A 124,052-nucleotide genomic window follows, 5' to 3' on the forward strand; every position below is an offset into this window, starting at 1 on the left:
GGGGTGTAAAGGCAGGAAAGTGGCAGGGCTCAAGTTCGTGTACTTCAATACAAGAAGCGTCAGGAACAAACGTGATGAACTGTGAGCTTGGATACATACATGAAATTATGATGTAGTGGCCAATACAGATACTTGCCTGGCTCCAGGACAAGAATGGATTCTCAACGCTCCTGGATTTCAGTGCTTTCAAAGGGATGGGGGCGGGGGGAGGAACGGTGCTGGCATGATTGGTCAGGAATACTATTACAGCTACAGAAAGGGTGGGTAATGTAGTAGGATCGTCTTTTGTGTCAGTATGGGAAGAAGTCAGGAACAGGAAGGGCGCAGTTACTCTCCTGGGAGTATTCTATAGGTCTCCTGGTAGCAGCAGAGATACAGAGGAGCAGATTGGGAATCAGATTTTGGAAAGGTGCAATATGAACTGGGATGTTATCATGGGTGACTTTAACTACCCGAATGTTGAATAGCGTCTGATTAGTTCGAATGGTTTTGACGGGACAGCGTTTGTTATGTGTGTCCAGGACGGATTCCTGTCACAATATTTTGACAGGCCGACCAGGGGGAATGCCATACTAGATCTAGTACTAGGTAACGATCCGGGTCAGCTCACAGATCTCTCACTAGGTGAGCATCTGGGGGACAGTAACCACCGATTCCAGACCTTTAACAGTATCATGGCAACGGATAGAATCAGAGAGAAGAGGAAAATTTTTAATTAGGAAATGGCCAACTATGAGACGATAAGGCTGGAACGCGCGTGTGTGAATTGGGATGATGTTTTCGCAGGGAAATACACTATGGACACATGGTCGATGTTTAGGGATCGCTTGCAGGATGTTAGGGATAAATTTGTCCCTGAGGAAGATAAAGGAACCATGGTTGACAAGTGAGGGGGTCAAAGGGCAACGCCTCAAGAAGGCAGTGTCCATTCTTAAGGAGGCGCTGCATTGAAAAGACATGTTACCCTCATTGAAAAAACATGTTGTGCCGAACATGTCCCTACCTTAGAAACTACTAGACTTAACCATAGCCCTCTAGTTTTCTAAGCTCCATGTACCTATCAATAAATCTCTTAAGAGACCCTATCGTCTCCGCCCCCAGCACCGGTGCCGGCAGCCAATTCCACGCACTCACTACCCTCTGCGTAAAAAAAAAAATATACCCCTGACATCTCCTCTGTACCTACTCCACAGCACCTTAAACCTGTGTCCTCTTGTGGTAACCGTTTCAGCGATGGGAAAAAGCCTCTGACTATCCAAGCGATTAAAGCATCTGATCATCTTATACACCTAATTGATTTATACACCTAGTTGATTACACACAGAGAGTCTTTGATCGCCTGTGCGATATATTTCAGCAAGAAAGCGTCGCCAAGAGAACCAGTTACACCGGAATACTTTCAGCAAAGCGTAGTGATTATTATCCCTTACTTCTTTAAGGGATGGGTCTGGGCGTTGTTGACAAGGCTGGTATTAATCATCCCTCCGTTGCCCGACCACTCACAGAGAAATTAGTGGTGGGCGTCCTCATTAAACTGTCACAGTTCGATTGGGAAAGTTTCTCGCAAAGTACTGTCAGGTGGGGAGTTTCCGGCTTCGGACCCCACCAGTGTGAAGGCACTGTGGACAGATTTCTGAGTGCAGGCACCAGACGGTGGAGGGGCTCCTCGTTTTCTTTTCTGCCCTTCGGCCGCAGATAGCAGGAGATGCCGGGTTGGGGAGTGAGAGTTCAGGAGGGGCGAGCGAAATAACCCTGGTGAGTAAGATGGTGCAATTCTGTAAACGTTGCACACATCGACCACTAGGTGTCGCTGTTGAAGAAAGGCAACTGCAGCAGTTTGTTCTGCAGCAGAGTCCAACTCCACACTGTCTGCTAACAATAGATAAGAGAGAAAAGGGAAACTGTGGGAATGACTTCCTCATAGTTCTTCAACGGTTCAATTAAACAATAAATAATACAGAACAGAACCCACTTTCTGATGCTTCTCTCCCTCTACTCCACAGGATAGTTCATGGCGGACAAAATACAGGGTGATTTAAACATCGAAATAAATAACCGCTTATTTTTCCATCAGGACCTGAGGCTTTACTAATTGTAGCATCCACGCCACATCCAAGCCTTCTCAAACCACCCTTAAGCGTTCAATCAGTTCCGTGCGACTGTAATGAAAACTGAACCACAGACCCCACAACCCATCCCCCAGCAGTTTCCTTTAACCCGCTCATCTGCACACACGTTGATTCCACACACACACACACACAGACACACACACACACACACACACACACACACACACACACCTCGGGGTGTACTCGGGAACTGTACGGCATCGGCCCCACCCATGGGTGCACTGTGACCAATGTCGCAGAAACGACAAACTCCTTCATTTCGTTGCCTCTGAAGGGTTGAACACCGTCAGGGACATGGGTGGGTTGCAGTCATTGAGGGATGCGAGTTCAGACTTCTCTGCGATAGTTGTAAATTGTCGAACGCATTTCATTAAATAATCTGAGAGTTGTTTACACACGCCCAGCGCTCCACAGCACTTACAAACACAGAGTGCTGGAGGAACTCAGCAATTCCTGCAGCATATATTTGATGGACAATGTTGCTGATCAGAGCCCTTCACCAAGACTGGAAAAGAAAAGGACAAGACGCCAGGACAAGAATGCCGGGCGGGAGGAGCAGGTCAAACTGAAACGCCAGTGATGGTGACTTCATCTGTAACTGGTCAAATCCATCTGCCGAACAGTACCAAAATCTAGTCTGTCCTCCGTGTATCAAGAGGGTCCCTAGAATGGACCCAGCGGGGAAAACAGCATCAGAGACATTGCAGCTGTTCCAGAAGGCGGCTGGAGAAAGGGGCGAAATAAAAAACTTCATTCATTATAAATATACTTTAAAATACCAACAGTGCAAAGCCATGTAAATCTTTCAAAAAGGGTATGAGTGACGGTGGAGTCGTCTTAATTTGGGGGTAAAAAAGATGTTGAATCTCCTTCCACCTTACTCTTGTCCTGGGAGACGAGAACAAGCAAACAGGAAGAAACGAAGGCCACTTGTCCACTCTACCCTGCCCTAACTTCCGGTATGATCAGAGCTAATCAGCTCCAGATCTCATCTTCCGTCACCTTTTGCATTGGCCCTCAAGCCCCGAACTATCGAACATTTATCCCTTTCCTATCTTCGAATTACCACAATCAAGGAGGAGCTACAAAAGCATGGAGACAGCAGACACGCAGGCAAAATTTCATGAGCATTTTCTGCCCTTCCACAGAAGGATTTCTGAATGGACAATGAAACCGTGAACACTAAATCGCTAAACATGTCTCCTCTCTGTCCTTGTGACTGGTGCTACGTGCTTTCAAGCTTGTAACGAAGGAATGGGGTGGGGAAGAGGGTAGAGAGAATATCCAGTGTGGGTGGGGTCATGGATATGCCGGCTGTTGTTTCACTCGGTGTGTTAAAGTGTGTTAAAGATCACTGCCAAATCTCTGGGTGTGAGAACCAGTTGATGTTCTGGGTCCTGGTGCCTTCATCTCGGATCCGAAAAGCGGACAGTGTCTCTGTCCACAGCTACTGCCTGAACCGGCGTGTCCTTACAGTAATTTGTGCCAATTCGAGGAAGAAATGACACTCGGAAACTAAGCACTGACAGGAGATCAGAGACCAATGTGATCTGCAGTGGCGCAGCCGCAGAGTCCAGTGTTCAATCTCGCTCTCCGCCCTCTCTATGAGACTCTGGCCGTTCATAAAGGGTTAATCAGGTTGCGGTGGATCTGATTTCTGCAGCTGCAATCGGCTCCATCCTGTGTAGTAATTAAAGTTGGTTCTGAGCAAACTGGTATTGTGTAACAAACACTTCCGGAGCTCAATTCAACGAGCCCTGAATTGTGAGAAAAAGAATGGAAAAGCAGCTCGCGAATGTCAACCTTTGGCGCGCTTAATCCTGTTTTGTCAGATCAGAGACCCTGTCCCCAGCCTTGTTTTATACCCAGTGTCCACAACATCTGATGCCGGATGTACACACGGAGTCAGCAACACAAGGAACCACTCGGTTCCTCGGCCCTCCCCAACCATTCACAAAGATCTACCCCAGACACTTCTGTCCCGGTTCCCCATCACCTCCAATCCCGCCCCAACTCACCACACCGACCTTTCGAGCAGTATTCATCTCCTCGTTAATTCCCTCCCAGTGACCCCCCTCAATTTGCATCCTGGATAGATGATTCCCAAAATCTGAGCAGAACTTCCCAAACACAACCGATTCAATCTGACAATTGGGTCCCATCCACAAATCGTAACGAAAGTGGTTAAAAATACATCTTCACACCAGAATGTCCATATCTCCCAAGGAATCTGAAATATTTCATTAACGGTGTAAGCCGTTACAGAGATGGGGAAGGTTATTGGGACCGGAGAGGGTTACGGACACTCCGATGGGAGCAGCAATTGAGGTGTATACAGAGACAGGTGGTTGTAGGGGACAGAAATTGGGAGATGTGTCGTGCTTGCAGCGTGTTTCAGAAGCAGCGAGCGGTAAAGGAGGGAGGAGGTTCGGATGGATGGATGTAGGGTCTTGACGGATTTACAGACGAGAGGGTGTAGCGGTAGGCGGATTTATCGACAGCCGAGCAGTGTCCTGGCTTGGAGGGTGGTGGTTACAGAGACATGGATGGGGTTTGTGGCAGGAGTGGTCACAGAGTCGGAGGGGCGCGGGATAAAAGTGTTTATAGAGACAGGGAGGGTGTGAATAGAATGCTTGCCGTTTCAGAGAGGGAGTGGTGTAGAGGCTGGGGTTTCAGAGACAGAGAAATTATCCATGATTTAGTGTCATTTCCTCATTTTTGAACGTTCTCTAGTTGTTTTATATCCAGAGTGACTGACATGAATCTATTCAACGATTACAGTTGTGAAATACAGTTCAGTCTGGGCAGACGTTTCCTGATTGGGAAATGTGGACCTGACGTTTGAAAGGTTTATGTGGAACTGGAGCGGCAAATGGCAAAACAGAGAGCCCAGACTCCGCTTACACCACAGAATTGTCCAGAACCTCCTCAAACTCCAGCGCGATCCCACCACCAAGTAGATCTTTCCCACCACACCACCCCAATATCTGCTTTCTGCATGGATCGCACCCTGCGCGACTCCCTTCTCCATTTGTCCCTCCCCACTGATCTCCCTCCGGGTATTTATCCTTGCAAGCGGAACAAGTGCAAGACCTGCCCCTTCACCTCCTTCCTGGCCTCCATTCAGGGTCCCACACGATCTTCCCAGGTGAGGCGATAACCCACCTGTGAGTGAATTGGGGTCATATAGAGTACTGTGCTCCGTGCTCTCCGTGTGGTCACCTATATGTCGCTGAGACCCGCGTTGAATTGGGAGACCACATTACCGGTGACCTAAGCATCGTTCGCCTGAAAAAGCGGGATCCCCCAGCAGGATGGGTTACCTGAGAGTTCGTTTCGTTCACATTTGTATTAAAATTAACTGAATTTTAAGACAACGCACGCGCTGGAATTGATGGAAATATTTTTTTAAAAAAAGGTGATCCCGGAATACACTCAGACGGTCAGGTAGCCTCTGTGGCGCAGAAACTGTGAAGATTTCAAGTCGAAGATCCTCTGTCAGAACTGCTGCACACATGACCCTCCCTCTCCGGTGAAAGCTCATCTCACAATTTATTGACGCTTTATTGTTTCCCCACCTTCCCATCCTGCATTGCGATGTCAACCCCTGTTTCTCCTTTCACAGATGCTGCCCGACCTATTGAGTGTTTCCAGCAGTTTATGTTTCTCCCCATTAACGTTATGTTACTTTTCCCCTGGGTAAATTGCTCCAAGATTGGTTTGTTCAGTACTTCCAGCGGCTGTACTTTATTCACAAACTGGTTGTTTTCTCAACTTCATGAAGTCGGGTTTGTACCGCTCGGGGTTCTGTATGCTGAGAAACACATCTACCTCTCAAAACATCAGGAATTTCACTCAACAATACGTCATAATGTTATCTGAAGCTGCTGCTGTGAAGAACGGCTTGGAGTGATCCTGCTTATAAGCATGCACAGTATGTCCCTCGGGTACTGAAGCAGATGAGCCGACATGGCACTCCATAATCTTAACCGAATATTTCTACCTGCTCTTTAGTTCTCTGTATTCTGGGAAACATGAAATAATATTCGCCTTAGTCTTAAGTGTAGATATTAAATTCCACAAATTGCCTTCTAAATAAATCACTCCAGACCCTCCATCGTATCTGCAACTCTGCTCCATATTCACTGCATTTTTTTTTACCTCTGGTAACAGAAGTCGACAGAAGACCACAGCATGAAAATTAAAAAATTGCAACAAAAAAAAAAAAAATACGTGGCCATTTACGTTTGAGTCGTCGTTATCATCAGGAACATTTATTTAGGCGCAAGCTGATGGTTACAAAAAGGCTGCTGTGCTGACAGGTATAATTTCCACTGTCAACGTTGATAAATCACTGTGATGCCCTGTCCTGTCTGCTGATCAATTGCTCCATCGCGCCATCTATAGTCAGGATCGAGAACTGAACAAGTTAATTTCTGGCATGTGACAGTGTCTGCGACAACCGGCCACTGTGTTTGAATCCTGATGTTGTTTGGCCCATCTGCAACAGAAATAGAGATTCTACACTGATTCTGTGATCGGTAATATTGAATGGAAACTAATTTAATGAGCTACGTGCGTACCTACGATTAACTTGCAGGTAGATCTCTGCACTGTCGCTGCTGTAATCAATACTGACAGTACGTCTATATTTTTTTCTGTGTCATTTCTGTTAAGACGGACTATGTTCAGATTAGGTTTTTCTGAAATCAGAGATATTGGTTCGGTTAGATGTCTTCTAACCATGTTTTATCTGAATTGTGACCTTAACGTCACAAGTGAATACAACTTTACCGTTGTTTTCCTGAGGACCGCAATAGTTGATGTTCACATTGACATGAGGCACGGACTCTGCAAATAGAACTGAAAGAGGAATGGAATCACTCCTTTCTACTGCAACTCAGTCATATCAGCCGGGACTCTGTAGAACAAGTTCCGATCATGACCGACGTATTAGCCTGAAGGGCAAACGAATTGGAATTTATGAAAAGGAGTTCCCGGTTATAATTCTACAAAATCATGGAGAAGACGCGTTTTATTCTGTTGGCCTCTTTTTTTCTCTGCTGCTTAATTGAATTTGATTCAAGTTTGGTTTGCTCAGTATGTCCAGCGGCTGAAATTCATTCATAAACGGATCGATTCCTTCACTTCGTGGAGTCACGTCCGCACTGCTCGGAGGTCTGTACCCTGAGAAACAAATCTACTTCTGAAAACTTCAGGAGCTAAACTGCACAGTCGGTGGTGATTCCAAATGAAGCTGTCGGTGTGAAGAGAAGCGCGGGGCAATAATGCTTACAAGCATGGGCAAGGAATGTCCCTGTGCGACAGAGGCAGATAAACCGGCGTGGTTCTCCATTATTTTAAATGAAGAGCTGAAATGCTCTGGAAAGCATGAGAGCTTATCCGATGTAGATTTAAATGAAGATCACCGGAAATTTGACATAAACATGTCCGGGATCTTGACTTAAACCCTTTGAGGAGCTCCAGTATATCTGTTACCCTGTTCCACATTCACTGTGCCTGAAAAGCAGTTTTTTTTTTTTTCTGACGACTAAAGTATACAGAAAAGAAAAGCGCGAAAACTGCAATATAAAATTGTTGAGAAGTGGAAGCGATGGTTGGAAGCGGAATATCGACAGAAACTTCCATTTGCCCTGTTCACTGATCTTTGCAGAAAGGCCGTTGTTTTCCATGGTTACTCTGTTCTCAACCTGGCAAGTATAATTTCTACATTCAACGTTGGGTACTGACTCGCTGTCGTAGCCCTGTCCAGTCTGCACATAGTCTGTCCCATTGCGCCATCTATCGTCAGCATTGGGAACTGACTGGACAGAACCAATTAATTTCAGGGTTGTAACGATATCTGCCACAGGTAGACTCTGAAGCTGAATCGTGAAGTGGTGTGGCCCATTTTCAACAGAAATCGAGATCGTATGCTGTCTCTGTAATGAGTAATACTGAACGTACACCTTCAACTGTAGTATGGCAGTCAGACCAGGTCTCGCTGTCAACAACTCAGGCGTCATTTGCCAATTATAATGATCTGCAAAATACAGACCCGATCTGTCCTTCCGCACGCTGTGGTGTGGCGTGGAGAGAGAATCGTCCCTTTTGTTCTTCAGGCGAACGTAGCTACAAAATCAACAAACCGACTTACAGACAAAGCACATAAATGAGTAAATGGAGGACAAAAATGAATGAAGGAATATTTAAATCAACCGAGGAAATAATAGACCAGTGAGCCTTCTTTCAGTGGTGGGCAGGATATTGGAGAAGATCGCGTGAGGCAGGATTTATGGTCATTTTGAGCGGCTCAGTCTGATCAGGGATAGTCAGCGTGGCTTTGTCACGGGCAGGTTGTGCCTTAGGAACCTGACTGAATTATTAAAGGATGCAACAAACCAGATTGGTGAAGGAGGAACACTGGATGTAGTGTATATGCATTTCAGCTAACTTACCCATGCAAGGCTCATTCAATCATCTCCATTATCACCATCATCATCATTAACAACCTATCTCTTGTTTTGGTATTTGTTTACTTTCGATTGCACAGTTTGACGGTCCACCAGACAGACCGCGTGGCTGCATCAGTTAAGAACAGAGCAGCGGTGCCTCTTTTTATGATAAAGCTATCATGGTGCTCGGACGTATGACTCGGAGCGGAACCGTTTTTTTTCAATGTGCACAGATTATACGTTCTGATCTTCTAATTGAGGAATTCCTCAATTACTATTACACTCATAGGAACATAGAAACACAGAAACACAGAAAACCTACAGCACAATACAGGCCCGTCGGTCCGCAAAGTTGTCCCGAACACGTCCCTACCTTACAAGTTACTAGGGTGTACACTTAGCACCTCTATTTTTCTAAGCTCCATGTACCTATCCAGGAGTCTTTTAAAATACCCTATCGTATCCGTCTCCACCACCGTTGCCGGGAGCCCATTCCACGCACTCACCACTGTCTGTGTAAAAAACATTACCCCTGAGATCTCCTCTGTAGCTACTCACCAGCACCTTAAAGCTGCGCGCTCCTGTGGCAGCATTTCAGCCCTGGGGGTGGGGGGGCGGTGGGGGAAGACTCTGACAATCGACACGATCAATGCCTGTCATCATCTTATACACCTCTATGACCACTCATCCTCCGTCGCTCCAAGGAGAAAAGGCCGAGTTCACTCAACCTATTCTCATAAGGCATGCTGCCCAATCCAGACAACATCCTTGTCAATCTCCTCTGCACCCTTTCTATGGTTTCCACATCCTTCCTGTAGTGAGGCGACCAGAACTGAGCACAGTACTCCAAGTGGGGTCTCGTCCGGGTTCTATATAGCTGCAACATTACCTCTCGGCTCCTAAACTCAATACCACGATTAATGAAGGACAATACACCCGTATCTCTTCTTAACCACAGAGTCAACCTGCGCTTGTGCTTTGAGCGTCCTATGGACTCGGACCCCAAGATTCCTCTGATCCTCTATACTGTCAAAATCTTACTATTAATACTATTTTCTGACAACATATTCTACTCCTCTTTCACAATTCGCTTCTGAGCCACAGAACCAGTCGCAGTAACTTCCTCTTGGTAACTTGCAAACCCAGCAACCCAACAACCCCAACTAAAGCGGAATACCTTTTATTGACGGGTACGGCCACAGGGTGGCGCTGCTCTGGCTGTCTATCCCCTTCACCTCGCCTCCCAGTCACCCATGAGACTACACTCTTAATCTCGGGTGACTACCTTCCTGTAGCTTTTATCTCTCACCTCCTCATTCTTCCGTGTGAGTCGAAGTTCATCGAACAGCAACCCCGGTTCCTTAACTTGGTCCCTCAGGAGCTGCACACGATGCATGTTGTGCTGATGTATTTGTACAAGTTAGAGGTGGACTCTCAATTTCCCTAAATCTCACACAAGGAATATAATAATTACTCTGCATCTATTCTCAGTGCACTAGTTACGCAATAACAGTGAAGAGAAATCACCTTACTAGACTCTTCATTCTTTACCTCGAGCATGCACCTAACTCTGTCCAAGCGTGTTCGCGCCAAAGCCTGTTTAACTAAAGGCGGCCCACTCTATCAATTCCCCGCTCCAGCAATGGCCGTTCCAATAATGGAGAATCCTTCTACATCGGGGTGGCCAATTGCTATCACTGCTACCATAAACGACAGGCTGCGTGACGCGCCCTGACAACAGAAATAGGTAATAAATACATAAAATAAACAAATTATTCAAATAAGTGAACAAACGAATGAGCAAATAAATAAAGAAATCAACAACAATGTAAATGAACAAACAAATAAAAGAGAAATTGTGAGGTCGCGTTCATGGGTCAACGGACAGTTCAGAAATCTGCATATCCGGGATGGTGGTGATGAGAGACGAGCTTGTGCTGGATGGTAGTAATCAGAAGGAATCATACCAAGGATGGTAGTGATGAGACAAGAACATTTCCCGGATGGTAGTAATGAGTCAAGAGCATATCCCGGATGGCAGTAGTGAGACTAGAGCATATCCGGGATGTTACTGATGAGAGAAGAGCTTGTGCTGGATGGTAGTACTGAGAAGAAATGGTAGTAATGAGAGTAGAGCATATTTCGGATGGTAGTAATGAGAGGAGAGCATATCCCGGATGGTAGTAATGACACAAGTGCATCTACCGGATGCTACTAATGAGACTGGAAATCTTTCGGATGGTAGAAATGAGAGAAGAGCATATCCGGGATGGTAGTGATGAGACCAAAGCATATCCCAGATGGTAGTATTGAGACAAGTGCATCTACCGGATGGTAGTAATGAGACAAGGGCATATCCCGGATGGTAGTAAGGATACGGGAGCCTTACTACCATCCCGGATGGCACTAATGAGACTGGAGCATAGACCGGTTCTAACTAATGGGAAGAGAGCATATTCTGGATGGTACCAATGGGACGGGTGCATATTCCGAAAGGTTGCAATAAGACAACGGCATAGGCCGAGGGCGATGATCCTCAATAATGGACCTGGACTCCTGGAGGCACCACGTTTTCAAGATGTCCTGGATTATGGTGAGGCATGTACCGTGGTGGATGTGATTGTGTATACAACTGTCTGCAATCTTTGTCGACCCTGTGAATTGCAGCCTCCACACTGGACAGTGATGCAAACAGTCAGAATTCTCTCCATCTTGCATGTCCGTACACTTCCCAGTCTTTGTTGACATACCAACACCAAGTCTCTTCAATCACCTAATGGAATGCAGCCGCTGACGTGCGGCGACAGCACTCAACCATTCCATTTATTTCAGAGGAGTGCAGTTTTGAGGAAAATGCCACGTGAGCTGGTAAAACATGACAGTAGAGTATCGAGGGGCGAATAGCCTTCTGTTCCTACAGCCTGTTAAGTTCGTTTATTCTCCTGCTTGTCGCTCTCCAATCAAACAGTTCCGGGTTTTCACGTAACACGCTCTCAACATCTGGCACGGAGACCTGGAAATGTGGTTCAGTCTCCGAAGGGAACAGAGACAGACGCTGCTCTCTGGGGATGGCGTGGATGACGCTCACTTTACTGTCTCTTTTTCTCCCCGTGTCGGTGGGTGAGAAACACGCTCTATGAGATCATTATCGGATTCAACACAGCAGCAGATAGTTGGGGAACAGCACACAAGGTTTGATTCAGATCTGAGCAGAGGACAGATTCTCTGATCCAATCAGCGCTGCCGCTTGTGACGTCAGAATCCAATTATCTGCCCCGCAAACCCGGAAGTGCGGCTCAGTCTCCGAGTGTAACAGAGATCGGCGCTGCTCTCTGTCGGGATGTCGGGACTGCCCTTCGCAGCGCTCGTTCTTTGTCTCTGCATAGCGGCGGGTGAGGATCACTCTCTCGAATCGTCAGTGGTCCGATCAACAAGAGTGGCGGGTGGTTGGAGGAAAGAAGGGCAGGTTACAGGGGACGATCTAACTGAGCTAAGTACAGATCTCAGCTGTCTGTGCTGATTGAGCCCAGTACAGCTCTCCAGTCTCTCCGCATCTGTCGCTTTCCCCTCATACGATTTTCTCTTCCTCAGGTCAGTCTCAGCAGTGCACCATTTTCGTTGAGCACAGCCAGATAAATGTCACCGTCGGGGGAGATGCGCTCTTTTCAGTGCGGCCGTCGGGCAATGTCAGCAGTGGAAACTGGGTTTTTAAAGAGAAAACAATCGTCCAGTGGATCGGCCAAGCTGTGTCTGTTGACCCTGCCTACACATAGCGGGCTGAGTTATTCATCTCCAATAGGTCGCTTCTGCTGAAGTCCGTGAGCGCGCTGGACAGTGGGGAATACCGTGTGGCTATGGTTCCAGTGAGTGGCCCTCAAACCTCAGCGATCGTCACTCTGCATGTTATTGGTAAGTGAGGCAGAGTTATACAGAGTCATGCGATCTCGCATTATAACTTTCAGTTTATTCCTGGTGTCATGTAATGCTTACTGTTCGTTACTGGATGGCGGATCATTCCAAATGAAAACTAAACCGAGTAAACAACACAGTTTCGTGTTAGATTTAGCTTGAAGTGCTTCCCGGAAAGGCCTCGGCGATGATCGGTGTCTGTGAATGCAAGAAGAACCCTACCAATCCCACATTTCAGACTGCTCAACTTTCACTCACAACCTGTAAAGCTGCAGATTAGTAACTATGACAGGATCAATGAACAATCCACGAGAGTGGACCAGACAACATTCTGTGAAAATACTAATATAAATAAATTGTAATAAATAATGAGAACATGAAATGACGAAATAAAATGTCTGCACAGTGAGATCATTGGTTGTGGGAACATATCACTGGATGGGCAAGTGAGTGTAGTTACCCGCTTTCTTTCAGAGCCTGATGCCTGAAGGGTTGTAACTGTTCTTGAACCTCGTGGTGCGATTCCTGAGATTCTTGTACCTTCTATCTGATGGGCAAATGATTCTATACTCTACCTGCTCCTATTCTCTGTTCCTCCAGAAATGAATGCCAACATCGCATTCGCCTTCTTCATCACCGACTCAACCTGGAGGTTAACCTTCAGTGTACCCGGCACGAGGACTCCCAGGTCCTGGTGCATCACAGAACTTTGAATTCTTTCCCCATTTAAATAATAGTCTGCCCGTTTATTTCTTCGGCGATAACCATGCACTTTCCAACATTGTATTTCATTTGCCACCTCTTCGCCTATTCTTCCATTCTCTCCAAGTCTCTCTGCAGACTCTTCGTTTCCTCAGCACCACCGGCCCCTCCACCTATCTTCCTATCGTCAGAAAACCTAGCCACAAAGCCATCTATTCCATAACCCAAATCGTTGATGTACAACGTAAAAAGAAGCGGCCCCAACACGGACACCTGTGGAACACCACTGGTAACCGGCAACCAAGCAGAATAGGATCCCTTTATTCCCATTCTCTGTTTCCTGCCAATCAGCCCCAATGATCTATCCACGTATGTAACTTTCCTGCAATTCCATGGGCTCTTATCTTGTTAAGCAGCCTCATGTGTGGCACCTTGACAGAAGCCTTCTGAAAATTCAAATATACAACATCCACTGCATCTCCCTTGTCTAGCCTACTGGTAATTTCCTCAGAAAATTGTAATAGCTTTGTTAGGCAGGATTTTACTTTAAGGAGTCCATGCTGAGTTCTGCCTATCTTGTCATATGCCTCCAGGTACTCTGTAACCCCATCCTTGACAATCGTCTCCAACAACTTCTCAACAACCTTTAGACTACTCAGCTTGACTTCTCTAACTTCCGCTAATTCCCCGTCTCCCCCTCGTACCCCATCAGTTATTTATTTCTATACACACATTCTTTCTCTCTATTTCCTTTTTCTCTCTTTGTCCCTCTGATTATACCCCTTGCCCATCCTCTGGGTTATTTCTCCCCCTCCCCCTTTTCCTTCTCCCTTGGCCTCATGTCCCATGATCCCCTCAAAGCCATTTTGCCAATCACCTGTCCAGCTCTTGGCTCCATCCCTCCCCCTCCTGTTTTCTCCTATCATTTCAGATCTCCCCCTCCTCCTCCCACTTTCAAATCTCTTACTAGCTCTCCCTTCAGTTAGTCCTTACGAAGAGTCTCCGCCCGAAACGTCGACTGTACCTCTTCCCAGATATGCTGCTTGGCCTGCTGCGTTCACCAGCAACTTTGATGTGTGTTGGTTGATACATGGAGAGGTGGTAAATTGGATTAGACATTGGCTCAATGGAAGAAGTCAAAGAGTGGTAGTAGAGGATTGCTTCTCAGAGCGGAGGCCTGTGACTAGTGGTGTGCCACAGGGATCAGTGCTGGGTCCATTGTTATTTGTCACCTATATCAATGATCTGGATGATAATGTGGTAAATTGGATCAGCAAATTTGCTGATGATACAACGATTGGATTTCGGCCTTTGCTGTCCTGCTTCACAACTTCCTTCCTAACACCCTGTAGTCTGTTTTCAGGACCTCGTCTCGTTTCCTACCTAGGTAGTTGGTACCTATATGTACTACGACCTCCACCTTTTGACCTTCCCACTGCAGAATATGGGGAACCCAATCAGAAACATCCCAGACCTTGGCACCTGTGAGACACCCTACCATCCGCATTTCTTTCCTGCATCCACAGAATCGCCTGTCTGACGCCCTGACTATAGACTCCTCTATAACTGCCGCCTTCTTTATTTTCCTACCCTTCTGAGCCACAGGGCCAGGATCTGTGCCAGAGGCCACTGTTGCTTCCCCCAAGTAAGCTACCCCCGCCCCGCCCCCAACAGCACTCAAACAGGAGTACTCTTAAGGGACACAACCAGAGGGGTACTCTCTTACATCTGACCCTTCTCTCTCCTGACTGTTACCCTTATATGTCCTCGAGGCCCCAGTGTGACTACCTGCCTATATCTCCTCTCTATCATCTCCACACTTTCCCCGACCAGGCTATGGTCACCGAGCTGTATCTCCAGTTCTCTAATGCCGTCCCTAAGTACGCAGCTGGCGCAGAGGCCGGGAGACTAAAATGAACAAGACTGGAAGGCGGGTAAATGCAACTAGCTCAGCTACAATATTTTGTGGGATAATTCAGTCTTTTTTCGGCACAGCCAAAAAGGGCCAAAGGGCCTGTTTCTGTGCTGTAGTTTCTATGGTTCTATGGTTCCATGGTTTTGTGACTCTGACAATGCCCTTGCAGAATCAGCTACTGATTTGCTCATGATGCATGTTGGGATCAGAGGCAGAGATGTTGAAATACCAGATCTTATGACAGCTTGCAGACCGTTGTCGTTTTGGCAGTAGAAAGCTGATGCAGTTTCCGAAATTGCGCAACATATGTACTGGGCATGTCTTTTTCTCGGAAGCTGTGAAAACATTGTCAGGAAATGTGCATCTGTCATGCAATGAATTTCAATAGATGGTTGGCAAGATTCATCCCGCAGTTTGGCGTGGTTTTGAGTTCGTTTCATGTTAACAGAAGGCGGCGGAATTCTGGAGGGCTTTGATAGGAGGAGTACTTAACCGACCATCAATTCAAAACACTGAGCACCGTCAACTCCAACGCCAGTTTCAGATCACAAGAGGTGTATATGTGAGGCTTCCTTGCTCTTCTGATGTATTTCCGTGTTTCCCTGTTGGAAACTCTGCAAGCATAAACACCAGTGTGATTGAAGGTCTGGGCAGCGGTGGAGAACTGTTCAATGAACTGAAAAGGGGAAGATATTATATCGAGCCACAGGATTTACACTTGCGAAAGAAATGGTGACAGTTGACGGCAGATGAATATGAATCAGCTTTGGGATGCAGTACCCACTGAGATATTTAACAGTACGTCTGAATAAATTGATTGGGAGGTTCGTCATGTGTCCAAACATACCTGTACGTTCTTCTCACAACCTAACAAACTAATTATCATGTTATTTCTCCATTTTTAATCCACAGCAAAATCATGAGATTTGTCATTGACTGATTTGCTGTAGGTTTACTGCAGACCTGACACCCGATTAGCGCTTCATCTATCCGCTTAACTATCTATCTATCCATTCATCCACCGATCTATCCCTCTATCTATCTATCTATCTATCTATCCATTCATCCACCGATCTAATCCACCGATCTATCCCTCTATATATTTATCGACCTATCTATCTATTTATATTTCTATCTATCTATCTATCTATCTCTCTATCTATGTACCTATCGATCTATTCCGTCTGCGTATGCCTCTATCTCTCTATTTGTCCATGGACCATAATTCAAAAGTTCTATATTTTTCCCAGTACCCTGAAGGCCTATATTGAAATCCCCCATGACTTATTGTGACATTTTCATTTTGACATGCATTTTCTATTCCACGTTGTAATTTTAGGCCACATCATTATTCTGCTTGGCGGTCTCTGCGCAACTCTCATCAGGGACTTTTTACCCTTGCAGTTCCACAGCTCTCTGCACATCGGTTTGATACATTCCGACCCACTTTCACCTCTTCTAATAATTTGAATTTATTTCTTTACCAACAGAGCAACGCCGTACCGCTTGTCTTCCTGCCTGTCCTTTCGAAACAATATGTATCCTTGGACATCAAGCTCCCGGCAATATTTTTTCCGCCGTAATTCAGTGCTGCCTACAATATTATAGGACTAATCTTGTAATCGAATAACATGTATAAAGACAGAGGATACGGGGAGACCAGCTTTTTTTTCCCATTTTTTCCAAAGGACAATTAAACTATAGCGAAGTTAGTTAGTCCCCCTACGTAACAGCAGTAAAATTTAAACTCTGCCTGAGCTTCATTCAGTCTGCAATCTGACCTGATATAGAAACAGATGGGGATAAGAGATAGGAATAACGACGATATTAAGTTGGCGACACAGAAATATTCTGACCGTGTAGATAAAACCAGCTGTAAAAATCATTTGTACTTTAATTGCAATTACAGAGCCAGTGACTGGAGTTACTGTGGTGACCAATGATTCCACTCCCCTGGAAAACCTCGATACCATCGCACTGAGCTGTGACGCGTCGGGCACTGTTCAGACACGGAGATGGTTCAAGGATAACCAACCCATCCGGGAAAACAGAAGGATATTTACATCTCCCGATAAGGCGAAACTGACTATAATCAGTGTTAACAGAAACGACGCAGGGACGTACAAGTGCATCGCCAGCAACCCAGCCAGCAGTGGCTCTGGAGAGACCTACGTGCAAGTTTACTGTAAGTACACAGTTAATCAACCGCGTTCATTTGTATCTGATATTACATTTATCAACATAGGTTCTCAGTGTAGAGATGACCAGAGAAAGTCACAACATCCCATATCCACCAGGATATTACTCTGATCTTACCGTACAGGGCTACGGTGGGAAACTTTGTCACATGGTGTGAGCAGAATCATCTGCAGCTTAGTGTGAAAAAGACTAAGGAGCTGGTGGTAGACCTGAGGAGAACTAAGGTACCGGTGACCCCTGTTTCCATCCAGGGGGTCAGTGTGGACATGGTGGAGGATTACAAACACCTGGGGATACGAATTGACAATAAACTGGACGGGTCAAAGAACACTGAGACTGTCTACAAGAAGGGTCAGAGCCGTCTCTATTTCCTGAGGAGACTGAGGTCCTTTAACATCTGCCGGACGATGCTGAGGATGTTCTATGAGTCTGTGGTGGCCAGTGCGATCATGTTTGCTGTCGTGTGCTGGGGCAGGCAGGCTGAGTGTACCAGACACCAACAGAATCAACAAACTCATTCGTAAGGCCAGTGATGTTGTGGGGATGGAACTGGACTCTCTCACGGTGGTGTCTGAAAAGAGGATGCTGTCAAAATTGCATGTCATCTTGGACAAGATCTCCCATCCACTGCATAATGTACTGGGTGGGCACAGGAGTACATTCAGCCAGAGACTCATTCCACCGAGATGCAGCACAGAGCGTCATAGGAAGTCATTCCTGCCTGTGGCCATCAAACTTTACAACTCCTCCCTTGGAGGGTCAGACACCCTGAGCCAATAGGCTGGTCCTGGACTTATTTCCTGGCATAATTTACATTTTACTATTTAACTATTTATGGTTTTATTACTATTTAATTATTTATGGTGCAACTGTAACGAAAACCAATTTCCCCCGGGATCAATAAGGTATGACTATGTCTATGAGTATCATCAACTTTTTTTTTCACTTTACAAATGGGCCAGAGAAGGTCAGAATTCTACCGGAGCGTCTAGTTCTGTGAAATATTGTGTCAAACCTGACATTAACTTGTTTTGCTCTGTCAGTCCCCTGGGGTATATATGCATGGTACAACGGGAACAATCTGCTGCAGACAGGGCAAGAGCTCACCCTTGTGTCGGTGAGCTCAGTTGACATTGGGAGTTATACATGTCGGGTTATCAACGGCGTAACCAACAGGAACAGTAATCTCACTGTCCATGTTACCGCACCAGGTGAGTTAATGTGTCTCTCACTAGTCCATGTAAACCCGATGATCACTGATCCAAACCATTTCGCTCTCTCGATCTCCTCAATCCATACATTCCCATTTACGTGTAAATTGCTGATCAGATTAAAGTAATAATTAATTTTTAAAAAAGTATCCTGAATGACGACACGAGCCTTGATGGAAAACTAGAGAATTAAAAATGACTTCGCCATTCACAAGACACCCACTAATTTACATTCACCACTTCCATCCAGAACGGGTAAGTTATATTTCTGTTTTGACAACACCGTGGGGAGAATCACAATCACAGCTCAGAACCCACGGGGCAGCATCGGGGGTGATCAAACGTAGAACAGTGATCTGTCAGGATTTCAGTGAAGTGTTGGACAAGGGTCCCAATGATGAGGTCATTCGGACACTCAGGATTCATGGGGCCGAGAGAAACTTGGCTGCGTGGGTTGATTTGTTACATAAGGAACACAGTGGTAATAGATGGCAGGCATTCTGCATGGGCGTCATGGACTGGTGGTGTATCGTTGGGATCATTTCTATTCTGGGATCGCCGCTCTGTGCGAAAGGCTTGGACGAGAGAGCGGAAGGAAGGACTAGGGTGTCTGAGATAACACGACGGGTGAGAGTGCCGACGATTTTCGGAGGTGATACGAGCAGGAAGCAGAACTTTGCCGGATGGTGTCAGATGAAGTTCAATCCAGAAAAGAGTGAGGTAATACACTTTGGAAGGTCGAAAGTGAAGCTCACAGGCGCGAAATACTCAGCAGGAGAGGAGAGCATCTGCACAGACAGAAATATTATAATTTAGTCTGTTTGTTTTTCAATGAACACGATGTGTTAGAGCGAAGGCAGGAGAGAAAGCAAAACCGGGTTTGTGAAAGATTGAAAGGATGGTGATATTTTGTGAGCCAGGTGGTGAAATTACGTCTGCAGGGGTTGGAAGTTTAAAACATGAACAAAGAGAAGACCCGGTGATAGCGGAAACTGGAGGCTGCAAATGCAGTCAGAAATGACAAAAGAGCCGGGGTTGGTCACGTTATATTTCAGTGAGAAATTCAATAACCACTTCGAGTAGCTGGAGTATCGTTCTTTCATGTTATGTTCCGTGTTCTCACGCCCCCCCCCTCCAGAAGTAGTTGATTCCCAAATCTATTTACGTTGTGGATCCAACACAATGTTCCCTTTACGGAATACAGACCAGTGGCATCCACATGATGTCAGAATATTGGACCAAAACCAATATTCAATATCGAGACCAGCTACGGGAACGTTTCAGCGCGTGGATCAATCATCATTTCTAAAACAAAAACAGTGCTTTGCAATGTAAAATTGATGTTTATTTTCTATGTTAGCACCAAAAACAGATGGAAATGTTACCCTCACCTCTGGCGCGATCGTGGGCATTGTACTTGGTCTACTTGGCGCGGGCCTGATCGGAGGAATCAGTGGATGGTTGATCGCAAGAAAAATGGTCAGGTAAACGCAGTTCTCTCCGAATCTCAGTTCAGCCTTTAATCATTGTTGGAGAATTTCGGCAGAAACGACTTTTGTTCGGATCAGGGGCCATCTGTGTACAGAATCAGCATTCCTCCTTCACGGCGAAGTTGTTTGTCTGAAATTTGAACATCTCTCTGAAACAGGTTTGCGTTCAACAATATTTGTGTGAAGAGCAGTTTGTGTCAAAAAGGCCAGAGCACTTTTCTCTACTTTACCCATTATGGTCACTGTCGTTGAGATCGAGTAGGGCTGGATTCGGGCATCTGATAACCAGCGTAGTGAAAATGAATAGCTAGAGAGAATCAAATGGAATTATAGGAGCATCAGTGTATCGGTGTATCAGTGCAGGGAAGTGACTTGCTGCCGAATTCATGCTTTGACCTTTGTTTCTGTTAATTCAGGATCAAAGATCCACCGCAATCCAAACTCGACACGAGCATTAATTCCGGAAGAAAAAGTGAGTGAACTCCGTTTCAACTGTTCTATTACTGAGCCCATGGAAATCTAAACATTTGATTTAAATTTAGGAGCTCATCGTGCACGCAAGCTGAAGGTTTTCACCCGCGCGAATGGTCACGAACGATGCGACATTTGCCGTTGTGGTTTCCCCTTAAATAATTTGAATTTTTCTGCTCAAGATTACTATGTCGGCGAAGGAAAGGAATGGTAGCTTATACAACTTAATTTCTCTTCATATTGATCGATATATCCCCTCAATTCCTGGTTCTGGCGATTGGCGGGAAGGAAGCTCATGCAATCAAAGGCGTTTTACTTTGGGCCGGATTGACGTCTGCTGTGTCCAACAACGGTGCTGCTGCTCTGCACGGTTGTGACATATCTGTTTGGTTCCCACAGGCACCTTGGATACCACGACCGTGAACGCATCGCAAAACTATGAGAATTTCCCACGGAATCAACAGGTTAGATGTTTGTATTATCTCGATGATTTCAGTCGTTGTTTTGCCAAGGGACGATAAGAACATGAGTATTGCGATCGGTGGCGTCCATCGGGCCTGTCGGCTCTGATTGGGCATTTAATAAGATCATGGTTCATCGATCCCGGATCTCATTTTCAGTTAATGGAGAAATAGAACATCATATTCTGCAAAGTAGACCCAAACGTGATAATATGAACATCGACTTTATCCCATCAGTATTTCTGTTCACCTTCGTCTTCTTCTATTGTCCACTCTGGTCTCTTACCTCTTCTCCTCACCTGCCCATCACTCCCCCTGGTGCCCCTCCTTCTTCCCTTTCTCCTGTGGCACAGTCGCCTCTACAATCGGATTATTTTTTTTTCTTCAACCTTTCTCTTTCCCAGTCAACAAGCCTCACGTATCAGCTCCAGCCAGGCCCCCTTCCCCTCGCCACCATTTTGTTCAGGCGTCTTCCTGCCTCCTTCCCAGCCCAGGAGAAGGGTCTCGGCATAAAACGTAAACGGATTAATACATTCTCATAGTGCAGCTTAGCACACTGAATTCGTTCGGCATTTTGTGTGTGTTGCTCTGAGTTTCCAGCACCTGCAGAGTTTCCACAGAATTCCCAAAAATCCACAATTCCTGTACGATGCAAAAACATATTTTGTCCTTGCTGTAATAAATTTCAGAGAAATGTCTTTTATAATGTCCGATCGATGTGAGTAAAGGTGGAGGCTGCAGAATCACACACAGAGTGAAGCGATGGTCAGGTTTGCACAATTCTGTCTGTGATCAACAGTGATCTCTGTGAGCGTTTCAGAGAAACAGCAGCTTATGGTAAACAGCCTGAGGCCACGAGACAAAATCCCGAATCCACCACGTACACGTTCTCATTCAGACTTATTTCGCAAACTGAATGGTTCTGATAGCGTGCCCCTGGCCAGGTAACATGTATCAGGCTACCCTTATTGAAGAAAGCCGATGAATGATGTCGAAGAAATACATATTTTGCTCTGACACTGAATCAGAAGTACATAGTCTGTCGAACGGTGAACGGCGCAATATTGCTCCAATGTGAAAATTGATACCCTCGGGGTTTATATGTGGAGAGTGAGAACGTAATGGTTGCTCATTTGGTTAAACGTCACGATAAACAAATCGCCCTTTTCTCTTTACAGGGCTCAAGTGACAATACACAAGATGGAAACTCCACTTACATGGTAAGGGAATTATTTGCGTCAATCCCTTATTGAAGTAATTGCTTCTATTTCACGCATTAAGTAATTGGTTCAATTTTCAACTAATTGGTTCCATTTCATCGAGTAAGAAGCGGAACCTGTAGTGAGAGATTCGACAGCGAGAATGACGTCAAAGAGGCAGCAATGGAGGACACAGAAAAGGCGAAGGAACCCGTGAAGTATTTTCTGTTAGTCTGCACTGCTGAGCACGCCATTAATTTGTCAGTGTCCGGACACAGGAGTGATTGCAGTCACTATAAGACGGGGACGATGCAAGGCCGGAACGGCTGAAGGTGGATAAATCACTTAGACTGAATGGACGAGATTAACTGCACCCGGGGCTCTGAAATAGGCCGTTGAAGAGGTAACAGAGGAATTAGCAACAATATCCCAGGCTTCACATTATTATGGAATTGCTTTGGAGGACGGAGAGGTTGCATATATCACTCTGCTCTCTCTGAAGGAAGGGAAGCAGATAGCAGGAGATTACAGGCGCCTTCGGGGGAGACGTTAGGTATGAGGAGTGTTTAATGAATCTAACCCACTACTCCCTGCAGGTTACGAGAATGAGAGGTCGATCACTTTGAAACATCGAATATTGAAAGACCTATATAGAGTGGACGGGGAGAGGACATCTCTAATTCTGGGTCGCTCTGTGCCCAGAGGACACAACCTCAGAAAGCAAGGAACCCCCTTTGGAAGAGAGGCATTAGGAGCAATATCTTCAGGTGGAGTGTGGTGTATCTGTGGAATTTATTGCCCGATATTGCTGCGATATCGAAGTCAATGATGCCAAGATGGCCCTTGTATTCTTTACTTCCTGCAAGTTAAACTTTAGTGAATCTTGCACCAAGACGACTGGGTTGATAATTTCTTGATTAATAAGGGTGTCAAACATTACGGACAGAAGGAAAGTGATTGAGGTTGAGAAGTGTAATGAATCAGCCATGATAGAAAGTTGGAGCAGACTTATTGGGCCGAATGGGCAATTTTTCTCCTCTGTCTTATAGTCTTCTGGATCTCTCCTGTCTCCTGCGATATGAAACAAGATTTTTTTTTAACCCTGGTCCCTCGGCCCCACGGTTCTTTCCGAACCGATATGTGTAATGTGGGCAAGTCCTTTCCGATGTTCTCCCAATTCTTCTCTATCACACACTGCGTTTGTTATTAACTTTTGCTAATCACAATGATTTACTTGCGTTTGACAGGGACTGATGCTGGGCGATCGATCCGTTTACAGTGATCTGAAGAGGTAAGTGAGCAGAACATTGGGATGTCGATTTTTGAAATGTGACTTGCGAAGGGAACGTGTCCATTATTATCAAGCCGATGAGTTGAGCAGAGCCCTGGCTGTGCGTGCTTTCAAGTTACCCGGTGATTAAAAGTCACGAGAGACTGTAGGATTGGTGTCAGCCGGAGACACTCAGCAAGTCATTGCCATTCAGAGGAGCAATTGCCATGGGCCTGTGGCCTTACAAAACTGACAAATTGTCTGCAAATTCTCATTGACACGATGCCTGGCGCCTGATCTGCAAACCTCGCCCGTGTTTGGTCTCACCAACTTTATTTCCTTCCGGTTACTAAGGTAGTCCACATGAATTGTGTATTGTTTCCTCAGATGACGTTCCTGGTGAATAAAAGAGTGCGGTTGGCCGTGAGTGCACACATGATAAGGACAACCATCGTGGATGAAGCCACCGTTCAAAACGTCTCTCACTTTTTATTTACCCCCATTATCCATGTCTCCCTCTTCTGTCTGCCAGATGTCACATCTTCACTCCGAGACATTACTGAAGTCTCAGACTCATTTTGTATCCAAGCCGCTTAGTTCTCTCACCTCAAAGCAGACTCCTGCATCCCAAGAGAGGCACCTTCATACTTCCGCCAAAATTTGCCCTCTCAACTTTGTTCTGCAATACAGAAAAAATAGAAAAGCTGCAACACAATACAGCCCCTTCGGCCCACAAAGTGACAATAATTCCTATGATTCCACTCTTCCCATCCCGGGCCTTCGTATTAGCTCACTAAACACTGTGCGATGTGATGTGAGTATCGTCTTAGCGAGCAACCAAAATTTATCCGTGATACCCAGACCTATTTATTTTGAGATCATTCTCAAAGGTTCAAGGTTTCAAAGTCACAATTCAACGTCAGAAATTTGTATACAACATACATCCTGAAATGCTTTTTTTCTCTGCAACCATCCGCGAAAACAGAAGAGTGGCCCAAAGAATGAAAGGCAGTTAAAAGTTGGAAGCACAAGTTCCTCCCAGCTCCCCCCTCCCGCGCGTAAGTGGCAGCGAGCATCAGTACCCCCACTGACAAAAAAAAAGCCGAGTACTCACGCATGAGCAAAGACATCGACCTGCAGTTACCCCAAAGACTTCGCGTTTCACCCGGTATTCGATATTCCACAGGCTCTCTCTCTCCCTAATCAGGAAGGAACTGATGTCTCCATTTCCCCACCTTGACGGGAATGGCCACCTTGATGCCATTTTCTAGAGCCAGGGACCACTTTTTCGCCTTCCTCCGCACACCGCGGTCCGGGAGACACAAGTGCATTTGGACAACCTGGGAAGTACGGGTGTGGGGGGCAGGAGCACGGGCCTGTAGAAGGGATTTCCCCGGCACTAGGAAATACAGAGTTAGAGTCGGTTTTTGATAAATAAATAACAATGTAACGTAATCCAGGAGTCTTGGAAAGAATGATAACACATTGTGGTGACAAATACAAAGAAAATTTTAAAAAAATCTGGCCTGGACCATGACCTTGAGTAGAACATTAATATCAGTATGACGTGTTTGGGGTGTCTGAAATATTGAAAAAATGTAACACATGATCGGTGATTGAATAAACACGCGGATGTCTGGTGGGATTGCAGAAGATGCATCCTTAATTAATGCACACGTGTCTCTTCAACTCTGTTTTAGAACATAGAACATAGAATAGTACAGCACAGTACAGAACTTTCGGCCCACAATGTTGTGCCGACCCTTAAACCCTACCTCCCATATACCACACCCCACCTTGAATCCCTCCACATTTAAGAACCTAGCAGTCTCTTAAATTTTACCAGTATATCTGCCTCCACCACTGACTCAGGCAGTGCATTCCACGCACCAACCACCCTGAGTAAAAAAAACCTTCCTCTAATATCCCCTTGAACTTCTCACCCCTTACCTTAAAGCCATGTCTTCTTGTATTGAGCAGTGGTGCACTGGGGAAGAGGCGCTTGCTGTCCACTCTATCTATTCCTCTTATTATCTTGTACACCTCTATCATGTCTCCTCTCATCCTCCTTCTCTCCAAAGAGTAAAGCCCCAGCTACCATAATCTCTGATCATAATACATACACTCTAAACCAGACAGCATCCTGGTAAATCTCCTCTGTACCCTTTCCAATGCTTTCACATTCTTCCTATGGTGAGGCGACCAAAACTGGACACAGTACTCCAAGTCGGGCCTAACCAGAGTTTTATAGAGCTGCATCATTACCTCGCGACTCTTCAACTCTATCCCTCGACTTATGAAAGCTAACACCCCATAAGCTTTCTTAACTACCCTATCCACCTGTGAGGCAACTTTCAGGGATCTGTGGACATGTACCCCGAGATCCCTCACTCCTCCACACTACCAAGTATACTGCCATTTACTTTGTTCTCTGCCTTGGAGTTTGTCCTTCCGAAGTGTACCACCTCACACTTCTCCGGGTTGAACTCCATCTGCCACTTCTCAGCCCACTTCTGCATCCTACCAATGTCTCTCTTCAATCTTTGACAATCCTCTACACTATCTACAACACCACCAACCTTTGTGTCGTCTGCAAACTTCCCAACCCACCCCTCCACCCCCACATCCAGGTCGTTAATAAAAATCACGAAAACTAGAGGTCCCAGAACTGATCCTATTGGGACACCACTAGTCAGAATCCTCCAAACTGAATGTACTCCCTCCACCACAACCCTCTGCCTTCTGCAGGCAAGCCAATTCTGAATCCACATGGCCAAATTTCCCTGGTTCCCATGCCTTCTGAGTTTCTGAATAAGCCTACCGTGTGGAACCTTGTCAAATGCCTTACTAAAATCCATATAGATCACATCGACTGCACTACCCTCATCTATATGGCTGGTCACCTCTTCAGAGAACTCTATCAGGCTTGTCAGACACGATCTGCCCTTCACAACCCCATGCTGACTGTCCCTGATCAGACCATGATTCTCTAAATGCCCAGAGATCCTATCTCTAAGAAACTTTTCCAACAGCTTTGCCACCATAGACGTAAGGTTCACTGGTCTATAACTCCATCCAACATTAGTCCCCTGTTGTACAACCAGAATAACAGACCAGCAACCCGACAAAGCCAATCCCTAAACAACAAGGACTGATACCGCAGAGGGATATCGAGAGCGAGAGAGTGTGAGGGAGAGGTGGATGGAGAGAGACAGGGTGAGTGTGAAAGACGGGGAGAGGATGAATGTGACGGGGAACTAGGGGGCACAGAGAGAGAGAGGAGGAGTCTGAAGAAGAGAGAGCAGGCAGACAGAGAAGAGGCGGGGAGAGAATGAGAGGGCGAGGGGGGAGTGGGAGGGAGAGAGGGAGAGGAGAGAGGGGCGGAGAGAGGGTGAGAGAGCAGTAGACAGCCGAGAAGTAGACGGAGAGAGGGGAAGCAGTGATTGAGGGAGAGTAGGAGGGTGCAGAGGGAGCGAGAGTGCAGAGGGTCGCTGGAGGAGTTAAGGAAGGAAGTGGTGGAGGGGAGGGACAAGGCAACAGTGGCAGAGAGAGGCGGGAGAAAGTGGGGAGAAGGGGAGAGATAGGGGCAGATGGGGGAGAGATAGAGGGGAAGAGAGGGAGGCGGGAGAGCGTGGGGAGAAGGGGAGAGAGGGGGAGTTGGGGAGAGAGGAAGGATATCGAGAGAAAGAAAGAGAGGTGGGAGAAAGTGGGGAGAAGGGGGAAGAGAGAGGGGGAGATGGGCCAGAGAGAGTGGGGAGATAGAGGGGAAGAGAGAGGGAGGAAAGGGGGAAGAAAGAGGGGAGAGGGAGACGGGAGAGAGACGTGTAGAGAGACCAGGCAAGAGAGAGTGGGGCAGTAACGGGGGAGAGAGTGAGATGGGGAGAGAGGGGGGACATGGGGGCGAGAGGTGGATGGAGGAGGTTGAAGACTTTGTGGGACGTTACAGAGACGGAGTGAGGCGGGGGGTGGGGGTGGCTGCGATCAGTGCCATTTGGGAATACTTACCACTCTCCCCCTGGGTCAGAGTGATTCCCACCAGCAACACGAGAATAATCCGTGGCCCCAGCATCATCTCTCGCTTCCGCTGACCTGCGGATTTCTGGCACGAACGTCGTTCTGCGCCGAGGATTAACGCCCGTTCCGCAGCAGGATGGGGTGGGGGGGCAGTGCGGTGGAATTTCGACACATCCCGTGCGAAAGAACCAATAATCAGATCTTGATTAGATCCTTGTGTCGTTCCAGGAAAGAAGGTCACATTGAGTGATATTCCTGGTCCCTCCCCGATTCCGTTCCCTGTCGCTGTCACCCGTTCCCTCCCTTACATTCTTCCCCGTCTCCGACACACCCTCCCTCTCCTACACGCCTCCTCGTCTCTGTAACCACCTCCGCCCCTAAAAGTTGGGGCAATGGCATTCCTTGTCTTCCACACCGCCACGCCCCAAGTTGGATTCACACATTTCGAGGGGACGGGAATATAAAAGCGAGGATGTAACGGTGAGGCTTCGCAAAGCGCCGGTGAGGCCTCTCTTCGGGAGGTCTGTGAGCGGCTTTGGGCGTCCCCCTATCTCAGAAAGGTCGCGCTGGCACTGGAGCGTGTCCGGAGTAGTGTCACGGGGGGACAATTCCGGGAATGAAAGGCCTGCTAATAGGAATGTCTGCTGGCTCCGGGCCTGAACCCGGTCCCCACACCGTCCCCCCTCCCCAAACCCCTGACACTCTTGGGATCTTCCCGCACCAAACAGCATCTCCTCTCGAAACCGCCGTGTCCCTTTGAGCCTTTTGAAAGTTAAATTAAACACGTGGTGCAGAAACAGAAATGAAAAGGTAGTGAGGTGGTGTTAATCGGTCCAGTGTCCATTCAGAAATCGGATGGCGTAGGAGAAGACTGGCTGAGTTCTTGGATCGCTGAGCGTTTGTCCTCAGGCTCCTGCACCTCCTCCCTGACGGTAGCAATGAGAGGAGGACATGTCCTGGGATGATGGGGGCCCTTAATGATGGACAGCGGGAGGTTGGTGCCCGCGATGGAGCGGGGCAGGTTCGCAACTTTCTGCGTTTTTCTCCGCTACTGTGTAGCGGCCCCTCTCTCCGTACCGGAGGAAGATGCACCCGGTTGCGACGCTGTCCCCGGGACATCTGCAGAATTTTGCTTGAATTGGCGATGTAGCTAAATCTCCTTCCATCTTTACACCAACTACCCACTTCATCTGTTCATACATTCTTTCCCGTATCCCTGCAGACCTCGTTTAACAACCCCACCCCCAATAAAAACTCTAACAAAGCTACCCGTAAGGATATTGTGTTCCAACACCACCCCAACAAACCGCAAGTTCAAGTGTAACCCCCGTATTTTGTACAGGTCACACCTTCCCCAGAAGAGATCCCAAAGATCTGGAAATCTGAAACCCTGCCCCCCAAACCCCTTCAGCAATTCCTCAGTCACACCTGGCAAATCTTCCTGTTCTTCCCGACACCGGCGGCAACCCAGGGTTATCCACCGGAGATTTTTCCCCTGGGGTGCCTGTCTCTCGGCGTTCGACGCATTTCTCCGCAATCTCTCTCTCCTGGATCCACTCCCAAAAGTGCGACTCCGCACTCTAACCCCAGATACATTTCTCTGTCCCCATCTGTGACTGATCCTCGAGGTCAAAAACCCCACGCCCCTCGCCGTCCCGTCACGCGGTCTCCAAACGCTGTACGAGGGGCTTTTGCAGCGGTGGGCCTGAAGCCGCTGGAGTTTGGAAGATCGAGAAGGGGACTTCACCGAAAACTGTCAAATATTGACTGGCTTAGATAGAGTGGATGTGGACAGGATGTTTCCTATAGTGGGGGAGTCCAGGACCAGAGGAGACATGTAGAGTGGATGTGGAGAGGATGCTTCCTATGGTGGGAGAGTGTAGGACCAGAGGACACAGATAGACTGGATGGGGAGAGGATGTTTCCTATAGTGGGGGAGTCTAGGACCAGGGTACACAGATAGAGTGGATGTGGAGAGCATGTTGCCTATAGTGTGGGAGTCACGGACCAGAGGACACAGGTAGAATGGATGTGGAGAGGATGTTTCCTACAGTGGGGGAGTCTAGGACCACAGGACACAGATAGAGTGGATGTGGAGAGGATGTTTCCTGTTGTGGGAGAGTCTAGGACCAGAGAACACAGATAAAGTGGATGTGGAGATGATGTTTCCTATAGTGGGGGAGTCCAGGACCAGAGGACACAGATAGAGTGGATGTGGAGAGAATGTTTCCTATAGTGGGGGAGTCTAGGACCAGAGGATACAGATAGAGTGGATGTGGAGAGGACATTTCCTGTAGTGGAGGAGTCTAGGACCAGAGGACACAGATAGAGTGGATGTGGAGAGGATGTTTCCTGTATTGGGGAGTCTCGGACCAGAGGACACAGGTAGAGTGGGTGTGGAGAGGATGTTTCCTATAGTGGGGGAATCTAGGACCAGAGGACACAGATACAGTGGGTGTGGAAAGGATGTTTCCTATAGTGGGTGAATCTAGGAGCAGCGGACACAGATAGAGTGGATGTGGAGAGGATGTTTCCTATAGTGGGGGAATCTAGGACCAGAGGACACAGATACAGTGGGTGTGGAAAGGATGTTTCCTATAGTGGGTGAATCTAGGAGCAGCGGACACAGATAGAGTGGATGTGGAGAGCATGTTTCCTATAGTGGGGGAGTCTCGGACCAGAGGACACAGGTAGAGTGGATGTGGAGAGGATGTTTCCTACAGTGGGGGAGTCTAGGGCACAGGACACAGAGAGAGGGGATGTGGAGAGGATGTTTCCTGTTGTGGGAGAGTCTAGGACCAGAGGACACAAATAGAGTGGATGTGGAGAGGATGTTTCCTGTAGTGGAGGAGTCTCGGACCAGAGGACACAGGTAGAGTGGATGTGGAGAGGATGTTTCCTACAGTGGGGGAGTCTAGGACCATAGGGCACAGATAGAGTGGATGTGCAGAGGATGTTTCCTTTCGTTGGGGAGTGTAGGACCAGAAGACACAGATAGAGACGATGTGGAGAGGATGTTTCCTACACTGGGGGAGTCTAGGACCAGAGGACACAGATACAGTGGACGTGAAGAGAATGTTTCCTGTAGTGGGGGAGTCTAGGACAGAGGACACAGATGGAGTGGATGTGGAGAGGATGTTTCCTATAGTGGGTGAGTCTAGGACCAGAGAACACAGAGAGAGAGGAGGTGGAGAGAATGTTTTCTATAGTGGGGGATTCCAGGACCACAGGACACAGATACAGTGGATTTGTAGAGAATGTGCCCTATTGTTGTGGGGACAAAAAAATCTCAGGAGCAGCAGACAGAATAGATCTGACCGACTCAGAGAGTTGTTTCGGACTAAAGAATTTTATTACATGATCTCTTGGAGAGTTCAGACTCCTAAACCGGAGCCTCGCAGCTCTGAACAAGAAAAGATTTAAACTCATATTTATAGTCAAAATATAATTGAGAAAAGGTCTTCCTCACACAAACAGAATTGTTTCACAGCATGTTCTACGGGATAACAGGAAGTAACAATCTATTTGATAGTTACTCTGCCTGCCGAGGTAGGGCAGATTACGAAACAATGATTCCTGAGAGTAACAAATTATCACTTCTTTCTCAAAGTACAGCAGATATGTGAGTCAGTTGCTTATTGCTCGGTATGGTTAGTTAGTTGGCAATTTACCAAGAACAGACGGTACTGCTGTCGTGGCAAAAATGGCTTGGCCCTGTTGTCCCTGATCGGTAAGAATACTTTAAGGTTTCTTCCACAGTTTCCTCCTTGTTGATCTGTTAGAAAATAGAACACAGAACATTGCATAGTACAGTGCATTACAGGCCCTTCGGCCCACAATGTTGTCCCGACACTCAAACCCTGCCTCCCGTATACCCCCCCCCCAACTTAAGTTCCTCCATATACCTGTCTAGTAGTGTCTTAAACCTCACTAGTGTATCAGTCTCTGCCAGTGACTCGGGCAGTGCATTCCGCGCACCAACCACTCTCTGAGAAAGAGGCCTTCCTCGAACACCCCCTTGAAAATCCCACCCCTTACCTTAAAGCCATGTCCTCTTGTATTGAGCGATGGTGCCCTGGGGAAGAGACGCTGGCTATCCACTCTATCTATTCCTCTTAATATCTTGTACATCTCTATCATGTCTCGTCTTATCCTCCTTCTCTCCAAAGAGTAAAGCCCTGTCTCCCTTAATCTCTGATCATAATCCATACTCTCTAAACCAGGCAGCATCCTGGTAAATCTCCTCTGTACCCTTCCCAATGCTTCCACACCCTTCCTGTAGTGAGGCGACCAGAACAGGACACAGTGCACCAAGTGTGGCCTAACCTAAGCTTTATAGAGCTGCATCATTACCTCACGACTCTTAAACTCTATCCCTCGACTTATGAAAGCTAACACCCCATAAGCTTTCTTAACTACCCTATCCACCTGTGAGGCAACTTTCAGGGATCGGTGGCAATGCATCGCCAGGTCCCTTTGCTCCCCCAAAGCCACTTTTATTTCCCCTTTTGCTCTTTCCACCATACCTGAGGACTGAGGCTGGCAGGGGATATGCAATTTCAACCGGAACGCCGAGGCTCCCTTCTGTCCCTGTACTAATTTATTTGTAAAATGGTTTCCCCTGTCGCTACTTATCCCTAGGGGGATTCCAAACCTAGGTGTACTTTATTCCATCAGTATGTTCACCACAGTTCGTACACCTTTCCTCCTAGTTGGATAGGCCTCCGCCTATCTGGTCAGCATCTCTACTATTACCAATATATACTTACACCTCCTTTCAGCAGCCCAATGTACAAAGTCAATTTGCGCAGGCGTAATGCGGGCACATTATTCGACCATCTGGGCGACGTCATAGCCCGGTACTCTGGTAACATGCAGATTTGCTCCGGGCACATTTCTCTTGCTGTGAGACAGCATTTGGGGCTTCAACCAACTGCTGGACGTCCATACACACAGGGAGCTCCTTCCCTCCCGATTCAACCCGAGGGTTCTATAGCGCAACTTGTCGCTGAAGGGCCAATTGATTATGACTAAAGTCTGTGGCAACTGTCTTGCTTCTGGAAGGTTAGGTACCAAGGAGGCGTGTTTAATCGCTTTCCCCAAGGAGCTGACCGATCCTCTATTTTTCCACAATGGTCCAAAGTCGTGTGCTATTCCAAACGCATAACGTGAGTCGGAACAAACATTGGCAGCTTTTCCTTAGGCCAAGATGCAAGCACACTCGTGTAACGGCATAGAGTTCTGCCGCCTGCGCTGATGTTCCTATTGTCAAGGCGTAAGCTTCTATAATCTCGTGAGGAGTTACTATAGCATACCCTGTCAGCAACAGGTCATCTCTTGGGCCGTGCAAAGAGCCATCTGTGAAAATAATTAAAACAGGGTTATCACTAGGTTCGCTTCTCAGATCTGGTGGGGGAGGAGTAGTGGCTTCCACTGCGAGCAGACTGTCATGGTCACCCCCATCCTGCTGTGCAGATGGTAACGGAACAAAAGTAGCTGGGTTTATAGCCGGAGATCTTCTGTACGTACAGTTGGATCGAGAGAGAAGAATCACCTCATAGCCTGCCCTTCTGGCCCTGGTAAAATGTTGAGCAGCAGCTGAATTCAGCAGTAGCTTTCCGGCATTTGGTACTATCACAGAACAAGGGTGATCCAATACAATAGGAATAGATTTTTCTATCATTACATTGAAGTCATGGAAGGCTTTCACTCTTTCGGGTGTCCATTCGACGATGAGGGGCTCCGATTTCAATGTAGCAGAACGCATTGCTGCATCCCTCTCCCAGTATTCGGGAATCCACTGTCGACAGTGCCGTACCATGCCCAAGAAAGAAAGAATGTTTTTTTTTTTCCTTTTTTTTTTCTTTACTTGTTTTGGGGCCTGGCTCCTTTTTTATTGCTTTTATTCGATCCCTTCACAAACTTCGCCAACCTTTACTCAGCTGGAAGCCAAGTGACTGGACAGTCTCTTGCAAAACTGCATTCCCTCCACAGACACCCTGCGCTCTCTTCTCGCCAAAAGTTCAAGGAGTGTTAAAGAATCATTGTGGCCCTGTAGCATAAGCTATCAGCATACTGAATCAGCGTGGAATATTCGCTGGCATTCGGCCAAACCGTTTTTAACTGCTGTAGCATAAACTGCGGTGCTTTCGGTGTATCCCTGGGGCAAACGTGCCAACGTATGTTGCTCACTCTTATAGGTAAAGGCCAATAAATACTGGCTATCCTCATGCAACTGTATGGAAAATAATGCTGAGCACCGATCGATTACAGTAAAGGTACCAGCTCCCTCAGGTGTAGAAGTTTCCAGCACCAGCGGAGTGATAGGGATAACTATCTTATTAATGGCTCTCAGATCCTGTCAAAAAACGCCATCCATTTCTCCGGCCCGTTTTTGGGATAGGTAAATTAGCCGGGTTATATATGATTTGTGTCTTCATCAGCACCCCTTGCTGCAATGCGTCAATTACTGGAGCGACACTTTCTTCAGCTTCAGTCGCCATACGGTACTGTTTAATACAGGACAGTGGCGCATTCTTTCTGGAGTAACTTTATGCTCCGGATCTGTTTGGGCCTTTCCCACATGATTGCTATGTTGTGCCGACAGGTTCCCTGGTACCCGCGCTCAGGCTCTAGGGGGAAGTCGAGGGCCTTCTGGTGGGGGCTTTTGCTTTTGAAAGGGAGTTTCCCAGCTCTCGGACTTTAACATAATTCTCGACCTCCTTTTCGTTAGAGAATTCTATTCGGGCTTCCTGTCCCACTACCGGCAGTGTTATTGTATAAACAGCCTTGGTTTCTTCCGCCAGTCGTTTTATCATCGTCCCGATATCTTTAGGCTTTCCTGGTGCTTTTATGGCCACTGTCAAATGAAGCATTGTGGTGTCCCCTAGTCTACCAGGAGCAACTGTAACAGACCGTGCAATGGGGCTGCTTCTTTTCTCGGCTGCTATTAATCAAGTATTGTAGACTCTGCATGTCGAGTTTTGAAGGTGTTTGACAAAAATATATCCTCCACTCTGTTCTTCTCTTTTCCTGCCTGTGTTTTTTTTTCCTTTTCGGGCTTTCCCCCCCTTTTCTCTAGTACTGCTAACATTTCTTTCAGCTCCCTTTGCTTCAATTCCTCTTTCCTGACACCCTTCTCTCGTTACAGTGATGTCTGCTCCGCTGGGGGTGTCAGGTGCCTGAACTTCTGGCATGGGGACGGGGGAGGGGGGTTGTAAGGAGTGTGTGCGTGTCGTCCTGAGGCAGTCGTCGTCATTATTAAACTGTCTCCAACTTGAGAGGTGTTAGGACACTAAGAGGATACTGTCCTCGTCGCCAATTTTCGCCGAATAAATTCTCGTACCTGGACGGAGAGTGCGTGATACCACGGGGAGCCCAAGCACCTAAAAACGGGATCTGGGAACTCCACTTAACAATAAAGTACAGTCTTATTTATACGCCAGTTGTACGTGACAAGAAGCATCTAGTCATAAGGAGGAATTTACACTATCATTCTGCAGAATAATGAAGTTACACAGTATGTCCTTGAACAGTTACAGCTATACATTTGCTGAAGTGTCAGTTTCAGACAAGTATATCAGGTTTGCTCGATCGCAGACATGTGATAATCCACAGAACAAAGAAACATAGTCATAACTATTCCCACATCCCATCTACAGCACACATTCCAATCACGCAGTGTACCTAAATCACAGATAACGGACTGCAGCTTTAAATTCACGCTCTTTATTGTTGGAAAAAAAAATCATTAACCCCTGAACGTTCGTCACAGGGTCTTCATAGTTTTCTTCTGTGACCCTGGATCTCCAGTTAGGGAATGGAACAGGGTTTGGTTGGGCGGGGGTGGGCAGAGGGTACATTTCCGGAAGTTAGCGAAATCGATGTTCATGCCAATAGGTTGGGGAGAAAGTACTGATACAGCAAACAGATTACAGGGATTTAGGAAGCAAGTGAGAAGCGGAACCGCAGGTTAGTAATCTCGGGATTGCTGGCTGTCCAACGCGACAGTGAGGATGGGAACAGAATGAGGTTGGCAGATAAATGCGTGGCTGAAGAATTGGAGCGGGGAACAAGAGTTCCGATATCTGGATGATTGTGACTTCTTCTGATCTCATCTGATCCACGTGTGACCAGTACAAAAGGGATAGGTTGCACTTAAATCCGTGGGCAACCAATATCCTTCAGGGCCGGTTTGCTAGAGCTGTTGGGAATGGTTTAAACGAATATGGCGGCGGGATAGGAACCATTATGATAGAGCTAACGATGTGGATGATGGATGGAACATGAATGAGTGTAAGGACAAGCCAACGATTGGGTGCAGATGCAGACAGAACAAAGTGTTAAGTTGTAACACAGAGGCAAAAATCAGACGGGCGAAGAATGCATGACTGAAGGTGCTGTATTAAATACGTGCAGCATTCAGAATAAATTGGAAAAAACCCGTGGCGCAATTAGAGATTGGTTGATATGATGCTTGTGGATATCACACAGTCGTAGCCGAAAGTGGGTCGTAGTTTGTGGTTTAATATCAAAGGATATACTTTGTATCAAAACGGCAGACAGGATGGCATAGGCAGTGATGTGGCTCTATTGGTAAAAGATGGAATAACATCTTTAGAAAGAGGTGATATGGGGTCAGATAATATTGAATCTTTCGGGTGCATTTAAGAAACTGCAAGATGAAACTTTAAAAAAAAACACTCTGGGATGGCTATGTTCGATTGGGTGTTTTCTAATAATGCAGGTTTTAGTCAGCTTAACGTAAAGGAGGTGATCATAATATGATCATAATATGATTGAATTCAGACTGCAGTTTGAGAGGAAGAAGCATAGGTCAAATTGAATAAAGGGATTGACAGAGGCACGAGGGAGGAACTTGACCGGAGAGCATATCCCGGTTGTTAGTAATGAGACAAAGGCGTATTCCGGTTAGTAATAAGGAGACGGGAGGATCTCCTGGGTGGTAGTCATGAAAAGGCAGCATATCCCGGATGGTCGTCAATTATGGTGAGGCTTGGATGTGATTGTGTGTGCAACACTCTGCAATCTTTGCCGATCCTGTACATTGGACCCTGCAGACCAGAATGCTCTCCACCTTGCATGGGCACATATTTACTTCCCAGTCTCTGGTGACACACTGACACCAATTCTCTTCAGATACCTCATAGCATCCAGCCGCTGACGTGACTTTCTTTGTGAATGTATAAATATGGTGTGGCCAAGCAGAGATTCTCTAGGAAGGAGAAAAAGCTGCTCATGTCGGCGGCTGAGAGACACTCTCTTTGAGATCATTGTCGTATTCAACACAGCAGCAAATAGTTGCAGAACAGCACACAAGATCTGATCCAGGTTTGACCAAAGCACGGATTCTCTGATCGGGATCTGATCCAATCATGACAGAAGAGTATCGCAGGCTGAACAGCCTTCTGCTTCTACAGCGTTTAAAGTTCATTCATTCTCTTCCTTCTCACTTTCCCATCCAATCAGCTCCGGCTTTTCGGATCACGGATTTTCCAGATCTGGGAATACGTTTCAGTCTCCGAATGTAACAGACAAGCGCTGGTCTCCCGGGATCGCGTGGATGACATCACTTTACTGTCTCTTTCACTCTTCATGTCGGTGGGTGAGAAACACTCTCTTTGAGATCATTACCGGATTCAACACAGCAGCAGATAGTTGGGGAACAGCACACAAGGTTTGATTCAGATCTGAGCAGAGTACAGATTCTCTGATCCAATCAGTGCTGCCGCTTGTGACGTCAGAATCCAATTATCTGACGCGCAAACCCGGAAGTGCGGCTCAGTCTCCGAGTGTAACAGAGATCGGCGCTGCTCTCTGTCGGGATGTCGGGACTGCCCTTCGCAGCGCTCGTTCTTTGTCTCTGCATAACGGCGGGTGAGGATCACTCTCTGAAACTGTTAGTGGTCGGATAATCCAGAGTAAGGCGGGTGGTTGTAGAAAACAAGATTAGATCCAATTAGAGCTGCTGCGAACGACGAAGGCATCCAGTTACCTGACCCGCAAACCCGGAAGTGCGGCTCCGTCTCCGAGTGTGACAGAGATTGGAGCTGCTCTCTAGGGGTGTTATGACTGCCCTTCGCAGCCATCTTTCTTTCTCTCGACTTAACGGCGGGTGAGGATCACTCTCTCGAACTCTCAGTGGTCGGTTATTCAAGGCGGTGGCGGGTGGTCGGAGGCATGAAGATCAGGTTATAAGGGTGGACGTTACTGAGCTATGTAAAGACCCCTGGTATTTGTGGAAATCGAGTTAAGGGCAGTACTCGATTTTATCCGCGTCTGTCGCTTTTCGTTAAACTATTTTCTCTTCCTCAGGTGGGTCTCCTCAGTTTACCATTATCGTTGAGCACAGCCAGATAGATGTCACCGTCGGGAGAAATGCGCTCTTTTCAGTGCGGCCGTCGGGCAATGTCAGCAGCGGAAGGTGGGGTATTAAAGGAGACATAGTCGCCCTGTGGATCGGTGAAACCGTGCGATTTGACAATGACTACACATCGCGGGCTGAGTTATTCACCTCCAACGGGTCGCTTCTGCTGAAGTCGGTGACAGTGTTGGACAGTGGGGAATACCGTGTGAATATGATTCCAGCGAGTGGCACCCAATCCTCAGCGACCATCACTCTACGTGTTATTGGTAAGTGAGACGGAGACGGGGAGGGAGGGGGTGATGGAGACAGGGAGGGGTGTAGAGGAGGGAGGGCGTGACGGAGACGGGGAGGGAGGGGGTGTTGGAGACAGGGAGAGATGTAGGGGAGGGAGGGGGTGATGGAGACGGGGAGGGAGGGTGTGATGGAGATAGGGAGGAGTGTAGGGGAGGGAGGGGGTGACGGAGACGGGGAGGGAGGGGGTGATGGAGACGGGGAGGGGTGTAGGGAGGGAGGGGGTGACGGAGACGGCGAGGGATGTAGGGGAGGGAGGGGGTGACTGAGACGGGGACGGAGGCGGTGATGGAGACAGGGAGGGATGTAGGGGAGGGAGGGGGTGACGCAGACGGCGAGGGATGTAGGGGAGGGAGGGGGTGACTGAGACGGGGACGGAGGCGGTGATGGAGACAGGGAGGGATGTAGGGGAGGGAGGGGTGATGGAGACGGGGAGGGAGGGTGTGATGGAGATAGGGAGGGGTGTAGGGGAGGGAGGGGTGACGGAGATAGGGAGGGGTGTAGGGAAGGGAGGCCGTGACGGGGACAGGGATGGGGGGTTGAGTGACCAGAGGGCTGATGGATAGTAACCTTATGGCAACAACGCGATAAGAGCATGTCCTGGGTGTTGAGGATATTTGATGATGGATGCTGTTTTCCTCCGACAACGCACTCAATAGTTGGGGGGGGGGGGAATCATTTTGAAAAGTGGATGCTCACCCTTTCCATTTCCATTCTCCCGATGAAGACTGCTGTGTGCGCCCTCGATTGCCCCATTTCAACATCTAAATCTACTCCTTGGCCTCGGTAAAGCTGAGCACAAGGTAATGGTTACGTCACCAGTCAGCAAACTGATCTGTCACGCTCCTGTCAGCCCTCTCGTCACCGCCTAAAATTCTGTCGACAATAGTTGCGTCACCGGCAATGTCATGGATGGAATATGATCCGAGCGTAGTCACATAGTCGTGAGTGGAGAGACGTACATCAGTGCGCTGAGAAACCAACTTTGCGCTGAGCTAGTGTGGATTGTCAGAGAGGAGGCGATGCGCTACCCGATCCGCAGAGACTGTCGTCTCCCGGTCAGCAAGTCAAGGATCCAGTTGCAGAGGGAGGCATAGACACCCGGGGTTCGGAGCTTATCGAAGATAACCGAGGACAATACGTGTGCTGAATGGTGATCTGTAGTAAAAATAAAATTAAAAAAAACAACACAGCCTGCTATTAGTTTCAATATTGTTCAGTTGATCCGTGGCCCAGTGCAGAGCGAGTGAGATTGCTGCCGTTGCAAATCCACTGTTGAGAAAAGCAAACGGCAGAGCTTGCCAACTGATCTTTTGATAGCCTTCCGTAAGTCGTTCAAAGACATCCTGTACATTCCTAGATCACCAGTCCGGAATGCTCGAGATCCTCTGCAGACTTCTTTCATCTTTTCGCATTAATCTATTGCTTTCAACATAGGTATGTCTGGTGTAATTCCGGCTGTACTCACTCAGTGACACGTTCTGATGGAGTTGGTAACACAACTAGCAGGTGTGGGGAGTGAGAAGTTCATTTGTCTCTTTTTCAGTGGATTTTATTGGCCAAATCCAAGTGTACCCTGGCACTGAGTCTGGCTTTGCAGTGCAGAAGGGAGGGTGGGCGAAGAGGAGAGCGGCAGTGACAGGGGACTCGATAGTTAGAGGTACAGATAGGAGGTCCTTTGGTCGTGACACAGAATCCAGGATGGTTTGTTGCCTCCCGGGTGACAGGGTCAAGGATGTCTCTGATCGATTGCATGACATTCTGAAGTGGGAGGGTGATCAGCTAGATGTCGTGGTGCACATCGGTACCAATGACATAGCAAGGAAGAGTGAGGAGGTCCTGGAGAGTGAGTATAGAGAACTTGGTAGGAAGTTGAAAAGCAGGACCTCGAGGGTGGTAATCTCAGGATTGCTACCTGTGCTAGGTGCCAGTGAGGGTAGGAATAGGATGCTCTGGAGGATGAATAAGTGGCTGAGGAACTGGTGTAGGGAGCAGGGTTTCAGATTTCAGGATCATTGGGACCTCTTCTGGGGCATGTGGAACCTGTACAAGAGAGACGGGTTACACGTGAACTACAATGGGACCAATATCTTTTCGGGTGGGCTTGTTAGTGCTATTGGGGAGGCGTTAAACTAGATTTGCAGGGGGATGGGAACCAGGGTGCCAGAGCTGACAGTGGGGCTGGGATAAAAATAAATAATGTTAAAAGTTCAAGGAAAGCCACAAATAGAAAGATTGTGAGTGGTGGTAAAATGATTGTGAGTGAGTGAGGTGTATATATCTCAATGCTAGGAGTATTGCGGGGAAGGCGGATGAGTTGAGGGCGTGGATTGACATGTGGAATTATGATGTTGTAGCAATTAGTGAAACTTGGCTACAGGAGGGGCAGGACTGGCAGCTTAATATTCCAGGGGTCCGATGTTCCAGATGTGATAGAGGCAGAGGAATGAAAGGTGGAGGTGTGGGGAGTAGCATTGCTCGTCAGGGAAAATGTTACAGCAGTGCTCAGGCAGGACAGATTAGAGGGCTTGTCTGCTGAGTCCTTATGGGTGGAGCTGAGAAACAGGAAAGGTATGGTCACATTAGTGGGGTTGTATTGTCGACCACGCAATAGTCAGCGAGATTTGGAGGAATAAATCTGCAGAGAGATAGCAGGCAACTGCAGGAAACATAAAGTTGTGGTAGTAGGGGATTTTAATTTTCTACATATTGATTGGGACACCCACACTGTTAGGGGTCTAGATGGGCTAGAGTTTTTAATATGTGTTCAGGAAAGTTTTCTAAATCAATATGTGCAGCTGCCAACTAGAGAGGATGCAATATTAGATCTCCTATTAGGAAAAGAGTTGGGACAATTGACGGAAGTGTGTGCAGGGGAGCACTTTGGTTCCAGTGATCATAACACCACTAGTTTCAAATTGATCATGGATAAAGATAGATCTGGTCCTAGGGTTGAGATTCTAAACTGGAAGAAGGCCAAATGTGAATAAATGAGAAAGGTTCTGAAAAGCGTGGATTGGGACAGGTTGTTCTCTGGCAAGGAAGTGATCGGTAGGTGGGAAGTCTTCAAAGGAGAAATTTTGAGAGTGCAGAGCTTGTATGTTCCTGTCAGGATTAAAGGCAAAGTGAATGGAAATAAGGAACCTTGGTTCTCAAGGGATATTGCAACTCTGATAAAGAAGAAGACAGAGTTGTATGACATGTATAGGAGAGAGGGAGTAAAGAATATGCTTCAGGTGTATAAAAAGTGCAAGAAAATATTCAATAAGGAAATCAGAAGGGCAAAAAGAAGATTTCAACGAGGTTATCAGGAAAGTGGATGAAGGGAAGGCGGTGGATATTGTCTACATGGACTTCAGTAAGGTCTTTGACAGGGTCCCGCATGGGAGGTTAGTTAGGAAAATTCAGTCGCTAGGTATACATGGAGAGGTGGTAAATTGGATTCGGCATTGGCTCAATGGAAGAAGCCAAACAGTGGTAGTAGAGAATTGCTTCTCAGAGTGGAGGCCTGTGAATAGTGGTGTGCCACAGGGATCAGCCCTGGGTCAATTGTTATTTGTCATCTATATCAATGATCTGGATGATAATGTGGTAAATTGGATCAGCAGATTTGCCTATGATGCAAAGATTGGAGGTGCAGTGGACAGTGATGAAGGTTTTCAAAGCTTGCAGAGGGATTTGGACCAGCTGAAAAGAAATTGGCTGAAAGATGGCAGATGGAGTTTAATACAGACAAGTGTGAGGTATTGCACTTTGGAAGGACAAACCAAGGTAGAACATACAGGGTAAATGGTAAGGCACTGAGGAGTGCAATAGAACAGAGGGATCTGGGAATACAGAATCAACATTCCCTAAAAGTGGCGTCACAGTAGATAGGGTCGTAAAGAGAGCTTTTGGTACATTGGCCTTTATTAATCAAAGTATTGAGTATAAGAGCTGGAATGTTATGATGAGATTGTATAAGGCATTGGTGAGGTCGAATCTGGAGTATTGTGTTCAGTTTTGGTCACCAAATTACAGGAAGGATATAAATAAGGTTGAAAGAGTGCAGAGAAGGTTTACGAGGATGCTGCCGGGACTTGAGAAACTCAGTTACAGAGAAAGGTTGAATAGGTTAGGACTTTATTCCCTGGAGCGTAGAAGAATGAGGGGAGATTTGACAGAGGTATATAAAATTATGATGGGTATAGACAGAGTGAATGCAAGCAGGCTTTCTCCACTGAGACAAGGGGAGGAAAAAACAGAGGCCGTGGGTTAAGGGTGAGGGGGGAAAAGTTTAAAGGGAACATTAGGGCGGGGCTTCTTTACACAGAGAGTGGGGGAGTGTGGAATGACATGCCAGACGAGGTGGTAAATGCGTGTTCTTTCTCAATATTTAACAATAAGTTGGACAGATACATGGATGGGAGGTGTATGGAGATATTATGGTCCGTGTTCAGGTCCGTGGGAATAGGCAGGACATTGTTCGGCAGAGCCAAAAAGGGCCAAAAGGCCTGTTTCTGTGCTATAGTTTTTCGATGGTTTCTATGGTTTAACATAGAACATAGAATAATACAGCACAGTACAGGCCCTTCGGCCCACAATATAATGCCGACACTCAAACCCTGCCTCCCACATAACCCCCCACCTTAAATACCTCCATATACCTGTCTAGTAGTCTCTTAAACTTCACTAGTGTATCTGCCTCCACCACTGACTCAGGCAGTTCATTCCACGCACCAACTATCCTCTGAGTAAAAAAACCTTCCTCTAATATCCCCCTTGAACTTCCCACTCCTTACCTTAAAGCCATGTCCTCTTGTATTGAGCAGTGGTGCCCTGGGGAGGAGGCGCTGACTATCCACTCTATCTATTCCTCTTATTATCTTGTACACCTCTAAAGCCCTAGCTCCCTTAATCTCTGATCATAATCCATACTCTCTAAACCAGGCAGCATCCTGGTAAATCACCTCTATACCCTTTCCAATGCTTCCACATCCTTCCTATAGTGAGGCGACCAGAACTGGACACAGTACTCCAAGTCTGGCCTAACCAGAGTTTTATAGAGCTGCATGATTACCTCGCGACTCTTAAACTCTATCCCTCGACTTATGAAAACTAACACCCCATAGTCTTTCTTAACTACCCTATCCACATGTGAGGCAACTTTCAGGGATCTGTGGACATGTGCCCCCCGATCCCTCTGCTCCTCCACACTACCAAGTATCCTGCAATTTACTCTGTACTCTGCTTTTGAGTTTCACCTTCCAAATGTTTCCACCTCACACTTCTACGAGGTGAACTCCGTCTGCCACTTCTCAGCACACTTCTGCATCCTCTCAATGTCTCTCTGCAATCATCGACAATCCTCCACACTATCTTCAACACCAACAAACTTTGGCCGTCTGAAAACTTGACAACCCAGCCTTCTAACCCCACATCCAGGCCTTTAATAAAAATCACGAAAACTAGAGGTTTCAGGACAGATCCTTGTGGACACCACTAGTCACAATCGTCCAATCTGAATGTACGCCCTCCACCATGACACTCTGCTTCTGCAGTTAAGCCATTTCTAAATCCACCTGGCCAAACTTCCCTGGAACCCATGCATTCTGAATTTCTGAGTAAGCTTACCGTGTGGAACCTTGTCAAATGCGTTACTAAAATCAATATAGATCACATCCACTGCACTACTCTCATGCATATGCCTGGTCACCTCCTGAAAGAACTCTATCAGGCTTGTTAGACACGATCTGCCCCTCACAAAGCCATGGTGACTGTCACTGATCACATCATGATTCTCCAAATGGTCATAGATGCTATCTCTAAGAATCTTTTCCAACAGCTTTCCCACCACAGACATAAGGCTTACTGGTCTATAATTACCCGGACTATCCCTTCTAACTTTTTTGAACCTGGGGACAACATTCGCCTCCCTCCAATACTCTGGTACCAATCCCGTGGACAACGAGGACATAAAGATACTAGCCAGCGTATCAACAATCTCTTCCCTCGTCTCGTGGAGCAACCTGGGGAAAATTCCGTCAGGCCCCCGAGACTTACCCGTCCTAATGTATTTTAACAACTTCAACACCTCCTATCCATTAATATCAACATGCTCCAGAACATCAACCTCACTCATATTGTCCTCACCATCATCAAGTTCCCTCTCATTGGTGAATACCGAAAAGAAGTATTCATTGAGGACTCGCACAGCCTCCAGGTACTTCTTCCCACCTTTAGAAGGACTCCTGTCATCCTTTTTTTCTTCACAGTATTGAAGAATGCCTTGGGGATTTCCTATACCCTACTCGCCAAGGCCTTCTCATTCCCCCTTCTTGCTCTTCTCAACCCCCTCTTAAGCTCCTTTCTTGCTGTCCTGTATTCTTCAATAGATCCATCTGACCGTTTCTTCCTAAACCTCATGTATGCTGCCTTCTTCCTCCTGACCAGATTTTCCACCTCACTTGTCACCCATGGTTCCTTCACCCTACCATTCTTTATCTTCCTCACCGGGACAAAATTCTCCCTAACGTCCTGCAAGAGATCTCTAAATATCGACCACATGTCCATAATACATTTCTCTGTAAAACAACATCCCAATTCACCCCCTCAAGTTCTAGCCTTATAGCCTCATAATTTGCCCTTCTCCAATTAAAAAAAAATCCTGTCCTCTCTGATTCTATCCTTTTCCATGATAATGCTAAAGCCAGGGAGCGGTGGTCACTGTCCCCCAGAAGCTCACACACTGAGAGTTCTGTGATCTGAGCCGGTTAATTACGTAGTACTAGATCTAGTATGGTATTCCCCCTATTCGGCCTGTCCACATAATGTGACAGGAATCCGTCCTGGACACACTTAACAAAATCTTCCCCATCTAAACCATTGGAACTAATCAGGTGCCAATGAATATTAGGGAAGTTAAAGTCACGCATGATAACACCCCTCTTATTTTTTCACCTTTCCAAAATCTGCCTCCCAATCTGCTCCTCTGTATCTCTGCTGCTACCAGGGGGCCTATAGAATACCCCCAGTAGAGTAGCTGCTCCCTTCCTGTTCCTGGCTTCCACCCATACTGACTCAAAAGGGGATCCTGCTATATTACCCACATTCTCTGTAGCTGTAACAGTATCCCTGACCAGTAATGCCACCCCTCCTCCCCTTCCCCCCACCTCTATCCTTTTTATGACTTCACACGCAGAATACCACATTGGCTATTCGTAATCAGGCCTTAACGATCAGAATGACGGTTTACATTGTCGCTTAGAAGTCCCATAAGTAATTTTCCTGAAACTGAAGCATGCACACCCGCCTGGGGTATCCGAGGTTGCGCTTCCCACTGGTCCTGATCAATGGAACACAATTACCCAACCTCCAACCTTCTACAATTATTCCCTGATCCCCGTAACGTCCATCTGAAACCTTATGTCCATCAAATTTAATAATCTCCTAATGCTTACTTATTATGGAATAATAAATGTATGATTTCATTTTCGGATTCGGAACGGAATCCATAAACCTCCAGATTCTGTTTTTGAGTCGTGCACTAACCAATGTCATATGTTTTAACAGAACTTGTTTCCAAAGTCACTGTAACATCTAATTCCACCAGACTGAGAGAGTACAGTGACACCGTCTCACTAACCTGCTTGGCAACAGGCACGGCAGTCTCTTACCTGTGGCTTGAGGAGAACAGGACGATAATTCCAGGTGGCAGGTTGCAATTGAGTTCCGACAACAGCACACTCACACTTTCAGGACAGCGGCCATCTTTGTAGCGGCCATCGTCGGAGTGGACTGAGACAGAGTGGGGCGGCTTTGGCTCAACAGGCTTCGGCGAGAACAGGCAGAGGCCAGGGTAGGCTCTAGTAATATTTTTGTTCAGATTGTCTAGCGTAGAGAGAATGCCAGGCGGGATGTTGGAATCCTCCTCCTGCAGGATGTGGGAAGTCAGGGAGCCCTCCGGTGTCCCTGACAACGACACCTGTAAGAAGTGCATCCAGCTGCAGCTCCTGACAAACCGTGTTAGGGAACTGGAGCAGGAGCTGGATGACCTGCGGATCATTCGGGAGAATGAGGCGATTATAGATCGTAGCTACAGGGAGGTAGTTACGCCAAAGGAGCAGAGGACAGGAAATTGGGTCACTGTCAGGCGAGGGAAGAGGAAAGGGCAGGCAGAGCAGGGTTCCCCTGTGGCCATTCACCTCAACAAGTATACCGCATTGGATACTGTTGGGGGGGATGACTTACCTGGGACGAGCTGCAGTAGCCGGATCTCTGGCACTGAGTATGGTTCTGCAGTGCAGAAGGGAGGGTGGAAAAAGAGGAGAGCGGTAGTGATAGGGGTCTCGATAGTTAGAGGTTCAGATAGGAGCTTCTGTGGTCGTGACAGAGAATCCAGGATGGTTTGTTGCCTCCCGGGTGCCAGGGTCAAGGATGTCTCTGATCGCTTGCATGACATTCTGAAGTGGGAGGGTGATCAGCTAGATGTCGTGGTGCATATCGGTACCAATGACATAGCAAGGAAGAGTGAAGAGGTCCTGGACAGTGAGTATAGAGAGCTTGGTAGGAAGTTGAAAAGCAGGACCTCGAGGGTGGTAATCTCAGGATTGCTACCTGTGCTAGGTGCCAGTGAGGGTAGGAATAGGATGCTCTGGAGGATGAACAAGTGGCTGAGGAACTGGTGCAGGAAGCAGGGTTTCAGATTTCCGGATAATTGGGACCCCTTCTGGGGCAGGTGGGACCTGTACAAGAGAGACGGGTTACACTTGAACTACAGGGGGACCAATACCCTTTCAGGGAGGTTTGTTAATGCGATTGGGGGGCTTTAAGCTAGATTTGCAGGGGGATGGGAACCAAAGTGCCAGAGCTGACAGTGTGGCTGGGGTGAAAATAAATGATGTTAAAAGTTCAAGCAAATCCGCTAATAGAAAGGTTGTGAGTGGTGCTAAAAATCTTCTGAGGTGTATATATTTCAATGCTAGGAGTATTGCGGGGAAGGCAGATGAGTTGAGGGTGTGGATTGACACGTGGAATTATGACGTTGTAGCAATTAGTGAAACTTGGCTACAGGAGGGGCAGGACTGGCAGCTCAGGAAATTTGCTGATGATACAAAGATTGGAGGTGTAGTAGACAGTGACGAAGGCTTTCAGAGCCTGCAGGGGGACTTGGACCAGCTGGAAAAATGGGCTGAAAAATGGCAGATGGATTTAATACTGACAAGTGTGAGGTATTGCACGTTGGAAGGACAAACCAAGGTAGAACATACTGGGTTAATGGTAAGGCACTGAGGAGTGCAGTAGAACAGAGGGATCTGGGAATACAGAAACAAAATTCCCTAAAAGTGTCGTCACAGGTAGATAGGGTCATAAAGAGAGCTTTTGGTACATTGGCCTTTATTAATCGAAGTATTGAGTATAAGAGCTGGAATGTTATGATGAGGTTGTATAAGGCATTGGTGAGGCCGAATCTGGAGTATTGTGTTCAGTTTTGATCACCAAATTACAGGAAGGATATAAATAAGGTTGAAAGAGTGCAGAGAAGGTTTACAAGGATGTTGCCGGGACTTGAGAAACTCAGTTACAGAGAAAGGTTGAATAGGTTAGGACTTTATTCCCTGGAGCATAGAAGAATGAAGGGAGATTTGATAGAGGTATATAAAATTATGACGGGTATAGAGTGAATGCAAGCAAGCTTTTTCAACTGAGGCAAGGGGAGAAAAAAAACCAGAGGACATGGGTTAAGGGTGAGGGGGGGAAAGTTTGAAGGGAACATTAGGGGGGGGCTTCTTCACACAGAGAATGGTGGGAGTATGGAATGAGCTGCCAGATGAGGTGGTAAATGCGGGTTCTTTTTTAACATTTAAGAATAAATTGGACAGATACATGGATGGGAGGTTTATGGAGGGATATGGTCCGTGTGCAGGTCAGTGGAACTAGGTAGAAAATGGTTCGGCACAGCCAAGAAGGGCCAAAAGGCCTGTTTCTGTGTTGTAGTTTATATGGTTTCTATGGTTTCTATGGACAGACAGAAGTTTCACCTGCAAGGCAAAAAAAAAAACGATTAACGAAATGACAAGCGATGAGGTTTATCTCGATGTCTACAGTAAGTGTTCCGAGTCTCCGGTAATTACACATAATATTACAGATCCTGATCGTGAGGGCGTTCCGGATCAGTGTGATTAGATTAGTGAACGGTACCGTAGGCATAAACCGCTACGGACTTACACCATAGGAAATACTGAACAGTCGTTTGGGAGACGGATCCGAGTCTATCTCGGAATGCTGGGGAATTAAAATTGAAAATTTGAACTTCATACCTCATGCCTGGGTCGCACTACGGTGACGATGAAATGACCACAACGTCGGTTCTCATCTGTACTTCAGTTATAAGAAATGTGCAGGATAACCTGATCTGCCCACATGGGTCTTCACACAAAACAATGCGTTTTAAACATTTCCAAACTCCACAGTTCAAAGGCAAATGTGATGCAGATTAAATTTGGGTGGCGTGAATATGTGCGAAGCACAAAAAAGGACTTGTGATATCATTCACAGTGACCGGTTATGGAGAATTGATATCACGTCCGCTTCTTGGACTGTAGTGAGCTCTGAGTATCACTTCAAATCTACTCACTAAAATCAAAATTATTTCTTCAAAATTCTAATTCTGGTTTAATTTTATTTCGAAGCAATGCATTCTGATCCGAACTTGGTGCAATGAGGGCAATGATATATTTTTTTAGACAAATGGACCATTGAATCGACTGCGCCGTGTAAGGCCGTTTCAGGACTTTGATTAGAATTCCGTTCTCCGGAAACCTCATGGGAGGTTCAGAGCGAAAAAACGCCCGCAGCCCTTATCAGCCCCGCTACCCTTCCGACCAACGTCCATAGCTGCGAATAGTCGAGAATACATTGCTTCAGTGCACATGTGGATGCGGGAAGCTACAGCTTTTAGACTGGGATGAAAATCACAATGTGTAGTCGTGTTACAGCGACGGGTCCTCACCGATAGAGACTAAATCTAGAGTATTGGTACTGAAAACGGGTTGTACCATACACGCTGTGAATGGGAGTCTCCCTATAATTGCACAGGAGGTCAGTGACGTGACAGTATGGTGTACACCCACGTGACATTAGTCCCGAAGCCTGATTAGTTTAGTTATTGCATCTACAGTCCAATCTGCCTTACTTTAGCCCCGCAGAGATACGCTGGGTATTCTGCTTGGAAAAGTTCCCTGAATTATTTCCCACAAACGGCACACCGAGAGAAGTTTCAAAACGATATGATTCTGACTGACGTGAACTGCATCCATTTTGGAGGAGGAGACGGTTTTGGGGATTTAAGGTAGCTCTGAAATTCATAGTTTCATATGACGTGGGTTATCTGATACGGTGTCCCGACTCTCCTATTTACCGCGGGAGGCTTCCAGACGAATGCATTTGCCGGTGTCTAGGAGCACTTTCTCTGGCGCTGGGCTGTTCTTCCTCTCCCTGCAAAGAAACTCTGCTGTATTTCCTGAATAGTTTGTTGTAATCCGTTTCGTCCATTTCATTTCAGAAGGACCGGAAACTCTGCAGGGAGGATAACGGGAAGATTGACGGCATCAGCTTATCTGAAGATTCAAATCTCTCTCTCTCTCTCTCTGTCTCCATCACTACTAAACTCGATACCACGAACTGAACCGAACTTTACTCATCATCGTAAGACTGTATCTTTGTATGCCTGCACTTAAAGAAGCTTCTTTTTTCACGTGTATTTCCGCACTTACTGATTTACTTACTTATATATAATCGTTGCTAACCTGTTTGATTTATCTACATTTATGTTACTGTATTACGTAGTTACAAATAAATACTATTAGTTCATAGCAATACTGGAATCCAAAGTGTTTTCCATCTCTGCTGCTTCTTTATTCCCGTCACGGGGTACGTGACAAAATTGGGGCCTGTGTCCGTGATATGAAAAAAAATTGGTCAGAGGGATTGCTTGAATTGATTGGTGAAAATCCGTTTTGATTTGCCTGTGTGGAAATAGAGCAAAATGGAACCAACCCCGGAAGTAATTCCAGCGCTAAAAAAAGCAAGTAACACTCTCTGCACCAGTATGTTAGAGAGGGTGCGGCTACAACTTGTTACCGTGAGAGAAAAAAAAAACAACAACAACAGGAAATAACTAAGTGAAAAAGTTTAAAAATGAGAAATTACGGAGCAGCTGTAACCGGCTGCGTGCACGACCGGCGCATGCGCACATTATCCCCCTACCCTTGATGCCCAGACTAATCAAGAACCTGTCTATCTCTGCCTTAAAGACGCTCAATGACTTGGCCTCCACTGCCGCTCGTGGCAACAAATTCCACAGTGTTAACACCCTCTGACGAAAGTAATTTCTATGCTTCTCAGTTCTGAATGGAGGTCCCTCAAACTTAAAGTCTTACCCTGTTGCCCTAGAATCCCCTAACATGGGAAATAACTTTGCCATGTCTAATCTGGTCAGGCCTTTTAATATTCGGAATGTTTCCATGGGATTCCCCCCCGCCCCACCATTCTCCTGAACTCTAGGGAATACAGACCAAGAGCTGCCAGACGTTCCTCATACTGTAAACCTTCATTGCTGGTATCAGTCTTGTGAATCTTCTCTGAAATCTTTCCAGAGTCAATATATCCTTTCTAAAATAATGAGCCCCAAACTGCACGTAATACTGCAAGTGTGGTCTCGCGAGTGCCGTATAGAGACTCCACATACCTGCTTTTATATTCTGTACCTCTAGAAATGAAGGCCAGCATTCCCTTCTTTACAACCCACTCAGTCTGCTCCTTTACACTTCTACGCTTTGAATTTTCTCCCCATCTAAATAATAGTCTGCCCATTTATTTTTTTTTTACTCCAAAGTGCATCACCATACACTTTCCAACATTGTATTTTAATTGCCACTTCTTTGCTCATTCCCCTAAACTATTTGAGTCTCGCTACAGGCTCTCTGTTTCCTCCAAACTACCCGCCCATCCACCTATCTTTGTATCATCGTTAAATTTAAACACAAATCCATCATGGAGTTGTCTAAATCATACGTCATAAAAAGCAACGGTACCAACAACGCCCCCTGTGGGACACCACTGGTAACCGGCAGCCAGCCAGAAGAGGGTCCCTTTACTCCCACTCTCTGTTTTCTGCCGATCAGCCAATGCTCCACCCATGCTCGTAACTTCCCTGTAATTCCATGTGTTCTTTCCTTACTCAGCAGCCTACTGTGCGGCACCCTGTCAAAGGCCTTCAGAAAATCCAAGTATACCACGTCTCCTGCATCTGCTGCTTGTAATTTCCTCAAGGAATTGCAGTAGGTTTCTCAGGCAGGATTTTCCTTTCAGGAAACCATGCTGGCTTTGGCCTATCTTGTCCTGTGCCTCCAGGTACTCCGTAATCTCATCCCGAACAATCGATTCCAACAACTTCCAAACAACTAATGTCAGACTGACAGTTCTCTAGTATCCTTTCTGCTGCCTCCCCACCCTTCTTACACCACGGAATAACATGTGTAATTTTCCCGCCGCCCGGTACAGTGTCAGAATCTATCAATTCTTGCAAGAATCGTGGTTTATTATGGACCGCAGTGAAGATTTCACACTTTTCTGGTTATGCCAGAAGATGGGACAGATTCTATCAAAATCTCCAGTGAATCACTTTGTACCTCTAGGCAAGACGGTACGTGTTAACCCAGAGCCTGGTACTTACCCTACAACTAGTAGGAAAACTCTGGCAGAATGGTAGAACAGAAAGGCATCCAACGGAGAGACATGTAGGCGACCTAATCACTGAATGCTGTGTTGCTCTTATTTTTATCTTGTTTTCTCTTTCTTTAATAACTCTTTGGTTAAATTGAATTCCATAAATATGCATTTCATATCATTGTCTGCATTGTACAACCTGTTATATCTTGCCGACGCATAATTGCAAGTGGACTCAGTAGTCGCTCAGATTGGGGCGCGATTGGTTGAGACATCCCGGCTCTCCGGGTCCGGTGGGACTCAACTCATATCGACCGTAGACGTACGGAGTTGGCAAAAAGTGGTTTTCTCACCGCTGACTCCATAGGCCTGTTAACGAGCCGTGTTTCTGGAGCAGCCCGGTAAAAGGGAGTTTTACTCATTTGCCTGAGAGTGGACAGTTCTACCTGAAAAAGTGTGAATCCGGATTTACTGACCTCACCTCTACGGAAACTGTGCAAAGTGAAAGCCCACGGCGCACACTAGATGTTTATTGATCTACTCATCTCTCAATTTAAACACTCACATGCGAGCTCTCTCAGTCGTCCCAATGGAGGCGTGCGACATCTTTACTCGCATATCCTGATTTCCACACCCGCTCCAGGGTGCTCAGGTGATCTCTGTAACATCTCATCCTGGCTGCTTCCCTTTGCCACATTAAATTAAATCCTCTTCCCTGCTCTACTGGCTTTCCACTGATGACTGCGCGGCTTCGCGCGGCTCCAATGCCGTGTTGACGTTTGCTGACGTCACCACCGACGTAGGTTGCGTCAAACGCGGTGACGAGTCAGGAGGGGATAACGTCACTCAGCTTCACTTGCTCCATCAAGGACTTTTATCAAAGCAATTATATGTCAAAGGATAAATCATTGAGATACATTTTCCTGCGGCACTCTCAATAAATCTATAGGATAATCACCGGAACAGAATCAGTGAAACGCCGCAAAATCTGTGTGTTCAGCCAGTGCACAAAAGGGAGCACACTGTGCAAATGGAAAAGAAAGAAAGAACAATAATAATTAATAAATAAGCATGGGAGGCAGTGATATGAAGGGCCATCTAAGCTCCAGGCCTAGGTCGATGGAACTGTACAGATAAGTGGTCTGTCACGTAGTAGCTGGGCCGAAAGGCCTGTGTTTGTACAGCAGTGCTTTGACTCCGTGATGTGGAGACCAGAGCCGCTGACGGATGTGATTGTATCTACGACCTTCTGCAATCTCTGACCATGCCGTCTAGCAGCCGCGAGTGAAACCAGTCAGAATACTCCCCACCCTGCGTCTGTAGACATGTTCCCGTCTTCTGTGACTTGTCAAGTCTCTTCAAACTCCTAATTGTCACAATGGGGGCACTGGTAGGGGACCGAAATGCAAGACACAGACACTGAAGTACAAGGAACAGGACTTGACTAGAGTAGGGACGTGACAGGATAAAGACAAGGAGCAGGGACAAGAACGCAGACTTGGGCTAGGACATGGACTAGACAGGGAAATCGGACCAGGAACTATGCCTTTTCTGACATGCCAAATCTCTTCAAACTCCTTATGACAGACAACGGCTGATGTGCCTTTCTTTGTGAAATTATAAATATCTGAGGCCAAGCAGACATCCTCTCAGAAGCTCCCGCCAAGAAGCTTGACACTGCTCTCCACTTCCGGGAGGACGGGTGTCTGTTCGCTTGAATTCTCCTTCGTGAAGTCCACCGTACATTCCTTCGTCTCGCTGTCTTGCTGTGCGGCATCACTCACCGGTCTGTCTATCTGGCAGGTAAGTCGTATTCTGAAAAATGTCACGTGAGTTGGAAGAGGATGAAATAAGAGGAGCGAAGACGGAACGGCCTTCTCCTTCCGCGTTTTAGGTTCGTTCATTCCCCTCGACTCGTTCTCGCTCGGCGATCCATTCAGCTCCGCTTTTTCAGATGACGGGCTGCAGTGATCCGGCGCGGAGACCAGGAAGTGCGGCTCAGTCTGCGAGTGTAACAGAGACAGGCGCTGCTCTCTCGGGATGGCGGGATTGTCCTGCTCAGCGCCTGTTCTCTGTCTCTCCGTTCCTCCGGGTCACTCTCTCAGGATTGTCTGCTCAGTCAATCAGGATGGTGGACAGTTGTAGAGAAAGCTGGGCGGGGAGATTTGGTGACTGACACTGAATGTACGGGACGATGGCTTCTTCGGCGGGTGATGAAGAGAGAGTAAGGCCGAGAGAACCAGCGGTAGGTCTCCATCCAACCGGAATGTTAATTTATTCTCCGCGTCAAATCGACCCACTAGGTACGACGACGCGGACTTTCTCGGGAGCCTGACACGCACCTTTCCCAAAATGTAACTGCACATCGCGGCAACGCAGACCGCAAAGACTGTGATTGGTCCGCTTGGTAGCATCGCATTTCCTCCTACGCTGCCGTCGCTTCCCATTGGGCGACTGAAGAGCAGGGAAGGAACTCTGGCTGCAATGCTTTCCGTAAAGCTGAACAGGCCTCCGAAATTATGGAGGACACTTTTCCCTTTTACGGAAAAAGACGTTCGCTGTAAACTTGTTTACCCTAGAAAGACTACCATGAACATTAAGGCTTGCACGGGCAGGTGTGTGCGCATGCGTGGCGTGCCCGAATTACCGAACGACGCAGACTCACCAACGCACAGGTATAAATGCTCACAATGCGCGTCGGCCATTTCCGTAGGTTACGGCGACAATTTGAAGCGGAAGTATCAGCCAGCGCCGTGAGTACAGGGACAGTGCCACCTCTTGGATGATCTGAGCTAAAACTTTGTGCCCATTTGACTGGTTTAGTTATAATGGCCACTTCTATTGTATTCGTTTCCTTTGTTTCTTCTTGAATAACTGTTTCCTTAAGTCGGCATTCATAAATTTTAGATTTTTATTGTATGCAGTGTCCTAACTGTTATTCCCTGTTGACGGGGAGTTACAAGTGGACAGCATTTACACAGTATTCGCAGAAATTGGCGGGCAGATGGTTGAAACATTCGGGCTCTCCCGGTCTGGTGGGTCCCAAGTCACATCGACGCAGGACGTACTGAGCCGGCTAAAGGCGGCTTTCTCACTGCTGAGTCCATTGGTTTGTTAACGAGGGGGTGACCAACCGTGTTTCTGGAGGCGCCCGCTAAAAGGGCGCTTCTCTCATTTGTCTGTAGTGATCCACTCATGTCTCGGATGCGAACTCACATGGGCGCCTTTTTCAGTCGACCCAGGGGGAGTCTGCGACATCTTCACTCTCAGGCCCTGATTTCTGCCTCACTCCATGATTCTGGGGAGATTTCAACAACATCTCACGGTGGCTGTTTTTCTTTGCTCCGTTTGGTCCTATCAAAGCACATTTATGTCACCAGATACAACACTGGGGTCCATTTTCCTGCGGCATTCTCAGTAAATCTACGGAATAATAGCCGCAACAGAACCAGTGAAACTCCGCTCCAACTCGGTGTTCAACCAGTGTGCAAAAGAGAATAAACTGTGGAAATAATAAACGAAAGACAGGATAATAATAACTAATCAATACGCATGGACGGGAGGGAGATGAAGGACTCTCTATGTTCCAGCTCTGGCTCCAGAAGACCAGAAGACCAGAAGCCGTGACGTCAGAATTGGACCATCCCACCCATGGGGTCTGCTCCGCCAGTCCATCATGGCCGATCAAGGATTCCACTCCACCCCATACAGCTGCCTTCCCACCATATACTTTGATGCCCTCGCCGGCCAGGAAAGGAAAACTTCCGCTTTAAATATAAGCAGGCCTTGGCCTGCACCGCAGACTGTGGCAGAGCATTCCACAGATTTACTACTCTCAGGCTAAAAAAACATATTCCCCTTTCTTTTGTTCTAAAGGGCGGCCCCTCAATTTCGACACTGTGCCCTTTTGTTCTGCAAAATCCCACCAGAGTAAACATCCTCTCAAAATACGCAATATCTCGACCTTTCAACACTCGGTATGTTTCAATGAAATGTCCCCGCGTACTTCTAAATTACAGTGTGTACAGGCCCAAAGCTGCAGAAAGCTCCTCATGTGTTTGTCATGTTCCGTCCGTGAAGTCCGTATTCCGGTTCATGGTCCGGTCCATCGACCCTTGCTCCAGGTTTTCCTGTCTACACTGTTTTTGTTCCTGTTAAACACTAATTAAGGCAGCTGATGCTAGTTGGGGCTGGCTGCATAAATACCTCCAGAGACCAGGGCGAGCTGCTGGATTGTTCTTGTCCTTACTCCTTGTATCCCTTCCTCTGCCTTCTGTTTCCTCGCCTGGAGCCCCGCCTTGTCTTGCTGCAACTCTCGCCTAGCCTGAAGTTCTCATCTTGCCTTGCTTTGCCTGAAGCCTTGCCTTGTTTTCCTGTCTTGTCCTGGAGCCACCCTGTACCTAGTTCCCATCCTATCCCTTGTCTCCGCCCAGGTAATTCAGGCCGTCTTGCCGTTACCTGGGATTGGTTCAGTCACTTCCTGTCCCTTGTCTCCGTCGGGTGGTGATCCGCGCCCTGCCCACGTGATCCGCACCCTGCCCAGGAGGAGCCCAGCCTCGCCTCGCCTCAAGTCTCCTGCTTTCAGCCTCGCCTCGCCTCAGGTCATCTGCCTCCCCTCGCCTCAACTCTCCTGCCCCATCCTCCAGCCTCCAGCCTCGCCTCGCCTCAAGTATCAAGCCTCCAGCCTCCAGGCTCGACTCGCTTCAAGTCTCCTGCCTCCAGCCTCAAGGCTGGACTCGCCATAATTCTCCTGTCTTCAGCCTCCAGCATCGCCTCGCCATAATTCTCCTGTCCCCAGCCTCCAGCATCGCCTCGCCCCAAGTCTCCTGCCTCCAGCCTCCAGCCTCGCCTCGCCCCAACTCTCCTGCCTCCAGCCTCCCGCCTCGCCTCGCCTCAAGTCTTCGGCCTCCAGCCGCCAGTCTCGCCTCAAGTCTCCTGCCCCCAGCCTCCAGCATCGCCTCGCCCCAAGTCTCCTGCCTCCAGCCTCCAGCCTCGCCTCGCCCCAACTCTCCTGCCTCCAGCCTCCCGCCTCGCCTCGCCTCAAGTCTTCGGCCTCCAGCCGCCAGTCTCGCCTCAAGTCTCCTGCCCCCAGCCTCCAGCCTCGCCTCGCCTCAAGTCTCCTGCCTCCAGTCTCCAGGCTGGACTCGCCATAATTCTCCTGTCTTCAGCCTCCAGCATCGCCTCGCCATAATTCTCCTGTCCCCAGCCTCCAGCATCGCCTCGCCCCAAGTCTCCTGCCTCCAGCCTCCAGCCTCGCCTCGCCCCAACTCTCCTGCCTCCAGCCTCCCGCCTCGCCTCGCCTCAAGTCTTCGGCCTCCAGCCGCCAGTCTCGCCTCAAGTCTCCTGCCCCCAGCCTCCAGCCTCGCCTCGCCTCAAGTCTCCTGCCTCCAGTCTCCAGCCTCGCTTCAAGGCTCCTGCCTCCAGCCTCCTGCCAAGCCTCGCCTTGTCTCCTGCCTAGTCTCAAGCCTGATGACTCCAGCCACTAGCCTCTAGCCTCTTGCCAAGCCAAGCCAAATTTCTATCTTGTAGCTTCTTGCCAAGCCAAGCCACGTCTCTAACCTCTAGCCTCAAGCCGGAAGACTCCAGCCTCCTGCCTCCTGCCAAGCCTGGCCTCTAATCTCTAGCCTCAAGCCTTGAGACTCCAGCCTCGTCCTCCCTGCTTGCCAGTTCTTGTCCTTGCCTAGTTCTGGGGTCTGAGCCAGATCAAGGCCCAGGTACTCTGTCCTTGTCCAGTCTCTGGCTCGGAGTCCAAGCCCGGGCTCCTAGCTCTCCTGTTCAGTCCTGTTCCAGGTTCCTCGTTTTCCTGTCCATGTTCTTGCCATCGCCCTGTATCCTAGTCCTGTCCCTAGTGCTTCAGTGTCTGTGCCTTGCACTTGGGTCCGTTGCCACCCACCGCCCTTATGACAGTGCTAACGATTTCATTCCCATAATCATCCCCGGAAATCTCCTCTGTACTCTCTCCAAGGAAAGCACATCCCAGGCACAACTCAGCCAACTGATTGTTGAATTGGTTGATAAATCCCATCGGCCGCGTTTCACTCCCCCTCTGGTGAAGGTCAATTCACGTTCACATTCACGCCCTGTACAGGGATGTTGACCTCTTGCCCTCCTTTCACTGGGGCGATCCGACATGCTGAGTGCTTCCAGCGTTTTCTGTTATTACTCCTGAAAGTCATTTTGCTCAAAACATTGCAACCGGCTAAATGATAGATCATTTCAGTGTGTAAAGCGGCTGCGGATGGTAAACTTAACTTCGTGAAGTCAGATCGGCGCTGCTCAGGACTCTGAATTCTGAGAAACATATCTACTTCTCAAAACTTCTGGAGTCAACTAAAGCTGTTGTTATGCAGAACGGATTTGAGGAAGCTGCTTACAATCATGTCCCCGGTTACTGAGGGTGATGAACAGACACGGCTCGCCATTACTTTAACCTCAGTTTTCTACCCTGTTCTCTCTGCTCCGGCAAACTTCGAACATTGTTCGCTACATTGCTAAAATGTATATTTCAAATTTCTGGTAAATTGACTTTTAAATAAATCACTTCAAACCCTCCGTTATATCTGTTTCCCTTCTCCATAGTGGACAGAAGCGCACATCGCGGAAATTGCAAAATAAACCTACTTCGACGTGTAAGCGGTCGATTGAAGCGGAGAAGAGACAGAAACTTCAGTGAAAGGCTGCTGTGTGTGACGGTTACTTTGCTCTCAAACTGACAGATATAATTTCCGCTGCCAAAGTTGCTGACTGGCTCGATGGCGCAGCCTTGTCCTGTGTGCACATGATCGATCCCATTGCGCCATCTAGAGTCAGCATTGGGGATTGACTGGGCAGGAAGAGTTTCTGACTGGTGACAATATTTGGCACGTCTGCGGCTGATCCCCGGTGTTGTCTGTTCCATTTCCAACAGAAATCGGGATGGCGTGTTGTTCCTGTAATAAGTAATACTGAATGTAATTTGATGTAATGACGTACCTGCACAATTACAGTTAATTTGCAGGTAGGTCCCTGCGCCGTCGCTGTTGTGATCATTGCTCATGGTTCATATATATTTTCCTGTGTCAGTTTTGTGACAAAGTGTTGTTTTCAGATTGGCTTTGCCTTTTTGTCCTGAGGACATAGGTATTCTGTCATTATTCTGGCTAGGTTCGATGCGTTTATCCATGATTTATTTTTTCTCTCAGTTTATTTATTTCATAGTCATTGTCATACTTTATTGTTCCTGGCGGAAATTGGTTTTCGTTACAGTTGCACCATAAATATTTAAATAGTAATAAAACCATGAATAATTAAATAGTAATATGTAAATAATGCCAGGAAGTAAGTCCAGGACCAGCCTATTGGCTCAGGGTGTCTGACCCTCCAAGGGAGGAGTTGTAAAGTTTGATGGCCACAGAGAGGAATGACTTCCTATGACGCTCTGTGTTGCATCTCGGTGGAATGAATCTCTGGCTGAATGTACTCCTGTGCCCAACCTGTACATTATGTAGTGGATGGGAGACATTGTCCAAGATGGCATGCAACTTGGACAGCATCCTCTTTTCAGACACCACCGTCAGAGAGTCCAGTTCCATCCCCACAACATCTCTGGCCTTACGAATGAGAGTTATGATAATTTATATGTTTTTTTATTGTTAATAAATGCAATGCATTGCACCTGCAAAGTAACAAATCTCACGACATATGCCAATGACACGATGCCTGATTCTGATTCTGATTTGAAATGCTGTTCACAAGCATTTCAGGCAGTGCAAGACAGATTCACCAGGCGAAAGTCTGGTATGTCCTATCGAGGCGATTCTCATGCAGGGTCTGAACACAGCCCGAATGTCAGGACCGAGCACTAACCCATATAGAGAATGAAGAATTTCGAGGGCTGAATAGCCTCCTGTTTCTGCAGCGTTTTATGTTCGTTCAATCTCCGCCTTCTCGCTGTACGATCCAATCAGCTCCGGCTTTTCAGATCAGGACTCTCGAAATCAGTCACGGTGACCAGGAAATGCGTCTCACTCTCTCATTGTAACAGAGACAGGCCCTGCTCTCTCCGGATCGCTTGGATGACGTTCACTTTACTCTCTCTCTTTCTGTTCATGACGGTGGGTGAGAGAAACTCTCTTTGAGATCATAATCGGATTCAACACAGCAGCAGATATTTGTAGAACAGCACACAAGATTTGATCTGGATTTTGAGCAGAGTACAGATTCTCTGATCCAATCAGCGCTGCCGCTTGTGACGTCAGAATCCAATTATCTGCCCCGCAAACCCGGAAGTGCGGCTCAGTCTCCGAGTGTAACAGAGATCGGCGCTGCTCTCTGTCGGGATGTCGGGACTGCCCTTCGCAGCGCTCGTTCTTTGTCTCTGCATAACGGCGGGTGAGGGTCGCTCTCTCCAATCGTCCGTGGTCGTATCATCAACAGTGGCGGGTGGTTGGAGGAAAGAAGGGCAGGTTACAGGGGACGATCCTACTGAGCTAAGTACAGATCTCAGCTGTCTGTGCTGATTGAGCCCAGTACAGCTCTCCAGTCTCTCCGCATCTGTCGCTTTTCCCTCATACCATTTTCTCTTCCTCAGGTCAGTCTCAGCAGTTCACCATTTTCGTTGAGCACAGCCAGATAAAGGTCACCGTCGGGGGAGATGCGCTCTTTTCAGTGCGGCCGTCGGGCAATGTCAGCAGTGGAGACTGGATTTTTAAGGGGGAAACAATCGCCCAGTGGATCAACCAGACCGTGACCGTTGACAAGGCCTACACATCGCGGGCTTATGTATTCATCTCCAATGGGTCGCTTCTGCTGAAGTCGTTGAACATGTCGGACAATGGGGAATACCGTGTGACTATCGTTCCAACTAATGGCTCCCGAACCTCAGCGACCATCTTTCTGCGTGTTATTGGTAAGTGAGACAAAGCTTTACAGAGTCATGCAATCTCGGACTATAACATTCAATTTTATTCCTGTGGCGACAGAATACAATATGACCTGTACTTTTCGTTGTTGGATGACCCATTGTTTCTGAATGAAAAAAAAAATTGTACCGAGTGAACAACACAGATCTGCATTAGATTTAGTTTGAAGATCCTCTCGGACAACGTTCGGCGATGATCAGTGGCTGTGGGTGGTGAACCTCGCCTCTACCGCACCCTGCCGGTCCCAATTTGCGGACTGTTCAACTCTCACCCGGCCCAGTAAAGCTGTAGATTAGGAACTACAACAGGATCAATGAACAGTCCACGGGAGTGGACAAGACAACATACAGTGCAAATACAAATATAAATAAATAGTCATAAATACTCAGGACATGAAATCACGGGGTAAGGGTCCTTAAACTGAGATCATTGGTTGTGGGAACATGTCACTGGATGGCCAGTGGGTGTAATTATCCGCTTTGTTCTAGAGCCTGATGGTTGAAGGGTTGTAACTGTTCTTGAACGTGGTGGTGTGAGTCCTGAGGTTCTTGTACCTTCTACCTGATGTCAGCATCGCGAAAATAGCATGTCCTGGGTGGTGAGGATATTTGAGGGCAAATTATGTTTTCATCCGACAGCCGTTCATGTAGATGCACTCAGTGCTTGGGAGGGCTTTACCGGTGATGAACTGGGCCGTGACCACTACTTTTTATAGAATTTTCCATTCAAAAGCATTGATTTTTCTCATACCAGGCCGCGAAGCAGTAGGTCAATACATTCAGCATTACACATCTATCGAAGGTAGACGCCATGACGAATCTTCACAATCTCCAAAGGAAGTCGAGGAGCTGCTATGCAGTCTTCGCTATTGCACTTGTGTGCTGGGTCCAGGACCAGCACGTCCGGCAAACAGTTGGAATGCTCCCCACGGTACATCTGTAGAAATTTGCGAGTATCTTCTGTAACATATCAGATCTCCTCAAACTACTGATGAAAAATGGCCGCCGCGGTGCCTTCATTGCAAATGCATCAATATGTTCGGCCCAGGGTCGAACCTCAGAGAGGTTGACATCCAGCATCTTGAGACCGCTCGCCCTTTCCACTTCCGTTCCCTCGATGAGGACTGGTGTGTGTTTGCACTCGACTAACCCTTCTTGATGTTCAAATCACGTCCTCAGACTCAGTGAAGTTGAGTACAAGGTAATTGTTGCGGCACCTGTCACCAAGCTGATCTGTCACTCTCCCGTATGCCTTATCGTTGCATCGAAAATTCTGTCAACAATAGTTGTATCATCGGCAATTTGACGTTTGGAATATGATCTGTCACTAGTCACGTCGTCGTGTGTGAAGAGAGCGTATATCAGTGAGCTAAGCAACCATCTTTGAGTGACACGCACAAAATGCTAGTGGAACGCAGCAGGCCAGGCAGCATCTATAGGAAGAGGTACGGTCGACGTTCCGGGCCTCAGCCCTTTGTCAGTCCGAATGACAATGGGAGCTCCGGTCCCCCCAAACATCTGAAAGAGGTGCAATTAGCTTTAGTAAGTTTTGGGACTGCATTCCAGGAGCCAGGGTCGAGTCGACGCTTGCGGGCTTAGGCCATCAAGATTCCCGCTGAGGTGATATGACGCGAATGACGAATTTTACTGTAGGGTTAGATGTTTTGATGGGACATAAAATTCACCTTGAAGCTTATGGTTCGGAATTGCATTATCATTCCTCGAATAGGCAGAAAGAATTCTGAGAAGAATTTCATTCAGCCTTAAAGGCGCTGAAAAAATTCACAAGGATGCTACTGGAATGGGAGATTGTTCAAGTTATCCTCGGAGCGTGGAAGGCCTTGGCCTGACCATATAGAAGTTTGTGAAGTCAACAATACAGATTATTGGGATGTTCACGGTATTTTCAGCAGAAGCGAGGAATCTGAAACTATGAAAGGAAGCTAGCAAATAATATGAAAGAGGATACTAAAAGCTTTATCAAGTATATAAAGAGAAAAAGAGAGTTGAGTGTAGATATAGGACCGATAGAAAATTATACTGGAGAAATTGTAATGCGAGATACGGAGATGGCGGAGGAACTGAACGAGTATTTTGCATCAGTCTTCATTGAGGAAGACATCAGCAGTATACCGGACACTCAAGGGTGGCAGGGAAGTGAAATGTGCGTAGTCACAATTACAGCAGAGAAAGTGCTCAGGAAGCTGAATGGTCTAAAGGTAGATAAATCTCCCGGACCAGATGCAATGCACCTGCGTGTTCTGAAGGATGTAGCTGTGGAGATTGCAAAGGCATTAGCAATGATCGCTCATTAGTCGATAGATTCCGGCATGGTTCCGGAGGAGTGAAAGATTGGAAATGTCACTCCGCTATTTAAGAAGGGGTCAAGAAAGCAAAAGGGAAATTATAGACCTGTTAGCTTGACATCGGTGGTTGGGAAGTTGTTGGAGTCTGCTGTCAAGGATGAGGTTACGGATACGGAGCACCTGGAGGCATATGACAAGATAGGCAGAACTCAGCATGGATTCCTGAAAGGAAAATCCTTCCTGACAAACCTATAATAATTTTTTGAGGAAATTACCAGTAGACTAGACCAGGCAGATGAGGTGCATGTTGTATATTTAGATTTTCAGACTGTCTTTGACAAGGTGCCACACATGAGGCTGCTTAACAAGACAACAGCCCATGGAATTACGGGAAATTTACATACATGGATAGGGCGTTGGCCGATTGGCAGGAAACAGAGATTTGGATTGAAGGGATCCTATTTTGGTTGGCTGCCGGTTAACAGTGGTGTTGCACAGGGGTCCGTCTTGGGGCCGCTTCTTCTTACGTTGCACATCAACGATTTGGATTAATGAATAAATGGCTTTGTGGCTAAGTTTGCTGATGCTACAAAGATAGGGTGGAGGGGCCGGTAGTGCTGAGGAAACGGAGAGTCTGCAGAGAGACTTGGATAGCTTGGAAGAATGGGCAAAGCAGTGACAAATGAAATACAATGTTGGAAAGTGTATCATTATGCACTTTGGCAGAAGAAATAAACCGGCAGACTATTATTTAAATGGGGAGAGAATTCAGAATTCTGAGGTGCAACGGGATTTGGGAGTCCTCGTGCCAGGAAACCCGTAAGATTAACCTCCAGGTTGAGTCGGTGGTCAAGAAGGCGAATGCAATGTTGGCATTCATTTCCTGCGGAATAGAGTATAGCAGCAGGGATGAGATTTTGAGGCTCTATGAGGCGCTGGTAAGACCTCACTTGGAGTATTGTGGGCAGTTTTGGGCTCCTTATTTAAGAAAGGATGTGCTGACGTTGGAGAGGGTGCAGAGAAGATTCACTGGAATGATTTCAGGAATAAGAGAGTTAACATATGAGGAAAGTTTATCCGCACTCGGACTCTATTCCTTGAAGTTTAGAAGAATGAGGAGAGATCTCATAGAAACATTTCGAATGTTGAACGGCATAGACAGAGTGGATGTGGCAAACCTGTTTCCCATGATGGCGGGGTTTGGTACGAGAGGCCACGACTTAAGGATTGAAGGGCGCCCATTCAGAACGGGGATGAGAAGAAGTTTCTTTCAGCCAGAGGGTGGTGAATCTATGGAATTTGTTGTCACGGTGGCAGTGGAGGCTAAGTCACATTTAAGGCAGAGATTGATAGGTATCTGAGTAGCCAAGGAATCATAGGTTAGGGTGAGAAGGCGGGGGAGTGGGACTAAATGGGAGAATGGATTAGCTCATGATAAAATGGCGGAGCAGACTCGATAGGCCGAATGGCGGACTTCTGCTCCTTTGTTTTATGCTCTTATGCAGAAATATCCGCGCATCACTATTTTAAATTGACACCCCTCTATTCTCAGGTTGTGCCTCCATATCCGAGACACTCCCACTGCATGAAACACACTTTCCACATCTACTCTGTCTAGACCTTCCAACATTCGTTGAAAGTTTCAATGCGGTTCCCTCCACGCCCCCCCCCCCGACAATCCTTGTAAATTCAAACGACTGCACACCCAGACCAATTAAACGTTCAACGCATGTTAACGCTTTCATTCGGGGGGTAATCTTTGTGAGACAATATACAACTCTAAACTGACCCAGTCAAATTGCTGTGAAAATGAATTTGTCACTGATAAAGACGTGTTCTCGGAATGTAAGATATTCATTTTCTTTGTGTGTTAACAGAAAAAACAGATGGCAAATGTATCCTCAGCTCTGGCGCAATCGTGGGCATTGTGGTATTTTTCCTTGGCGTGACCATGATCGGCGTAGTCAGTGGATGGTTGATCACCAGGAACACTGAGGGGTAAATGCATGTTTTTATTTTTTTTTCCCGAATGTCACCTCTACTTTCATTTAGTGCGGAAGATTTTTCTTTTTGGCAGAAGTGGGTTATTGGAAGCTTTAACACGAATTTGCGATGCAGCCGGTGAACGAAGAAGGGGACACAAACTGGAGCTGGAGGAAATTGGCGAGTCAGGCATTATTTGTGGGGGAACATGAACAGACCCTTTTTAGATGCGGAGATGCAGGACGAGGAAGTGTTTCACACGGCACAACGGGTCCTGGGATTTGTTTCCGAAACAACAATTATTGAAGTCTGGAATGCGTGCATAGCAGGAACAGAACTATTGGCCGTGTTGAAAGTTATTTTTTCCTGCCTCCTCAGCATATGACAGGAGGCAAGCTAGGGATTCAGAAATGGTGCAGAAGAAATATACCAGAGCGGATACTGGGTTCAGGGACAGATTGTGCTTTTGGAAGCACGCTGTTTCCTGGAAGGCATTTTGAGTGGAGTTCATACTGAAACACATAAACATCGGAGTTCATATGTGAGTTTGAATTTGCTCTCCCACATCACTGAGTACAGGATTAAAGTCTAGTGACTCAAGATGAAAGAGGCAGCCATTGCAAGTCAGGGTGAATGGTTACAACAGGAATTCTGCAGATGCTGGAAATTCAAGCAACACACATCAAAGTTGCTGGTGAACGCAGCAGGCCAGGCAGCATCTGTAGGAAGAGGTGCAGTCGACTGCACCTCTTCCTACAGATGCTGCCTGGCCTGCTGCGTTCACCAGCAACTTTGATGTGTGTAAGGTGAATGGTTAGTTTCCCAGCAGTTTGCTGTTGGAACAGGGGAAGCTCTGTTTGCAGATTTCCTAAGGGCGGATCAGCTGCGGCCTTTAAGAGGGAAATGGATAATTAAATGGTGACGATTCATGTCCAAGGTTCAGGAATGGAACACGGACGGTGCATTGGTGTAGATCCTCACCAGGCACTGATGTCCTTTTCCGTGAGATAACGGATCTATGAGTGAATATTACCCTGTCGATAACAATCAGTTTCAGTCACAGTGGAGCAGTTGGTCAATCCGCACGTCCCCGGTGTTTAAGGAAAATGGGGACCGCTCGGTCTCCACCTGTTGGCATTTTAAACCTCTTTACCCAAGGAGGAGCTAAAATTGATTAGCAACTCTAGAATTATGCCACAGATCAGGAGACATCCGTGGACAGAATCAGTATTATCTTGTACGTGGACGTGGCTTTCCTGAAGTGTGAGCATTTGTTTGAAAGTGGGCTGCGTTCATTAATGCAGGTGTGTCACTTTCTCCTGGAAAGCTGAGGTCCGAAATTCCAGAACGTTTTCTATCCATAACCCATTATGGTCACTGTTGTTGAGATCGAGTAGGACTGGAATCGGGTATCCAATAACAGGAACAGTATCAAGGAATGAATAGAAATTATCAAATGGAATTATAGGGGTCGTTCTCATTCGGTGTATCAGTGAAGGAAAGTGACATCCTGCCGAATTCATGTTTTGACCTTTGTTTCTGTTTATTCAGCATCAAAGATCCACCGCAATCCAAACACGACACGAGCACCAATTCCAGAAGAAAGAGTGAGTGAACCCCGTTTGAACTGTTCTATTACTGAGCCCACGGAAATCTAAACATTGCATTTAAATATGGAAGCTCATAGCGCACACAAGCTGGAGGTCGTTTTATCTTGCCTATCGTTTGGTATCCCAGTGAAAAAAGTTTAAATTTTGAACTGAACATTACAATATCAGGGGGAGATGGAATTGTAGTTTAGTGGACTTAATTTCCCTTCATATTGATCAATATAGGCCCTCAGTTACTGGTCTTCTGTACAAGAGATTACGTGTTTCAGTCAACTGGATGGGACGTGGCTCACGCTATGGTTGCATTTTTTTGGGGCCCGGATTGACGTCTGCAGTACTAACAACGGTCCCTACCGCTCTTCACCGTTGTGACATATCTGTTTTGTTCTCACAGGCACCTTGGATACAAACGCTGCGGACGCATCGGAAAACTATGAAAATTTCCCAAGGAATGAGCAGGTTGGATGTTTGTATTATGTTCATGGCCTCAGTCATTGTTTTGCGAAGGAAAGATAAGAACATCGGTAATGTGATCGGTAGCGTCCATCGGGCCCTTGGGCACTGATTGGCCATTTATGTAGATCACCGGTTCACATTTCCAGTTAACTGAGGAACAACGCCTCAAAGTAGACCCAAACCAGATAGCAACGAACATCGACCTTTTCCTACCCGTGTTTTTGTTCACTTCCCTCTTCTTCTATTCTTCGCCCTCGACTCTTATCTCTTATCTTCACATGTCCATGAACTTCCCCGGAGACTCTCCATCTTCGATTTCTACCATGGTCCAGTCTCCTCTGTAATCGGATTCATTTTCCTTCAGCGCTTTACCTTCCCCACTCTCCAGGCGCACCATTCACCTTCCACATAGACAACCTTCCTCTCCCACACTTATTGTTTTTTTTTTTTTTTTAATTCTGGCGCCTTTCTGCTTCCTTTCCAGTCCAGCAGAACGCTTTCGGCCCAAAACGTCGAATGTTTATTAATTTTCATTGATGCTACCTGAAATGCTGGGTTCCTCCGGCATTTTGTGTGCGTTATTCCGGATTTCCAGCACCTGCAGAACTTCTTCACCCGAGTTATTTGCTGTTTCTGCAGAATACATTATTGCTGTACAATGCAAAAAAACAGATCTTACTCTGAGTGGAATATATTTCATGAAGGATCCTCTTTAAATGTCCGGTCAAAGCGGGAAAGACACAAGTGGAAGCGGTGGTTAGGTCTGCACCTGCCGGACTGTGATCAGCGATGATCTATGTGAACGTTTAGAGAAATAGCAAATACGGTCAGCATCCTGAGGACACAAGTCCATATCCCCTCTCTGTGACGTGCAAATTCTGATCAGGAATAATCTCTCAAGATGTTTGGTTCTGAAGGCGAGCTCCTCGTCAAATAACATTCATCATGCTACCCTTATTGCTGAATGCTTACAAATCATCTAATGCTGTCCGGAAGCGTTCCTGGTGTCAGAGAAAATATGTACTTTCCTGACACTGAATCCGAAACACGCAGTCTGTCGAACGGCGAATGATGCAATATGCTCCAATCAGCAGTGAATGTGAAAATTGATTCTCCCTTTTTTATGTGCAGACTCAGAATACAATTGTTATGCACTTGGTTAAACGCTTCAATAGAAATCTTCATGTTCTCGTTCCAGGGCACAAGGAACAATGCAGATGATGGAAATTCCACTTATATGGTAAGGACTACATTTGCGTCAATGCCTTCTTGAAGTAATTGTTTCCACTTTACACAGTAAGGGACAGACGCTGAGGTGAGACATTCCATAGCGGAAATGAAATCGAAGAGGCAGCAGTTGGGGACAAAGACATGGCGGATCCATTCATGAAGTATTATGTGTCAATCTTTGCTGTGGAGCAAACTATCAGTCTGACAGTGTCAGGACACGGGAGTGGCTAATAAGGAGAAGATGCAAGGCAAGCTGGAAGGGCTGAAGGTAGATGAATCACCTGGACTAAATGGACAAGATTAACTGCACCACACCATTCTGAAATGGGCCACTGAAGAGGTAGTCGAGGGATAATTACTGATATTCCAAGCTACAGATTGCTGTGGAATTGTTTCTGAGGACTGGAAAGTTGCAAATATCACTCTGATCTTTTGAAGGAAGAGAAGCGAATGACAAGGGATTATGCTCCCTTTCGCTTGGGGATCATGACTGTCTGTCCCTGATCCTCTTTTCATCATGGTCTGACTATTCCGTGTTACTTTCAGACAGAATTTATTAAATAAGCGCAAGTATTCTTCAGTATTATTGCTGTTCTCTTCTATCACAAAATGCTTTTAATAACAAAATGCTGCTAATCATGCTGATTTCCTCACATTAACAGGGACTTGTGCTGCAGGACCGATCTGTTTACAGTGATCTGAAGAGGTATGTGAATGGAATATTGGGCTGACGATACACAGTGTCACTTGTAAAGGAAACGTATCTACTAATTCCAGGTCTGTGAGTTATGCAGTGCGATGGTTGTGTCCATGTATATACTACACTGTGATTAGCAGTTTCGAGACACGTAACAACGCAAGATTCGAGTTAGGCGGTATCATACAGCGTTTTATTGATATTGAAAGGAACAAATTTTCTGGGCCTGTATCTATATGAAATATACTAGTTGTTTTCAAGGTTGCATTGTCACGATGTTTTAGCACAGATTCGAAAATCGTCACCTCGTAATTTTCCTCACCAGCAGCAGCACTTCCGGGTTGCTGACGTAGTCAGCATAAATGGTGTGTTGTTTCCTCAGATGACGTCACTGGTGAACGGAAGAGGATAGTTGGCAGGTGAATTGACACAGAGGATGGACAACCATCGAGGAAAAAGCCATCGTTCAGAATGTCTTTCCTTGTTTCTGTATAATTGTTCCCCATGTCTCCGTAGGATTCTCTCTGCGTTTCACATCCTCACGATGAAGATATCACTGAAGGTTTTGACTCGTTAGTATCAAAGCAGCTTAGTTTTCTCAGCTCAACCCAGACCTTACATCCCGTAATTGCCACCTCCACACTGCCACCAACATATTCCCTCTCAACGTTGCTGTGTGATACAATTTCTATACCGTTCTGACCCCCATCATGGGCCGATAGTTTTCTGACCACTTGGTACGCTCAGAAACATGAAATATCGTAGTGTTTCGCTCTCAACCCTCAGCATAGCTCCGTTATTCACTTGGCGTGAGGCCGGTTCAGCGGCACAAGCGGCCAAGTGGGAATAATTCCATTAATTTCACCCTTAGCGTCACGGAGCTCGCTGTGAGCAAGGGATACGTATTCGCCCACTGAGTACTGTGTCAGTCTCCTCGTATTCAGCTTCCATTAGTGTCCCAGAGGCAGAAACCCATTTGGACAGAGTGGTGGGGATACGAGGATGGAAGGCAGGAGTGTCTATCCAGGGACTAGAAAATACCTAATAAACTTTCGTGTTTCCAAGCGAAGCAGCAAATAACATAGTCTCTCTGCTCTTAAGCCTCAATCAACCCTATTTTACTCAGGTGCTGTTAGCATTGCGAGTTCGGAGATGAAGTCCGGCGTCATGTGTAATAAATCTGTAGATCTCCCTATCCAAAGTCCGTGAAGGTTAATTGGTCATTGTACAGTGTCCCGTGGTTAAGTTACTGTTAGAACATCGAACATAGAAGATAGAAATCTACAGCAAATTACAGGCTCTTCGGCCTACAATGTTGTGCCGATCATGGCACCTACTCTGGAAACGGCCTAGAATTACCCTGCCACACAGCCCTCTATGTTTCTAAACTCCATGCGCCGATCTCACAGACACTTAAAAGATCCCCACAACACCCTGGAGGAACTCAGCAGGTCGGGCAGCATCCGTGGAAAAGATTGGTCAACGTTTCTGGCCGGAACCCTTCGTCGGGACGTTCCGGCCCGAAACGTCGACCGATCTTTCCCACGGAGGCTGCCCGACCTGCTGAGTTCTTCCAGCGTGCTCTGAGTGTTGCTTTGACCCCAGCATCTGCAGATTATTCTGTGTTTGCACTTAAAGATCCATTGCATCCGCCTTCGCTGGGAGTGCATTCCACGCACCCTGCACTCTCTGTGTGAAAATCTTACCTCTGACCTTCCCCTTGTACCGACCCCCAAATTCCATAAAGCTATGCTCTCTCGTGTTAGCCATTTCAGCCCTGGGGAAAAGCCTCCAGCTGTCCACACGATCAATCACCGTCATCGTCTTGTACACCTCTATCAGTCACCTCTCATCCTCCGTCGCCCCAAGGAGAAAAGGCGGAGGTCACGCAACCTATTCTCATAGACCAGGCTCTCCAACCCAGGCTTCGCCCTCGTAAATCTCCTCTGTTAATGGGGTTTGTCGTCGGTTGCTGAAAGGCTATTCCGCTCTTTATGGCTGAATAATAAACGTAATAAAACAGAAAACTTTGCTGAAACCCTGAGTTGCCTCCTGATTTCTGCGTGAATTAGCTCAGTAAATGATTATCAATCCGAGTCACTGATTCAGCCGAGATTATGACGTCACTTCCTGTTTGAAAAATCCTGATTTACCCCATAACCCGTTCACATCCCCTGGTTCTTCCACCAGTCTCCCTGGTGTCTATGTTTCACTGTAACGCAGTTACCTGATTTTTTGTTGCGTATTATGGATTCAAACTTCTTCTTTCTTTGCTCTTTGGTTCGTACAGCTCAAGGTGGCTGGGGGGTGGCGAGGGGGGGGGAACAGACGTGAATAGGAACTGGCACCTCGGCCAACGAAAACCATCATGTGAGATTAGAACAATACATCTGCCGATATGAGATCAGCTCCCCTCCATTCCCCGCGTAAATGCCCAAATGACACTTAAACTGCAATTCACTGCTTCCCCTGACAGTGCGTTCAAGGCACCGACCACTCTCGGTATTTCATGTAAATCTGGATTTCACTTTTCCTTCTCTCACCTTCTCACTAATTCCTCTCGTATTTACCACCCGCCCCCAATTTGTGCTTTCCGTATTTTTTTTTCTTTCATTTGGATAACATGAATCAAATTATATCAGTATGGGCTCCTGCAGCCATTAACCCATAGTATTCAAGCTGATTGTGTTGTCTTCTGTCACTGTTGGAATTCAGCAATTCACCTTGCCGCTGTCCACCTGAATATAATTTTCTTTTTGCGTGTACCCCTGAATCTCACGCAGATCGCTTTGAATTCCACTCAGTTACATGAAAATGATTTGATAACCTGAGTCCATTCCAGCTGCCCTGACTCTGGGACCAGTGGACTGTCTGTCACCATCGGGAGAAATAGAGAGGCCTCCGGTAGCTCGCACAGCGCCTGCTGTCTCGACATTTCGGTCTCCCCAGATGCTTCAGTCGGCGAAATCGGCGAGGAATCGGGTCACACCCAGAGCCTCACCCCGAAAGCACTCGTCGCCGAAGCAGCTCCAGAAAATCCGGAAATAATGCAGGCCGCTTGGCAGTTTCCCAGAACGGGAACACGTAGTCCGGGAAGGAGACGAAGGGTGGGAATAAGGGAACTCTTTTCGGACTGGCAAACGGTGACGAGTGGTGTTTCACAGGGTCTGTGTTGGGAAAGGTTCCTTTCCGTCAGATGTCAATGAGTGGGATGGGGGTAGTCATGGTTTTGTTGTAAGGTTTGCAGACGATTGGAAGATAGATGAAGAGATATCAAATTAGAGAGGCTAAAGAAGGACTCAGACAGATTGGGAGAATGGTCAAAAGAGGCAGTTGGAATGTACTTTCGGAAGTGTTTGAGCATGCACTTTGGGGGATGAAATGGAAGGTTGACTGTTTCCTAAATGGAAAGGAAATACAAGACAAAAACTGGGGTACAAAGGGACTTGGGATTCCCTGTGCAGGATTCGCTAAAGGTTGACTTGCAGGATCAGTCTCTGATGACGAAGGTAAAAGAGGTGTTGGCATTCATTTCAAGAGGACTCGAATATAGAAGCAAGATGCAATATTAAAACTTCATAATGCCCTGGTGAAAGATCACTTGTGGCATTGTAAGCAGGTCTGAGCCGTTTGTCTGACAAACGATGAGCTGAAACTGATGAAGAGTTCAAAGCAGCTGTGTGGAAGTCATTCCAGGGTAGAATGGCTTGTTCAATGAATAGCTTTCAATGGCCCTGGGCCTGTATACAGCGAGTTCAGAAGAATGAGGGGTGACCTCAATAAAAGCTCTCGAATGGTGAAAGGCTTTGAGAGATTGGATGTGGAGAGGATGTTTTCCATAGTGGGGGAATCTAGGACCAGTTGACACAGAGAGAGTGGATGTGGAGAGGATGTTTCTTATGGTGGGAGAATCTAAGACCAGAAGACACGTCCTCAGGATTAAAAAGCGTACATATGAGAAGAAGATGACACTCGAAAAATAAAAAAAAAGAGGCGATAGGAGATCTGAGATGGACGTGGTCTGTTCTGGCGCACCCGCGGTGACCCGTGTTCAGTCACGCTCCCCATCTTCTCTGTCTCTCTGTTGGTGTTTATAAAGAGTTAACTTTCTGTCGATCTAGTTTCTGCAGATGGCAATCGGCTGCTTCCCTTGTTGTAAACAAAGTCGGTTCCGAACAAACTGGCATTGTGTAACACATACTTCCCGAGCTCAATTCTAAGAAAAACCAAGAGAAAAAACAAAAAAACTTCTCACGAATGTCAGCCTTTGACGAGCTTAGTCCTATGTTGTCAGGTTAGAGATCCTGTCTCAAACTTTCTTTTATCCTTATACTGTCCGCAACATCTGTTGTCAGATGAGCACAGGGGAACAGCAACACAAAACAATTCTCCGGTCCTCTAACATGCCGAATCATTCAGTAGAATATGTCCCAAACACTTCACTCCCAGGTCCCTATCACACTCGATCCCCTGCCAACTCACCCCTCCCCGACCATTCCATTATTCTTCTTCCAGACTTTAAATGCCTCCGAGTAATCCGAGAGATTGATAGGTTCTTGATTTGACATGGCATTAAAAGGTAACGGGGAGAAGGCTGGGAACTGGATAAAGAATGGTAGGGTGAAGGAACCATGGGTGACAAGTGAGGTGGAAAATCTAGTCAGGTGGAAGAAGGCAGCATACATGAGTTTTAGCAAGCAAGGATCAGATGGGTCTATTGAGGAATACAGGGAAGCAAGAAAGGAGCTTAAGAAGGGGCTGAGAAGAGCAGGAAGGGGGCATGAGAAGGCCCTGGCAAGTAGAAACATAGAAACATAGAAACTAGGTGCAGGAGTAGGCCATTCGGCCCTTCCAGCCTGCAACGCCATTTGTTATGATCATGGCTGATCATCCAACTCAGAACCCCGCCCCAGCCTTCCCTCCATACCCCCTGACGCCCATAGCCACAAGGGCCATATCTAACTCCCTCTTAAATATAGCCAATGAACTGGCCTCAACTGTTTCCTATGGCAGAGAACTCCACAGATTCACCACTCTCTGTGTGAAGTAGTTTTTCCTAATCTCGGTCCTAAAAGGCTTCCCCTCTATCCTCAAACTGTGACCCCTCGTTCTGGACTTCCCCAACATCGGGAACAATCTTCCTGCATCTAGCCTGTCCAATCCCTTTAGGATCTTATACGTTTCAATCAGATCCCCCCTCAATCTTCTAAATTCCAACGAGTACAAGCCCAGTTCATCCAGTCTTTCTTCATATGAAAGTCCTGCCATCCCAGGAATCAATCTGGTGAACCTTCTTTGTACTCCCTCTATGGCAAGGATAGGGTAAAGGAAAACCTCAAGGCATTCTTGAATTACGAGAATGAAAAAAAAGGATGACAGGAGTGAAGGTAGGACCGATTAGAGATAAAGGTGGGAAGATGTGCCTGGAGGCTGTGGAAGTGAGCGAGGTCCTCAATGAATACTTCTCTTCGGTATTCACCAATGAGAGGGAACTTGATGATGGTGAGGACAATATGAGTGAGGTTGATGTTCTGGAGCATGTTGATAATAAGGGAGAGGAGGTGTTGGAGTTGTTAAAATACATTAGGACAGATAAGTCCCCGGGGCCTGACGGAATATTCCCCAGGCTGCTCCACGAGGCGAGAGAAGAGATTGCTGAGCCTCTAGCTAAGATCTTTATGTCCTCGTTGTCCACGGGAATGGTACCAGAGGATTGGAGGGAGGCGAATGCTGTCCCCTTGTTCAAAAAGGTAGTAGGGATAGTCCAGGTAATTATAGACCAGTGAGTCTTACGTCTGTGGTGGGAAAGCTGTTGGAAAAGATTCTTAGAGATAGGATCTGTAGGCATTTAGAGAATCATTTTCTGATCAGGGACAGTCGGCATGGCTTTGTGAAGGGCCATCGTGTCTAACAAGCCTGATGGAGTTCTTTGAAGAGGTGATCAGGCATATAGATGAGGAGAGTGCAGTGGATGTGATCTATATGGATTTTAGTAAGGCATTTAAGAAGGTTCCACACAGTAGGCTTATTCAGAAAGTTATAAGGCATGGGATCCAGGGAAGTTTGGCCAGGTGGATTCAGAATTGGCTTGCCTGCAGAAGGCAGAGGGTGGTGGTGGAGGGAGTACATTCAGATTGGAGAATTGTGACTAGTGGTGTCCCATAAGTATCTGTTCTGGGACCTCTACTTTTCGCGATTTTTGTTAACGACCTGGATGTGGGGGTAGAAGGGTGGGTTGGCAAGTTTGCAGACGGTACAAAGGTTGGTGGTGTTGTAGATAGTGTAGAGGATTGTCAAATATTACAGAGAGACATTGATAGGATGCAGAAGTGGGCTGAGAAGTGGCAGATGGAGTTCAACTTGGAGAAGTGTGAGGTGGTACACTTTGGAAGGACAAACTCCAAGGCAGTGTACAAGGTAAATGGCAGGATACTTGGTAGTTTGGAGGAGCAGAGGGATATCGGGATATATGTCCACAGATCCCTGAAAGTTGCTTCACAGGTGGATAAGGTAGTTAGGAAAGCTTATGGGGTTGTGAGCTTTTATAAGTCGAGGGATAGAGTTTCAGAGTCGAGGTGTAATGATGCAGCTCTATAAAACTCTGATTAGGCCACACTAGGAGTACTGTGTCCAATTCTCGTCACCTCACTATAGGAAGGATGTCGAAGCACTGGAAAGGGTACAGAGGATATTTACCAGGTGCTGCCTGGTTTAGAGAGTATGCATTATGATCAGAGATTAAGGAAGCTAGGGCTTTACTGTTTGGAGAGAAGGAGGATGAGAGGAGACATCATAGAGGTGTACAAGATAATAAGAGGAATAGATAGAGTGGATAGCCAGCGCCTCTTCCGCAGGGCACCACTGCTCAATACAAGAGGACATGGCTTTAAGGTAAGGGGTGGGAAGTGCAAGGGTGATATTAGAGGAAAGTTTTTTACTCAGAGAGTGGTTGGTGCGTGGAATGCACCAGCCCTTAATGATGGATCAGCAATGCAATCGTGATCAGCTTCATGCTGTTGGCTGTTAACATTTCAGAGTATCTGATCTGTGTCAAGCACATTAATGCAACTACAGAGGATGAGAGAAAATAAAAACATAGCAATTGAGATATTTAACCGCGTGTTAGGACAGAGTGGTTGGGATTGTTGCTGAGTATTTTAAGGGATGAATCTTTGTGTTGCTGGCAAGGCTGGAATTTATCACCGCTCCCTTACCAAAACCCTCACTCAGGTGTTTCTGGTGGGCTGTCTCCTTAAACTATCAGAGTACGTGGTACGTCACCAATGATCGTAGAAAAAAATCTATAGATGTACCAGGGAGAGCATTTTAAAAACCAAGAGCAGACAGATTCAGCAGGAAGGATTGAGCTTCTCGGGATCGGGTGGTAAGGGAGGTTGGTTGATTTGTCCAATATCAATGTGTGTTGATAGATTACAGAATGAACATAGTCTCTCCACTGAGACATACCTCAGCGGGATATGGTCACCAGGAATGGAATGTTAAAATTGTACAAGGCATTGGAAAGGCAATATTTAGAGTACTGTGTACAGTTCTGGTCACCGAAGTGCAGGAAAAATGTCAACAAAATAGAGAGAGTACAGAGAAGATTTACTAGATGTTACCTGGATTTCAGCACCTAATTTACAGAGAAAGATTGAGCAAGTTGGGTATTTATTCTTTAGAGCCGAGAAAGTTGAGGGGGGACTTGATAGAGGTATTTAAATTTATCAGATGGATAGATACAGTTGACGTGGATAGGCTTTTTCCATTGAGAGTGGGAGAGATACAAACAAGAGAACATGAATTGAGTTTTAGGGTGCAAAAGTTTCGGGGTAACACGTGGGGGAACTTCTTTACTCAGCGAGTGGTAGTTGTGTGGAACGAGCTTTTGGTAGAAGAGGTAGAGGTAGTTTAGATATTGTCATTTAAAGTAAAATTGGACAGCTATATGGACAGGAAACGAATGGAGGGTTATGGGCTGAGTGCAGGTCGGTGGGACTAGGTGAGAATAAGAGTTCGGCACGAACTAGAAGGCCCGAGATGGCCCGTTTCCGTGCTGTAATTGCTATATGGTAAAACGGTTGTATGGAAAACAATTCCCAGTGGAATATTTTCAGCAGAGAGTTGTGGGGATTGTTCCTTAGTATTTTAAGGGATGAATCTGGGTGCTGTTGTCAAGGCTGGTATTTATCACTCCTCCCTTACCAAAACCCCTCACTGAGGTGTTACTGGTGGGTTCCCTCCTTGAACTGTCAGACCCTGTCTGGGGAAGGTGGTCCCAAAGTGCTGTCAGGTAGCGGGTTCCGGGAATCGGACCCGCACTGTGATGCAGGCAGGACGGGCAGATTTCCGAGTGGCGGGATAAGCGGGTGGCGCTATTCGTTCATCTTATTGCTGCCATTCGCCCCCACGGCGAGAGCGATAGAGAGGGTGCGAGGGAGGAGGTGGGAGGTGGGGTGCGGCGGTGGGTGCAGTGGTGGGGGTGGTGGTCGTAGGTTGACGTATAATAGTCCTGGTGAGTAACTGCACTGCATTCTATAGACTGTGCACACATCGGCTGTTAAGTGCCGCTGGTGGAGGCAGGGAACGTTAACGTTGTTATTGTATCCGTTAGTTCTGTTGCAGTGTCTAACGCTACACTGTCTGCTAGCAATAGATAAGAGAGAAATGGGGAACTGCGGTAATCACTTCCCATATTTCTTCAGCAGTTCAATTCAAACAGAAATGCTGTCAAAAACAACTCAGTTCCCCCTCCATCGATCACCTCACCCCACAGGCCAGTTCATGCTGAAAAACATACAAACAGTTTTACAGATCGATGTTAGTTATAGCTGTTTTTTTTCTCCCCCTTCAGGACTGAAGGCTGTAGTACGTAGAGTATTCACACCTGGCCAAACCCTTCTTCACCCACTCTCAAGCATTCAGTCAGTTCCAAGGGGCTGTAAAAAAACTAAACCACGTGCCACACATCCCATCCCCCAAGAAGCTTCCAGGGCATCGCAGGGGGAGCAAACACTCAATACTGGAAGAGCTCGGTAGGTTCAGCAACACCTGCAGAAGATCGACGTTGTAGGTCGAGACCCTTCACCAGGAGTGGAAAGGAAGAGGTGTATCAAATTATGATGGGTATAGATAGAGTGAATGCAAGCAGGCTTTCTCCTCTGAGGCAAGGGAAGAAAAAAAAAACAGAGGACATGGGTTAAGGGTGAGGGGGAAAAGTTTGAAGGGAACATGGGGAGGGGTTTCTTCACACAGAGAGTGGTGGGAGTATGGAATGAGCTGCCAGGCGAGGTGGTAAGTGTGTGTTTTTTTAACATTTAAGAATAAATTGGACAAATACATGGATGGGGGGTGTATGGAGGGATATGGTCGTGTGCAGGTCAGTGGGACTAGGCAGAAAATGGTTCGGCACAGCCAAGAAGGGCCAAAAGGCCTGATTCTGTGCTGTAGTTTTTCTATGGTTTCCATGGTTTCTATGGAAGTAGCCAAGAAGCTGGAACAAGAATGCGAGAGGAGGGCAAGTCGGTCAAGCTGAAAGGCCAGTGATGGTGACTTCAGTGGTGACCGGATTGTTGTTCAAATCCATCTGCCGAGCAGTGACTGAATCCAGTCCGACCCCCGTGAAGCAGCAGGGTCAGCAACAATGTGGCCACTTGGCAATGGCAGTGATTCCGGGAGGCAGCCTGGGAAGGGGGTGAAGCTTTATTCAGCATGAAAATGTTTTGAAAATTAAACGGTGTCATCTCTCTAACATCTTTCAAGAAGGCAATGTGTGGCGGGGAAGACTACCGTCTCTCGGCAGAGTCCAGACATTGACTTGCGGGCAAGAGTGGTTTTAATCTCCTTGTTCCTTACATTTCTCAGACTCTGTGAATTCTGGGAGGTGACATGCTGTGTTTGAATGATTAATCGCATCCTTTGCTGGATCTTTCACTCTTTAGGCTGTTTGTGCAACAGATATGAATCTAGCTCTCCCTCCCTTCCTCCTCCACCGCCGATCTTATAGAAACTTAATAGCCTACAGCACAATATAGGCCTGTCTGCCCACAAAGCTGTGGCGATCATGTCCTTACACTAGAAATAAACTAGGATTGCCCATTTTCCTAATCTCCATGGGTACCTGTCCAGGGCTCTCTACCTTATCTGCCTCGACCTACAGTCCATTCCACGCACTCAGCACGCTCATCGTAAAAATAATTTACCCCGGACATCTGCTCTGTACCAACTTCCAGGCACTTTAAAGCTGTGCCCTCTTGCGTTAGCCATTTCATCCCTGGGAAAAGTCCTCCGACTATCCACACGATCAATGCCTCTCACCATCTTGTACACCCCTATCAGGTCACCCCTCATCCTCTGTCACTCCAAGGAGTAAAGGCCGAGTTCACTCAATCTATTCTCATAAGGCATGCTCACCAATCCAGGCAACATCCTCGTAAATCTCCTCTGCACCCTTTCAATAGTTTCCACATCTCTCCTGTAGTGAGGCGGCCATAACTGAGCACAGTACTGCAAGTGGGGTCTGACCGGGATCCTAGAAAGCTGCAACACTACCTGTACGCTCTCAAACTCATTCCCACGGTTGATGAATGCCAACACGTCATATGCCCTCTTAACCACAGAGTCAACCTGAGAAGCAGCATTGAGAGACCTCTGGTGCTGCATTAACCTTGTTCTCCCTCCCCCACCACCGCCGATCTTCTTCTTCTTCTTCCTCAGTCCTGATTACCATTGCTTCTTTCTTTCGTCCATTGTGTGTGAATCCGACATGATGGAGGACCAGAGCCTATTTTGTAACGTTAAACCACAGCATCTGAATGAATGATATTATATCATAGTTAATTTAGGACGATCTAGCGATGGTATGCTAATAGGAAGAGGATGAAATGGCCGCTTGCCCCACCAGTCAGCGAATCAGCTTCAGATCTTATCTTCTGTCTCAGTCTGCCTGACCCTCAATCCCCTAACATTCAAGCATTTATCTCCTCCCTGTCTTCGAATGGCTACAATCATGGGGGAGGTGCGGGGGCAGGAAGGCAGCAGGCAGGCATTTAACATTTCATGAACTGCCTCCTCCCCTCCGCCATAAAATTTCAGACTGCACTATGAATGCACGAACAGTAACTCACCAATATGTTTCCACTCGTCTTGCATGCGTAACCAGCAAATCCCGAGCTCAGACCAACCAACCGCTCATTCCAAAAAAAGAAAGTGGATCTCAATTCAGAAGTGTCAGACTGTTTTTGTGCTTAGTCTTGTTTTGGCAGATGACTGACCTTTCCACAGGCAACTCCACAGAATAGGAGGAGGACTAACATCCTTGCGGGAAGGTTTGCTCCTGCTTCTCTGGAGGGTATAAACTGGATTTTCAGAGGGAGGGAACCAAAGTGTTAGAGCAGATAGTGAGGTGGAGGTGGATAAAGGTCATGCGAGAACAGCAAGTACAGCGCATGGAGTAAAGCAAGTTCTAATATATAAAGAGGCTCTGAGGAAAGAGAAGCAGAAAAAAAAGGTGTAAAGGTAATAAGGCGGAAGGGCCAACGTGCGTGTACTTCAATGCAAGAAGCATCAGGAACAAAGGTGATGAACTGAGAGCTTGGATACATACATGGAAGTATGATGTGGTGGCCATTACAGAACAGTGGCTGGCACAAAGGCACAAAGGCAGGAATGGATTCTCAACACTTCTGGGTTTCAGTGCTTTAAACGGGATTGGGTGTTGGGGGGGGTGGGGGAGGAGCAGTGATGGCATAAGTCAGTGATAGTAAACGTGATTCTGATCCTGGACAGGATCCAGACACCCCGTCCTGGTCGTCAGCGTTTAGAAGGCTCCGTGAGGAGTTGGGATATTCATCAGGAAGGGGTGAGATGCTGAGTGTCTTGTGCCATGGAAAGTTGTCTGGTTTTAGAAATATCAGTGTGTGTTAGAAACAGAGAAACATAGAAAACCTACAGCACAATACAGGCCCTTCGGCCCACAGTGTTGTCCCAAACATGCCCCTACCTGAGAAATTACTACGCTTACCCATAACCCTCTATCTTTCTGAGCTCCATGTACCTATCCAAAAGTCTCTTAAAAGACCCTATTGTATCCGCCTCCACCACCGTTGCTGGCAGCCCATTCCACGCACTCTCTGTATAAAGAAAACTTACCACTGACATCCCCTCTGTACCTGCTCCACAGCACCTTCAACCTGTGTCCTCTTCTCTCAACCATTTCAGCGATGGGAAAAAGTCTCTGACTATCCACACGATCAATGCCTTTCATCATCTTATACACCGAATTGATTTATACACCTAGTTGATTACAAACAGCGAGTCTTTGATCTCCTGTGGGATATATCTCAGCAAGAAAGCGTCGCCAAGAGAACCATTTACATCGGAATATTTTCAGCAAAGCGTAGTGATTATTCTCCCCTTTTTTAAAAGGGGTAGGTCTGGGTGTTGTTGGCAAGGCTGCTATTAATCACCCCTCCCTTGCCCGACCCCTCACGGAGAAATTTGTGGTGGGCGTCTTCCTTCAACTGTCACACTTCGATTGGGAAAATTACACGCAAAGTACTGTCAGGCGGGGAGTTCCCGGCTTCGGACCCCACCAGTGTGAAGGCACAATGAACAGATTTCCTAGGGCAGGGACCAGAGGGTGGTGGGGCTCATCGTTTTCTTTTTTTGCCCTTCGGCCTCAGAGCAGGAGATGCCGGGTGGGGAGTGAGAGTTCAGGAGGGGCGAGCGAAATAACCCTGGTGAGTAAAGATGTAAACGTTGCACACATCGACCACTGGGTGTCGCTGGTGAAGAAAGGCAACTGCAGCAGGCTGTTCTGCAGCAGTGTCCAACTCCACGCTGTCTGCTAGCAATAGATAAGAGAGAAAAGGGAAACTGTGGGAATGCCTTCCTCATAGGTCTTCAACGGTTCAATTAAACAATAAATAATACAGAACAGAACCCACTTTCTGATGCTTCTCTCCCTCTACTCCACAGGATAGTTCATGGCGGACAAAATACAGGGTGATTTAAACATCGAAGTAAATAACAGCTTATTTTTCCATCAGGACCTGAGGCTTTACCAATTGTAGCATTCACACCACATCCATGCCTTCTCAAACCACCCTTAAGCGTTGAATCAGTTCCGTGGGACTGTAATGAAAACTAAACCACAGACCCCACAACCCATCCCCCAGCAGTTTCCTCCAACCTGCTCTTCTACACACATATTCATTCCACACACACACACACACACACACACACACACACACACACACACACACACTTACACACACACACAAATACACACACACAGACACACACACACACTTACACACACACACATACACACATACACACACACACTTACACACATACACACACACTTACACACACACACACGCACACAAACACACACAAACATACACACACACACACACACACACACACACACATACACACACACACCTCGGGGTGTACTCGCGAACTGTACGGCATCGGCCCCACCCATGGGTGCACTGTGATCAATGTCACAGAAGGGAAATAAAAAACTTCATTCATTATAAACATACTTTAACATGCCAACTGTGCAATACCATTTAAATCTTTCAATAAAGGTGTGAGTTACGGTGAAGACGACGCCTGTCTCGCTGTGGCGTCTAACAGTTTAATTTGGGGGCAAAAGAGATGTTGAATCTCCTTCCACCTTACTCTTGCCCTGGGAGACGAGAACAAGCAAACAGGAAGAAACGAAGGCCACTTGTCCACTCTACCCTGCCCTAACTTCCGGTATGATCAGAGCTAATCAGCTCCAGATCTCATCTTCCGTCACCTTTCGCCATGGCCGTCAAGCCGCGAACTATCAAACATTTATCCCTTTCCTATCTTCGAATTACCACAATCAGGGAGGAGCTACAAAAGCATGGAGACAGCAGACACGCAGGCAAAATTTCATGAGCATTTTCTGCCCTTCCACAGAAGGATTTCTGAATGGACAATGAAACCGTGAACACTAAATCGCTAAACATGTCTCCTCTCTGTCCTTGTGACTGGTGGTACGTGCTTGCAGGCTTGTAACGAAGGAATGGGGTGGGGAAGAGGGTAGAGAGAATGTCCAGTGTGGGTGGGGTCATGGATATGCCGGCTGTTGTTTCACCCGATGTGTTAAAGTGTGTTAAAGATCACTGCCAAATCTCTGGGTGTGAGAACCAGTTGATGTTCTGGGTCCTGGTGCCTTCATCTCGGATCCGAAAAGCGGACAGTGTCTCTGTCCACAGCTACTCCCCGAACCGGCGTGTCCTTGCAGTAATTTGTGCCAATTCGAGGAAGAAATGACACTCGGAAACAAAGCACTGACAGGAGATCAGAGACCAATGTGTTCTGCAGTGGCGCAGCCGCAGAGTCCCGTGTTCAGTCTCGCTCTCCGCCCTCTCTATGAGTCTCTGGCCGTTCATAAAGGGTTAATCAGGTTGCGGTGGATCTGATTTCTGCAGCTGCAATCGGCTCCATCCTTTGTAGTAATTAAAGTTGGTTCTGAGCAAACTGGTATTGTGTAACAAACACTTCCGGAGCTCAATTCAACGAGCCCTGAATTGTGAGAAAAACAATGGAAAAGCACCTCGCGAATGTCAACCTTTGGCGCGCTTAATCCCGTTTTGTCAGATCAGAGACCCTGCCCCCAGCCTTGTTTTATACCCAGTGTCCACAACATCTGATGCCGGATGTACACACGGAGTCAGCAACACAAGGAAGCACTCGGCTTCTCGACCCTCCCCAACCATTCACAAAGATCTACCCCAGACACTTCTGTCCCGGTTCCCCATCACCTCCGATCCCGCCCCAACTCACCACACCGACCTTTCGAGCAGTATTCATCTCCTCTTTAATTCCCTCCCAGTGATCCCCCCTCAATTTGCATCCTGGATAGATGATTCCCAAAATCTGAGCAGAACTTCCCAAACACAACCGATTCAATCTGACAATTGGGTCCCATCCACAAATCGTAACGAAAGTGGTTAAAAATACATCTTCACACCAGAATGTCCATATCTCCCAAGGAATCTGAAATATTTCATTAACGGTGTAAGCCGTTACAGATATGGGGAAGGTTATTGGGACCGGAGAGGGTTACGGACACTCCGATGGGAGCAGCAATTGAGGTGTATACACAGACAGGTGGTTGTAGGGGACAGAAATTGGGAGATGTGTCGTGCTTAGAGCGTGTTTCAGAAGCAGCGAGCGGTAAAGGAGAGAGGAGGTTCGGATGGATGGATGTAGGGTCTTGACGGATTTACAGACGAGAGGGTGTAGCGGTAGGCGGATTTATCGACAGCCGAGCAGTGTCCTGGCTTGGAGGGTGGTGGTTACAGAGACATGGATGAGGTTTGTGGCAGGAGTGGTCACAGAGTCGGAGGGGCGCGGGATAAAAGTGTTTATAGAGACAGGGAGGGTGTGAATAGAATGCTTGCCGTTTCAGAGAGGGAGTGGTGTAGAGGCTGGGGTTTCAGAGACAGAGAAATTATCCATGATTTCGTGTCATTTCCTCATTTTTGAACGTTCTCTAGTTGTTTTATATCCAGAGGGACTGACATGAATCTATTCAACGATTACAGTTGTGAAATACAGTTCAGTCTGGGCAGACGTTTCCTGACTGGGAAATCTGGACCTGACGTTTGAAAGGTTTATGTGGAACTGGAGCGGCAAATGGCAAAACAGAGAGCCCAGACTCCGCTTACACCACAGAATTGTCCAGAACCTCCTCAAACTCCAGCGCGATCCCACCACCAAGTAGATCTTTCCCACCACACCACCCCAATATCTGCTTTCTGCATGGATCGCACCCTGCGCGACTCCCTTCTCCATTTGTCCCTCCCCACTGATCTCCCTCCGGGTATTTATCCTTGCAAGCGGAACAAGTGCAAGACCTGCCCCTTCACCTCCTTCCTGGCCTCCATGCAGGGTCCCACACGATCTTCCCAGGTGAGGCGACAACCCACCTGTGAGTGAATTGGGGTCATATAGTGTACTGTGCTCCGTGCTCTCCGTGTGCTCACTTATATGTCGCTGAGACCCGCGTTGAATTGGGAGACCACATTACCGGTGACCTAAGCATCGTTCGCCTGAAAAAGCGGGATCCCCCAGCAGGATGGGTTACCTGAGAGTTCGTTTCGTTCACATTTGTATTAAAATTAACTGAATTTTAAGACAACGCACGCGCTGGAATTGATGGAAATATTTTTTTAAAAAAAGGTGATCCCGGAATACACTCAGACGGTCAGGTAGCCTCTGTGGCGCAGAAACTGTGAAGATTTCAAGTCGAAGATCCTCTGTCAGAACTGCTGCACACATGACCCTCCCTCTCCGGTGAAAGCTCATCTCACAATTTATTGACGCTTTATTGTTTCCCCACCTTCCCATCCTGCATTGCGATGTCAACCCCTGTTTCTCCTTTCACAGATGCTGCCCGACCTATTGAGTGTTTCCAGCAGTTTATGTTTCTCCCCATTAACGTTATGTTACTTATACCCTGGGTAACTTGCTCCAAGATTGGCTTGTTCAGTACTTCCAGCGGCTGTACTTTATTCACAAACTGGTTGTTTTCTCAACTTCATGAAGTCGGGTTTGTACCGCTCGGGGTTCTGTATGCTGAGAAACACATCTACCTCTCAAAACATCAGGAATTTCACTCAACAATACGTCATAATGTTATCTGAAGCTGCTGCTGTGAAGAACGGCTTGGAGTGATCCTGCTTATAAGCATGCACAGTATGTCCCTCGGGTACTGAAGCAGATGAGCCGACATGGCACTCCATAATCTTAACCGAATATTTCTACCTGCTCTTTAGTTCTCTGTATTCTGGGAAACATGAAATAATATTCGCCTTAGTCTTAAGTGTAGATATTAAATTCCACAAATTGCCTTCTAAATAAATCACTCCAGACCCTCCATCGTATCTGCAACTCTGCTCCATATTCACTGCATTTTTTTTTACCTCTGGTAACAGAAGTCGACAGAAGACCACAGCATGAAAATTAAAAAATTGCAACAACAAAAAAAAAAATACGTGGCCGTTTACGTTTGAGTCGTCGTTATCAACAGGAACATTTATTTAGGCGCAAGCTGATGGTTACAAAAAGGCTGCTGTGTTGACAGGTATAATTTCCACTGTCAACGTTGATAAATCACTGTGATGCCCTGTCCTGTCTGCTGATCAATTGCTCCATCGCGCCATCTATAGTCAGGATCGAGAACTGAACAAGTTAATTTCTGGCATGTGACAGTGTCTGCGACAACCGGCCACTGTGTTTGAATCCTGATGTTGTTTGGCCCATCTGCAACAGAAATAGAGATTCTACACTGATTCTGTGATCGGTAATATTGAATGGAAACTAATTTAATGAGCTACGTGCGTACCTACGATTAACTTGCAGGTAGATCTCTGCACTGTCGCTGCTGTAATCAATACTGACAGTACGTCTATATTTTTTTCTGTGTCATTTCTGTTAAGACGGACTATGTTCAGATTAGGTTTTTCTGAAATCAGAGATATTGGTTCGGTTAGATGTCTTCTAACCATGTTTTATCTGAATTGTGACCTTAACGTCACAAGTGAATACAACTTTACCGTTGTTTTCCTGAGGACCGCAATAGTTGATGTTCACATTGACATGAGGCACGGACTCTGCAAATAGAACTGAAAGAGGAATGGAATCACTCCTTTCTACTGCAACTCAGTCATATCAGCCGGGACTCTGTAGAACAAGTTCCGATCATGACCGACGTATTAGCCTGAAGGGCAAACGAATTGGAATTTATGAAAAGGAGTTCCCGGTTATAATTCTACAAAATCATGGAGAAGACGCGTTTTATTCTGTTGGCCTCTTTTTTTCTCTGCTGCTTAATTGAATTTGATTCAAGTTTGGTTTGCTCAGTATGTCCAGCGGCTGAAATTCATTCATAAACGGATCGATTCCTTCACTTCGTGGAGTCACGTCCGCACTGCTCGGAGGTCTGTACCCTGAGAAACAAATCTACTTCTGAAAACTTCAGGAGCTAAACTGCACAGTCGGTGGTGATTCCAAATGAAGCTGTCGGTGTGAAGAGAAGCGCGGGGCAATAATGCTTACAAGCATGGGCAAGGAATGTCCCTGTGCGACAGAGGCAGATAAACCGGCGTGGTTCTCCATTATTTTAAATGAAGAGCTGAAATGCTCTGGAAAGCATGAGAACTTATCCGATGTAGATTTAAATGAAGATCACCGGAAATTTGACATAAACATGTCCGGGATCTTGACTTAAACCCTTTGAGGAGCTCCAGTATATCTGTTACCCTGTTCCACATTCACTGTGCCTGAAAAGCAGTTTTTTTTTTTTCTGACGACTAAAGTATACAGAAAAGAAAAGCGCGAAAACTGCAATATAAAATTGTTGAGAAGTGGAAGCGATGGTTGGAAGCGGAATATCGACAGAAACTTCCATTTGCCCTGTTCACTGATCTTTGCAGAAAGGCCGTTGTTTTCCATGGTTACTCTGTTCTCAACCTGGCAAGTATAATTTCTACATTCAACGTTGAGTACTGACTCGCTGTCGTAGCCCTGTCCAGTCTGCACATAGTCTGTCCCATTGCGCCATCTATCGTCAGCATTGGGAACTGACTGGACAGAACCAATTAATTTCAGGGTTGTAACGATATCTGCCACAGGTAGACTCTGAAGCTGAATCGTGAAGTGGTGTGGCCCATTTTCAACAGAAATCGAGATCGTATGCTGTCTCTGTAATGAGTAATACTGAACGTACACCTTCAACTGTAGTATGGCAGTCAGACCAGGTCTCGCTGTCAACAACTCAGGCGTCATTTGCCAATTATAATGATCTGCAAAATACAGACCCGATCTGTCCTTCCGCACGCTGTGGTGTGGCGTGGAGAGAGAATCGTCCCTTTTGTTCTTCAGGCGAACGTAGCTACAAAATCAACAAACCGACTTACAGACAAAGCACATAAATGAGTAAATGGAGGACAAAAATGAATGAAGGAATATTTAAATCAACCGAGGAAATAATAGACCAGTGAGCCTTCTTTCAGTGGTGGGCAGGATATTGGAGAAGATCGCGTGAGGCAGGATTTATGGTCATTTTGAGCGGCACAGTCTGATCAGGGATAGTCAGCGTGGCTTTGTCACGGGCAGGTTGTGCCTTAGGAACCTGACTGAATTATTAAAGGATGCAACAAACCAGATTGGTGAAGGAGGAACACTGGATGTAGTGTATATGCATTTCAGCTAACTTACCCATGCAAGGCTCATTCAATCATCTCCATTATCACCATCATCATCATTAACAACCTATCTCTTGTTTTGGTATTTGTTTACTTTCGATTGCACAGTTTGACGGTCCACCAGACTGACCGCGTGGCTGCATCAGTTAAGAACAGAGCAGCGGTGCCTCTTTTTATGATAAAGCTATCATGGTGCTCGGACGTATGACTCGGAGCGGAACCGTTTTTTTTTCAATGTGCACAGATTATACGTTCTGATCTTCTAATTGAGGAATTCCTCAATTACTATTACACTCATAGGAACATAGAAACACAGAACACAGAAAACCTGCAGCACAATACAGGCCCGTCGGTCCGCAAATTTGTCCTGAACACGTCCCTACCTTACAAGTTACTAGGGTGTACACTTAGCACCTCTATTTTTCTAAGCTCCATGTACCTATCCAGGAGTCTTTTAAAATACCCTATCGTATCCGTCTCCACCACCGTTGCCGGGAGCCCATTCCACGCACTCACCACTATCTGTGTAAAAAACATTACCCCTGAGATCTCCTCAGTAGCTACTCACCAGCACCTTAAAGCTGCGCTCTCCTGTGGCAGCATTTCAGCCCTGGGGGTGGGGGGGGGGGGTGGGGGAAGACTCTGACAATCGACACGATCAATGCCTCTCATCATCTTATACACCTCTATGACCACTCATCCTCCGTCGCTCCAAGGAGAAAAGGCCGAGTTCACTCAACCTATTCTCATAAGGCATGCTCCCCAATCCAGACAACATCCTTGTAAATCTCGTCTGCATCCTTTCTATGGTTTCCACATCCTTCCTGTAGTGAGGCGACCAGAACTGAGCACAGTACTCCAAGTGGGGTCTCGTCCGGGTTCTATATAGCTGCAACATTACCTCTCGGCTCCTAAACTCAATACCACGATTAATGAAGGACTATACACCAGTATCTCTCTTAACCACAGAGTCAACCTGCGCTTGTGCTTTGAGCGTCCTATGGACTCGGACCCCAAGATTCCTCTGATCCTCTATACTGTCAAAATCTTACTATTAATACTATTTTCTGACATCATATTCTACTCCTCTTTCACAATTCGCTTCTGAGCCACAGAACCAGTCGCAGTAACTTCCTCTTGGTAACTTGCAAACCCAGCAACCCAACAACCCCAACTAAAGCGGAATACCTTTTATTGACGGGTACGGCCACAGGGTGGCGCTGCTCTGGCTGTCTATCCCCTTCACCTCGCCTCCCAGTCACCCATGAGACTACACTCTTAATCTCGGGTGACTACCTTCCTGTAGTTTTCATCTCTCACCTCCTCATTCTTCCGTGTGAGTCGAAGTTCATCGAACAGCAACCCCGGTTCCTTAACTTGGTCCTTCAGGAACTGCACACGATGCATGTTGTGCTGATGTATTTGTACAAGTTAGAGGTGGACTCTCAATTTCCCTAAATCTCACACAAGGAATATAATAATTACTCTGCATCTATTCTCAGTGAACTAGTTACGCAATAACAGTGAAGAGAAATCACCTTACTAGACTCTACATTCTTTACCTCGAGCATGCACCTAACTCTGTCCAAGCGTGCTCGCGCCAAAGCCTTTTTAACTAAAGGCGGCCCACTCTATCAATTCCCCGCTCCAGCAATGGCCGTTCCAACAATGGAGAATCCTTCTACATCGGGGTGGCCAATTGGTATCACTGCTACCATAAACGACAGGCTGCGTGACGCGCCCTGACAACAGAAATAGGTAATAAATACATAAAATAAACAAATTATTCAAATAAGTGAACAAACGAATGAGCAACTAAATAAAGAAATCAACAACAATGTAAATGAACAAACAAATAAAAGAGAAATTGTGAGGTCGCGTTCATGGGTCAACGGACAGTTCAGAAATCTGCATGTTCGGGATGGTGGTGATGAGAGACGAGCTTGTGCTGGATGGTAGTAATCAGAAGGAATCATACCAAGGATGGTAGTGATGAGACAAGAACATTTCCCGGATGGTAGTAATGAGTCAAGAGCATATCCCGGATGGCAGTAGTGAGACTAGAGCATATCAGGGATGTTACTGATTAGAGAAGAGCTTGTGCTGGATGGTAGTAATCAGAAGGAATCATACCAAGGATGGTAGTAATGAGAGTAGAGCATATTTCGGATGGTAGTAATGAGAGGAGAGCATATCCCGGATGGTAGTGATGAGACAAGAACATTTCCCGGACGGTAGTAATGAGTCCAGAGCATATCCCGGATGGTAGTAATGACACAAGTGCATCTACCGGATGCTACTAATGAGACTGGAAATCTTTCGGATGGTAGAAATGAGAGAAGAGCATATCCGGGATGGTAGTGATGAGACCAAAGCATATCCCAGATGGTAGTATTGAGACAAGTGCATCTACCGGATGGTAGTAATGAGACAAGGGCATATCCCGGATGGTAGTAAGGATACGGGAGCCTTACTACCATCCCGGATGGCACTAATGAGACTGGAGCATAGACCGGTTCTAACTAATGGGAAGAGAGCATATTCTGGATGGTACCAATGGGACGGGTGCATATTCCGAAAGGTTGCAATAAGACAACGGCATAGGCCGAGGGCGATGATCCTCAATAATGGACCTGGACTCCTGGAGGCACCACGTTTTCAAGATGTCCTGGATTATGGTGAGGCATGTACCGTGGTGGATGTGATTGTGTATACAACTGTCTGCAATCTTTGTCGACCCTGTGAATTGCAGCCTCCACACTGGACAGTGATGCAAACAGTCAGAATTCTCTCCATCTTGCATGTCCGTACACTTCCCAGTCTTTGTTGACATACCAACACCAAGTCTCTTCAATCACCTAATGGAATGCAGCCGCTGACGTGCGGCGACAGCACTCAACCATTCCATTTATCTCAGAGGAGTGCAGTTTTGAGGAAAATGCCACGTGAGCTGGTAAAACATGACAGTAGAGTATCGAGGGGCGAATAGCCTTCTGTTCCTACAGCCTGTTAAGTTCGTTTATTCTCCTGCTTGTCGCTCTCCAATCAAACAGTTCCGGGTTTTCACGTAACACGCTCTCAACATCTGGCACGGAGACCTGGAAATGTGGTTCAGTCTCCGAAGGGAACAGAGACAGACGCTGCTCTCTGGGGATGGCGTGGATGACGCTCACTTTACTCTCTCTTTTTCTCCCCGTGTCGGTGGGTGAGAAACACGCTCTATGAGATCATTATCGGATTCAACATAGCAGCAGATATTTGCAGAACAGCACACAAGGTTTGATTCAGATCTGAGCAGAGTACAGATTCTCTGATCCAATCAGCGCTGCCGCTTGTGACGTCAGAATCCAATTATCTGCCCCGCAAACCCGGAAGTGCGGCATGGTGGATTTGTCCTGCAATCAATTGAAACAATTTGACTGCACAGAAGTCTCCAAATACAGACTTCCGTTTAACTAATTCTGTGACTGCTGATACTGTCAAATTTCTGTGTCATGATTTGCCGTGTCATATTAAGGGTGGGAGAAGTAAATACTTATATAATATGTTATTTTGCCTTCAGCATTGCAATTAATTTACATCACTTTTTAGATATCTGTTTTCACTTTTTACATGCAGGAATATTTTTGATTGTTCTTGTTGCTGATCAGTGTGATCACTGCCAAAAAATGCCGAATTAAACCGACTGTAATTAAATGCTTACCGCAATAAAACATGTAAACTTTCAAGGCTGATGAATGCTTTATCCAGACACTGTAGGTAGTCAGTTTTACATTTTCCTCATGCGATTGAATGAAACCTGTAGCAATCCAGAGTAGTTTATGCTCTTATTTTCAGTCACAAAATTCAATCGTAAATCAGATTGACACCATTGTTTCTATGTGTTTTCCAGCCCATCTAATCCAGGCTCCCAGTTGTCTTTAGACTCAAAGCATCCAGATCATTTTGTCCACCAAATTTATTTCGGCATCGGGAACGCAGGAACCACCTTTTTTTTTTAATCTTTCTTTTTCTTGAGAAATTCCCCCGATTCTCAGTCTGGGAGAATGGGGAAAAATGCTTCCTTGGCCGCCATCTGTTTGGAACAGCTGCGACAATCCCAAACCGTCCAAATCACGATTACCACGTACATCGAATATTCTGGAGGGTAATGCTAATGGGGAGATTTCAAACTGCATTTTCGGAGGGGACCAAGAGAAGAGACAGAGGATCGGGCGGTTGGCGCACAAGTAGCGGCAGCTAGCAGGGAGATGGTGAGGAAGGATAGGCAGATGATAGAACACGGAAACACTGAGCCTGATGGTTTGAGATGTGTCTACTTTAATGCCAGGACTATCGTAAACAAGGCGAATGTACTTACAGCGCGGATCAATACGTGAAACTATGCCTTTCTGGACATTACAGAGAGTTGTATATCTCAGGGGCAGGAAGAGTGAGTGTGCCAGGTTTATATATTTCACAACGGACAGGAAGGGAGGTAAAAGAGGGGGAGCGTGGCATTGCTAATCAGGGATATTGCTAGGATTCCAGAAAACGAGGAATCATGGAATTATTATATTCTGAGGCAGTGTAGGCAGAAAGCTGAAACAGGAAAGAGGCAAAATCTCTCTTATAGACCCATTAAACGTAACGGGGATATCGAGAAGCAAATAGAGAGGCAGATTCTGGAAGGGTTAAATGATGATAGGGTTTTTCCTGACGGGAGATTTGAAATTTCATAATATTGACTGCCATCTACTTAGATCGGGGGTATCGTTCGTTTGGTGTGCTCGGGAAGTTTTCCTGACTCAATATATCTACTGCATTGTTGGCTTTTCCCGCGCCCGTGGTGATGCAAAAATATCACCAACTTCGCCTCAAAATTTGATCTGTCCTCAACTTGGCTGTTGAATTCCTCACACTTCTCTGATCCCCTCTTCGTTATCATTCCCCATTCCGTTTTCCCTTTCTCGCTTTATCTACTTACCTGCCCATAAACTCCCTCTGTTTCTCCTCTCCCTTCCCATTCTCCCACCGTCTTATTTTTTCTCCAATTAGACAGCCCCACCTCCCCTGCCCTTTATCTCTTCCACAAATCAACTTAACAGATCTTTACTTCACCCTCCCCCTTGCTCTTTTTTGCCAATCACATGCCACCGTGTTCCTCTTCCTCCACTTCCCGTACTTTCTCAGTCTGACTCCTTCGAACCTCCAGTCCTGATGAAGGGTCTCACACCGAATGTTTGCTACCTCGCCTGCTGAATTCCTCCGTCATTTTCTGTGTTAATCTGTATCTCCCGCATTTGCGGATTTTCTCGGGTCCCCCATCTCTGCTGCGCATTTGCCGTTGCTAAGGATTTATTTATTTCATGTGAGATCCTGCGTCGGTCTGACTTAGAGGGTGAGGGTATGCAGAACAAGTCAAAGTGTTTAGCTTCAGTGTTCCTGACGTTTAATGCAGTCGTGGGGGTGTTTGTACTCACGGAGTACTGTGTACCCTTGTAATTCTCTATCACTGACAGCTCTAAAGGTGTTTGTGTTTGTGGGAGTGTAGTGGGGGCTGGCAAGTTGCGGCCCTCCTTGAGTATGCCGTGTTTCGAGAGAAAGCTCATCAGTCATCGGCCTTTTTGGAGTTGATGATATACAGACCGGAAAATGAATGTGACACCAAGATCAGATTGCAAGCGAGCTTCACACTTCGTGGAGCGGAATGAAGGGGCCAGTCGGTCTGTTCCAAGTCTCGTGTTTATCGATCATATTAGTGACCGTTTCACGTGTCCGGTTCGCGAACTTGAAAGAGAGGTAGAATTATAGAGGTTTGAATTTTCAGCACCTACCTTGTCAATCTCTCTCACCGTTCTTTCATAACGATTGTTTCAGGAATCGCCAATTCGACACATCTTCATACATAATCTGGTGGCGCGAGATCTGAAGGCACTTTGACCTAACATGAGTGTAATGTGCTCTGGATTTTATGTGTAATTTCCTTCAAACATTGGAAGCTTGAAACAATATTTGGTATCTTCATTATCCAAAGACTTTGTTATAAACCATATAACAATTACAGCACGGAAACAGGCCATCTCGGCCCTTCTAGTCCATACCGAACGCTTACTCTCATCCAGTCCTACTGTTCTATACTCAGACCATAACCCTCCATTCATTTCCTGTCCATATATCTATCCATTTTTTCTTTGAACGACAACATCGAACCTGCCACTACCACTTCTACTGGAAGCTCGTTCCACACAGCTACCACTCTCGGAGTACAGACGTTCCCCCTCGCGTTGTCCCTAAATTTTACCCCCTAACTCTGAACTCATGTTATCCTGTTTGAATCTCCCCCATTCTCAATGGAAAAATCCCTATAAACGTCAACTCTATCTATCCCGCTCATAACTTTAAACACCTCTATCAAGTCCCCCCTCAACCTTCTACGCTCCAAAGAATAAAGACCCAACGTGTTCAACCTTTCCCTGTAACTCAGGTGCTGAAACCCAGGTAACATTCCAGTAAATTTTCTCTGAACTCTCTCTATTTTATTGACATCTTTCTTATAATTCAGTGGCCAGAACTGCACACAATACTCCAAATTTGTCTTTAGCAATGCCTTCTACAATTTCAACATTACATCCCAACTCCTATAATCAATGCTCTGATTTATAAAGGCCAGCATACTAAAAGCTTTCTTCACCGCCCTATCCATATGAGATTCCACCTTCATGGAACTATGCACCATTATTCCTAGATCCCTCTGTTCTACAGCATTCTTTAATGCCCTACCATTTACCATGTATGTCCTACTTTGATTAGTCCTACCAAAATGTACTTCTTACTCTCTGCCCATCCGGTAGGCGCTACAGGAGCCGCCGCTCCCGCACCAGCAGGAACAGGAAGAGCTTCTTCCCTGAGGCTGTGACACTGCTGAACCTCTCATCACACGGCAAAGTAACATTGCATCCATGTTGTACTGACTCAGTAATTTTATATTTGTGTGCTGTAGCACGATTTTCGCATTTATTTCATAATAACACTATTCTTTGCATTTCTGGTCAGATTCCAATTGCATTTTATTAGCTTTGTATCTGTACTCGGCGCAACGGCAATAAAGTTGAATCTAATCCAATCCAATCTAAAAAAAAATGTAGCACCTCACTCTTATCAGCATTAAATTCCATCCACTCTCTTTCAGCCAACTCTCCTAACTGACCCAAATCTCTCTGAGAGCTTTGAAAACCTACTTCATTATCCACAACGCCACCTATCTTAGTTCCATCTGCATACTTACCAATCCAATTTACCACACCATCATCCAGCTCATTAATATAAATGACAAACAACATTGGACCCAGTACAGATCCCTGAGGCACATCACTACACACCGTCCTCCAACCTGACCAACAGTTATCCACCACTACTCTCTGGCAGCTCCCATCCAACCACTCTAGAATCTACTTTACTACTTCAATATTAATAGCCAACTAACCTTCCGTGTGGAAACTTGTCAAAGGCCTTAGTGAGGTCCATATAGACAAAATCCACCGTTTTACCTTCGTCAACTTTCCGAGTAACCTCTTCAAAAAATTCAGCAAGTTTTGTCAAACATGACCTTCCACCTACAAATCCACGTTGACTGTTCCTAATCAGACCCTTGCGGCACTACACTAGTCTCCGTTTCACCGAAACGGCTCACCTCCCACACTCTGAATGTCGCGTTCCAGCCCGAGGAGCTCTCAGTCCACCAGGCAGACCGCTTGGCTGCATCAGATAAGAACAGAGTAGCAGCGTCTCTTTCATGATAAACTCATCATGGTGCTCCGACGTTATGAGTTGGAGCAGAACCGGGTGTTTCTTCCACGTCCACAGAATGGGTGTCCTGATCCTCTGATTGAGGAATTCCTCAAACACTTCTCCTTCACCCTTCGCTTCTGGGCCACCTTCTTCCTGGTAATGCCCGCGTCCCAGCAACCCAGACACCCTATCTCGTGCGGTATACCTATTATTGCGGTGTACGGCCACAGGGTGGCGCTGCTCTTGCTGCCTGTCCCCTTCCCCTCTCCTGCCAGTCACCCGGGAGACTACCTCCTTCATCTCGGGGTGACTACCGTCCTGTAGCTTCTACCTATCAGCTCCTCATGCTCCCGTGTGAATCGAAGCTCACGGAACAGCAGCTCCGGTTCCTTAAGTTGGTCCCTCAGGAGCTGCACTCGATGTACGTTGTGCTGATGTATTTATGCGGGATAGAGGTGGCATCTGAATTTCGCTAAATCTCACACAAGGAGCAGAACACTGACTCCGCATCTGTTCTCAGCGCACTAGCTAGTCAAAAGAAATCAACTTACCACAAACTTAATTCCTTACTTCGAGCATTCGCCTGCGTTCGTCCAAGTATGTTGCGGCCTCCTCTTGTTCAGCGCACTAGCTATGTACTATCAGAAAAATATAATACTTACTCGAAACGTTCTCGATAACTTACTCAGAGCATCCGCCCTGCGATTGTTGAAGCTTGTTCAGCCCAAGCCTGCTTAACCAAAGCCAGACCAGGGTAGTAATGTCTCACTCCGTCATGGCCGTTCCAGCATGGTGAATCCTTCTGCACCTATTTGGTCGAGACAGGGAGTGTGTATCATGATCGTTGCCATAGACACCGCAAGTAATGCATGTACTAAAGTTTGCCAAATATTTAAGTAAGTAAACGAACGAATGAATGAACAAATAAAGGAATAAACAAACAAGTAAACGAATAAACAAATTAAAGATTAATTTTGAGGACGTGTTCGTGGGTCGATGGACCGTGAGACATTTGATTGCAGAGGCTGGAGGTAAATCTCTGAGTGTCTGTCTTCCGGCTCCTGTATATTCTTGGGTTGGTAATAATGAGAAGAGAGCGTATCCTGGTGGTGATGGTCCTTAATGAGTCACGGCCTTTTATAGACGGATTGGATTATGGCGGGGCTTGTACTGTGATGGATGTGATTGTATATACAACCCTCTGCAATCTTTGTCGATTCTGTGCATCGGAGCCTGCACACCAGACGGCGATGACCACAGTCAGAATGCTCTCCACTTCCCAGTCTTGGTGACACACCAATACCAGATCTCTTCAGTCATCTAATAGGATTCAGCCGATGACGTGCTTTCCTGTGTGAATGTATAAACATGAGACGCCAAGCAGAGATTCTCTGAGAAGGAGCTTACAGCTGCTGGCCCGAATCGCCGCCGACCCTCCAGTGAGGATTAGTGTGTGTTCTCAGCGTTTTAGGTTCCTTCAATCTCCATCTTCTGGCTCTGCGATCCAATCAGCTCCCATTTTTCACACAGTGGATTCTCGGGATCTGGCACCGAGGCCAGGAAATGCGGCTGAGTCCACGAATGCAACAGAGATAGTCGCTGCTCTCTCGTGATCGCGTGGATGACGTTCAGTTTACTCTCTCTTTATCACTTCATGTCGCCGGGTGAGAGAAACTACCTTTGAGATCATAATCGGATTCAACACAGCAGCAGATAGTTGGGGAACAGCACACAAGGTTTGATTCAGATCTGAGCAAAGTACAGATTCTCTGATTCAATCAGCGCTGCCGCTTGTGACGTCAGAATCCAATTATCTGCCCCGCAAACCCGGAAGTGCGGCTCAGTCTCCGAGTGTAACAGAGATCGGCGCTGCTCTCTGTCGGGATGTCGGGACTGCCCTTCGCAGCGCTCGTTCTTTATCTCTGCATAACCACTGGTGAGGAGCACTCTGTTGTATCTTTAGTGGTCAGACAATGAACTGAGTGACGTGCACTGGAGGAAGGAAAGACAGGTTATAAGAGACGATGTGATAATCTCTGCTGATTGAGCTAATTGTAGTTCTCGAGTCTCTCCGCGTCTGTCGCTTTTCACTCACACGATTTTCTCATTCACAGGTGAGTTTACCATTCTCGTGGAGTTCAGCCAGATAAATGTCTCCGTCGGGGGTGGTGCGCTCTTTTCAGTGCGGCCGTCGGCCGTGATCAGCAGTGGAAGCTGGATATTTAAAGGGAAAACAATCGCCCAGTGGATCCGTCACACCGCGTCTTTTCACAATGCCTACACATTGCGGGGTGTTTTATTCACCTCCAACGGGTCGTTTCTGCTGAAGTCCGTGAAGATGTCAGACACCGGGGAATACCGTGTGAATATGGTTCCAGTGAGTGGCACCCAATTCTCAGCGGCCGTCACTCTGCGTGTCTTTGGTAAGTGAGACAGAGTTATACACAGTCATGCGATCTCGGACTGTAATTTCCATTTTATTCCTGGTGTGATATAACACAATATAACCTTTACTGTTCGTTGCTGGATGACGAATTCGTTCTGAATTAAAACTAAACCGGGTGAACGAAACAGTCTTGCATTAGATTTAGTTTGGAGATCCTCTCGGACAGGCATCGGCGATGACCGCTAACTGTGGACGCAGAACCTGGCCTGTAGTGAACCCTACCAGTCCGACTGTTCGGTCTGCCCAACTCTCACTCGTACTCAGTAAAGCTGTAGATTAGTAACTATAACAGGACCAATGAAAAAATCACGAGAGTGGACAAGACAGCAGACTGTGCAAATGCAAATATAAAGAAATAGTAAATAAATAATGAGAACATGAAATGACGAGATAAAGTATCCTTAAAGTGAGGTCATTCCAGAAAAATCCATCAAATCAGAATGTGCTGCAGACGGGGCGGGGTCAAACACGATTTGCCCCTTTTCGGCTTTTCCAGACACCTATGGTCCTTTCATAATAATTTGGACAGAACCTCATATTTGTCGATTTATCCCGAGCATTGTTTTTTACGTGTGGGCTTTTTGCAATGCAAACCAACAATCCAGCTCAACTACACGAAACTATTTCTTCTGTGGTACAGTTTGTATTCTCCCCAGACGTGGTCGTAAAGTGTCTGAGTTGTGTATCTATAAACTCAGAGTTTATTTTTTACTTCAATTATCAGCGTCTGGTAAGGTAGAGTCCGGTGCTGAGTGAGATATTCTGATCCGTGTCATTACGCCGTGTGGGGCTTGCAACACGTGCTTTTAAGACGAACCCCAATTTATATCTGTTCGGTTTTGTGTGAAACAATTCCCATTGGCTCCAAAACATTAACACGAACACTGAGCTTTGGATCATTTCAGTAGCGATAGTTTCTCTGGATGATATTAGAAACTGTTGTCAGTATTTCTGTCCTGTGTTTGCCAGTGATTATGCATCATCTTTCTCATTGCCAAGTCACCCTTGCCTGAAGTGAATTGTTTCCTTCTTCCTCCTTCACGAGCTCCATTGATTTGACATTTTGTCGGGTTTGTTTTTGAAATGTGAAATTTCAAAACGCCATGGCGTCAAAGATTAAAACAGCAAAGAAGCAGACCCTTCGGCCCAACATGTCCATGCCGACCCCTGCATCTCCTTGCTATTCGCAGTTGCTGCGTTCGGTCAATAATATTCCAAACCATTCCGCTCCAATTGTTTATCGAAGTTCGTCTTAAATGTTGCAACTGTGTTCAGCTGGACCACTTCATCAGGGAGCTCATTCCAGGTGCTTATTACCCTCTGTGTTACGTTTCCTTAGACCCCTTTCAAATATCTCCCTCTTATCGTGTATCGCTATCCCCCTAACGCAGATGAATTTGTCATGTGGAACCTTGTTAAAGGCCTTACTGAAGACCATGTGGACAAAATCCACTGTTCTAGCTACACCGAACCCCAGCAAATCCAAACGTTTTGTCAGACCCGCAGAATTACCACACTGACCATTCGCGATCAAGCCTTGACTATCAGAATGATGGTAGACTTTGTCTCTTAGAAATCCCTTAAATTCTATTCCTGTAACTGAAAACATGCTCTCCGGCCGGGGGTTTCCCAGCTTGTACTTCCCACTCGTCGTAATAAATGGAACACAATTACCCAATATCCAAGCTTCGGCACATTTTTTTCCGTAACGTACATATGCTACAAGATCTCAGAATGATCAGAATTCCTTTAGTTTTAAGATCGTAATGGCCGAGGTTCGGTGTAGACCTTGTGGGTGAAAATACATTTGATCAGTGCCAATTATGACTCAATTAGGCGGTAACTCGGTAGAGTTATTTTAAACAGCTGACTTTAGGGACGTCCACACCATAAGACCATAAGACCATAAGACAAAGGAGCAGAAGTAGGCTATTCGGCCCATCGGGTCTGCTCCGCCATTTTATCATGAGCTGATCCATTTTCTCCTATTTAGTCCCACTCCCCTGCCTTCTCACCATAACCTTTGATGCCCTGGCTACTCAGATACCTATCATTCTCTGCCTTAAATACACCCAATGACTTGGCCTCCACTGCTGCCCGTGGCAACAAATTCCATAGATTCACCACACTCTGACTAAACAAAAAAAATCTTCGCATTTCTGTTCTGAATGGGCGCCCTTCAATCCTTAAGTCATGCCCTCTCGTACTAGACTCCCCCATCATGGGAAACAACTTTGCCACATCCACTCTGTCCATGCCTTTAACATTCGAAATGTTTCTATGAGGTCCCCCCTCATTCTTCTAAACTCCAAGGAATACAGTCCAAGAGCCGACAAACGTTCCTCATATGTTAACCCTCTCATTCCCGGAATCATTCTAGTCAATCTTCTCTGTATCTTCTCAACGTCAGCACATCCTTTCTTAAATAAGGAGACCAAAACTGCCCACAGTACTCCAAGTGAGGTCTCACCAGCGCCTTATAGAGCCTCAACATCACATCCCTGCTCCTATACTCTATTCCTCTAGAAATGAATGCCAACATTGCATTCGCCTTCTTCACTACTGACTCAACCAGGAGGTTAACTTTAAGGGTATCCTGTACGAGGACTCCCAAGTCCCGTTGCATCTCAGAACTTTGAATTCTTTCCCCATTTAAATAATAGTCTGCCCGTTTATTTTTTTCTGACAAAGTGCATAACCATACACTTTCCAACATTGTACTTCATTTGCCACTTCTCTGCTCATTCTTCCAATCTATCCAAGTCTCTCTGCAGACTCTCCGTTTCCTCAGCACTACCGGCCCCTCCACCTATCTTCGTATCGTCAGCAAACTGAGCCACAAAGCAATCTATTCCATATTCCAAATCGTTGATGTACAATGTAAAAAGAAGCGGCCCCAACACTGATCCCCGCGGAACACTACTGGTAACCGGCAGTCAACCAGAATAGGATCCCTTTATTCCCACTCTCTGTTTCCTGCCAATATGCCAACGCTCTATCCACGTATGTAACTTTCCCGTAATTCCATGGGCTCCTATCTTGTTAAGTAGCCTCGTGTGTGGCACCTTGTCAAAGGCCTTCAGATAATCCAAATATACAACATCCACTGCATCTCGCTGCCATGTGCAACTTCTTCAGCACCAACTGCCCAGTGCACAATAGACAGGACGTTTGTTCCAGTAGAAGGAAGGACACGCGTCTGAATATCAGAGCTCTTTAAATTACGAGACGGCAGTGAATGCACCCAGGAAGATAAAATGTAAGGATTAGGAAGCTAAAGCAAAAAATGATTCTTGGTTATTTAATAATTTTTTTAAAAAACTGGTAGAAAACTCAATCTAAAAAGCGTGGATTGGGACAGGTTGTTCTCTGGCAAAGATGTGATTGGTGGGTGGGAAGCCTTCAAAGGGGTCATTTTAAGAGTGCAGAGTTTGTATGTTCCTGTCAGGATTAAAGGCAAATTGAATAGGAATAAGGAACCTTGGTTCTCAAGGGATATTGCAACTCTGATAAAGAAGAAGAGGGAGTTGTATGAAATGTATAGGAAACACGGGGTAAATCAGGTGCTTGAAGAGTATAAGAAGTGCAATAAAATACTTAAGAAAGAAATCAGGAGGGCTAAAAGAAGGCATGAGGTTGCCTTGGCAGTCAAAGTGAAGGATAATCCAAAGAGCTTTTACAAGTATATTAAGAGCAAAAGGATTGTAAGGGATAAAATTGGTCCTCTTCAAGATCAGAGTGGTCGGCTTTGTGCGGAACCAAAGGAAATGGGGGAGATCTTAAATAGTTTTTTTGCGTCTGTATTTACTAAGGAAGCTGGCATGAAATCTATGGAATTGAGGGAATCAAGTAGTGAGACCATGGAAACTGTACAGATTGAAAAGGAGGAGGTGCTTGCTGTCTTGAGGAAAATTAAAGTGGATAAATCCCCGGGACCTGACAGAGTGTTCCCTCGGACCTTGAGGGAGACTAGTGTTGAAATTGCGGGGGCCCTGGCAGAAATATTTAAAATGTCGCTGCCTACGGGTGAAGTGCCGGAGGATTGGAGAGTGTCTCATGTTGTTCCGTTGTTTAAAAAAGGATCGAAAAGTAATCCGGGAAATTATAGGCCGGTGAGTTTAATGTCAGTAGTAGCTAAGTTATTGGAGGGAGTACTAAGAGACAGAATCTACAAGCATTTGGATAGACAGGGGCTTACTAGGGAGAGTCAACATGGCTTTGTGCATGGTAGGTCATGTTTGACCAATCTGTTGGAGTTTTTCGAGGAAGTTATAAGGAAAGTGGATGAAGGGAAGGCAGTGGATATTGTCTACATGGACTTCAGTAAGGCCTTTGACAAGGTCCCGCATGGGAGGTTAGTTAGGAAAATTCAGTCGCTAGGTATACATGGAGAGGTGGTAAATTGGATTAGACATTGGCTCGATGGAAGAAGCCAGAGAGTGGTGGTAGAGAATTGCTTCCCTGAGTGGAGGCCTCTGACTAGTGGTGTGCCACAGGGATCAGTGCTGGGTCCATTGTTATTTGTCATCTACAACAGTGATCTGGATGATAATGGGGTAAACTGGATCAGCAAGTTTGCTGATGATACAAAGATTGGAGGTGTAGTACACAGTGAAGAAGGTTTTCAGAGCCTGCAGAAGGACTTGGACCAGCTGGAAAAATGGGCTGAAAAATGGCAGATGGAGTTTAATACTGACAAGTGTGAGGTATTGCACGTTGGAAGGACAAAGCAATGTAGAACATACAGGGTTAATGGTAAGGCACTGAGGAGTGCAGTGGAACAGAGGGATCTGGGTATACAGATACAAAATTCCCTAAAAGTGTCGTCACAGGTAGATAGGGTCGTAAAGAGAGCTTTTGGTACATTGGCCTTTATTAATCGAAGTATTGAGTATAAGAGCTGGAATGTTATGATGAGGTTCTATAAGGCATTGGTGAGGCCGAATCTGGAGTATTGTGTTCAGTTTTGGTCACCAAATTACAGGAAGGATATAAATAAGGTTGAAAGAGTGCAGAGAAGGTTTACAAGGATGTCGCCGGGACTTGAGAAACTCAGTTACAGAGAAAGGTTGAATAGGTTGGGACTTTATTCCCTGGAGCGTAGAAGAATGAGGGGAGATTTGATAGAGGTATATAAAATTATGATGGGTATAGATAGAGTGCATGCAAGCAGGTTTTTTTCACTGAGGCAAGGGGAGAATAAAACCAGAGGACATGGGTTAAGGGTGAGGGGGGAAAAGTTTAAAGGGAACATTAGCGGGGGCTTCTTCAAACAGACAGTGGTGGGAGTATGGAATGAGCTGCCAGACGAGGTGGTAAATGCGGGTTCTTTTGTAACATTTAAGAATAAATTGGACAGATACATGGATGGGAGGTATATGGAGGGATATGGTCCGTGTGCAGGTCAGTGGAACTAGGCAGAAAATGGTTCGGCACAGCCAAGAAGGGCCAAAAGGCCTGTTTCTGTGCTGTAGTTTCTACGGTTTCTATGGTTTCTTTCGTGAACCCTGCCAATTCCCACTTTTCGGGCTGCTAAACTTTCACTTACAATCTGTAAAGCTGCAGATTAGTAACTATAATAGGATCAATGAACAATCCACGAGAGTGGACCAGACAACATTCTGTGAAAATACTAATATAAATAAATAGTAATAAATATTGAGAATATGAAATGACGAAATAAAATGTCCGCACAGTGAGATCATTGGTTGTGGGAACATATCACTGGATGGGCAAGTGAGTGTAGTTACCCGCTTTCGTTCAGAGCCTGATGCCTGAAGGGTTGTAACTGTTCTTGAACCTCGTGGTGCGAGTTCTGAGGTTCTTGTACCTTCTATCTGATGGGCAAATGATTCTATACTCTACCTGCTCCTATGCTCTGTTCCTCTAGAAATGAATGCCAACATCGCATTCGCCTTCTTCATCACCGGCTCAACCAGGAAGCTAACCTTCAGGGTATCCGGCATGGGGACTCCCAGATCCCGTTGCATCTCAGAACTTTGAATTCTTTCCCCATTTAAATAATAGTCTGCCCGTTTATTTCTTCTCCCAAAGTGCATAACCATACACTTTCCAACATTGTATTTCATTTGCCACCTCTTTGCCTATTCTTTCAATCTATCCAAGTCTCTCTGCAGACTCTCCGTTTCGTCAGCACTACCGGCCCCTCTACCTATCTTCGTATCGTCAGCAAACTTAGCCACAAAGCAATCTATTCCATAATCCAAATCGTTGATGTACAATGTAAAAAGAAGCGGCCCCAACACGGACCCCTGTAGAACATCACTGGTAACCGGCAGTCAACCAGAATAGGATCCCTTTATTCCAACTCCCTGTTTCCTGCCAATCAGCCCCAATGCTTTATCCACGTATGTAACTTTCCTGTAATTCCATGGGCTCTTATCTTGTTAAGTAGCCTCATGTGTGGCACCTTGACAGAAGCCTTCTGAAAATCCAAATATACAACATCCACTGCATCTCCCTTGTCTAGCCTACTGGTAATTTCCTCAAAAAATTGTAATAGGTTTGCTAGGCAGGATTTTACTTTAAGGAATCCATGCTGAATTCTGCCTATCTTGTCATATGCCTCCGGGTACTCTGTTACCCGATCCTTCACAATCGACTCCAACAACTTCCCAACAACCGATGTCAAGATAACAGGTCTATAATTTCCTTTTTGCTTCCTTGGCCCCTCCTTAAATAGCGGAGTGACGTTTGAAATCCTCCCTTCCTCCGGAACAATTCCGGAATCTATTGACTTTTGAAGGATCATCGCTAATGCCTCTGCAATCTCCACAGCTAGTTCCTTCAGAACACGAGGGTGCATTTCATCTGGTCCGTGAGATATATCTATCTTTAGACTATCCAGCTTGACTTCTCTAACTTCCGCTAATTCCCCGTCTCCCCCTCGTACCCCATCCGTTATTTACTTCTATACACACATTCTTTCTCTCTCTCTCCTTTTTCTCTCTCTGTCCCTCTGATTATACCCCTTGCCCAACCTCTGGGTTTTTTCTCCCACTCCCCCTTTTCCTTCTCCCTGGGTCTCTTGTCCCATGATCCCCTCAAAGCCCTTTTGCCAATCAACTGTCCAGCTCTAGGCTCCATCTCTCCCCCTCCTGTCTTCTCGTATCATTTCGGATCTCCCTCTCCTCTTCCCACTTTCAAATCTCTTACTAGCTCTCCCTTCGGTTAGTACTGACGAAGGGTCTCTGCCCGAAACGTCGACTGTACCTCTTCCTAGAGATGCTGCCTGGCCTGCTGCGTTCACCAGAAACATTGATGTGTGTTGGTTGATACATGGAGAGGTGGTAAATTAGATTAGACATTGGCTCAATGGAAGAAGTCAAAGAGTGGTAGTAGAGGATTGCTTCTCAGAGCAGAGGCCTGTGACTAGTGGTGTGCCAGAGGGATCAGTTCTGGGTCCATTGTTATTTGTCACCTATATCAATGATCTGGATGATAATGTGGTAAATTGGATCAGCAAATTTGCTGATGATACAACGATTGGATTACTGTCTTTGCTGTCCTGCTTCACAACTTCCTTCCTAACACCCTGTAGTCTGTTTTCAGGACCTCGTCTCGTTTCCTACCTAGGTAGTTGGTACCTATATGTACTACGACCTCCACCTTTTCACCTTCCCACTGCAGAATATGGGGAACCCGATCAGAAACATCACAGACCTTGGCACCTGTGAGGCAACCTACCATCCACATTTCTTTCCTGCATCCACAGAATCGCCTGTCTGACGCCCTGACTATAGACTCCCCTATAACTGCCGCCTTCTTTATTTTCCTACCCTTCTGAGCCACAGGGCCAGGATCTGTGCCAGAGGCCACTGTTGCTTCCCCCAAGTAGGCTAACCACGCCCCCCGCCCCCAACAGTACTCAAACAGGAGTACTGTTAAGGGACACAACCAGAGGGGTACTCTCTAACATCTGACCCTTCTCTCTCCTGACTGTTACCCTTATATGTCCTCGAGGCCCCAGTGTGACTACCTGCCTATAGCTCCTCTCTATCACCTCCACACTTTCCCCGACCAGACTATGGTCACTGAGCTGTATCTCCAGTTCTCTGATGCCGTCCCCAAGGACGCCCCTGGTACAGAGGCCGGGAGGCTAAAATGAACAAGACTGGAAGGCGAGTAAATGCGACTAGCTCAGCTAGAATATTTTGCGGGATAAAGGAGTCCTGTCTGACTCTAACAATGCCCTTGCAGAATCAGCTACTGATTTGCTCATGATGCATGTTGGGATCAGAGGCAAAGATGTTGAAATACCAGATCTTATTACAGCTTGCAGACCGTTGTCGTTTTGGCAGTAGAAAGCTGATGCAGTTTCCAAAATTGCGCAACATATGTACTGGGCATGTCTTTTTCTCGGAAGCTGTGAAAACATTGTCAGGAAATGTGCATCTGTCATGCAATGAATTTCAAGAGAAGGTTAGTAAGATACATCCCGCAGTTTGGCGTGGTTTTGAGTTCGTTTCGTGTTAACAGAAGGTGGCGGAATTCTGGAAGGCTTTGATAGGAGGAGTACTTAACCGACCACGGATTCAAAACACTGAGCACCGTCAACTCCAACGCCAGTTTCAGATCACAAGAGGTGTATATGTGAGGCTTCCTTGCTCTTCTGATGTATTTCCGTGTTTCCCTGTTTGAAACTCTGCAAGCATAAACACCAGTGTGATTGAACGTCTGGGCAGCGGTGGAGAACTGTTCAATGAACTGAAAAGGGGAAGATATTATATCGAGCCACAGGATTTACACTTGCGAAAGAAATGGTGACAGTTGACGGCAGATGAATATGAATCAGCTTTGGGATGCAGTACCCACTGAGATATTTAACAGTACGTCTGAATACAATGGATTGGGAGGTTCGTCATGTGTCCAAACATACCTGTACGTTCTTCTCACAACCTAACCGACTAATTATCATGTTATTTCTCCATTTTTAATCCACAGCAAAATCATGAGATTTGTCATTGACTGATTTGCTGTAGGTTTTCTGCAGACCTGACACCCGATTAGCGCTTCATCTATCCGCTTAACTATCTATCTATCCATTCATCCACCGATCTATCCCTCTATCTATCTATCTATCTATCTATCTATCTATCTATCTATCTATCTATCTATCTATCTATCTATCCATTCATCCACCGATCTATCCCTCTATATATTTATCGACCTATCTATCTATTTATATTTCTATCTATCTATCTATCTATCTATGTACCTATCGATCTATTCCGTCTGCGTATGCCTCTATCTCTCTATTTGTCCATGGACCATAATTCAAAAGTTCTATATTTTTCCCAGTACCCTGAAGGCCTATATTGAAATCCCCCATGACTTATTGTGACATTCTCATTTTGACATGCATTTTCTATTCCACGTTGTAATTTTAGGCCACATCATTATTCTGCTTGGCGGTCTCTGCGCAACTCTCATCAGGGACTTTTTACCCTTGCAGTTCCACAGCTCTCTGCACATCGGTTTGATACATTCCGACCCACTTTCACCTCTTCTAATAATTTGAATTTATTTCTTTACCAACAGAGCAACGCCGGACCGCTCGTCTTCCTGCCTGTCCTTTCGAAACAATATGTATCCTTGGACATCAAGCTCCCGGCAACATTTTTTCCGCCGTAATTCAGTGTTGCCTACAATATTATAGGACTAATCTTGTAATCGAATAACATGTATAAAGACAGAGGATACGGGGAGACCAGCATTTTTTCCCATTTTTTCCAAAGGACAATTAAACTATAGCGAAGTTAGTTAGTCCCCCTACGTAACAGCAGTAAAATTTAAACTCTGCCTGAGCTTCATTCAGTCTGCAATCTGACCTGATATAGAAACAGATGGGGATAAGAGATAGGAATAACGACGATATTGAGTTGGCGACACAGAAATATTCTGACCGTGTAGATAAAACCAGCTGTAAAAATCATTTGTACTTTAATTGCAATTACAGAGCCAGTGACTGGAGTTACTGTGGTGACCAATGATTCCACTCCCCTGGAAAACCTCGATACCATCGCACTGAGCTGTGACGCGTCGGGCACTGTTCAGACACGGAGATGGTTCAAGGATAACCAACCCATCCGGGAAAACAGAAGGATATTTACATCTCCCGACAAGGCGAAACTGACTATAATCAGTGTTAACAGAAACGACGCAGGGACGTACAAGTGCATCGCCAGCAACCCAGCCAGCAGTGGCTCTGGAGAGACCTACGTGCAAGTTTACTGTAAGTACACAGTTAATCAACCGCGTTCATTTGTATCGGATATTACATTTATCAACATAGGTTCTCAGTGTAGAGATGACCAGAGAAAGTCACAACATCCCATATCCACCAGGATATTACTCTGATCTTACCGTACAGGGCTACGGTAGGAAACTTTGTCACAGGGTGTGAGCAGAATCATCTGCAGCTTAGTGTGAAAAAGACTAAGGAGCTGGTGGTAGACCTGAGGAGAACTAAGGTACCGGTGAACCCTTTTTCCATCCAGGGGGTCGGTGTAGACATGGTGGAGGATTACAAACACCTGGGGATACGAATTGACAATAAACTGGACGGGTCAAAGAACACTGAGACTGTCTACAAGAAGGGTCAGAGCCGTCTCTATTTCCTGAGGAAACTGAGGTCCTTTAACATCTGCCGGACGATGCTGAGGATGTTCTATGAGTCTGTGGTGGCCAGTGCGATCATGTTTGCTGTTGTGTGCTGGGGCAGCAGGCTGAGTGTACCAGACACCAACAGAATCAACAAACTCATTCGTAAGGCCAGTGATATTGTGGGGATGGAACTGGACTCTCTCACGGTGGTGTATGAAAAGAGGATGCTGTCAAAATTGCATGTCATCTTGGTCAATGTCTCCTACCCACTACATAATGTACTGGGTGGGCACAGGAGTACATTCTGCCAGAGACTCATTCCGCCGAAATGAAACACAGAGCGTCATAGGAAGTCACTCCTGCCTGTGGCCATCAAACTTTACAACTCCTCCCTTGGAGGGTCAGACAATCCAGAAAAGAGTGAGGTAATACACTTTGGAAGGTCGAAAGTGAAGCTCACAGGCGCTAAATACTCAGCAGGAGAGGAGAGCATCTGCACAGACAGAAATATTATAATTTAGTCTGTTTGTTTAAATGAACACGATGTGTTAGAGCGAAGGCAGGAGAGAAAGCAAAACCGGGTTTGTGAAAGATTGAAAGGATGGTGATATTTTGTGAGCCAGGTGGTGAAATTACGTCTGCAGGGGTTGGAAGTTTAAAACATGAACGAAGAGAAGACCCGGTGATAGCGGAAACTGGAGTCTGCAAATGCAGTCAGAAATGACAAAAGAGCCGGGGTTGGTCACGTTATATTTCAGTGAGAAATTCAATAACCACTTCGAGTAGCTGGAGTATCGTTCTTTCATGTTATGTTCCGTGTTCTCACGCCCGCCCCTCCCCCAGAAGTAGTTGATTCCCAAATCTATTTACGTTGTGGATCCAACACAATGTTCCCTTTACGGAATACAGACCAGTGGCATCCACATGATGTCAGAATATTGGACCAAAACCAATATTCAATATCGAGACCAGCTACGGGAACGTTTCAGCGCGTGGATCAATCATCATTTCTAAAACAAAAACAGTGTTTTTGCAATGTAAAATTGATGTTTATTTTCTATGTTAGCACCAAAAACAGATGGAAATGTTACCCTCACCTCTGGCGCGATCGTGGGCATTGTACTTGGTCTACTTGGCGCGGGCCTGATCGGAGGAATCAGTGGATGGTTGATCGCAAGAAAAATGGTCAGGTAAACGCAGTTCTCTCCGAATCTCAGTTCAGCCTTTAATCATTGTTGGAGAATTTCGGCAGAAACGACTTTTGTTCGGATCAGGGGCCATCTGTGTACAGAATCAGCATTCCTCCTTCACGGCGAAGTTGTTTGTCTGAAATTTGAACATCTCTCTGAAACAGGTTTGCGTTCAACAATATTTGTGTGAAGAGCAGTTTGTGTCAAAAAGGCCAGAGCACTTTTCTCTACTTTACCCATTATGGTCACTGTCGTTGAGATCGAGTAGGGCTGGATTCGGGCATCTGATAACCAGCGTAGTGAAAATGAATAGCTAGAGAGAATCAAATGGAATTATAGGAGCATCAGTGTATCGGTGTATCAGTGCAGGAAAGTGACATCCTGTCGAATTCATGTTTTGATCTTTGTTTCTGTTTATTCAGGATCAAAGATCCACCGCAATCCAAACACGACACGAGCACCAATTCCGGAAGAAAAAGTGAGTGAACTCCGTTGCAACTGTTCTATTACTGAGCCCATGGAAATCTAAACATTTGATTTAAATTTAGGAGCTCATCGTGCACGCAAGCTGAAGGTTTTCACCCGCGCGAGTGGTCACGAACGATGCGACATTTGCCGTTGTGGTTTCCCCTTAAATAATTTGAATTTTTCTGCTCAAGATTACTATGTCGGCGAAGGAAAGGAATGGTAGCTTATACAACTTAATTTCTCTTCATATTGATCGATATATCCCCTCAATTCCTGGTTCTGGCGATTGGTGGGAAGGAAGCTCATGCAATCAATGGCGTTTTACTTTGGGCCGGATTGACGTCTGCTGTGTCCAACAACGGTGCTGCTGCTCTGCACGGTTGTGACATATCTGTTTGGTTCCCACAGGCACCTTGGATACAACGACCGTGAACGCATCGCAAAACTATGAGAATTTCCCACGGAATCAACAGGTTAGATGTTTGTATTATCTCGATGATTTCAGTCGTTGTTTTGCCAAGGGACGATAAGAACATGAGTATTGCGATCGGTGGCGTCCATCGGGCCTGTCGGCTCTGATTGGGCATTTAATAAGATCATGGTTCATCGATCCCGGATCTCATTTTCAGTTAATGGAGAAATAGAACATCATATTCTGCAAAGTAGACCCAAACGTGATGGTATGAACATCGACTTTATCCCATCAGTATTTCTGTTCACCTCCGTCTTCTTCTATTGTCCACTCTGGCCTCTTACCTCTTCTCCTCACCTGCCCATCACTCCCCCTGGTGCCCCTCCTTCTTCCCTTTCTCCTGTGGCACAGTCGCCTCTACAATCGGATTATTTTTTTTTCTTCAACCTTTCTCTTTCCCAGTCAACAAGCCTCACGTATCAGCTCCAGCCAGGCCCCCTTCCCCTCGCCACCATTTTGTTCAGGCGTCTTCCTGCCTCCTTCCCAGCCCAGGAGAAGGGTCTCGGCATAAAACGTAAACGGATTAATACATTCTCATAGTGCAGCCTAGCACACTGAATTCGTTCGGCATTTTGTGTGTGTTGCTCTGAGTTTCCAGCACCTGCAGAATTTCCACAGAATTCCCAAAAATCCACAATTCCTGTACGATGCAAAAACATATTTTGTCCTTGCTGTAATAAATTTCAGAGAAATGTCTTTTATAATGTCCGATCGATGTGAGTAAAGGCGGAGACTCCGCAATCACACACAGAGTGAAGCCATGGTCAGGTTTGCACATTTCTCTCTGTGATCAACAGTGATCTCTGTGAGCGTTTCAGAGAAACAGCAGCTTACGGTAAACAGCCTGAGGCCACGAGACAAAATCCCGAATCCACCACGTACACGTTCTCATTCAGACTTATTTCGCAAGCTGAATGGTTCTGATAGCGTGCCCCTGGCCAGGTAACATGTATCAGGCTACCCTTATTGAAGAAAGCTGATGAATGATGTCGAAGAAATACATATTTTGCTCTGACACTGAATCAGAAGTACATAGTCTGTCGAACGGTGAACGGCGCAATATTGCTCCAATGTGAAAATTGATACCCTCGGGGTTTATATGTGGAGAGTGAGAATGTAATGGTTGCTCACTTGGTTAAACGTCACGATAAACAAATCGCCCTTTTCTCTTTACAGGGCTCAAGTGACAATACACAAGATGGAAACTCCACTTACATGGTAAGGGAATTATTTGCGTCAATCCCTTATTGAAGTAATTGCTTCTATTTCACGCATTAAGTAATTGGTTCAATTTTCAACTAATTGGTTCCATTTCATCGAGTAAGAAGCGGAACCTGTAGTGAGAGATTCGACAGCGAGAATGACGTCAAAGAGGCAGCAATGGAGGACACAGAAAAGGCGAAGGAACCCGTGAAGTATTTTCTGTTAGTCTGCACTGCTGAGCACGCCATTAATTTGTCAGTGTCCGGACACAGGAGTGATTGCAGTCACTATAAGACGGGGACGATGCAAGGCCGGAACGGCTGAAGGTGGATAAATCACTTAGACTGAATGGACGAGATTAACTGCACCCGGGGCTCTGAAATAGGCCGTTGAAGAGGTAACAGAGGAATTAGCAACAATATCCCAGGCTTCACATTATTATGGAATTGCTTTGGAGGACGGAGAGGCTGCATATATCACTCTGCTCTCTCTGAAGGAAGGGAAGCAGATAGCAGGAGATTACAGGCGCCTTCGGGGGAGACGTTAGGTATGAGGAGTGTTTAATGAATCTAACCCACTACTCCCTGCAGGTTACGAGAATGAGAGGTCGATCACTTTGAAACATCGAATATTGAAAGACCTATATAGAGTGGACGGGGAGAGGACATCTCTAATTCTGGGTCGCTCTGTGCCCAGAGGACACAACCTCAGAAAGCAAGGAACCCCCTTTGGAAGAGAGGCATTAGGAGCAATATCTTCAGGTGGAGTGTGGTGTATCTGTGGAATTTATTGCCCGATATTGCTGCGATATCGAAGTCAATGATGCCAAGATGGCCCTTGTATTCTTTACTTCCTGCAAGTTAAACTTTAGTGAATCTTGCACCAAGACGACTGGGTTGATAATTTCTTGATTAATAAGGGTGTCAAACATTACGGACAGAAGGAAAGTGATTGAGGTTGAGAAGTGTAATGAATCAGCCATGATAGAAAGTTGGAGCAGACTTATTGGGCCGAATGGGCAATTTTTCTCCTCTGTCTTATAGTCTTCTGGATCTCTCCTGTCTCCTGCGATATGAAACAAGATTTTTTTTTAACCCTGGTCCCTCGGCCCCACGGTTCTTTCCGAACCGATATGTGTAATGTGGGCAAGTCCTTTCCGATGTTCTCCCAATTCTTCTCTATCACACACTGCGTTTGTTATTAACTTTTGCTAATCACAATGATTTACTTGCGTTTGACAGGGACTGATGCTGGGCGATAGATCCGTTTACAGTGATCTGAAGAGGTAAGTGAGCAGAACATTGGGATGTCGATTTTTGAAATGTGACTTGCGAAGGGAACGTGTCCATTATTATCAAGCCGATGAGTTGAGCAGAGCCCTGGCTGTGCGTGCTTTCAAGTTACCCGGTGATTAAAAGTCACGAGAGACTGTAGGATTGGTGTCAGCCGGAGACACTCAGCAAGTCATTGCCATTCAGAGGAGCAATTGCCATGGGCCTGTGGCCTTACAAAACTGACAAATTGTCTGCAAATTCTCATTGACACGATGCCTGGCGCCTGATCTGCAAATCTCGCCCGTGTTTGGTCTCACCAACTTTATTTCCTTCCGGTTACTAAGGTAGTCCACATGAATTGTGTATTGTTTCCTCAGATGACGTTCCTGGTGAATAAAAGAGTGCGGTTGGCCGTGAGTGCACACATGATAAGGACAACCATCGTGGATGAAGCCACCGTTCAAAACGTCTCACACTTTTTATTTACCCCGTTATCCATGTCTCCCTCTTCTGTCTGCCAGATGTCACATCTTCACTCCGAGACATTACTGAAGTCTCAGACTCATTTTGTATCCAAGCCGCTTCGTTCTCTCACCTCAAAGCAGACTCCTGCATCCCAAGAGAGGCACCTTCATACTTCCGCCAAAATTTGCCCTCTCAACTTTGTTCTGCAATACAGAAAAAATAGAAAAGCTACAACACAATACAGCCCCTTCGGCCCACAAAGTGACAATAATTCCTATGATTCCACTCTTCCCATCCCGGGCCTTCGTATTAGCTCACTAAACACTGTGCGATGTGATGTGAGTATCGTCTTAGCGAGCAACCAAAATTTATCCGTGATACCCAGACCTATTTATTTTGAGATCATTCTCAAAGGTTCAAGGTTTCAAAGTCACAATTCAACGTCAGAAATTTGTATACAATATACATCCTGAAATGCTTTTTTTCTCTGCAACCATCCACGAAAACAGAAGAGTGGCCCAAAGAATGAAAGGCAGTTAGAAGTTGGAAGCACAAGTTCCTCCCAGCTCCCCCCTCCCGCGCGTAAGTGGCAGCGAGCATCAGTACCCCCACTGACAAAAAAAAGCCGAGTACTCACGCATGAGCAAAGACATCGACCTGCAGTTACCCCAAAGACTTCGCGTTTCACCCGGTATTCGATATTCCACAGGCTCTCTCTCTCCCTAATCAGGAAGGAACTGATGTCTCCATTTCCCCACCTTGACGGGAATGGCCACCTTGATGCCATTTTCTAGAGCCAGGGACCACTTTTTCGCCTTCCTCCGCACACCGCGGTCCGGGAGACACAAGTGCATTTGGACAACCTGGGAAGTACGGGTGTGGGGGGCAGGAGCACGGGCCTGTAGAAGGGATTTCCCCGGCACTAGGAAATACAGAGTTAGAGTCGGTTTTTGATAAATAAATAACAATGTAACGTAATCCAGGAGTCTTGGAAAGAATGATAACACATTGTGGTGACAAATACAAAGAAAATTTTAAAAAAATCTGGCCTGGACCATGACCTTGAGTAGAACATTAATATCAGTATGACGTGTTTGGGGTGTCTGAAATATTGAAAAAATGTAACACATGATCGGTGATTGAATAAACACGCGGATGTCTGGTGGGATTGCAGAAGATGCATCCTTAATTAATGCACACGTGTCTCTTCAACTCTGTTTTAGAACATAGAACATAGAATAGTACAGCACAGTACAGAACTTTCGGCCCACAATGTTGTGCCGACCCTTAAACCCTACCTCCCATATACCACACCCCACCTTGAATCCCTCCACATTTAAGAACCTAGCAGTCTCTTAAATTTTACCAGTATATCTGCCTCCACCACTGACTCAGGCAGTGCATTCCACGCACCAACCACCCTGAGTAAAAAAAACCTTCCTCTAATATCCCCTTGAACTTCTCACCCCTTACCTTAAAGCCATGTCTTCTTGTATTGAGCAGTGGTGCACTGGGGAAGAGGCGCTTGCTGTCCACTCTATCTATTCCTCTTATTATCTTGTACACCTCTATCATGTCTCCTCTCATCCTCCTTCTCTCCAAAGAGTAAAGCCCCAGCTACCATAATCTCTGATCATAATACATACACTCTAAACCAGACAGCATCCTGGTAAATCTCCTCTGTACCCTTTCCAATGCTTTCACATTCTTCCTATGGTGAGGCGACCAAAACTGGACACAGTACTCCAAGTCGGGCCTAACCAGAGTTTTATAGAGCTGCATCATTACCTCGCGACTCTTCAAATCTATCCCTCGACTTATGAAAGCTAACACCCCATAAGCTTTCTTAACTACCCTATCCACCTGTGAGGCAACTTTCAGGGATCTGTGGACATGTACCCCGAGATCCCTCACTCCTCCACACTACCAAGTATACTGCCATTTACTTTGTTCTCTGCCTTGGAGTTTGTCCTTCCGAAGTGTACCACCTCACACTTCTCCGGGTTGAACTCCATCTGCCACTTCTCAGCCCACTTCTGCATCCTACCAATGTCTCTCTTCAATCTTTGACAATCCTCTACACTATCTACAACACCACCAACCTTTGTGTCGTCTGCAAACTTCCCAACCCACCCCTCCACGCCCACATCCAGGTCGTTAATAAAAATCACGAAAACTAGAGGTCCCAGAACTGATCCTATTGGGACACCACTAGTCAGAATCCTCCAAACTGAATGTACTCCCTCCACCACAACCCTCTGCCTTCTGCAGGCAAGCCAATTCTGAATCCACATGGCCAAATTTCCCTGGTTCCCATGCCTTCTGAGTTTCTGAATAAGTCTACCGTGTGGAACCTTGTCAAATGCCTTACTAAAATCCATATAGATCACATCGACTGCACTACCCTCATCTATATGGCTGGTCACCTCTTCAGAGAACTCTATCAGGCTTGTCAGACACGATCTGCCCTTCACAACCCCATGCTGACTGTCCCTGATCAGACCATGATTCTCTAAATGCCCAGAGATCCTATCTCTAAGAAACTTTTCCAACAGCTTTGCCACCATAGACGTAAGGTTCACTGGTCTATAACTCCATCCAACATTAGTCCCCTGTTGTACAACCAGAATAACAGACCAGCAACCCGACAAAGCCAATCCCTAAACAACAAGGACTGATACCGCAGAGGGATATCGAGAGAGAGAGAGTGTGAGGGAGAGGTGGATGGAGAGAGACAGGGTGAGTGTGAAAGACGGGGAGAGGATGAATGTGACGGGGAACTAGGGGGCACAGAGAGAGAGAGGAGGAGTCTGAAGAAGAGAGAGCAGGCAGACAGAGAAGAGGCGGGGAGAGAATGAGAGGGCGAGGGGGGAGTGGGAGGGAGAGAGGGAGAGGAGAGAGGGGCGGAGAGAGGGTGAGAGAGCAGTAGACAGCCGAGAAGTAGACGGAGAGAGGGGAAGCAGTGATTGAGGGAGAGTAGGAGGGTGCAGAGGGAGCGAGAGTGCAGAGGGTCGCTGGAGGAGTTAAGGAAGGAAGTGGTGGAGGGGAGGGACAAGGCAACAGTGGCAGAGAGAGGCGGGAGAAAGTGGGGAGAAGGGGAGAGATAGGGGCAGATGGGGGAGAGATAGAGGGGAAGAGAGGGAGGCGGGAGAGCGTGGGGAGAAGGGGAGAGAGGGGGAGTTGGGGAGAGAGGAAGGATATCGAGAGAAAGAAAGAGAGGTGGGAGAAAGTGGGGAGAAGGGGGAAGAGAGAGGGGGAGATGGGCCAGAGAGAGTGGGGAGATAGAGGGGAAGAGAGAGGGAGGAAAGGGGGAAGAAAGAGGGGAGAGGGAGACGGGAGAGAGACGTGTAGAGAGACCAGGCAAGAGAGAGTGGGGCAGTAACGGGGGAGAGAGTGAGATGGGGAGAGAGGGGGGACATGGGGGCGAGAGGTGGATGGAGGAGGTTGAAGACTTTGTGGGACGTTACAGAGACGGAGTGAGGCGGGGGGTGGGGGTGGCTGCGATCAGTGCCATTTGGGAATACTTACCACTCTCCCCCTGGGTCAGAGTGATTCCCACCAGCAACACGAGAATAATCCGTGGCCCCAGCATCATCTCTCGCTTCCGCTGACCTGCGGATTTCTGGCACGAACGTCGTTCTGCGCCGAGGATTAACGCCCGTTCCGCAGCAGGATGGGGTGGGGGGGCAGTGCGGTGGAATTTCGACACATCCCGTGCGAAAGAACCAATAATCAGATCTTGATTAGATCCTTGTGTCGTTCCAGGAAAGAAGGTCACATTGAGTGATATTCCTGGTCCCTCCCCGATTCCGTTCCCTGTCGCTGTCACCCGTTCCCTCCCTTACATTCTTCCCCGTCTCCGACACACCCTCCCTCTCCTACACGCCTCCTCGTCTCTGTAACCACCTCCGCCCCTAAAAGTTGGGGCAATGGCATTCCTTGTCTTCCACACCGCCACGCCCCAAGTTGGATTCACACATTTCGAGGGGACGGGAATATAAAAGCGAGGATGTAACGGTGAGGCTTCGCAAAGCGCCGGTGAGGCCTCTCTTCGGGAGGTCTGTGAGCGGCTTTGGGCGTCCCCCTATCTCAGAAAGGTCGCGCTGGCACTGGAGCGTGTCCGGAGTAGTGTCACGGGGGGACAATTCCGGGAATGAAAGGGCTGCTAATAGGAATGTCTGCTGGCTCCGGGCCTGAACCCGGTCCCCACACCGTCCCCCCTCCCCAAACCCCTGACACTCTTGGGATCTTCCCGCACCAAACAGCATCTCCTCTCGAAACCGCCGTGTCCCTTTGAGCCTTTTGAAAGTTAAATTAAACACGTGGTGCAGAAACAGAAATGAAAAGGTAGTGAGGTGGTGTTAATCGGTCCAGTGTCCATTCAGAAATCGGATGGCGTAGGAGAAGACTGGCTGAGTTCCTGGATCGCTGAGCGTTTGTCCTCAGGCTCCTGCACCTCCTCCCTGACGGTAGCAATGAGAGGAGGACATGTCCTGGGATGATGGGGGCCCTTAATGATGGACAGCGGGAGGTTGGTGCCCGCGATGGAGCGGGGCAGGTTCGCAACTTTCTGCGTTTTTCTCCGCTACTGTGTAGCGGCCCCTCTCTCCGTACCGGAGGAAGATGCACCCGGTTGCGACGCTGTCCCCGGGACATCTGCAGAATTTTGCTTGAATTGGCGATGTAGCTAAATCTCCTTCCATCTTTACACCAACTACCCACTTCATCTGTTCATACATTCTTTCCCGTATCCCTGCAGACCTCGTTTAACAACCCCACCCCCAATAAAAACTCTAACAAAGCTACCCGTAAGGATATTGTGTTCCAACACCACCCCAACAAACCGCAAGTTCAAGTGTAACCCCCGTATTTTGTACAGGTCACACCTTCCCCAGAAGAGATCCCAAAGATCTGGAAATCTGAAACCCTGCCCCCCAAACCCCTTCAGCAATTCCTCAGCCACACCTGGCAAATCTTCCTGTTCTTCCCGACACCGGCGGCAACCCAGGGTTATCCACCGGAGATTTTTCCCCTGGGGTGCCTGTCTCTCGGCGTTCGACGCATTTCTCCGCAATCTCTCTCTCCTGGATCCACTCCCAAAAGTGCGACTCCGCACTCTAACCCCAGATACATTTCTCTGTCCCCATCTGTGACTGATCCTCGAGGTCAAAAACCCCACGCCCCTCGCCGTCCCGTCACGCGGTCTCCAAACGCTGTACGAGGGGCTTTTGCAGCGGTGGGCCTGAAGCCGCTGGAGTTTGGAAGAACGCGAAGGGGACTTCACCGAAAACTGTCAAATATTGACTGGCTTAGATAGAGTGGATGTGGACAGGATGTTTCCTATAGTGGGGGAGTCCAGGACCAGAGGAGACATGTAGAGTGGATGTGGAGAGGATGCTTCCTATGGTGGGAGAGTGTAGGACCAGAGGACACAGATAGACTGGATGGGGAGAGGATGTTTCCTATAGTGGGGGAGTCTAGGACCAGGGGACACAGATAGAGTGGATGTGGAGAGCATGTTTCCTATAGTGTGGGAGTCACGGACCAGAGGACACAGGTAGAATGGATGTGGAGAGGATGTTTCCTACAGTGGGGGAGTCTAGGACCACAGGACACAGATAGAGTGGATGTGGAGAGGATGTTTCCTGTTGTGGGAGAGTCTAGGACCAGAGAACACAGATAAAGTGAATGTGGAGATGATGTTTCCTATAGTGGGGGAGTCCAGGACCAGAGGACACAGATAGAGTGGATGTGGAGAGAATGTTTCCTATAGTGGGGGAGTCTAGGACCAGAGGATACAGATAGAGTGGATGTGGAGAGGATATTTCCTGTAGTGGAGGAGTCTAGGACCAGAGGACACAGATAGAGTGGATGTGGAGAGGATGTTTCCTGTATTGGGGAGTCTCGGACCAGAGGACACAGGTAGAGTGGGTGTGGAGAGGATGTTTCCTATAGTGGGGGAATCTAGGACCAGAGGACACAAATAGAGTGGGTGTGGAAAGGATGTTTCCTATAGTGGGTGAGTCTAGGACCAGAGGACACAGATAGAGTGGATGTGGAGAGCATGTTTCCTATAGTGGGGGAGTCCAGGACCAGAGGACACAGATAGAGTGGATGTGGAGAGGATGTTTCCTACAGTGGAGGAGTCTAGGACCAGAGGACACAGATAGAGTGGATGTGGAGAGGATGTTTCCTGTATTGGGGAGTCTCGGACCAGAGGACACAGGTAGAGTGGATGTGGAGAGGATGATTCCTATAGTGGGGGAGTCTAGGACCAGAGGACACAGATACAGTGGATGTGGAGAGGATGTTTCCTGTTGTGGGAGAGTCTAGGACCAGCGGACACAGATAGAGTGGATGTGGAGAGGATGTTTCCTATAGTGGGGGAATCTAGGACCAGGGGACACAGATAGAGTGGATGTGGAGAGCATGTTTCCTATAGTGGGGGAGTCTCGGACCAGAGGACACAGGTAGAGTGGATGTGGAGAGGATGTTTCCTGTTGTGGAGGAGTCTCGGACCAGAGGACACAGGTAGAGTGGATGTGGAGAGGATGTTTCCTACAGTGGGGTAGTCTAGGACCATAGGGCACAGATAGAGTGGATGTGCAGAGGATGTTTCCTTTCGTTGGGGAGTGTAGGACCAGAAGACACAGATAGAGACGATGTGGAGAGGATGTTTCCTACACTGGGGGAGTCTAGGACCAGAGGACACAGATACAGTGGACGTGAAGAGAATGTTTCCTGTAGTGGGGGAGTCTAGGACAGAGGACACAGATGGAGTGGATGTGGAGAGGATGTTTCCTATAGTGGGTGAGTCTAGGACCAGAGAACACAGAGAGAGAGGAGGTGGAGAGAATGTTTTCTATAGTGGGGGATTCCAGGACCACAGGACACAGATAGAGTGGATTTGTAGAGAATGTGCCCTATTGTTGTGGGGACAAAAAAATCTCAGGAGCAGCAGACAGAATAGATCTGACCGACTCAGAGAGTTGTTTCGGACTAAAGAATTTTATTACATGATCTCTTGGAGAGTTCAGACTCCTAAACCGGAGCCTCGCAGCTCTGAACAAGAAAGGATTTAAACTCATATTTATAGTCAAAATATAATTGAGAAAAGGTCTTCCTCACACAAACAGAATTGTTTCACAGCATGTTCTACAGGATAACAGGAAGTAACAATCTATTTGATAGTTACTCTGCCTGCCGAGGTAGGGCAGATTACGAAACAATGATTCCTGAGAGTAACAAATTATCACTTCTTTCTCAAAGTACAGCAGATATGTGAGTCAGTTGCTTATTGCTCGGTATGGTTAGTTAGTTGGCAATTTACCAAGAACAGACGGTACTGCTGTCGTGGCAAAAATGGCTTGGCCCTGTTGTCCCTGATCGGTAAGAATACTTTAAGGTTTCTTCCACAGTTTCCTCCTTGTTGATCTGTTAGAAAATAGAACACAGAACATTGCATAGTACAGTGCATTACAGGCCCTTCGGCCCACAATGTTGTCCCGACACTCAAACCCTGCTTCCCGTATACCCCCCCCCCAACTTAAGTTCCTCCATATACCTGTCTAGTAGTGTCTTAAACCTCACTAGTGTATCAGCCTCTGCCAGTGACTCGGGCAGTGCATTCCGCGCACCAACCACTCTCTGAGAAAGAGGCCTTCCTCGAACACCCCCTTGAAAATCCCACCCCTTACCTTAAAGCCATGTCCTCTTGTATTGAGCGATGGTGCCCTGGGGAAGAGACGCTGGCTATCCACTCTATCTATTCCTCTTAATATCTTGTACATCTCTATCATGTCTCGTCTTATCCTCCTTCTCTCCAAAGAGTAAAGCCCTGTCTCCCTTAATCTCTGATCATAATCCATACTCTCTAAACCAGGCAGCATCCTGGTAAATCTCCTCTGTACCCTTCCCAATGCTTCCACACCCTTCCTGTAGTGAGGCGACCAGAACAGGACACAGTGCGCCAAGTGTGGCCTAACCTAAGCTTTATAGAGCTGCATCATTACCTCACGACTCTTAAACTCTATCCCTCGACTTATGAAAGCTAACACCCCATAAGCTTTCTTAACTACCCTATCCACCTGTGAGGCAACTTTCAGGGATCGGTGGCAATGCATCGCCAGGTCCCTTTGCTCCCCCAAAGCCACTTTTATTTCCCCTTTTGCTCTTTCCACCATACCTGAGGACTGAGGCTGGCAGGGGATATGCAATTTCAACCGGAACGCCGAGGCTCCCTTCTGTCCCTGTACTAATTTATTTGTAAAATGGTTTCCCCTGTCGCTACTTATCCCTAGGGGGATTCCAAACCTAGGTGTACTTTATTCCATCAGTATGTTCACCACAGTTCGTACACCTTTCCTCCTAGTTGGATAGGCCTCCGCCTATCTGGTCAGCATCTCTACTATTACCAATATATACTTACACCTCCTTTCAGCAGCCCAATGTACAAAGTCAATTTGCGCAGGCGTAATGCGGGCACATTATTCGACCATCTGGGCGACGTCATAGCCCGGTACTCTGGTAACATGCAGATTTGCTCCGGGCACATTTCTCTTGCTGTGAGACAGCATTTGGGGCTTCAACCAACTGCTGGACGTCCATACACACAGGGAGCTCCTTCCCTCCCGATTCAACCCGAGGGTTCTATAGCGCAACTTGTCGCTGAAGGGCCAATTGATTATGACTAAAGTCTGTGGCAACTGTCTTGCTTCTGGAAGGTTAGGTACCAAGCAGGCGTGTTTAATCGCTTTCCCCAAGGAGCTGACCGATCCTCTATTTTTCCACAATGGTCCAAAGTCGTGTGCTATTCCAAACGCATAACGTGAGTCGGAACAAACATTGGCAGCTTTTCCTTAGGCCAAGATGCAAGCACACTCGTGTAACGGCATAGAGTTCTGCCGCCTGCGCTGATGTTCCTATTGTCAAGGCGTAAGCTTCTATAATCTCGTGAGGAGTTACTATAGCATACCCTGTCAGCAACAGGTCATCTCTTGGGCCGTGCAAAGAGCCATCTGTGAAAATAATTAAAACAGGGTTATCACTAGGTTCGCTTCTCAGATCTGGTGGGGGAGGAGTAGTGGCTTCCACTGCGAGCAGACTGTCATGGTCACCCCCATCCTGCTGTGCAGATGGTAACGGAACAAAAGTAGCTGGGTTTATAGCCGGAGATCTTCTGTACGTACAGTTGGATCGAGAGAGAAGAATCACCTCATAGCCTGCCCTTCTGGCCCTGGTAAAATGTTGAGCGGCAGCTGAATTCAGCAGTAGCTTTCCGGCATTTGGTACTATCACAGAACAAGGGTGATCCAATACAATAGGAATAGATTTTTCTATCATTACATTGAAGTCATGGAAGGCTTTCACTCTTTCGGGTGTCCATTCGACGATGAGGGGCTCCGATTTCAATGTAGCAGAACGCATTGCTGCATCCCTCTCCCAGTATTCGGGAATCCACTGTCGACAGTGCCGTACCATGCCCAAGAAAGAAAGAATGTTTTTTTTTTTCCTTTTTTTTTTCTTTACTTGTTTTGGGGCCTGGCTCCTTTTTTATTGCTTTTATTCGATCCCTTCACAAACTTCGCCAAACTTTACTCAGCTGGAAGCCAAGTGACTGGACAGTCTCTTGCAAAACTGCATTCCCTCCACAGACACCCTGCGCTCTCTTCTCGCCAAAAGTTCAAGGAGTGGTAAAGAATCATTGTGGCCCTGTAGCAGAAGCTATCAGCATACTGAATCAGCGTGGAATATTCGCTGGCATTCGGCCAAACCGTTTTTAACTGCTGTAGCATAAACTGCGGTGCTTTCGGTGTATCCCTGGGGCAAAGGTGCCAACGTATGTTGCTCACTCTTATAGGTAAAGGCCAATAAATACTGGCTATCCTCATG

At 46.7% G+C, this 124,052-nt stretch overlaps 2 protein-coding genes across 2 annotated transcripts in view; both read left to right on the forward strand.

Annotated features, from left to right (window-relative positions):
- The window catches only part of LOC140206691 (cell adhesion molecule CEACAM7-like), a 59,296-nt gene extending 34,342 nt beyond the window's left edge, over positions 1 to 24,954 (forward strand). Inside the window, exons 3-9 of the mRNA XM_072274845.1 lie at positions 17,020 to 17,295; positions 19,881 to 20,004; positions 20,427 to 20,482; positions 20,881 to 20,945; positions 22,121 to 22,162; positions 23,389 to 23,432; positions 23,799 to 24,954. Coding sequence (XP_072130946.1) covers positions 17,020 to 17,295; positions 19,881 to 20,004; positions 20,427 to 20,482; positions 20,881 to 20,945; positions 22,121 to 22,162; positions 23,389 to 23,432; positions 23,799 to 23,802 — 611 coding nt within the window. The 3' untranslated portion in view covers positions 23,803 to 24,954. The remainder of the gene's footprint in view (positions 1 to 17,019; positions 17,296 to 19,880; positions 20,005 to 20,426; positions 20,483 to 20,880; positions 20,946 to 22,120; positions 22,163 to 23,388; positions 23,433 to 23,798) is intronic.
- Positions 24,955 to 59,980: 35,026 nt separating this feature from the next.
- On the forward strand, positions 59,981 to 115,238 carry LOC140206692 (cell adhesion molecule CEACAM7-like). The gene is made up of 9 exons (XM_072274846.1): positions 59,981 to 60,180; positions 60,380 to 60,697; positions 108,443 to 108,718; positions 110,156 to 110,279; positions 110,702 to 110,757; positions 111,156 to 111,220; positions 112,396 to 112,437; positions 113,664 to 113,707; positions 114,074 to 115,238. Exons 1-9 carry the CDS (start codon positions 60,129 to 60,131, stop codon positions 114,075 to 114,077), a joined length of 981 nt encoding a protein of 326 aa, XP_072130947.1. The 5' UTR covers positions 59,981 to 60,128; the 3' UTR covers positions 114,078 to 115,238.
- The last annotated feature ends 8,814 nt before the right edge of the window (positions 115,239 to 124,052 follow it).

This window comes from Mobula birostris, chromosome 13 (genome assembly GCF_030028105.1).
Source record: "Mobula birostris isolate sMobBir1 chromosome 13, sMobBir1.hap1, whole genome shotgun sequence".
In the NCBI taxonomy this organism is placed as follows: domain Eukaryota; kingdom Metazoa; phylum Chordata; class Chondrichthyes; order Myliobatiformes; family Myliobatidae; genus Mobula; species Mobula birostris.

What these genes read in the sequence shown, in the direction of transcription:
- LOC140206692 (XM_072274846.1), top strand. Translation starts at nt 60,129, where the DNA reads ATGTCGGGACTGCCCTTCGCAGCGCTCGTTCTTTGTCTCTGCATAACG. An exon ending in GACCTACGTGCAAGTTTACT is followed by an intron (nt 108,719 to 110,155) that starts GTAAGTACACAG and finishes TTTCTATGTTAG; the next exon opens with CACCAAAAACAGATGGAAAT. An exon ending in ATGGAAACTCCACTTACATG is followed by an intron (nt 112,438 to 113,663) that starts GTAAGGGAATTA and finishes TGCGTTTGACAG; the next exon opens with GGACTGATGCTGGGCGATAG.